The 144,179-nt window shown below is 41.1% G+C and overlaps 1 protein-coding gene across 1 annotated transcript; it reads left to right on the top strand.

Moving 5' to 3' along the window:
* The first annotated feature begins 28,170 nt into the window (after positions 1–28,170).
* On the top strand, positions 28,171–140,269 carry LOC124155674 (box A-binding factor). Its single transcript, XM_046529690.1, has 3 exons — positions 28,171–30,251; positions 94,051–94,641; positions 133,470–140,269. Exons 1-3 carry the CDS (start codon positions 29,660–29,662, stop codon positions 135,278–135,280), a joined length of 2,994 nt encoding a protein of 997 aa, XP_046385646.1. The 5' UTR covers positions 28,171–29,659; the 3' UTR covers positions 135,281–140,269.
* Positions 140,270–144,179: the final 3,910 nt, after the last annotated feature.

Below are 144,179 nucleotides of genomic sequence, written 5' to 3'. Positions count from 1 at the left end.
GAATCGACAGCGTTCATATAAAGAGGTGAGCGAGGAGTTCCTGGGGCAGAACGTGCCGGCACCGAGTGAGGAAACCGCGCGTCGTCATATTCCGAATGAGTCAATTACCGAGAAATCACCGCGGAGGAAAAGTCAACTCGACAAACGCGACGCTGCGCGGATATCTCTTCAGTTTCACGGGTCTCCGCGTTATCTCGCCCTCTCTTTCCCCTCTTCCACAGAGGAGATCCAACACATACATATTTACACCATGAACTGAGTAAAATACAAAAGAAAACTGCGGGATTATTCTATAAATAGAGGGTGTTTCTAAATTAATACCGGGGTTTTAACCCTTTATAATATTTACTAAACTTAACTTACAGCTATATATCATGCATCTAATGAAAGAGCAACTCAAACAATTTTGTTTGTTTAAAAAATCCGTTAGACACAAACCGACGTTTGTGAAGAACTCGCATATCGTATTGACGTGTTCCGTGTGACGAATAGTGGTCACATTGAACCCTCGTAGGCTTTTATGTAAAACTGTTTGAGCTGCTCTTTCGTTTGATTATCATTATTTATAGCTGTAAGGTAAGTGTAATAAATATTATAAATCTTAAAAACCCTGCAATTCATTTTCCATAATGTAAAGGTTTCGCAAAGTTAAACCTAAAATCCTCAGTTACATTAAAATTATTGTCGGATGTTAGTAACCCAACGATATAAATCCATACATATGAATTTTCCGTCCACTTGAGTTTAAATTAATAAATATATTTCGGCTCTGAGTGCACGACACCATTTTTACTGTCGATCATGGGCGTACCCAGCGGGGGGCAGGAGGGGGCATCTGCCACCACCCCCCCCCCCCCCTAGAAGCAAAAATTGCAGAAGTCTTTAAGGAAAATCAGAACTGGATTGAAACGAAAGTTATCAACAAATTTTATTTTAACCCATGAAAAAGGATATTAGAATAAGACATGTACCTAAAATAGACAGGTAACTAAATTTTTTTTTTTCAAGCAAATAATTTTATAAATGAAGCGGTTATAATTTTCTTAAAAAGTTGGTTTAATTCATCTTTTCGTGCATTAATGTTAAGACCTGAACGACCATGACTTGCCCCCATCCCTGCCCTAGCTTTGATCCTTGGTACGCCCTTTCTGTCGTTGCATTTGTCTAGGACGGAATACTTCGGATAGGGCTGCGAAAGAGAGAGAGAATAATATTAGAATGATACATGTAACTAAAATATTTTTTTTCATGCAAATTATTTTATAAATTGAGCGCAGTTATAATTTTCTTAAAAAGTTGGTTTAATTCATCTTTTCGTGCATTAATGTTAAGACTTGAACGACCATGACTTGCCCCCATCCCTGCCCTAGTTTTGATCCTGGGTACGCCCTTTCTGTCGTTGCATTTGTCTAGGACATAATGCTTCGGATAGGGCCGCGAAAGAGAGAGAGAGTGGTACAGAGAGGGGTGGATAATGTGCCACTCCACGTTCCGCGCACACCCTCCTCTCGCGCCTCCTCTTATCGACACACTGGGCGCTAATCTTCCCGCCGTTTCCGGTCATAGCCCGCCACTTCCCTTCTATCACTCCCGTGCACCACCCGCTCCCCCTCACACCGCACCACCAGCCTCCTCCTCCTCCTCGTCCCCTTTCCAACACCCCCACCACACGAACCCAACTGCAAGGGGTTGGGAAGGGAAAAGATGCCCGCCACCAAGGAAGCCAGACGTCTCGAAGCATTCCAACCCTCCTGATAATGCGGGCAAATCTCATTCAAGGGAGAGGCGCGCGGCGAAGAGAGGGGGAAGCAAAGGAAAAAAAAGAACAAATAAATAAGCCGTCCCCGCGAAAGAACCCCAGTGCCTGAATAAACAAGCTGTTAGTCCAACGCCTTATTGCTCCTTCTGGAACGCGATTTTTCCGACCGAGACTAAATTTGCATGCGTGAATCGACTCGAAGAGGGGTTCGAGATGGACATTGGGGCATGTTGAGAGGGAGTGAAAACATTCGATAAAAGTTTCTCTTTGAGATGGACGAGGGCTAATCAATATGATGGATGGAACTGTAGCACTGGCATTACGGAACTTCAGAAATGTGAGTAGCCAAGTCAGGGATTGACGAATAAATGAATGTTTTTTTTAACAAGTAAGCAACGTAAACAGAAAAGAAATCGAGAGATTTTTTAAATTACATGAAAGCAATAAAAATGCATAAATGAAAATGGCTAATTTCTACTTCCTTAACGTATAAGTCACCATAAATTTTTCTAAATTTTCAAAGGAAAATTTTTAAATTACATTTTCTAGTTAACCTCTGCACATTATATGTAATTGGATATTCACTTTTGAGTGACAGCGGTAAGCTACCTGAGCCATTTATTCTAAAATGTAAACACCATTTAAGTAATACCAATCATTTTTGGATACATTCTAGCCCTTGTCTCGTGACATTAATGCGATTAAAGTACCCACTACGTAACGAGGGTGTCAAACAAGATGACCTTATTTCCTCAATAATAGTGCCAAAAGTTACATTATGACACCATTGACTAATTAGAAATCTTCAGTATGAAGAAATGATGAAAAAATGGATTTGAGAAAAAATAATAATTTAGGACAGACCACTTGCTCTTTCAATGCTACAAATATTTTTTCCTGGTATCTCCATTAATCTCCACCAAAATTAAAGGGTAAGAGACAAGTATGAAATACAAGAAAAATGTTTCGACTCAAATGAATAAGATACCTGTGTCGAGCAAATCCATCCACAGCTGAAAACTCTCCACGTACTTTGCACGTCCCACTTTTAACGCTCGGTAGAAAACCGCAATAACAAACGCGTCTCATCCCATGCCTCATTGCATGCATGTTTTCTTTATTCGCAGTGACCACTTTACCACCTGGGAGTGTTATATTTGGCTTACACGAGTAAGTTGCTACGAGCAGGGGTTCGTATTCAATCCGAAGCTAACCTCATCCCCGCTTTTCAGCCGATATCCCTTCGCGAGGAGAAGCAACAGGTGCCCCACTACGGAAGACATTTGCATCGTAGAATGATTGGAGGCTTTTCCGGCGTATAGAATCGTGGAAGGTTACTCGGGAATTCCACCGCGTCTGATTCTCCAACTCCATCTCGACCGACGTTTCGATACACATCGTTGTTCATCATGCTCTGATTGCGATGGAAAACTCGTAGGTCGAAACGTCGGCCGAGATGGAGTACGAGAACCTGACCTGGTAGAATCCCCGAGTAGCCTTCCACGATTCGCATCATAGTCTCAAGTTGCGGAGGGATAGTTTCAACTGAACATACAGATTCGGATTTTCCAGTCTCCTTGAATTGCAGCCGCGGGAGATAAACATGGGAAGAAACAGTTAAGTTGCTAGCGGAGAGTAATTTTTGGGGACGAGAGAGGTTTCTTTCAATTTCGATGATGATGATGAGCGATTTTCTATGTTTAGAACTCTGATTACCTGCGTACGTTTCAGCAACAGGTAAGCCAAACTCAAGTAGCCAGTTTAAAATATTTAGAATGGTACGTCAACTACGAGACAGAAGTTAAACCATTTCATAAAATTTTTCGAGCAGTTTTGGAGATTTCTAATCAGAAATGGAAATCTCTGAAATGGTGATTACATTATTTCAAATATTATCCAACATATGGAGACGACAGGACAAAGGACAGACACTAAATACAAGAAATCACGCAACAGCCGATTCGGCTGCATTCCATTTCTCAAGGACAGAAGATGCAACAGGTGCGCAGGCAAGAATAACACGCGTCTCCAAGTTTTTTGCCAGTAGTACCACAATAAGCTGATGGAAATTCTACCGTACGAAATGTCCTTCAGCATCATTTGAGAAATAATCCTATGTAAAAATACTGACCAAATTAAGATTTGTACAGTAACGAACATTGCTAAACAGCATCTGAACCCCAAGTTAAAACAAGAAATAATTAAAAATTCAGGACTAAACTTCTCGCTGAAATAAAAGAAAAAATCACAAAAAAAACATTATTTGAAGCCAAAATGTTCACGCGGCATCAACTATCAAGGCATACAATAAAAATAGATTCCGTTAAGAGATTCCCTTAAAACTGGCGAAAAAAATTTCCAAATGAAAAATACAAATAAATATGAAAACGTAATGATGTCACACGTAGGAATAAAATAATTTTTAACCGATTTATTATTAAAAACTTTGAAAAATCATTTCAAAATGCTATATTACATGTAATTGCCATTGATAATCATAATCCTGATAGGTCTTCCAATAACCACAACAGATAGATTGCAGTAACGGAGAGGATACTAATTAAGATCAAAGAATAGCACAGCACACTTGAATTGTGCGTGAATTATGCTTATGAAGGCAATGTAAATGATCTATACACATCACAAGTAAAAGCTACTTGAATTCGATGATAATTGAGAGTAATCTCGGTTGTGAAGAACCTAGTGATTAAATTTCAGAGAAAGTTGAAACACGACAGCAATTATGACTTTGATAGTTTAATTCTTTAAGAAAATCAGTAAAAGATATTGATTATAAAAATAGTCTGGCATAGGAGATAATTAATCCCTAAAATTTAATTTATTCTGCTACATGTAAATTTATCCTACTATCCTATACAGATATTTTGCTGTCGAATGGAAAGAGAAACAGGAAATAGTGTTAGCACTGTATACTAATCTCTAATCAAATGATCGCGGATTTGGCACTTGATGCCATCGTATAAACCTAATGATATAATGAATCAACGAAATTACTCGAGGACGGAAGTGAAGAAATTTCTCACTCCTTTTGCTTCAATATGGCAACAAAATAATTCCACCAAGTCAACAAATTGCCCTGAAAACTACCTACAGAGGTGTTTGGCAGTGGGAACGAACACTACCAAGTCGTCAAGAACACTTTACTGCTCCCGTAATATGCGATGAAACGGCGAATGAAAAAATATCGATATCCGATGCCTCTAGAGAGCGATTAAATGGTTTAAAGTGAAGAGGATCAACTCGTTCAGCGGTTCGATCCAGAGAAAGGCTGTGGATGAACTAAATTGACCGCGTCCAGTTGTCATTCCTCCCCTGACACTGCGGCGCGGAAAGGAAAATGAAATTTGCAATTCTCAGAACAGCACTCTTTTTCCATTACCTTGAGCCGGCCTGTGAAACACGGACGAGACCCATATGGACAGAGGCGGCGAGACTGAAGGAGAGAGTGAGAAGAGACCACGGTTGATGCTGTCATCGCATGACGGCGGTCGGTCTTCCCTTTTTTATGCCTACAACTCACGTAAAAAATGTACACTTTCCACCACCTTTTCAACCTCTCTCATACCCTTGAATGCTTTCTACTTCTCTTTCTTATATTCCCTAGCGTTACTCCGCTCTCACAATCAGAGTAGAGGGTTGAAGTCGATGACACGGAATTGGGAAGTGGTACTAAACGGGTCAGAAGCATCAGAAAAATTGCCAAAAAATGAATACATATATATCTACATGGAGCCCTGCAATCCATGTCCAGAGGTGTTTGGCAGAGGGTGAACCATAACCAACATGCACCAGCGGATTAAAATTTACCTCCACGAAGGTTCTACATCCAATCTCATATTGGCGTCGCCATGACCAGAACCATTATTTTGGTCGGAACAACTAAGTCAGTATTGTCATTTACCGTAACAGGAGAATATTAAAGACCATAAAGGTAGATCAAGTGAGAAGTGAGGTGACAATAGAAGAAGATATATCACCCTATGCAAAAGAATGATGCAGAAATTACGCGGTAAATATAGAGGCCGAATAAATAGGGGCTAAGTCGGCCATATGGACCAAGAAGCGAGTAATCGGAGGAAGTATACGAGGATATGAATAAAATGAGGAAAACAGTACACCAATGCCATAATTATACAGCACTATGTATGCATATATTCACTCAATACTCGCCTTAATTTCTACTATAAAATTCACCGGAAACCGGTAATCAAACCACAGACATTTCGCAATTTGGGGCCACCAATACAGACCGGTAAATGTGGATGGATTTAGCACTGTCAAGAGGTTTACCACTGGTATTGTATTCTTAGAAGCAACCCTGGGCAAAACGGAAAGACACCTTGCGCCCATCGACAAAATAGAAATGAGATATACCGGTTCTGGATTGAAAATGGAGATCCAAGACGTCGGCCGAAAAGCAAGTGGTCCGTAATTTGATTCCCGTTCATTTTATTGACGATCACTTATTATTTAACGTGAATTACACCACCGTCCACGCGGCAGGTTTGAAGTAATCAAATCTTTATGCTCACTTCTTCTCATCTCGGTCGCTCGCTCCACTTCTCGCGGTTCCCGAGAACAGAAGACGCGCGACGCGTGTTGACTCGCTTCGGAAATCTCCGGCCTCTTTCGAGAACTACACAAGAGGCGGGCGAAGGCCGCCCGACGTCCGGCCGGTTTACGAAAGCGAAGGGAGGGAATCGCTCAGGAAAAGGCGAAGCGAAAGGGAGGGATAGAAAGAGGATAAGGAGAGAGTGAGGAAGGAGAGGACAGGTCGAGCGAGAAGGAAGGAGTGGGGGGTGACGTCATCGACGCATTCGTGCATCCACCACCACGCGGTTTCTCTCTCTTTCTGCGGCTCGGGCAGAAGTGCGGTCGGCGAGCCAAAGGAAGCCAGCTTCCAGTAGTTTTCACGTGGTCATGCGGGGAGGAGGAGGAAAGGCGAGAAAGGATATACATGCGTGTGGATGAATTCGTGAGTGAGCAGCATGTGGGAGCACGAGGAGAATTTCGGATCGAAAAGACGAGGAGAAGCTAAAGGGTAATACTGTCCAGGGAATATGCGCTTGACATTGAACGGAATTATTCCAATCGGTTTTCATTCCCTGCAACGCATTCCGAGTGGTTTCAAATCAACTGAAATTTGTTGTGCTTACAATTATTTACTCCAGCGATTCATTACGAGAGCTCATATTGTGGTCGGAATTAAAATTTACTACGAACACAAAAAAAATCCGATCGCGTTGCATTCAATCGGAATCAACCGTTCGGAATGAAAATCGATCAGAATAACTCCGATCAGTGTCAACCACAACCCTCCAGGGTGGTTGATTCCCCTCCAGGGTGGTTGACACTATCGGAATTATTCCGGTAGGTTTTTATTCCAAACGGCTGATTCCAATTGGTTATTAGCGCAAACGGGATATAGTGCGTCTGAAAATTTTCATTCCGTAGACAATATGTGCCCAAGCAATGAGTGGGGGTGAGCTTAATACTGTACGGAAACATTCCGAACGGTTGATTTCCATTGGTTTGCAACGCGATCGGAATATTGTGGGCTCGATTTTTTTTTCATTCCTTCGACTCACTCTGGTCATTGTGAAGCATCTCCCCCGCGAGAATGAAGGGGTAGGGGATAGCCTAGTGGCTAGAGCACTTGGGCACTCATCCAAGGAGTTCAAAGTACTTCGGATACCATCCGCTAAAAATCCTTGGACCCAAAGGTGGCCCAGGGAAAAGAACTGGCCGCCACACCTGAATGCGTGAACTCTACGCCCATCTGTGGCTTGGTATGAAGTACCTTATATATCCAAAGCAACCTTGGGTAGAATCACTGAGTGAATGAGAGGATGAAGAAGAAGCGTCAAGTGGGAGGAGCTATTCATGAAGGAGCATAATCGTTTACCGCAAAGATTTACAGAAAAAAAAACGTTTTTTAAATCCCCAGGTAATCAAGTTTAAGTAAAAATTCTCCAGGTACGGAGGAAATTTAAGAAATGACCTCGTTTTCGATATCTATTGATTCACAAATCGGTTACAATAAGAGGGTAGGGAGAGTAAAGTGTAAGGTTTCATCGTATGGGCAAAGCGCCCTGAGCCCCCATGGAAACACTGAAAAGACCTTATACTTATCGGATTCAAGCGCAAATGAAGATACAAAAAGTAAAGTGAACATTTTATATCTGAGCTATTTCACGATTTACTTTAAATTCAAAAATATGTTACAACGTTGAAAAAAATAAAAACAGCTATATCGTTCAGCATAAATTCCTCAAGCTGTTGACTGAGACTAATGGTCACTTTTTCTCACATTTCATCATTATCATTAAGAAAAACACTATTAGAAATTATAAAATTTATTTCCTGATAACTTCTTGAAAAACTTAAGAAAAAACAATGCGTGTATTTTAATTCCAGAAGAAAAAAGATGCGAGCACTGCGCGACCAAAAATTTACTTGACAAAGAATATAACCAGAGATAAATTATTCAAGGGAAAAACTAAAACAGATAAATGACACAATACACTTTCCCAAAGAACTATTGAAAAAACAGTCTTCATACTCTACGATAGGTGCGTTGTATCAATATCAGTTCGATAAATGGAATCTCGGGCTCCGTAAATGCCCCGTTCTCAATTAAATTTAAGGAGGGACAAGTTTTCCTAAAACTGTTACACTCATCACGTCGCGTGCCAAGCCTGCTAACATCATCTCTTAATGTTTTCCTTATTTTACTTGCCACATTCCCTCTAATCTTTTCATTGGCTTAATGGAACGCCGTAATATGTTTCTTGAAAGCTGGGAAAAAGCTTGTAAGTCCCTGGCTTCTGAGATATTAATTCGCCCGCCTTAATGGACTGCAGCTCGCCGACCGCTTTCAAGATTCCGAAGCCGACACAGCGTTCACGGGTGAATAAGTAGGCACCCGGAGTGAGGGAGGAGGAGGGGAACCATCGTCTTCATTTTCAAAACGATAGCTCTCATCTCCATGTAAAAAGCATGAAGTTAAGGAACGGACAATGCATACAGCCTTATAACACGTTAATTTCTCTATGGACGCTTAAGTGAAGAGATATTCCAAAAAGTGAAAACTCGCTATATCTTCAAGATGTTTAGTACGAAGACAAAGATAGTAGTTAGTCCGCCTATAAGTAGGCCTAGCAGTAGAATTTCAAAAGTTCAAACCAATGCCAGTATTGGTTTGACGCAGCTTTCCGCTCAATTCGCCAATCGGTAATCTATCCACACCTTCGTATTTCTTCTTTTTCACTCACCTGCTCCATATATTTTATTCGAGGCCTTCTTTTCCCCTTTTACCAGTCGAAACTCAGAGATTGTCGTCACTAGTCCATCATACTTCCAGGTGCGGCCGATTAGGTTGTTTGTATTTATTTTGTTTACAAAATAAGATCTAGTAATATTGAAATATTCGATATATTAATTCAGGGAAGTTTGATACAGCCTTGACAGTAAACTGAATAATCCAGACCGCATGCCAAGAAATTCATTTACATCCTTCTTTGGGAGAATTCATAGCGCTATACAGGAATAAATTCCCCTTTTCGGGAGTAAAGAGCGGGTAATTCATTGACGTGAACTTATTCGCTAAGTGCTAACGATATATGATGAGAAGATGAGAATTGATAGATGAGAAGTTCAAAGATTGCATTGCGGCCAATGCTTTTCCATTTTCATTTTAAAGTCCAGCTTAAATATATCATTATTAGAGATACGAGAAAATCGCACTTTCATTTTTATTTTATCGCACTTACAATAACAGTTTATCGCATTTTGTAACGTCTATTTTTATTTTCATAATGAGGTAGATGACGATAAAGTGTAGTGAAACACAGTTATATGACAAAATCCAGAATATTTTGAATAATTAGGTTGTAGAACAACAATAAATTGAAAAAATAAGACACATAGTGGCGGAGGTGTAGCTTGCCCGCGCCCACTTGTAGTTCGCGGTCACGTAGAGTCCCAGCCTACTACCAGCTGGTCAGTCGCTCACATGCTTTAAGCGGTAGGTAAGTGTCGGCGGAGCATTTAAACTGCTCTCGGCACAAAATGTACGAATTTTGCCGGCAGCGAAAGGCAAATTTGCGTAAAAATATAATAAAAGTCCAGTCATCGCATCTATGTTGCATTTTTTTGCGCACATCGCATCTATATCGCATTTATCGCATTTGCGATTTTCACGCATCTCTAATCATGATCAGCAAGTATATCACTTAGGAGGATTGGAGTTTCATCACTATTTTTTTCTTATGCTAGCTTGTAGAAAATTATATCATAAAGCGTCAAGAGGATTGAATATCATGTAAGGAATAAGATAAGATTTTCTCACTCTTAATAACTATACCGATAATGTTGAACGATCACTTTGCTTAACAGCAGAAAAATATTCCATTACAAAGCACCGCGTGGCTCCGTCTTTTATTGAGTAGAGAGGATGGGCAGGGCAACTAAGGTTAGATATAGCCTTGAATAATAACACGGTAGCGTAGAGGACAGAGCATTTGCTTACTGGATAATGAATCCCGTGTTCAAATACATGGGAAACCTTCAACAAAAAATCTTTGCAGGGCGAAGTGGGCCAATGAAAGGAAATTCCACTTTCCTAGAATGAGCAAATTTTATAAGTAATATTTTACTATGAGGCGAAGTCTATTTTCGCCTATCCAACCTATCCTTTAGATTCGATAAGTGACAGTGAGTTGGTATCATAACGGCTAGAAAGTGGGTAGAAAGTAAGAAAAATCTGCAAAAACAAAATAAGACACCTTTCTCTAAATTGAGGTACATTCAGGAGTTGGAGTGAATAAAAATGAAAATGTTTGATTCCGGGAGTTTCATGTCCCTGTTTGTGTAAAACCCGACCGGCCTCTGTCACGGCGTTATGAGAGGCTATGCCTGCAATTCGATAGTCACGAGTTAGAGTTCCACCTGAGCCTTCCTTGACTTAGGTTGCTTGTGTTCTCAGCTTTCTGGAGATTTTTAAGCCATAGAGAGGCAGAAAAACCGCTTATCAGAATGCCTTATCAACCACCAGGACTACTCCGAAAATTTAGTCCTTGAGAAGTTCCTAAGAGAACGTCTATAAATTAAGTGAGGCGATTTTTGGACCCCTCCTTCCCCCTTGTGTGAGATATCATGAGAATTTGCTTGACCCCCTCCCTCTAATCTCTCGTGAGGTTGTTTAAAATAGGTATTTTAAAACACGTATTGAAAATACGTGAGGTAGGGTAAGTACTTTAATAAATGCTCCAGTGCGTTGGATGTGTTATTGATTAAGTTTTCCTGGATATACACAATTACTTATACCACTTATTTTTTATATCAGAGCGCGACCCGGGTTTCAATGAATCATCATCATCTTGTTATTGTGTATATCCAGGAAAACTTATAATGGAATACCATAAAGTAAAGCAAGAGTGAGTGAATTGTGTTATTGATTGTTTAATTCTTTTCATTTAAGATTATTTTAGACTGCTACTTAAAATTACTAAGATCGTACTTTACACTGTTCCTTTAAGAAAAAATTACGTGATACTTGCAAGGACCCCTCCTGCTCCCGGCGTGAGATTGGGTGAGATTCGGCTTGATCCCCCCCCCCCTAAACGCCTCACGTAATTAATGGATACCCCCTAAGTAACGCGAAACGATGACGACATTAGAAAAAAAGAGACTGCGGCAAAGCGACGGTTTCTTTCGGAGAAATACGATGTAACGGAGGTGGCGCAACAGCATGAGCCGAGCCGTCAGTTTCGGACGCGATGAGAAATGTACCAAGAATAGTTGGTGGTCCAAAATGGAGCTGAAATTATCTATTTTAATTCACTGGGTGATTCAGCGCTGCGTGACAGCAACCGGTCAGACAGCCTCGTTTCCGAGTAGTAACTACCCATTACATAAGCTCACAAACCAAGGTCCCATATTCTCTGCACTACGACGAAAGCCTTCTGTAAATCATGAGAAATAGGAAGGCAGCAAAAAAAAGTCCTCCGCGGAGAAGCGGAAACGTGCAATTTTTCTCGGGAGGAGGATTTAACGGAAAATTAGCGTAGCTTCACTTTCATTCCCCGACGTATTTGGCGAGGTTAGTAGTACAAGGTCACGTTCGGTTTGCACGTACTCCTCAACCTTTTTGAACGTGTCACTCGAAAGCTAAGCAGATGGGCTGATTTCTCAAATCAGTATAGAATCTTTTTTCCGATTCCACCGTACATTCGCGTAAATACAACTTTTATCGCCTTACACAAAAGTTAGAGGATATTGGGAAAACGAATCGTAAGCTTTGTTCTCAAACATTGAGGGAAGTAAAAGAGGCTATACGGGTTTTCAATAGCATCACAACTTTTCACCATCACATCTTGAACAACCATTTCAAATTCACCATCAAATTACGAATTACGATTAAAAATCAAAGGCGGTTTCGCATTCTGCATCCTAAAGAGCATTCGTTATTATGTGATCTCTTATATTTGGTTTTAGATAACTCAGCTGGAGGCTGTAACACCTAATTTTGAGTAGTTTTGATTTGGATGTTGGTGTGACGATTGATGGGAGGAGGACAATGAAGCGGGCAATAATGAGCAGCAGGGGTGAAGTGGGGCGATTGTTGTTGACGGCGCGGGATGGAATGTATGGGGAGTTGGATTGTAATAGTTGTGGCTTGCGGGTGTGTCTTTGCTCCCGAGTTTGTTTATAGAGTGTAAGAACAATATTTTGAACCATGGAAGAGAAAAAAACGCTTCAAGGCATTGACTGTGGATTTGAAATATCTAGCGCAATTTTTACTGGGCGTTAGGTTATAAGTGGGGAGCATCAGTAAAATTTGTTCGTCGTGTTCCATGCTTACTTATCTGATAGATTTTCTTTTAAATTCAAATACCGCACAGAGGCATTGTTAAGACCTCTAATTAGCACAAAAATACACAATATGCACAACAATGGCATAATGGTGCTAAATTAGGAGTCATAAATTAGGGTATGAAGAATAGCACTAAGCATTTTTAATAATTTGACATTTGCTCAAACAAAATTGTTTGCTGTAGTAAATAAAACGTATCTACATGCAAACGCTATAATATTGATGAAAATGCCAGCTAAAAGATGAACAAGTTCTAGTCGCCGCTTGTATTTCATTTAGCAGTATAAAACGCTGCCCTTATTGCTTTTCAGAGGTGGACTTTTTCACGCATGTACTTAACTTTATCATAGTTCTTAATTTACTAACACAGCAGCACCGCCAAGTTTTAAGCGGTACAGTAAAAAATAATGAGGAGATCTCGATAATGGCGGATATTAATAAGGTCCCAAATGTGTATTAGTCCTAATCTTTTAATATATCTTGGAGTCGCACACATTTTTATACCCATTATTACAAAGACTTCCTCGGCGTGAAAATTTCTAAATTGAGACCGATCTCGTCGAATTTAAAATTCACCCTAGTGTCGTCCGAGAATAGAGACGGATTTCGCGAAGCAAGAATGTAACGGGGGGGGGGGGGGGGAGATTATTCAAAAAGGTGGCGAGGGGGAGAAAATTTTCGGGCGAGTTGAAGGTTCTGCACAAGGGGTGAAAGAGTTCGTGAGGCATGGAAGAGGGGGGGGGGCGGAGTGAGGATAAAAACGACAGGGAGTTGGTGGAGGGGAGGGTAGAGAACCACAAATAGATTTCTGAACCAAAATGAGTGGGAGGACTAAAAATGGTGGGATTCGAGGGAGAGTGGGGGGATTGGAAGAGGAGGGGGTAACTTAGGGGAGGGAGGGAGAGAGAGAGACAGGGTAGGGATGGCAAAGGAAAGGGAGGAGGAAAAGATGAAGACAGTCAGAGTGAGGGAGAGGGCCAGAAAAGATTCCACGGATTCTATTCTGAGGAAGAAAGAGACTGAGGGAGGGTGTGTGTGTGTGTATGTTAGGGGTCGACATTTCGAATCATTTAGACGATTCGAATCGCGTGAGTTGGTTCATCCCATGAATCGTTCTTTTTGCTCGTTCAAAATTTAAAAAAATGAACTGCATAGTTTGAGGTGTGACATCTTGAACTTGTTTCATGTTGAATCAAAAAACCTTGTCGATCTCACACGAATAATATCGACCCGTTTCGTCACTGTGTGACATCGCCAGGTGAAAATACATCCAGAATGCTAATCCAGTATTGTTCGCATGACGTTCCTGTGAGACTGCTGCAACGAAACTGATCGATATTAAAATCATTTATGTTAAATCTACGAGGCTTTTTGAGTAAAAAGAATGAAACATGTGATCCGAATGAACACAATGAACCAGGAGAACTATTTGGAGAGAAGGGAAACGGTTTGGTACAGAATAGGTGTAAGGGAGAGTGATTCATTTTGATTCATGTGATTTGGTTCATGCCGATGAGGCGTTCTTTCTAATAGTTCAGAATGAACGATTGAACCATATGATCCAAATGAACACAATGAACCAGGAGAACCATATGAAAAAAATGGGATCGAATTCATTTGGAAGGATATGAGGGAAGATGTGTGCATGCTAGAGGTGGGCATTACAATTTATTTCGATGATTCGAGTCATAAGATCTGGTTCATGCCAATGAATTTCTCTTACTAATCGTTCAAAATGAACAATTGAACTATATGATCCGAATGAACACAATTAACCAGGAGAACCATATGAACAGAAGAGGATCGGCGTGGTGGTTAGAGTGCTGGCATCCCATCTTGTTGGTCTCTGTTCATATCCCGGCGAAGGCGCAGATGTATCAGAGACTGCCCGATCTCTGCAAGAGTATTTGTGGAGGATACAGCAGACATGACTTTTAAGTTTAAATTTCAAAAGGGCATCTCTGAGAGAAAAATATAAATTTGTTAATAATGAAATTGATTGCATTTTTAATGCTTCATCTCTAGTTCTTATTCTAAAATTTGACTGAAATATTATTTTTTTATCCTTCTTTAAGTCAAATCACCCTACAAATTCTCCTAATACAATTAACATATGAGATGGTGAGAAGCTAAGGGGTACAAGTGATATTTTTCTCAACAGAGCTAGGTAAATTTAATTGTTAGAAGAAACACACAAAAACTTGGTTGCCAAGGGATACGAGTGAGTTTCTGTTTTGACATCGAGTTGAAAATCAAACGCACTGCTAAATAGCTAATTGATTTGGTTTGTTTTTTATACCTAATTTTTGTACCTAACACTGCATAGAAAATAAAATCACTTGTATCTCTTGGCTTCTCACCCACTCATATGTTATTATATCTTTAGCTGTCGCTGCGTAAGGGTCAGGATCCTTGGTGTGGGATATTACATGGTGCCAATTTTTTCCGTGTAATTTGATCTCTCTTCATGCAACGATTCCTCATCAACCACACGATCACCACGAACCACATGATTTACATCAAGTGCATAAAGCATTTGATCCAATTAAAACAAAGTCTGTGTTGAAATTACTGAAACATTCGAGGTCCATGTTCGTCAATATTAATGACTTTTGGGGTAACTCGCGTCAAGACTTTAAAAGGCCAACTTTTTCTCTCCTACGCTGGAGAGGAGTCATTAACCCTGATGAAGTCTGCGGGATAGGAGAAGAAACGTTGGCCATTTTTAAGTCTTACTGCGGGTTACTCCAAAAACCACAAATGCTTTTGATTCAATTCGCATGATTCATGGCAATGAACCGTTCAACATTGACGATTCAATCATGGACGACGCAGCACTAGTGTATGTATTGGGATGTGAGGAGGGGGTAGAAAAAAGTAGGGGAGGCACGTGACGATAGCAGAAGAGGGAAGGAGAAAAGAGATAGAGCAAAGAGAGAGGAAGAGAGACGAAGGAGAGAAGGGGAGAGGGGGTTTGGGGGATGGTCCTGCGTAGAAGGGGAAGGAGAGGGGAGGGGGAGTGGAGAGGAACTATGGGAACGGAAAGCGAAGAGCACGGAGCCCAGTCAGTCACGAGCTTATGCGAAGCGTGGGTGGTCGCGTGCTCCGATATTCCCCCTTCTTTCCCATCCTAACAGCACCATCCCCCAGCCCTCTTAACCCACACTCGGTCAGAACATAGATAAACCATAACACCACCACCTGTTACGTAAACTTTCTCATAGGATTCTCAGAGCGACTCAAAAATCCAACATACGTACAGGAACCATTTCTTTATTCTCGCTGCTGGCACTATCTCCTGCTATTTCCCTCTCACCTTTCAAAGTGGCTACCCTTTACTTTTAACATATATTCGGGCATTTGTCCAAAATACACTACGGTAGAAACACGCTCACACGATGCTTCCTTCTAATACCTGCCTCACATCATCGACATCATGGGACAAATACATGACAATTTCTCTTCCGCGGCGATAGTATCCACCTTGCAGCTTTCCTCCTTCCTCTGAGAATATTTCTCAGGCCTCAACCGAAGGATCAGTCCGTTATCCAAAATAACACTCACCCACCACTCTATACCGTCATCTGCTGTAATTCCTCTCCCCGAGGGATATTCGGAGAAGTTCACAATTAACTCCAGATTTCAGGAATCCATCGCAAACACTTCCCTCTGCCCGCAACAATATTAATTCTCATATCCCCCACCCTTAAATTCAGTAGGCTCCCAAAAAATACGAAATACACCCCCACGCGTCAGCCTTCTTTGAATTCTCTCTTTGAGGATCAACCCCTGAGATTTATGGAATCCACTTCAATTCCCACGCTTTTGCCAACATTATTTCCGAATTTCGCGATAAGTTCCCGTTCCGACTAACCCAGAACGCGTCTCTTCTCCTGCAACCTTTTCGTTGCTGATAGGGAGGCATCTATTTTTATCTTCCCGCGAAGACACTTCAACTTTGTCGTCACTTTCGCTTGTTTCTTCTTAACCCGAGGTGAATTCCACCAGCTCACAACAATCGTCCTTCTAGTAAACCTGATATCGAACGAAGCCCATCATTTCGATCGAACAGAACAGTCCCACACACAACGATCGAATAATATACTCGAAACTTTTCTCGAGACCTCGAACGGCGCTAAACGCATTCATCCGACCTTAGGCGACAGACGACTTTCCCAATCCCTTTCCGCGACCCTCGAAAACCCTAATTGCCTTCATTCCTCGAAATTCCTCGGAACGAGGAATATTTGAAGGGATCACGGCCGGTAAATCGTCATCCCCGTTTCGCTCCGTCAACCACGGGAGCAAACGCTACCAGCTTTATTCTCCAACTCTCTTCCGAATAAGTTCGCAAGTTTAACCGGCGACCCGCCCTCTTATGATCCGGACCGTTTATAGCAGTGGAAAGAGCCTGCAGAGAGTTCACGAGTGGGCGACCGGTGCAGGTGGGCGGGAACCTCCTCTCTCCGCACCGATCCCCAGCCGCGAGACCTTCAAGTAGAGATCGGCCTCGCCTCAACCGACGCCACGGAGGACACGCGAACGGTCGTGTGGCTTCCCCAAAGGGATTGCTGCCACTCAACCCTTGTTCCCCGTTGGAAAAGAGGCACCTGGCGCTGGGGAGAATCCCATTCATGGACTCGGAAAGGCTCTTCACTGACGGCGACGTCTCCTGAACTATCGGTAAAAGATGAATGTAAACTCGAAATTTCCGTAATGACGAAATAAATCAAGTTTTTCTCACAACTTCAGATAAAACTCTTGATGTGGCAGTCGGAAATTACTTCTTTCCCCACTCTTTCATAGTACTCTCTGAAACGATATCTTCTCTAATGATAGCACTAAAATCATTCCCTATCCTGAAAACTTCTCTAAAATTTAGTGGCTACGAATATTTTAGCGTTAAAAATCTTTGTAGAGAAGTTTGTATTCCTTATGCAAAATATCTGAGTAATTCTGAACTTCAGTTTTTTTTAGCTTGTGCTCCCCGTGTCTTTCTAGCTTTTACAATTTTCTACTCACCAAAGACGAAATTTTGGGTGCTGTTTGATTATTCCTACAATTTAGACCTTTTTCCAATTTGAGATATGCCGATGAGCCAACGCACTTCAATACTCCTCCTGGCTTTTCTTGGCTCAAGTCTTCATGTTATTAACTCCTATAATCGGTATGAATCATAATAGGCTCTAATACCGCAAACACCTTGGCGTCTGCGTCACGCTATGCAAATTTTTTGCGTGGGTTCCAGAAGTTGCTGCTCTTTAAAGGAAATCTGAGGTATCTTTTCAGCTGATTTGACAGGATATGAGGAAAATAGGAACTTGCTACACTCGAATACAAAAATTTTGCTCAGGGTGTCTAGATTCATTTAGAACGCATTAGTGAATCAAATGAGCGCACTTTTGATACACGAATGATTTCATTTTCCAAATCGAAAGGGGATATAAAGCACATAACCTTTTATTCAATCAGAAAAGAAACGACGATACACGCTACAAAAAACACGCGCGTGATGAAATAGAATTGTGGTGACTGTGGAAGAGCCGTTCCATTCTGTGGTATGAAACTTCAAAGGAAATTTTCCACATTGCTGTTGGTCTACTGCTAAAGTAATTTACAACAGCACTAATTATTGACTATGAGAGAAAATAATCCAATGCCAAAATGCAAAACTGCTTTTTCATCTGTCAAGCATGTAAAGTTTACTGAGTTTTTTTTACAAGAGAAACTCGTATATACCAATTGGGTGATACCCCTTTATTAATTGGCACAGCCATTCAATTGTTTTCGACGAAAGAATGGGCCTTGATGAGCGGGTACCTCTACATGAAGCCCCTTCTCCATTGTTTGTGTACCTTCTCCCTACCAGCTCCTCTTTCGGATGACTCTATTCTCCAACGACGGGAGGATAAGACGGAGACGTCCCGGCTACGCAACCTTCTTCACATTCCTGTCGGCCCACGTGGTGGAGAGCACGCATCGCTCCCTGCTGAATGGACCCCACTGAACAATGGAATTCTGATAACCATTCCCCGAGGGAAGCAAAAAACATTCGCATCTCGTAAACGAATCCTCTGATTCCGCTCCATTTTATTACAGTTGAAATCGCGCAGCTTTGAACTATTTTCGGCACACATAATTCGGATGAGATCGCGACTTGGAAGATAAATAACTTGAATACCTGACGACAGTTATTGCTCCTTAAAAATGCACTATTCTTTCATTCGAAGTTTGGGGTTTTTTCCAATTTAAAATCCGGGTTATCACCAGTAGAGTCAAACGCCGTTCCGGCACTGGTTAACAAAAGACATAATACTCAAATTTCACTTTTATCAATTTTGGTGCCTAAAATTGGTAGTATACACAATCGTAATCGAAATAAAAAATTGTAATAAAACTTAAATAATAACTAGGAATAAAAAACACTCACTTCTAAAAAAAAGTTAAGGAAAGTGCGTTCTGGCACTGCAAATTTTGACATTTAGTCACTGGATATCACAAAAGATTGGTAGGTTTTGAACATGATTTTAATTAAAACAGATTTACTAACAGCAATGTTTTTATTTTTAGAATTTGACGTCTCAAATAGTTTTTTTACATAATAAATAAAATTTAATGTGTGCGCACTTTGTCGCTCGACAAGAGGAAAACCCGGCGTCGATATTAGCCTACTCCAAAGGAAAGGTGCCAAGGGGACCTGGAAAATTCCTCTTTACCGGGAACCAAACTACGGACCATAAGATTTCCAGGCCAATTTGCTGATAACGTACCATCCGATAGACGGAGTGCTGAACTTGAAGAGCCCTCATCAAGGCACTCAAGCAGGGATCCGGCAGCCTCTGAAAAATCTCTGCCTTCCTATCCCTACTATCTTCCTATGAATTACTGAAACCGCACCATACTTTTACGATAACCACTTGCATTGAGGTAACGTTTAGAGGGCCCAGTAGTGGTGTGCATGTGGGAATCGAATTGCATGCTGCATACTGGCGATTGATCACTCCCTCCCAAACACCCTAGAGGTGGCTCGCAGGGTATTATGTAGATGCAGTAATCCAACGAGGCCTTATTTGCTCCTAGGCGCGGTGGATAGCACCCGGCATTCGATTGCTTTGGAGTTCAGTCATGGACCCGCCACCATCGACGAATTCACCAGCTCGGATCGAGACGGCACACGTCCCGCGGCGAGCCCTAACGGATCCAGCAGAGATCAAACCAGGCGGAAAATTTGCGAGTCGTGAGAATTTCGCTTCCTTGAGCATCTCCTTCAAAATTCAACCTATTTACTAGTTCAACCTCTTGTTTCCCACGAAATCCCCCACAAATGATAATGGACATTGTTTGTATTTTTGAGGAGCGGACCTATATTTGATGCCATGTGTACTATGGAGGGAAAGCAAAGGATGGAAGGAGTAGTGGAGATTCAGGAACCAGGTGTCGCCATTGGTTAGCTCCAAGGCGCTAAGTGGACGCTGCTAAATGACCCCACAGGCTTCAGTTCTATATTTGGAATGCTCTCCACACAAAAGGCCTTAATCAAAGATATTTCCGGGGGTTGGAAGGGAATTTTCAATTGCAGCACAGGTATCTTATGGGGAGGGTCAGTGGGAGGGCGTATTCTTAAGACACGATCATCCAAACATTTCATCTACATCTACATATTACCCCGCAAGCCGCCTAAATGGCGTGTGATAGGAGGTGTTAGGATACCAGCCATTTATACATAAAAAGGAAATGCGAAATTAGGATTAGTATTTACAAAAGTCCTTTATGGTTCGGGGGAAAAACGAATTCCCATATCTATCCGTTCGGCTAAATATAACTATTAATTTATCGCTTCTGTTGGACCTGGAAATATCGTGGGGCTTTAATATTATGTTCTCCGTGTCGCTCTTAAAGATACTTTATTCCCAGTGTAAAAATCTATTCTCAATTGTACAAGCAATCTAAATATGGGTAACGCTGTCTGTACGCCCGTAGCAGTTTTTGACGAATCACGCAGTATTGTATTTTACTCAGTTCACGGATTAACCCTTTTAAGCACCGGATTCAATATGCTCGCTGCATATTCAAGGTGCGGTTGAACGAGTGCGAAATACCACCTTTCTTAATCTTTCTAATCCGAAAATCTTCCCACAATACGCTTGATGAATCCTAATTTCTTCAGGGCTATGCCGCAAATACTCCTTATACGTGTTCCCCACGAGATGTGCGAGTTTATCATAACTGCCAGGTACTTCTTTTCGTCCATTTCCTCTATTTTAATACCATTTATGGTTTGAAATCTTAGATCCCTTCGTTCCCTACGTTTAAGGCCTTGCCTGTAAATGGGAGTAGGTATCAGGAATCCTCCGTGAAGTCTCCACCATCACCGGGATTTGATAGCGAACCAGGAGATGGCTACTGCACCCTATTCACCAGATAAACTAGCAGCTTCCCATCAAATCGAAACTAATAATTTGACACAAGGAACTGCGGCCTACAAGAAAGAATATACGAGAATTTGCGCTGTATTTGGGGCTGATAGAATGAAAATTTCAATGACTGATGCAAGAATCTATATATTTTATTACGGGATTCCGTTATTAAAACAGAATAAGCGCGTAATGAACCTCTGAGGATTATATAATGAAAGCTACATCCGGGGTAATATTTTAATATTAATGTAACTAGGTATTCAATATGTAAAGGAATATCCACACTGATTTCTTTAAATATATCAAACATAAAAACAATAAAGAAATTATCGTTGCGAACATAGCTCGAAAACTTTTTATCCGTTGCACCATACTTTAATTTTAAAAGCCCAAGTATGTAAACCATGTAGCATGCAGACAATTCAAATATCTCTCTCATAGGATTTTATGCTTTCCCGGCGAATAATGTGGGTAAAAGTTTCTCGGGATTCCCACCGGGTTAATGTTTTTATAACGGCCAACGTTTCCTACCTAGACGGTACATGAAACGTTGGCCGTTATAAAAACATTAACCCGGTGGGAATCCCGAGAAAATTTTACCCACATCTCTCTCATATTTTCATATTCCTCTCCACCATACTACGGAGCATTAACACTCAGAAATACCTCTCGCTAAATTGTTTGATACCCAAACCCAAATAAAACGAGGATCATAATCAAGATGCGAGGAGGGGTTTCTCTAACTGACCCTCTGCGCGTCAGCTCAATTTTTAATTGATTTACGACTGCTCAGAGAACCGAAGAATGGCACACTAATCGCTCGCACTCGTTTGAGCATTTAATTGCGACCGCAAGGGATAGGACCGAAAAAATCATCCGAGGACTAGATTCCGATCGGGGGGAGTGGTGTGGGGAGGAAACACAAGCTTTCGGAAGAAGTGGAGGAAGGGAGAGACACCGGGAGAAACCGGCCGTGACTATCCCGTGGGTTGGAAAGGGAGAGAGAGGAGGAATGGAAAAAGAGGAAGCGTGGGCCGCGTTGAATCTCCGCTCTCCTCACTCCTTGTGTTCCCGAGGAGGAGAAAGATATATAGAGAGAAATAAAGAGGAAGGCAAAGTGGAGGGGGACAGCGCCCTCAGCTCACCTTATAAGGTAGAGAAGAGGCGATTTGGGGAGGCGCCGCACGCCGCACCCGCTTGTGTCAAAAAATTTCCCCCACTTTCCCCGTTCCTACCTCCAATGCTCTCCGATCCGCTGATCCACTGGTCAGCTGGTGTGTCCCATCAAGCTTTTACGGTGGTTCCACGATCCGTAGCATTGCCCCCAAGCTCTCCTAAACTATCATCGTTGGTGTTTCTGAACGCAAAGTTACTCTTGCTTACACAGCAATACGCCCTGGGTCTCGCTCTACACCCCTGCAAATATATAAAGAAAATAAAACAATAAAAATATAATCATTACGAATATACCTAGCTCAAAAATTATTATTCGTTGTACCATCCTTCAACTTTAAAAACAGGATAAGCTACATCGCACGCAGAATATTTAAGGATTATATTTTTCATTTACAGTTTGTTGCCAGAACACTTCAATCAACCGTGACGTCACTTTCATAAAAAATACCGTGCTTTGACTTAAGATATATCATGTAAGTAACTCGGAGTTAACATAGGTGTAGGTACCCACAAGTTTATTATAGTTTCCACTTTAATGTCATGGCGGGCCTTAAATTGGTCACTCGTCAAAACGATATTAATACGCATTAGACTCAATGCATGCGTTTATGGCCAATAGTGGGCTATGAGCATGTATATTACCCTTTTAATTCGTGCAGACTAGGATCACCATTAGAGCTCAGAGAAATTTGCGCATTTTTAATGTCTTATTTAAAAAAGGAGCAATGAAAGCACATTCTTATAAACTGCGTTCAATAGAGAAAAATAAAGGGGGCAAATGTGGTATATTTTAAGCCTGCAGCGTGAACGTAGATGAATTCCACATCAATTGCTGTTGGAAAATTCCTCTACCGGGAACCGAACTACGGACCTTAAGCTTTCCAGACCAATTTTCTGATCACTACGCTATTCAAGTGCCTTATTTCCCATGGAAATTTTACCAAGGTCCACGGTAATGAGGATCTGAGAATTAAGGAACATGGATAGCATTTTGGTCTTCGCAGTGGTCCAGAAAGCCAAAGATCCGTAGTTCGAATAAAGTCCGAAGATTGAATCGTGATGGAGTGGAATATTTCCATAGTCAAAAATGCTTGGAATTTCCCTGGTTTATAAAATGAATTTCTACCTAAGTTTCGATGTTAATATAGTCCGTAATACATCATCACCACCGCTCAACAATCTTATGATTGATGAAATATTTCACGGGATTCGCACCGGGTGTGGTATTGGTTTAATTCTTCCAACGTTTCAATGGCTGATTCTGCCATCGTCTTCAGGGGTTTACTCTTAATGGTACTTTTTACGGTATTTATTTATTTATCCCTATCCCTGGTTTCCGTTATTGTTGTGTGCGGATGTAGCGATTAATTATGGCATTCCAGGCACTCCTCAGTTGGAAGCCTTTATCTTTGTTTAAGATCTTCTCCTCAAGGCTAATAGCAACTGCCTCCTTTACAATTCTGGACAATTTACAACGTTGGGAGAATTGACCCAATACCACACCCGGTGGGAATCCCGAGAAATTTCTCATCAATCTATACGCCGGGAAAACCTAAAATTTTAAATCTTATGATTGGTTTGACGCAGCTCTCCACTCAGTTCTCCCATCAGCTAATCTTTTCACACATATGCATTTCTTCTCTTTCACGTCTTCATTTACCAGTTGCATATAATTTGTTCGAGGTCTTCCTTTTCCGTTCTTGCAACCCACTTATCCCTCGATGACTGTCCTCATCAGGCCACCATGTCTCAAAATGTGGCCCATGAGGTTGTTCCGTCTTCTTATTATGGTTTTCATGAGGCTTCTCTTATCTCCTCATCTTCTTAGGACTTCCTTACTACTAACTCGGTCGATCCATTTGATCTTCATCATTCTTCTGTAGTACCACATTTCGAAGGCCTCTATTCTTGCTTTCTCCGCTGCTGTCATTGTCCATGCCTCAATTCCATACAGGAGCACATTCCCAATGAAGGTTCTTATAAATTGTTTCCTTTACATAACGATGATGTATGACAATATAGTCCGCTGTTCGGCTACCGGTCCTGGGGACTTTTTTTCATAGTCAATAAATGTGAAAAAGCTTTATCGAAGTAATGAGATTAACTTCTCTTGCCTTTGCCCCCCGAACTCCGTTAAAAGAAAACCCAACCTTCAGCATCGAGAGGGAGCATGTACACCGTTGCCCCTGGATACAAACACAGCACGTCCCACGCTTCCGTCGGCGCTACTGTCCCCAAATCCCTACCCCTCCACTACCTAAAATGTCACAGAGGAGGAGGAGGAGAATGGAGAAGAAAAGATGAGGTCGAGGAAGTTCGCCACTTTTCGAAAGGGGACCGACCGGCTCCTTGCGAGTCCTCATGTCCCGAAGAGTTGGTTCGCCTAACTGGTGCGAAGTCGTCGCAGACGGAGCAGCGGTGACAAATAGCATGGGAAAAGGAGAACGAACGGGAGGACGGAACAAAAAAGAAAACAAATGAAAACGGCGGAGGCGGACGTGTAGTGACGTCACTCCCGTTGGACCGCCGTCGGTTTCGTTTGTCGAGTCCGAAGAATAAATATGAAATAAGATCATTATAAAAAGAAGGACAAAAGGTTTTTGAGTACGTAGAAGGTCAAAGACTGTGATGGAGTGGTTGTTTCGTAGTCCGCCAGATGTGGCGAACAGAAAAAAGAATTGAGAAAAAAAGATGGCATGGGGTGGTGGAAATTATGTAACGCGTAAAACGGATTACAAATGAACCTTTCTCATCGAGTTGATTTCTAAATGGAGCCGACGTTTGATAAGATAACGAGCAAATATCACGAGAATAATTGCCGCTCCCAACTTCTTTCTCCTCACAGTGCAATGGAGCTTCCAATAGCTATTCGTCCCTTAAAGAAAGCTGCTTAATCTCTTGTCCTTAAGTTACTTCTTCCAAGGTCTATGCATTAATAGCATTTCCAGGAATTGTGGTGCCTAATTTATGGATTACCATTAGCTATTACAGGCTTATTACATTCACCGAAGTAAAATTGGTTCACAGCCTTTTAGAAAGATGGTATCGTAAAAACGTTAAATTGTTACCTACATTATTTATTTATTCCCTTACAACCAAAAACAGCTCATATCGGTCTTTCCATAGGGGTTTTTTCACAATTACACAAGCACAAAAAACCATTACTTGGGCAGGGACCTAACTATCCAGGTGGGACTACACTCACGCCCTCATGTTCGGCAAGCGAGGACTTTACCCTGCTACATCCTAGGCTGACAATTCAAACACCAGACAAAAATGCGTTATTATATTTCACCTGACCAAGAAAGCCGTCGCGTTAGGTTTGGAGATGATTTTTAAACTTTTTTTCCACTTCCTACGAGATCTACAAATGTTTTCTCGCACTATATTTTCTACTGCAACACACAACAGTGTCATTAGCCCGGGGCGACGACGAAAACTTAGGGAGATATTAAATCTAAAGGCCGTTTTACACGGGGCACGGAATTGCGCAGGTTAGAGCTGCATTAATTTCTAAAATGGCGCGGAATTGCGCTAATGCATGAACAAAATTAGAACGGGCTATTTTGCCGTCTCGCATCCACGCACTCTCGCATGTGTTCTAGCAATTCACCGCTTTACACGACGCAATTTTGATTGCGCCTTGGCACGTACGTCAGATTACGCAATTCCGTGTACCGTGTAAAACGGCCTTAAGATCACGTATTTTGAGCCACCTTTGGGAGAGAGCACGGTAGTTCTCGAAATCACAACGTTCCTAATTGACGGTTCTCAAAGGATTCACTGTTCAACCACTTTCGAATTTAGTTGCCCATTCACTACGACAGGAGGAAGAGTTCTCGCATAGTTTTGGGATCCCATCATCATCTCCGTCCAAACGCCGAAACGTGGATCCCATCCCCTCGCCGGCCCAGGGCCCAGAGGGGGTGTTGGAGGGCACACGCCGCACCTCCATTTATGGAAAAACGAAACAGAACTTCGCCCAGGAATCGTCACACTCTCCTTCCTCGCTCACCTCTCCCCTCCCCCCCGTAACGCCACCGAGCGGTAGAACCACACACGTATAAAAGAAATACACGGTCGCTTTCGCTACCTGTACGAGGGGGAGAAAAATTTTGTCACGAAATATGAACTCTGGATAGGTGATGCCACAAATGAGAACTCAAGGGGGGCTCTTTGAGGGCTACAACCACCGGGGCCGGGACCAAGTAATACAACTGACACGCCCGCGCTCCCGGGGAGGGGTTTGGAAAGGAAGGATAAAGGAAAGAGGCGCCGCCGCGATAGGAGCCCGACGACGCCTCTGGGATAAGGATAGAGAAGGAATGGAGCGACGGGGAATACCCTCGCCGCTATAGAAGCGACCGGGGCCGACTACTAGCGAAACCTGGCATCATCCATTAATGTGCCAACGAATTTGGAGGATTTTCCTATTAACCCTTTACAACCCAATGTTGCTTCTAAGCAACATCAAAAATGTTTAAACTTTCAGCTCTATTTAGGAGATATCTAAACTAAATATTATTTTGTAGTGTAAATGTAATTGACGAAATATTTAGCTGCCAGGATAATTATCATCGTGGGTAAAATTTTCAAGTTTTCAAAATGAAAAATCTTGAAATTTAATTTCTCCCAGAAACAGCCCTGGGTTAGAAAGGTTAAAGAGAAAAATCCATCGATCATATCGTTGGATAGCTTATGCCAGTGTAAACCAAAATTACCAATGATTTTTAGGTCGAAAATGCACCAATTTTAAACTACAGATGCTTCGAGCCAAGCGTTCCGATTCGCCGCAGGTGTGCTCTGTTGTCAGATTCATTGGATACATCGCGACCTCCGGCTGGCAAGCCATTCGAAGTCATGAGTTGTCCAGAGCATCCGGCAACAGGGCAAACTCGCGGCCAATCGGAGCGCTTGGTTCAAAGTTTCCGTAGTTTAAAAATGGAGCGTTTTCGACCATAACATGATCATTAATTTTGGTTCCTAATGGCATCAGCTATCCAGAGTTAAAATTTTGCGACACACATTTTCTCCGCCCTGTATAATGAGAGGATTATGAGAAAAGATGCGTGCCACACAAGTGCAAAGTAAAAGCAATGATAGAGGTTTAAGCCGAAAGAAAGTCCAGATAGAATTTTTACAACTTTCGTCCCTACTACGTAAGCAGCAAAAACTTCGATTTTTACGAAAAGCTCACGATGGAGACCTGCGCGGTGAATAGTGAGGACAGGAGAGAGATACAATGTGAGAGATTCGAAAGAAAGGGTGAGAATAGAGAAAAACTTTAAATTAGGTAGACCATAGCGGTCTATGCTAAACGAAAAAATAGATAAATAAAATAAAACGTCACCACTTTCAGCCGTGTAAAACATAAAAACATGCTGTTAATCAAAGAGATGAATATAGAGAGAGGTGGAGAGAGTCGGGAAGAGAGAAGATTCAAAAAACGCGTGCCACAGAGTTAAAAAAATTAACTTAATGTAATAAAATAATTTAAAAAATTGCAGGCCACACGAATGAGAGAGGTATCCTCCGAGACGTTTCGTCTTGGGTTCCCCTTTGTGCTCTCCGTCCCTCCGAAATAAGAAATAAAGAGTGTGGGACGTGGTCGGGAAAAGAGGTGTAGGACGGACCGCTTTGGAACGAGTGGGAGGGGGCGTGCCCGGAACCACACGCCGCGGCAGCAGCCAGCGAGGAGAGCACCTTCTTTCTTCCCCACCACCATCGCAGAGAGAGAGAGAAAGAGGAGCGGTAGTGAGGGGAGATTACGTCGACTCTCTCGGATGCCACCTCCCCTATCTTCCCCTCCCTCTCCCCCCTCCACACCCCCTCCCCATTTCGGAGCCACCCCCACCCCTCCTCCTCCCGCCGACGTAACTCCGCAACCCACGGAACGGTAAGATCGGCATTCGCGGCCACGCTTCCCCACGGACGAGTCGCGTCCAAGCCCCGCGAATACTCGTCACGAGTGTTCTCCAACACCTCTTCTTTCCCCATATTATCTTCTCAAGATTTTTCGAGGAAAAAAAAAGATTGCGACACGCCAAATCGGCGTGTGTTTTTTTTTCGCGTGTGTCCGTGTGTTTTCGTGTGCGTGCCGAAAGTGGTGACTTACCTGGACATTTATAATGTAGGATTCCTCTACTTTCCGCGCGTGCCATGTGTGCCACTCGCTGGTGTGAATAAGGTGTCGTTGTGTGCGGTGCTACTCACAAAGAGGTTCCCGCCCTGAGAAATAACATTGGAGACTGAAGGCAGAACGACTATATCAGCTGGTTGGGATCGGACGTCGTCTCATCCATCTGTCCGGACAGGATCCGGCGCATGTCCCGCCAACGAGTGAGCGTGTGCTGGATGCATATACGCGCGTGTTCGTGGCGTTGCTTGAGTGCGTGCCCATGTATCCGCGAGGGAAGTGATCTGCTGCGCGGGATATATGTCTTGCGGAGTGGCACGGGACCCACGATCGGCCTTATACTTCCCAGAAGAGAGGAACACGGATCGTCACGTTCTCGGTCGACGGGCGGCGTGGGGATATCTCGCAGCCGAAGACGGGACGAGGATGACACATAAAAGCGGCGGGCCTTTCCGTCCCGAGGAGGATACGATGTGACGACGGCGTGAAGGAAAAACAAAAAACGCTCTCGACACGTCCGCAAAAATACGCTTGCCCCTCCCACTTCTGCTTGTTGTTATTTTCCTCGTGCGATTGGCAGTGGTGATACTCCTCGCCGTCTGGGTGGCGCTGACGTCCTTGAGACAAAAAAACCGCGGGAAGTTCAACACACGGATCGAAGAGAAAAAAAAGAAGGAACAAAAACATTTCGTGTGGCATTTGTTTTTCCGCGTCACAAACTTCGTCTTGACCCCGTGTCGTTCTTCGGGTGCCACTGTTCTCGCACGTCTAGGAGACAAGGAGCCGCGGGGAGTTCACACCAGGACAGCCCGTCTGGAATCGAGACCAAAAAAAACTTTGCCACGCATTTGTTTCGAGTGACAAGAAACACGGATGTCACTCATGTTAGCTAGAAACCTGGAGAAGGATAATCGCACGTGCATAAACGGAACTTTATGAATACTGTGAACCCCAACTACTAGTGCGGATGACGAAAAATGTGAAAATAATTACAGCATAGCCGCTTTGCGTCATGAAGAAAACACTGCCACCCCAAGATTTCAGTTGAAAATGACAGGAAAGTGACTAATGTGTACCTCCGCTTGAGCGTAAACAGCAGACCTTCGACGTGAGCCGGAAGAGTGTAAACAGAGCAAGTTTCGACGACACTTGAGGCTGGAATTCTCGGTACCGCGCCCATCCAACGACTCAACCTGCGATTCCTCCCAGAGGAGGCGGGTGCCGCGAGGGTGTCCCGCAACCTGTCTCCGGGTGCGGAGGGGGTGCAGCGAGGGATGGCCAGGGGTGTCGCTAGACTCGGCTCCCCCAGCACTTCGGTGGTGCAGATCTTGGTGATCAAGGGAGTGGGAGGAGGGGGAGCGGTCGGCGGGTGCGGCGGCGGCGGACTACTCGGATCCGCCGGTCTCTGTCCGCGGCGCCGCGGGAGCGCGGCAGGAGGCGAGGAGAGTGCCGCGGACGGCGGCGTGGCGTCCCTTGGGGAGGCCACCACATCCACGGCGGACGCCGACGGCAGCGGGCCGCCCGCACCACCGCCGCCGCCCTCCAACGGCGCCAGGGAAGACGCCGAGGCCGCGGTGAGCGGCGAGAGCCTCCGCCCCCAACTCATCCAGGGCCGGCGCCGGCCGAGGATCGTCTTGGGGGCGGCGCTAGGGGGCGGGGAGGCTGGGGGCGGCAACCCGCCGTTCCCCTCGCCCAACTTGACGGCCTCGGGGCAGAGGAGCGGCGGGAGCAGCAGCGGAGGGTCGGGCGCGAGTTTTGACGATTGGTTCGCGCGGGAGTTCTTCGGGGGAGTGCCACCGCTGGCGCCCCCAGCGCACTTCGCCGCCACGGCCGCCGCCTGCATCGCGGAAGATGACGGCGGGACAGGTGCGTTGTTTTCTGATGCCATCCACTTGGCGCTATTCGCTATTTGAAGGTTTGTTTATGGTAATCCACACATATGTGACCTCCCCAACCCATCAAAATATATTTTATTTCCAGCGAAAAATTCATTTGGATGATGGTTTCGCTGGTTGGATGGTCGGATAATGTCATTGTTCGATACGAAGGTTTACGGCAGTCCAAAAGCTCCCCAACCCATTGAAAAAGATTTTCTTCCCCTCGAAAAAAATTTTTGGATGACGGTTTCAAGGCCGTTGACATTTTTCGGTGGAATGGGGTTTTCCATTGAGGAAGAGATGCATTTGGAGCTGGGATTCTTTAATCTGCATCTTCCAAATACTTCGGAAGGGTTGAACCCTTTGAACACCTCCTCCTCTTGCTTAACACTGTCTTGCTCTATTTCCAAATGTAAATAAGGTTTTGGCGCGAACTTTAGTTTACAGCTGATTGGTGAAGGCCTTCTAAAATTAGGAACCCATCAATACTCAATAGGAAAGCCAATTAAATATATCAAAGCACTCCCTTACTGTAAGGTGAATGATTATATACCATTCAGTAGGATTCTGCCCCAACTCCTGCTGAAACGGGCCAATGGTTATTATCACTTCTGCAGCATCGCCGAGGATGAGGCAGGCACAGATGCGTTGTTGTTTTCGTTGATATCGTCAACTAATATTAAGGTTGCGTTCTTGCAGTATTCGCGAACCTATTCACACGCCTATGGTAGTAACACCTAAGGACAGAACATAGCGCAGTGAGCTTCACTACCTCGCCTTTGGAATCAACCGAATTGGCTAGCTTAGAGGTTTTCTCTCTACCCTGGAAATCCAAAGATGTTTAGCTAGATTCCGGGTGCTGATGAATTATTACCGAGGGAATAAATAAATGTTCTCTCCTATTCAGTCATTATATTCATGGTTCTTAAATTTCCGCTTGCATTCCGAAATGGTGATTGCCTCCCATGTTTCTATAGCATTAAATCAACAACAGAATCAAGGCCATAGTATGTTCTTTCTGATGATCTTCAAAACAAAATTTTTAACGTTTTTGCGAGACTCAAGAAAAGAATTTTTACCATCAATAATGAAATTATATTGAAATCATAACTCCATATTTTATTTACACACCGTTTGTCTCAATTCTGAAATAAATTTAGCTTAAACCGTATTAAAAAACTAAAATTTATGTCACAGATATAGAGCTACGGAGCCGCAAAGGGTTTAGCATCTGAATGAAATTGTGGCCATTAAATGATAATCAGCTTCGGTGAATTTATTTCTTCTGCTCCTTCACGAAAGACCACAAGGATGTCAACACTTCTGACCGAGGATTGACAGGAAGTTAGTGGTTTACACATCGAATGCCATTTAAGTTTGCGGTTTTATCTCATGGTACTGCATGCAAAAGTGCATATTTTTAAAGAATAAAAATGTTGCTTGCGGTGAAAAATTGATTAATTACAATTTTAATCATAAAAGAAAATAGCTTTCTTTGCTCACACCTGTTGTGTGTCCTGTATGCTATACCTTCTATGAGGAAACTTGTGCATACGAAAGCACAAATTAGTAAACAATAAAAATGATGCTTGAGGGGAAAAAATTGATTAATTACAATTTTAATCATAAAATGAAGTGGCTTTTTTGCTCATACCTGTTGTGTGTACAGTATGATATACCTTCTATGAGGCAACTCGTGAAATATTTGGAAAATATGAATGATCATCAAGGTATACATTTAAAATCAATTGAGCACCTTAAACAGATTTTAGTACTTTAGTACTAAAAAAATTGTACATCCCTATACTTCCCATAATTATTTTCGAGAACTAGTGTCGCGAATTCAGTCGCGGGAAAGTGAATGGAATGATGGCAAACTGAGCGCTAAGGTGCAAACCCGAAATGATGCAGAAGCAAATTTGTACTATCTTGATAGAACCGTCTAAAAATTTCTCTTGCTAAAGTAAACTTCCCTATGTGAATGAAAACACTCTGTATTCATTACCGAGGAAGCTCTTTCTCGAGGGAATCACCTTCTTCCGTTTAATTAGAAGGGCATCATATTATAGAAGGGCATCACTATTATCTATTTGAATTATAGGCAACTATTCTCGCATTTGGGAAATTTTTAATGAATTACGGGTGTCTATCGCTACGATCCCGTGTGATACATTCGGTTGAACGTAGAAAAATGTAGCAGGAGGTCACCGACCTTGAGAGACCGTCTGCTCGTTGTGACTCCCCACACTCTCCCTTGAGGGTATGCAAACCCTCAGGCCTACCTACGAGTCGGAACAAGATAAGCAATTTGGATTCGCCGGGGTATCGAAACTTTTTACCCTAAATTATCTGCAACACGACGTGTTGTTGGTAATTTTTTCTCGCAGTTATTATAAATGTCAAAAAAGAATTGGGAACTACAGGTAGTACGTTCGCCACCTCCTTTGGTCAATCGTGTGTAAAAATTAAGCGAGGCGTATATTCTGTAACTTTTTCATCATGAAGGACGTTTCCGTCGGAAAATATTGACCACGGCGCCGAGCGTTTTAAATAATTTATTGTAGTCTCTGGCCTTGCTGGATAATGTGAAGATGAAATGTAAATGAATTCTTAACATCTATACCAAAAACTTTCCAGGGACCAATTACTGAAACTAATAAGGTAAAAAGATAGAAAATTCAAGGGCAATTTTTCAATATGGATTTTAAAAATGACGAGCTTTTGGTCAGAGTCTTCAACGGACTCATTATCTTTAAGATGACTCAAGTTATTTTTTCGTTATCTTAAAATTGGCCGTCATTCGTTGATAACATACCCAGTGCCTGAATATTCTCGCTGATGACCTCATGGCTAATACTACCTACGATAATATCAAACAGCTATTCCATTCATGATTAGTTTATTTTTTTCTCGAGTCATTGTTTCAATAGTGTAACTGCTCCAAGAGGATCATATATACTCGAAAAAGCATGCAGCCAAAGAGATTGAAATGTCATAGTTAGGAGCAAGAACTACGTCACAAGGGTATAAAAAGGAATTCTAGCGAACTTTTATCATCTCCCGCCTTAATGCGGATGAAGAGTTCCCGGAAGTTGCAATACGATTTTTGCCACGCAAATCCGTTTCATTCATGCGACAAAGCGAGAGGGGAAAATTTCGCGTGCGATACCATTTCCTTCCCGACAATTACGGAATTGCCCACAACTACTCCCCAACGTGCAAGAAATAAAAAAAACCTAAGTAACAGGTTGAATAACTGACATATGCCAAGGAATTTGATGGTGAAACTGCAAAGAGAAAAAAATGTACGAGCACTAATTTACTTGAAGCATTTGACGCAGACAACAGCAAGTGGCCCTGTCGACGTCGAATGAAAAACTTTCGGGAATGGAATGATTATGCCTAATGAAAAAAATTAAAGCATTTAAATTGACTTAAAAGTCATAACAAACTTTATCGAGCAGTCGAAATCTATTATTTCTTCCTCACAAAACATCATGTGATGTCCCGCATATATTTAGAGCCAAATTTTATTAGAGGTTAGACCTTTCAAATGAACCCGAAAAGGAGCAACATTGCCAGTAACAGCACTCAATAGGTTTCATAATTGACGATATAATAATCCCTGCATTTCAAGAAGTGATATACAGATATTTAAGAGAGGTAAGTATACAGATATTTAATCTGATTGCGGAGCATAAAACTCATGATTATGCAGTCACATAGTTAGGTCGAGAGCACTTAATATTTGTTCTTCACAATTCGACTAAAGGATACCGTGTATTGATTCTTGTGGACACTCTTCACTTCCATTTGGACTAAATGCCCAATTTTTTCCCTTGCTTTACCCTTGCTTTTTTACCTTTACTGGCAACAAGTGAAATTACATTTAGAATATTGTTTTCGAACACCATCATAAATGCCTTCCCTTGGAAGCACGATTCGCGTCTCCAACGCGGCATGTAAAGAAGGAAGGAAACGCTCCCAGAGTCGCAAATATGCCTTGCGTGCCCCGTGGCGTTCGTATGCACACGTGCCACCGGAGAAAGTTGTCTTATAAACTCCTCCCCCGACACCCGAGTGCCCCCTCATCGACAAATCCCAAGAACCTCGGTTTCCTTCGAACTCAAACCCCAATGCTTACCCACCCCTTCCCGCATCCTTGCACTTCACAAAATTCCCCGCACACCAACCTTTTCGTCTTAGGGACCGCATGGAGGAATTCCCATTCCATCGCGCAGAAATATAATCATGCTTCCACTTCTGTCGCTTTGTAATCGGTTTCCGAAAATCTTCAGCTCTGAGAGCGTTTATGCATTCCGTTGAGAACGATGCATTTATTCTCAATATTTAGTACACACCAGTGGCGGATCCAGAGAGGGGCTAGAAGGGGCTATAGCCCCCTTCATGATTATCTAATTTACACTAAATAAAATGTTTTTTTTTTTTGACCCCCACCTGGGCCGGATTTACCCAAAGTTACGCTATAGACACCTCTCCATTGAGCGCCCCACCTCACTGGAGCCCTCCCCCCTCCCCGATTTTTATGATAAGGCATAGCCACTCGCATAAGGTAAGGTTCGGAAAAAAGGAGTAAACAGATATATGGCTGACAGCATAAGTGTATGCTTGAATTTTCACGCAGGGAAAATATGAAAAATTCAACTAAAGAAAAACAGCTTGGAGTAAAACTACATTAAACAGTTTAACTTTTATGCGACTAAAACACTTTATGAATACCCTCTCCAAAAATAATGTATAGCCTTAATTCATACAACAAAAAAAGAAGAGTACCTTCAAAAATAAAAACATTACGTACTGCTGTAACTGAATGAACTGCCGCCCTTGAAGGCGCCCCTTAGACTAAGACGCCCCTAGGCACGTGCCTATTTTACCTTACGATAAATCCGGCCCTGATCCACACTACTGCTGGGAGGTAACCCCCCTCTTGGATGCCCTCTTTGCTCATATCCTGTATCCACCACTGCTATACACCATTTACAATCGCGCGGAATAGCGATGAGTATTTTTTTTTAATTTGATGGACTTCAATCTGAATATAAATTCGGTTAAAAGCATAAATAAAAGTCTATTTCTCTTCGAAATCCGGATCGCTTCGCTCGTCAGAGACGCGAGTTGTGACTTTTCCTAACCCAACTTTCTTTCTTTCTTTCTTTGGGTGACAACACATGAAGAGCGATACATCATTTGGACCCGAAATTGTCGTCCGCCTGACCTTGCTGGATATTGTGAAGATGAAATGTGAATGAATTCTAAGCATCTATAGCAAAAACTTTCTAGTAACCAATTACTGAAACTAATGAGGTAAAAAGATAGAAAATTCAAGGCCAAGTTTTCATCTCGATCCCGAAAACGGGATCTGGAAAGCGCCCGAAACTGTCGCCCGCGAAAAATGAGTCGACGCGGAATTAACCCGGAAACCAATCATTAACATTCTCAATATTTTTGATAGAGCTATAGCAGTCGCGAGACACAGTACTGAAAAGTTACGAACTTGTTTGATCACATAAACTCGGTTATAAATTTCGGTCTACAGCCCTAATTGCAGCTTATTTTTCCGCAGAAATTGGATCGCTCTATAGTCAGAGGTGAATTTTGAAATTCTAATTTAATTCGCGGAAGGTGACAGCATATTTATGGAGGACTTGCGAACCCTCTATTTCAATATTCGCGCTCTCCCCACTCACTCGATGAAACTCTCTGCAGAGCGCGTTTCGAGTGAGCTCGCTTCGGTTGCGAAACTCGCGACTTCGCCTCTGAATGCTAGCCTGATTGCCTGCAGTCATTTGGCCGATCGACGCGCGGTAGGTATACACACAGCAACGTAGTTGAGCGATATTGGGTGGAAGGGAGGTCAGGTGGATAAGATTCATACGATTAGTGGGAGGGAAGGTAATGGACGATAGGAGGGATGTTTCTACCGGTTGGGGAAAGGGTTACATCGGCATGGCTGATGCCTGGTGGGGTAATGTGGGAGGGTTGGGTAGAAGGAAGGGGATGGGTTGATGGGATAGAGAGAGAGAGAGGGAGAAAGAATTGAAAAGCGTAACGCGCGAAATGTGCCCGCTGTGCCCTGGCCCTGAGCCAACGCAGGTGTTATAGATAGCGAATATGCGAAGCATCGGAGGCACGCATACTAGCGTTTTCCCCCTGTCAGAAATCAACGTCGCGCGCCTAACGATATGCCTGCCCGAAAAAACCTTTACCTCCCACCTCCCACTAGATGTTCGGGCGACTAATGGGAGCCCACCTATGCTGCTTCAATGGTCTCAATTAGTGGGAACGGGTATCGGAATTTTTACCACATTGATAACTCATCGGGCGAATGCGATGTTTACAATCTGACGATCGAACTGCGGAGTTTCATCCTCTTCCGGATAATGGGTCTGTCATTACTCTTTGCCTCTGTTGGGTGCGGCAGCAATAGGGAACGCGTTTGACCGCGAATGAAGGCTCAAGGATTTATCGCCTCGCAGGAGATGCTCGGCCGGTCTGACACTGAGCTGCGAGGTCTCAGCTGGGGGATTCCATCGGTGAATTATATGGCATTCAAGGTTTCCATCGAATTAACAATGGTGATACTCAAATGTCAATCTTGATTCGAATAAGAATACTTGTTGATTTAGGTCCTGCGAAGACTGAAGATATAGGCAGGTTGTGACCCAAGTCGCGGATGATTCTACCAAAACTCGCACAGAAATGAAAAAAAAAAATCTACTTCCTTTTGTAAGCGTTAAGTGAAAAATATCAGAAAGGTAGTGTAATACTTTTTCATTTCTAAAGTCACTATCAGTGGTCAATATTCGGATATCGAGTTTAGGCAGTGTGAAATTGCAATCGGTTTAAAGGACAAAGGAGAAGTTTTATTATTTTCTGATCAATTCTATCATTTAAAATTAGCATACCACAAATTAGTATTGACCACGAATTAGGGCTAATTTATTTGAATGCATGAAAACTTTAATCGAATAAATTCATCCGCCAGATAACGCATAATATTTCTTATAGAGGCTGTAAATTATCACCATATTATCGTGGCTACTAACTTTCTATGCTTCAAACATGAATTTAATGACTCAATGAGTTTCGCGGTAAAATAAATTAATCCATAGGTGCATAATGAGAAAACAAGTTTAATGTCAGAAAGACATTAAGGAAAATCGCAGTAGTAGTGACGGTCATCCCGCAACAGGGCTAGCAGTCATTGCGTAGCATCTCATGCTCAAGGACAGATGTTGGATGGATGACCCAATGCTTAAAAGATTTAGACGTTGCCAAAAGGCCATGCAGACATTTCAATCAGGTATATTTGCTCAAATATCTCTGATAATTTTATATATATTTCTCATTCAAATTTACCTCAGGATTTAAAATTGTTATTCCAGTACAGAACTTTTATGCTCCAGCTTCTAGGATCCCAATCATATATTATCCATGCATATGGTGAAAGACAAAATAATATCATCGAAATTCGTTTGCACATTTAGATCACTTTTGATAGTGCAAAAATAATGACTGAATTCATTAACTGAGTACTTGAATCAGGGCCGGTTTAAGCGGTTAGCACGCCGGGCGCCAAGCAAAAGGGGAACGTGCCTAAGCGCTCACTCAAATGTTCAGCACTAATAATACAAGGGTATTAAAGGTTGTATTTATTAATTCATTTACAGTTTGTTAATCTGAATTTTAATATACATATTACATATATATTAAAAATTCACGCTGATATTTAATTCTCGACCCTTATTCTTGAAGTATTTGTATTTATTTTAAAATGTACCCAGAGAGAATACCAACTACCTCCCAGGTTAATTTTGAGGGGAGGCGAAATGCTGTTCGCTCACTCTAGAAAAACGTGCAGAACCGGCCCTGACTTGAATGGATTACTCTAAATAATAAAATAACTGATGCCATCCGTGATAAAAAGAGTAATCAAAGAGTAATTTCCTCCGACCTCAAATACGTATCAGGCATCCTTGGTTGATTAAATCAAAAGTATTTACAATTATTAAGAAAAGCTAGGTAGTTACTTTTCCACTGGAGGCCTCAGAAGGCTATCTACTCGTTATGCTAATGAGTCACGCGAATATTACGCAGCCCATTTTCCTCTCATAGAGCTTCCATTGACGGTTGTCGCTCAAGAGATTGATCGGAGAATATCTCTGCCACGGTTCATTAGATTTGCCTTTCCATGCGCTTATCAGAATGCGATTAATTACTCCGCCTGGGTGGTTCGCGCGGAAGATAAAAAAGTTATCTATATTAGCTACGGTTATTCAGAGGCTCTCCGCGACCAAAATTTCTTTTTCACGAGCTATGAGCTCTCGGAACCTCAGAAGCAATTTCCTTGTGGAGAAAAGAAAGTCAACGGTGAAGCTTTCTCTCATTTGCATTTACATTAAATTAATAATCGAGAAGTGCGTCAAAAATTGATTGTTAACTGGAATTTGACTCTTTTTATTCAAGAAAACATTCAATTATAAAACCTTTTGGATTAAAAACTTAATCTTCAAAAGTATTTTAATGAAGAGATCCACGTGTATACATTCTGCCGATTTCGTAGTGCCGAAGCTCTGCTGATTAAAATGGTAATATTCATGCGTTTTGTTCTTCTTGTACTACTAAGTAACTATAAACTCCGGTATAGCGCAGATGATATAAGATGAGCTACGAAGATATAAGGCCCAAAATATTAAGACAGAAAGGAGTAGCAGGGATTTCAATGCTGAAATGAGAGGTAAAAGCACTAATGTGTTCATGAAGACACTGAAGATCACTGTAAGCGAGTAAAATGCAGCATCTTAAAATAAGCTCAAGCCAAGTCAAAATGCCAATCTAGTGGACTAGAGAATATCTCAGTTCATGTCGTAGAAGCTTGGTTCCATAAGGCGCATTTTTAATTGGTTGAAAAAAATCTCCTAAGCGCAGCGATGAGTGCAGGGGGGGTCGATTTATTCCCAATATTTTCAATGAATTAGATGCACTCAATATGAATAGTAATTAGAATCGTTGGAAATTGACATATTATGTGATCAAAATCAGTGTCCACAGGCCTAGTTATACCTTTTTCCCAGTCTGAATGCTGATCGCTATGAGGTCTTCTGTAAATCCGTATAAGTAAGCTGTAGATGACAACTCATCTGGTGGCCCACCGAAGAGTCCTTCCTCCATTGCAAGTATTCGTAGTATCAACGATGGAGAAGTAATGGTAAAGAGAGCGTAGTGACCATCACTGCTATCATTCTCTTAAGACTGCAAAACGAAAGAAATAACAGGACCCAAGATCTCGTGGTGCTCTCACAAGAGCTATTAAAACAACACGCCCATAATACATGCCCTGCACTCACAGCATGCCATTACGTGTGCCAGACATGGGAACACAACAATACGTATAAAAAGCCTACATATTTTATTGATCAACCATAAATTCGTTCCTTAACTCACCCAAGTGCCGCACAATTTTAAATCCAAACTTGAGCTACACCAACGAAAAATTAATTCAATGATTAGAGAATTAAGGTTAGGTAAAGTATAGTTCAAGGTGAGAAAATATTTTTGACATTTTGCCTATCAAGCATTTAGATCCTGGTGAAAGAGGTTGATCTCGAAATACGTTTAGGATTTGACGAAACTAAAACTGTCATTTTCACCTTGGAAGTTGAAACTATGGACTCCCTCGTTATGAAAAAATGTTTTTAAAAGATTTTCTTTAACTCCTAAAAATCTGGACAAACATAATCAATTCAATAATCATGATATGAAAAATCATGGCCTAAAAGTACTAATGAAATAGGAAAATCGTGATGCATTGCGAGGCTACCGATGTTAGAGGTTATCTACAAGCGACATTAGTACCGGCCAGTGCATCAATTTTTACTTCAGTTCTTTAGAGTCGAAGCGCAAATACTTGTGTACTTGTATTTAAACTCCTTAAGCATGCTATGTCGAACCTTTTACTAAACTACAAAAATTGTTGGCATTCGATCCTTACCGGCATTTTTTCCCATTTGTATTTGATGATGAAGAACTCTAGTCACATTCGTGCAGCATGCTATCGGCTACGGAAGTTAAATATGGACTGATGAACCTAAAGGTCAGAAAAAACGAATACGTTTGCATAGCAATCCAATTCAATGAGACACGCAAAGGGCATAAACATTTGGGAGCATAATTGACAGTGCGGCGAGCAAGCATGAAATAAATCTCAGCAGGATGCTTCGGATGGCAACGATAAAGTGATCGAATCCGATAAAGAAGAACTATAATTTTTCCCGATTTCATACGATGGAGAATATAAAGCACCTTATTGCAGCTGCATTACTCTGCAAGATATATTATTTAGCATTGAAGAATGTACTCAGGTTTATCCATTCCACCATCGGTTTACGATAAGGAGTAAATCATTCATTGGACTGTTCATTGCTTTAAAAATGAAGAAAATACATGATTTGTGTGAAGTGCCTTATCGGTGGGAGTTCTCCAAGAACCAGGCATCCTAAAAAAAATGTTTTTTTCATCATCTGTCATTGATTTTTGAAAAGCAAACACTCATAAAGAAAGGATAGGAATCATCACGCATATTACTGAGGTTGCTCGTCAATTACTTTAATCTTAGAGGGAAAAGGTTAACTCTTTATTCAACACGAGGAAATTATAAAGAGTAGATGGGATAAGAAAAGAAGAACAATGAGTACAGAATAATTAATCATCCAAAATTTTATACCAACAGCCACAAAATCAATAAAGGAAATATTTCACTCAAAGTAACAGAAGCTTGAAATTCGATCATTGGCTATCAGTAGATTACATAAAATTAGAAACAGAGCTAAACTAAAAATCTGAACACAGAGCGTTACACGGCTTTAACAAGAATCCAAAAGGCTCAGAGGCTACGTGCTAGGCTTATTTTACTTGAGCTATGACGAACAGCTATATTTCAAAGCGATACAGAGAGCAGCATCTTAGAACCACACACTGTTACTCGGTCCGACAGAAACAATATAATGAGAGTATCGTTAAGATATGATCGCTATAAATAACAAATTAAAACTTAAGAGGGCGCATAACCCCCTCTCGGTCATTTTTGGTGACAGATTACTTCTTAAAACTGCTACCATCTAAAACTTTTCAGGCATTTCCCTATAAAGGGTATATATATATTTTATAAAGGCTATATATAAGGCTATAAAGTATACCCAAGAAAAAATTTGCTTGTTTTTCAAATCTAAAAAGGTTATATTTGTATTTCCTCATACAGAATATTTTGTGCATTGAATTTGAGATAACAGTATGCGTTGAGAATTAGAAACATTTTGTAAAGTGCTAGCTTTATGCATTTTGAATATGAGAACGTTAGTGTTGAAGAGGTAATACGTCACCAAAAAGACATTAGCCTACGATAACATCGGGAGGAATGCGTCCATCTCCTTAACAAACCTCTTCGTGGTTAATCCCCCAATGACTGTTCCTCAGACTACCTTGCCGGCCTCGGTGGCGGCGGGATGAAGTCATCGCCAACCAAATAAGAGGTCGCGTGTTCGTGTCCCGCCTGGGAAGGTTGGGTATAGTTATAGGGTATGGTTATTTGAGAATGTGTGATTGTTAACTTGTCGAGAAAAACGATGTAAAAGGTCTTATTCCGAAAATCTCACTGCTACCATCACACCACGGATTTCCCTCCATTCTCGGAGCAGCCGCGGGGTGGCAGGAAGGGAGAGACCAGAAGTTATGAGCAATAAATTGCACGGCAATACATTTTTTTTTTCACGGTCCCGTCCTTGAATCGACTGCTTTTTCTCCCGTCTTCGTGGTCCAGCGTCTCCCTTTCATTCCTCATCCCCTTTGTCCGATAAACACACACATGCAAACCTTTCCTCTCTCACACGTCCATCCAGTCAGTACACCACCGCACCGGTCGGAATCTCCTACCTCTCTTACTGCCGTTCTTTCCTCCATATCGGGAACATTTAGAAGGTATAAGCAGAGGCCGCACAGGCAATAAACAGCGATCAACCGCTCCTTTTTCTCACAGTCCGTATGCCACACCGCCCTTTCTCACGTGCATATCTGTTTCATATACATACCTCCTCATTTGAATTCCGATTTAACAACGTACCAGACGATCATCTCCATGAGAAAAGAATAAAATAAGAGATAGCATTGCTCAAGAACGAGAAACATTCCGATGTGGCCATACAGAATTAAAGGTCAACCGTTGTCCAGATGGATTGATTTGAATTCTGAATATGGCCTTCAGAATGAACAGAAACAAGAATTGAACAAGTTTAAAAAATATTTCATTCCCCCAATCAGCCATATATTGAAACAGAGCTCATAACAAGATTGGCTTCTATCAGCCGGAACAATTAAAATCTCTAAAATAGCTTTATGTCGCTTGAATAGATTGATTCTAATAATAACCATGCCATATGTTGAAGTAAAATGCAACTATTTGTTATTATTATTTTTAATTTTGACAAATGCTGATAAATATCCACAACTTTTTTCCCCAACCCATAGTTGAAAACTTGAGGAATAGATTTGCGGTGTTGTTTACTCCTGGGGTAAAAATATTTCTCTCAAATAGTTCCACAAGTGGTCGAGGGAGGCTATCAATGCTGTATGTTTACTGGATTTTGTTTGATGCATGAAGTCATACCATATCATACACGCGTTTACATAAGCCATCTGTAGACGCGGAAGCACTCAGCTTCCTGTTGTTCATCTCAAAGGGAAAACATTGATCTATATTTCAAATCGGTAAAAAAATATCTACGTAGGTTAAATTGTGCATTCAATCTCAAGAATATAAACCTGATTCTTTTGCTAGTCTCGTCAGCAAATATGTTTATGAAAGCACCAGCAATTTACGAATAACTGTCACTCATTTATTGTATTATCTCAGCTAGATTATCGAGAGTTATTTATTAACATTATTCTCCGAGAATGGACTAAATCTTAGATTGGATCAAATATTGTCATTAATTCAGCTGATAGTATACAATATACCTCCAAATTTTATAATTACGTTGGGTTCAATGAACTTCAAACATTAATCCTGTTAATGCTGAAATGTAAGATTTCCTTTGGCATCATACCATTTTAAGTTATCTCCGGCATGGTACTTTGCACAATTTCATTTCACACAGTTTATCTCACCTGAAATTCACAAAATAACGCTTACAATTACGTCACCTAGCTTCAAACTATAATCGGAAGATAGTATTACCAATAATTAGATCCTGACTGGTAAATATATCAACGTCAATGAACTTACTACCTAACTATGCCACTAAAACGAATATCATAACAACTTATTTACTCACGGAACATCATTTTATCAGGGGAAACGAAACGCAAGCAGTGCATAATTGTGACGGTGTGAAATGTTATGGATAGTAACCCTTCCCTCCCGCTTGGATACCGCTAACTCATAGCGCATGATTCATGCCGTGACAGCTCCCACCCCTTAATATCTACGTACCCCCTCATCCTAGAGACCATGTTTGAATCTACGTCGTTTATTTTCGCTTCTGCCTATGGATGGTACGGAGGGATTGATGACTGGCGCGATACGTTCGGTGGCAGCAAGTAGAAGGAAAGTGAATGTCCAAAGCCTCTGGACTCAGCTGGCTGGATGTGCGCAAGGGTAAAAGGGAAGAAGATGGACATGTAGAGGCGAGAGAAATGGGCCGACCGCAGAGAATAAAGGCAGAATGCAAGTGAAAGACCTGACAGGGAGAAATATTTTTCATTTTACTACGTGGAAACTCACATCCTTCAAAAAAGCATTCACAAATGAGCATAGAAGGCTACGAGCAATCGTTCAAAGACCACTCGAGCATTCAAAACTTCCGGAGGTGCCGACGCCTTCAAAAGGAATCGGAAAAAGGAAATAAATCATTCGATTACTCATCTCTGGGTTTTATATTATAGCACAGAACCGTACACCACGGAAAGGTAACAACGAAGAGATGCATGGAAAATCTTACGGGGAAACTTCATATTTATACTTTTATCCAACTACAAATGTGGATTATTCGCACGCATGTAGATTAGGACCAGGAGAGAACCTTTGGTGTCATGATTGGAATATGCTTGCCAAGGTGACGCAAGATACGGCTACTAAAGAACTCACATCGAAAAATTTAGTTTGATTCTCATCATGATTCTATGGAACACACTCTATTTCAAATAACGCAATATGCCATTTACACCTACAATAACCACACCTTAAAACGTGTGATACCCACAGACAAATGCATATCGCTGCAAATCTTTTGGCAAATATTTCAAGTGCTTTGATATTCAAATCGAGAGGACAGATAACGTGAAAGTCAGATTAATGGCTTCCGCTCCCGTTCGCAACGTGGTGAAACCCATTAGTAGGCAAACTGTCGTCCGCCTTAAGAATTAACGACCTCCGTCAATATAACTTAAGACAGCAATCCGGTATTGGGTTGAAAGGATGAAATAGTTATCATTAATAATCCCATTACGTCAATTAAGGGAAAGACTGTTTTATTGACAGTCACTATTATTCATTGAAGCATCCTTTTTTTATTTCTGCTCTCGGCTAAGCTATTCAATATCCAAATAAGTCCGTTTTCCGTGACGTAATGTATCGAAATTTTCCGTTTAGAGGAATTTTACATAGCGTGAAACGAATTGGGCATTCTTCATTGTTGGAGAGGATTGCTCCTAACAGAAAATCTCCTCTCCATAATTGGCAGAAAAAAATCGACTTTCCTAGAATTCCAAACAGCTGTTCCGCTAAGACCACCACATTCGGTAAATTAAGTCAGAAACTCTCCGTGGAGTAGGATGACTAGCTGGTGTATTTACAGGCTAACTTTTTGCTGTGTATCTAACTAATAGTCTTATTTGCGTGGTAGCATTTCCTAAGCACTCTCCTAAAATCTGGTCTGATTGCATCTTTCTGTCCTGTGGGCTTGGCCTGTGTCCGCCAAGCGAGCGCGTGTCTGATTAAGGCCAGGATGAGTGCTGTATGCCTAGTGTGAAATCATCCCGTGCCACACACCCTGATGCAAGGTACCTCGCAGATGCAGAAGTAGATGTAGTTAGTAGAATACCCGACCGGCAATTGAGAGATCCTTGCACCTATCTCAACTAAGTAACATATTTCTTTTTTATGGTGAATTTCATGATCAGTGTAAATAACGTAGCACTATTTCGCGTGATAGCCCATAAATTAACTTGCAGTAATATGAAGATAACCCACCATTGGCAGAAATATTTCATGGTTATGACGAGATGAAGAAGATATAACGGGTGCTTCTAGCAAAGCAAATCTGCTTAGCTTAATTCGGCCAGAGGACGGAACTCCCTGGGCGAGGTGTGTGAATAGAGAAGAAAAGAGTGAGACATTTCAGAGCGACCAGAATTCCAGAGACCCTTTCTTTGAGTCTATCGTCCTCCCCCTTGGCCTTATTCCTCATTCCACGCCTCGCGAGCAGATGAGCCGGAGGTGCGGTAGGGACATCAAGGGGGAGGCAGGGTGCGGGAGACAGCGTGAAAGAGATCCACACAAGAGCTCTTCCCTCACCCATCCTCCAGCCAGCCATCCTCTGTGATGCACTTAACACACTCCCTCTTCCCCGGACTCTGACCACAGGCATACTCTGAGCTTTCTTTCGAAAAGAGAGCGATACGGCTCATGGCTGCAGACTGAGATGGACTCAGAGCTATAGGATAGAGGAAGAGCATAAGCTTGTCTACAGTGTGTGCGGTGGACCAATGCAAGGTCTTCAAGGAGCACAAAAATAGCCTTGAAAACACTTTTGAAAATGTGTATAAGTTTTCAAGTGAAATCAATTCCTAAAAACCTAATTCAGCATGAAGAACATTATTTTTTCATTCAATTAACTAGCTATTCTATTACTTTTATTTTCTTCATTTCTAATAAAACTTGAAACGCAGAAAATTGCAAAAAAATATTCAAAACATTTAACTTCCTTTAAAATCGCCATGACACTTGCTTTATGATTATTCATTTAAGAACATCTACTAGGCGGGGCTCGAAGGTAATTCTGAAAAGCAAAGGAAAAAATCCAACACTTTTCAGTTATTGAGGGAGAAAGTGAGGTGTCGGGGAGGAGAAACAAGAGGCGGTCGGGAGTCAAATTAGACGCAAAAAAATAAATAATATAGGTTCGATTAAATTCTTAAATACCGAGCATTATTCTAGAATGAAAAAAATATTTTTTAACCGTATAACTTGCTATTTTCATGTTAAATTTATTTTTTAACTAATGAAATGTTGAAACGCAAAAACATTACAGTAAAAATTTATCCAGAGCATATATTTTCTTGTGAAAAAACAACTCTTGATTAATGATCATTCATGTAATAAACAGCATATATAATAATAATGTCTTTATTCGGGCGAGGTTGAGACTAATAAGTCCCCTCTTCCACCGAACCCCTGAGTTTTTTGCATATCTTTTCAGAGTAAAAGCAAAATTTTAAGAACTTTTAAGTATTAAAGAAGTTGAAGTAAAAGCGCTGCCAACTTCTTAATTTTTCGGAGAAGGCCTCATTGCACTAAGTCCGTTGTATATTTTTTAAAATTTGTAATAATTAAAAAAATACAGGCGACAAGTTAATAGTTAAATAACAAGTTAAAGATAAACATTAGTCAAACTCCGCCACTTCTTAGGACGGAGTTCGAAGGCAATTTTGGAAAAAAAACACGAAAAAATCCAAACACTATTTTCAGTTGTCGAAGGAGAAAGTGACGAAGAGAAGCAAGAGGCGGTCGAGATTCAAATGAGAGAAATGAAAGAGGAAGAAGAAAGACTGGGGGTTTGTTTAGTTTTTTGGCCGGATGAAGGGGTTGAGTGGCCGCGAGTGCGATAGCGTGAGAGGGTGGAGGGGAGCGAATGTATCTCAACCAGAGAGGATGGAAAGTGGTGAGGCGGAGCACTAGGCTCGAATGAATCAAGGCGATCTTGCAGGGAGCCTCTGGGAGTGTGCAAAGGAAGAGCAACAAGTGTCCGTTCCCACCCATCTGTGGCCTGCAGGACAGGCCTGGAAGGGAGGCAGACTGACGGGGCCGGTGCCAGGCTCAAAGGACAAGGGCAATGGCTTGTAGTGTTGATCTGAGGTAAGCGGCGGAGTGTGACTAATGTTTATCATAATTAACTTGCCACCGGTATTCTTTTAATTATTATAAAGTTTTTAAAATATACAACGTTCCCCGAACTTAGTGTAACGTGGCCTTCTCCGAAAAATTAAGGAGTTGGCAGTGCTTTTACTTCAACTTCTTTAACAAGTAAAAATTCTAAAAATTTTGCTTCGTCTCTGAAAAGATATGCAATATGAAAAGGAGATAATTGATTAAATAAGACACTCGATAACTTAGAAGTGAAAATTCAGCAATATCAGCAAGTCTAACGAAAATAACAACATAGCATGCGCGTGATATATATTCAACTATCCATTATTGCAGGTAGCTAAATTCATTAATAGTAGAAAAAAGGCTATTTAAGGAGAATAAATACAAAAAGAAACTTTTGGTGGAGATGATCGACATAATTACCGAAAAAAGTATTTTTAACAAGAAGAGATACAAAAAAACGTTCTACTTGAAAAAAGAGACACTAATCCTTCGCCGGTTATTTTCGTGCATAAACTATTTTGAGAGCGTTACAGAGGATATTTTTTATAAATCTTTCTGACGAGTTAATGAAAGTGAAAGGTCTTCATCATTCAAAATTGAATTACAAGCACATTCTAGCCAAAATAAAACTTACAACCCGTGTAAAAAATCAAAGTTTTTTATCGCTGTTATTAACGAGCAATGCGTATCACATGTCTGTTTTAAATTGGGTTTCCTGGAAATAAATCCAGTAACATACACAAGTTTTATGAAAATTATTTTTTATTCACTGGAAAGATATCAGTTTTCCTTGATAGTTATAGCGGTGCATGACGATTTCATGAAGCAAAGACGACTATATAAGAAATCTATTAGAGTAAAAACTCTTGGATAAACGATTTCTTGAAAATGAGAAGCTGTCTAGCAACTACTACTTTCACTAGTTTTCAGCCATCGCATTCAAATTATTAATGATACACCATACACGTGTATAACCATAACAGGTCTAGATAATTGAATATTTCAATTTGTTCCATTCGAGCCCTGAGACGATGAGTGAATGCCAGCAATAACTACGAATATTTCGTCAGATTCATCAAGATTTATCATAGAGAAAAACCACCAGCGATAAAATGTGAATATAATAAATACATACCAATCTTTAAACAAAATCAGTCTCACACATGTCCCAATGATAACAGCGCCTATGAGATTTCCTTTTTTACAGAAATTATTTTATATGCTTCTAAGTGTCGGTAGCAAGTGGTACATTACGAAGGATTGATTGCCTATCAACCGTTAGGTCACAACGTGCTTACATCTTTTCTCGAATCTCTCGTGGCTTTACTAGAAATATTTTCATTTTTTGTTAAGTCAGGGTGCAAAATTGCCCTCGCTATCTCAATACGCTCATCTTATGGAACGCATGAAAGCATTGTTGATTTAAATATTATCAGATTACTAACGCACCCTACGTCAACCAACGACCAAGTTGACGGTTCGAATTGTGATAGCGGTATGACTTCGCACAGATGAATGGTGCCTAAGATTTCAAGACCGTTGTCAGAGTGACCGCGAGATCTATTTCCACCACAGGGCACTCGGAAGCGCAGAGACAGCAAGACTGCCTATGCCCTCTTTCTCTTCCTCAGATAGATTCCCTCGTAAGGCCACCTTATCAGCGAGTGTGCCGCTCGGTGGTACCGATACGAAAGGGGGAAGGATCCCTGCGTCACTCGGATACAGGTTTGCCAACATTAGCGTAAACAATACGATCTCCTAACCCCTTGCGCTGTAATGACGGGTGTAGCTCGTCATGAACTTTCGACGCCAAACAGCGCAATGACGAGTGTATCTCGTAATCGGATTTTCATAATTTTAGCACTATTTAGAGGAACAATAAAATTATTTTGAAAGAGTAAAAATGTTAAAACATACATAGTATACATAAATAATTCATATTTCATGAAACATGATGCTTTGGAAGGATTAAAATGATTTTATTCGAGTAGTGATAGCTGTGTTCAGTATGTTTAATAATCACATTTTATTTCACGGTTCTACGTTAATTACAATACATCATTTCATTACCTACCATTTGAAAGAGAAACACAGAAAAAGTAAATAGAGAATAAGATCACGATATTCGGAAAATTAATCGAATTGGAAGGGGTTCTTCCCGCAAAAAAATGTCATCTCAAATAGTGTAAAAATGAGGTTAAAGCCGAGTGCATGCAAGGTTTACGTTGTGGAACCTTCGACACCTTACGTTGCTTCCCAATACCTAGCTATTTTAATTCGACGTAAAAAATCTATTTACCTCTGTGCCTGTACAAAAACCTTGTCACTTGCAATATAGACAATGTTGTGGCTAGTGAACCTCATTGATTCGTGGAACTGTGTGCTAACCAAAACTATATTCTTTACATCTTCTTGTGTACCTACACATAGCTCTTAACAGGGACGCCGAGTTATAAAAAATATTGGGGGGGCCGAAACCGGGGATCATGCCACGGGAAATTTTATAAGTAGTGAGTTTTAAGTTTTTTAAGCATTTTAAAAGAGTCATATGATAAACATTAGAGCCCTGATAATTCGAATATCGACATATGGAGACTCGGCAAGCCTGACACATTTTTTCCTCTCACCCATAACGAATTTTTGAGGGGGCTCAGGCCCCCTCAGGCCCCATGGAGTCGGCGCCACTGGCTCTTAACTCTGTATATTAATGAAGGGTGAGTTCACGGGTTTCCCGACGGGTTCGAGGATTCATTACCATCGACGTTTCGAAAGCACAGTCCACCATGAAAGCGCCAGCGCCACTCAACACTTAATTTCCGATGGGATTTCGAGAACTTTTCCAGCAGTTGATGCTCCCGGAAAATCTGAGATTCTCCCAAGGTTAATTTTAATATGCGAGAGTTTATATCACCCTGTATAAATCCAATGGCACTCGAATATCAAGCATTCAGAGGAAGGATGCCAGAGCCTTTATCGAAGCTATGTGCGATTAAGCACGAAGTCCTGACGAGGAGGAAACAGCTTAGCGAGGGCAATATGATAGGACGTCCAAAGGCATCACTCGGATATGAATATGGGATCCAATGATTCATCTACAAGTCCGTGGTATCGTCCAATTATCCAATGTTTTTTTTTAAACAGCCTTGAGTTGTCAATAATTACTTCCGAAGGCTATGTGGCATGCATGTAGGCAAATTCGTGAATCAGAACCGATTTTTTTTAATCACTTGAGCAAAGAAAATACTAGTATTTTTTTTCTTGAAGATGCGTGTCTTCCAAAATAAACGATGAGTAAAAGTTCCTTCGGAGAGGTAAACAACCTGGAGACCGAGAGCTGAACAACCTGGATTTATTGTGAGTGATCCCCTTGAAGGAATACTGATGTAACGAAGAATAGTCATGGAGTCAGAGAGTCAATAATCTTTTAGATATTCCTTTGACAGAAACAGACAAGATTGATTTGGAAGAAAACCAATATCATTTCAACTGGAAGGATATTTGCAATTTTGGCTGTACCACTGAAAATTTCTGAGATTCTGTAACCAACTACCAGCCGGAACCACAACGTAGATAGTTTAAGGAACCACAAATATTTTTAGGCTCATCCCAGGTCAAAGCCGTGATCTAAAAAAGAATGAGTATAAGTAATCATGATTACCTAGGTATCCACTTTTTCGGGTAAGATTTTATGTGAATAATCAAACGCCCTTAATTCGAGCAACAAACAAACGCATTATGGTCAAGAATCTTCAATTAAGCTTTCATGATTCTAAAAAATACACAGATATATTGTACGTCGTACTTAAATGATATTCTAATACAACTCATAAAATACGATTTCAGACGTAATACTGACCGTTGAAACTTGGCAAGAAACGAAAATATACTCAGGCAAAAAATAAATTGCCGTGCATAGATTTAGAGGAATTAAAATATATTTTCAAATATGTACGCGGCTACTTTAGTAATCTGGAAGAGCAATAAATCTGAGGGAGGAAAATATGGATGCACAGTTAGATATTGATCAAAATAACGTATGTGATCCATTAATACAACTTTAAAATTTTCACTGTTTTATACTCAACTAAATTTGATATAAATTTAAATGGCGAAAAAACATTGATCAAAATAGGTAAAGTATTTGGTAAAGTTATTATTCTTGACGTGTCGCCTTTATTAAAATACCCTTCATGAATAAAATAAACCAAGGTTACTATTTTAAATCGCGGGATATGCATGCATTTTACGCTCCTAAATTGCGCGAATATAAAGACATTTTAGCGTTAGATAGTAACCATTCGCAATATTAATGAAGACCTTATTAGTATCCACATCAAGTGATGAATATCTCAGTTATCTGCCAAAAGTTACAGGGCAAAGTAATTGGTGAAAAAATCTGAATCTTCAACTACATTTTATTTTCATTTTTGCCCAAGTTTCAGCAGCAATTCGATCATGTTTTAGCTCTCCGCTGCATAAACAGTTATAGAGAGCTCACGAAACACGATTTCTGTTCTGAACTCCAAGGTAGTTCAAGCGTAAAGATTCGTAGCTAGTGATCTAAGATACCGACCTACCAACCTGCCGTCATTTTTTTCTCAGATATTTACGAATCATGGGAGTAATTTAACATTGCTGGGCGGTGCGGAAGCAGAATAGGTCGAGGCATCTTGCCTCGAAAGGGAAGATAAGCATTTTCCCCTGACTGATGAATATCTACTACACTCATTCCCTTCTGCATCGCTTGTTTTCATACCGTGATGCAACGGCCAACGATTTCATCGCATCAGCAACATCTATTTAATAGAGAGCCCTATCGCAATTTCATTTTAATAGTCCTCAGTCGGAGAAATAAAAAAAACAAGGGCTTAATCCCTTTCGTAGAACTACGACGATTTATCGGGGAAATAAATCTCAGCTCTCACAATCGATAGAAATCCAGGATAAGTGAAAGGGCGAAGACAATTTGGTTAAAACCGCACAGTAAAATTCTGCGATGCATCGAAACACCCGTCCCTCATCATAGGTATCGTGTGGAATCTCGCTTTCTGGTGGTTACGGCGGTGCAGGAGGCGTCTTGAGACGGTCTTTTGATGTGGCATCGCCTGCATCGGTGATCGGTCCTCCCTCTTTTGTCGCCAAGGACAGGCTCCATGGATTTCGTCACCAAAGACTCTTCGGTAAAGGTTTCCACCGTTACGAGTCACTTCTTTCGTTTCTTTGAGGAAGCTTTCAATGCAACTGTAAAGGATTTCCCTTCTGAAGTGCGGCGAGGATAAAAAAAAGACCGTCGCGTCCCGCTGCCTTTGAGTGCGCTAGTGTTTTGAGTGTGTTTTCATCATTAATATTCCTTTTTGCTCGCCCTAGGCGTCGAAGTGATAGTTTTCTCCGTCTCCTAGCGTAGCTCACCATTCCTCTTCAGAGTTAAGTTGACCTTTTCCTCATGCATTGATGACATGAGCATCATTCAAGGTCTGTTTTCAAGCGGTAGCTTTAGCTGTCACACGAGCTTTATGACGCTTAACAGCATTACTACTGTATGATAAGAGGCGATACCTACCACCTGAGATAATTTAACGCTAAATATTTAAATAAAAGTACAATACAGGTAGATTTTGTGCGCGCTAATCAATAATACGAGTCATTATAGCATTCATCTAGGTAAATGGGATCAATTCATAATTCAAAATTAAAGTCAATTGGCCTTTGATAGACATCCCTAAAACATTCTTAAGTAATAGATATATTCATCGCAGCCAATGTGTTAGGTTAATAATGTAAAAACGTGATTAAATCATGCATTTTAAATGTTTTTTTTTATTTTTTTAAAATGTATATCAATTCACACATGTTTGGTTTAATGAATCCCACATTAAGTCGAGGAAGAAACAAGCGGCGAATTTTATTTGAGGCATCTACGTCCAAATAATTCTCCTCTGCCATAGAGCACGAAAGAAACATTGCTCAAGCAATTTTACCACCCTGACAAATTTATTCGATAATGACACTCCGAGAGAGATACTTCCAAGTAATGACCTTACACCTTTAATTACTCGCCATGCAAACAGTATGTACATGTTAATCCGGAGACCGCGATGCTCGCTAGTAAAGGACCCAAGTACTTCCACGAGAACGATTCAAGCGTAGGTCATAAAACTAGAAAGGGATAGGTAAATTTAGTCTTCTTAGATGCTCCATCAGGTCAGATGCTCCGTTTTCATAACACCCTTATATTCTAGAATAAGTTCCCGAAATATTACGGGTTTCTTTGGAGATTACTAGAGATATTGATTACTCGCACGTAATGGACTTGTTGAGGTAGAAGCATAAGGCCTTAATACAGGAATATACTCCATGCCTGGTTAAATTAAACCAATGAGAGTAAGCAGTTAGAATGTACTAGCGATATGCGCCTTACTTATAAAGAGAAATAGATCATGATATGGATCCTTTTTAGATAATAGAAACTCATGATTCCAAATACTACAAACCCCTCCTTGGTATAGTAAGTAAATAAACGCATTTCATGTTGATCAAAAACGGAAAAATAATTTAAGATTAAAAAACAGAAATTATAACCTCTGCGTGTAACCTCTTTGGGAAATAGGGAGTAATATAGCGTTGGATAATAACCTACATTTAAAAAATAAATACCTTCCCGGAGAAAGTGGATTGAAACCTCGCAGGGCGCAGTTAATAACTTTTTCGCGGTATCTAAATTTGAACCGATGCATGCCCTTCGTTTAGACAAAGAAAACAATTCAGCCTGCGCGATGGTTTTGAAAGGATCAAATTCCCCTGAAAATAAGTCCTTAATTTTTGGAATATTTGAAAGGCTAATCCATGCTATTTCAGTGCGAATTTCTGTACTTCCATCCTTCATTAAACAAAAATCCGAGAAAAACTATGCTTCCTCTCATGATGACACAAAATCAAGATTACTTTATCGATGAGAACTTCTGCTATCTAAAACTACTTGCATTGACTGATTGAGAATACTCCATTACTGCCTTAAATAGTGAACAAATGAAGGCACTTTACGTTGATTCAAAACTGGAAATCAATTTAAGATTTAAAAAAACTTATAATCTCTGCTTGTATGATTATTGGGGAAATAGAGATCATTATAACGACGAATATTAACCTATATTTGCAAAAACAAATATTGTCTCTAAGATTGCAACCTTAATCTTACCCACAAAAAAAAACAAGCGCCGACTGATAATGTTAAAATTATTGAAAGATCAATAAATAATTCTAGACGGAGGGATTTCTTAACCCGGCAACGCCCGACGTCACCTACAGGTGACACACTTTTGTGAACACACAAAATGCAACAATGTAATCTTAGGGGCACGGTATGTTTTCGTTATGTTTCTTTGTGTCTTTCTGCACCACATATTGGATTATCATATTGTTTTGGCGACAGAGGAGTCTTCAGTACGCCTTTGAATAGAAGACAGTGAGGTTGTGTGTGGATTTTAGTGACCAGACCTACTGTTATGGCCTGTAAACATCAGAAGAGGTACGTAAATGATATTATCATTTTAGTTTTGATGACTAAGTATATGTAAGTTCTTACATAAAATAATATGCATTGAAAATTTTCATTCCTATAGCAAATGAGGTACTTCGAATTTTTGATGTCACCTACAGGTGACGTTGGGAAGTGAAGCATCTTGATGGGCTGTATTTATGGAAAAGGCTGCACGGAACATTTTCAAACTCTCCATTTCAATCAGATTGAACTTCTTAAATATTCAAGCAGATTTATTCCCTGCTAATAGTTTTGTAAACTATTTACTGTAGCTATGAGCTTGATGGCACATTTTCATGTCAACAATTTTTAGTGAAACTATTTATATATACGGATTTTTTTTATTATTTCTGTGCTTACTGTTGTGTAGTGTATTCTAAAATTGTGGGTAAAATATACGGACGTTCATGGTATTTTTCATAATTTAATATTCTGAATTTTTATTTTATAACCGTGCATATGGTATTAATCAAAAATATTTTAATCAATTTTCTATTTGCATTGATAATATTTCATGTTGCTTTTTAGCTTACAACTGCACGAAATTTTAGAAGAATTGCAGTCTGATCTCCACAATGATAATTTGGATGACGCTGATATTATTTTAATTCCTGAAGAAGATGGAGACATTACGGAAGAAGAGAGTGGTGATGAAACAGTGGCAGATATGAATAATTTGCCGCCAAGGATACTTCGCTCACAAGTGGAAATAGGCACTCACTCGTATACTTCTGTGAATGATGTAAGATTACATTTATCTAGGGACTCTTCTGAAATACATCGGTAGTAAATTTTTATGAATGAATATTTTAACTTACATTGTTCATTAAATATCACCAATACAGGATTCCGGAGAATCTTCAATTGAAAGTTTACCATCTGATGTTGGTGGAACAACAGTGGAGCGAAAGCCACCAAAGAAAAAAATTAAAGGCGCACGAGTAGAGAGAAATTGGACCAGCGTGGAGAAAAACTTTGTCCCAAGTGGTAGAGGAGATTCAGAGCAGCAGGTGAATGAAGTTCACAAATTTGATATGTCTCCGGTTCAGTGCTTTGAATCCATGTACGGTGACGAAATCATTTCATATATTGTTAAAATGTCTAACTTGTATGCCTTGCAAAGGAACCATACTTTAAATTTGACGTCAGAAGAGTTGAAAGTATACATTGCTGTCTTACTACTAACAGGCTATCTAACACCGAAGTACATTCGAATGTTTTGGGAAACAAAGTCTGACACCCACAATAATCTTATTGCGAATTGTATTCGGCGCAACAGGTTTTTTGAAATCCAGAAGTATTTACATCTTTGTGATAATATGAACCTGCCAACAGGAGATAAATTCGGAAAAGTGCGTGAATATTTTAGATTCTTGAACAAAAATTTCATTAAAAATTTCAAATATGTTGCATCCTCACATATTTCTATAGACGAAACCATGGTGCCTTATTACGGACGGCATAGCACTAAACAGCATATGCATGGAAAACCGTTGCGGTTTGGCTACAAGTTGTGGTCTTGTGCAACACGATTGGGGTATTTAGTTTCCTTTGAACCCTATCAAGGAGCAAAAGCTGCGCAGCATCCTCTGCAATCGAAATTTGGGTTGAGCGGTGCTGTAGTTTTGGAAATGCAGAGTAGATTACCTTCAGATTTCGGACCATACAATTTGTACTTTGATAATTTTTTTTCTAGCTTTCCTCTAATATCCAGGCTAACAGAGCTCAACACAGGTGGAACTGGCACTATTAGGGAGAATAGGCTAGATAAATGCCCTCTGGAACCATCTCCTATGCTAAAGAAAAAAAGAGAGGCTCGTTCTCACTGAAAGTCACGCGTGATCTTTCTGTCGTAAAGTGGCATGACAATAGCATTGTCACCATTGCATCCAACTGCCATAGCGCAAGTCCAGTGAGTGCAGCGGACAGAGTTGGCGTTGTTCAAGGAAAAAGATGTAGAATTCAAGTATCCTGCCCAAATGCGGTTAGAAAATACAATAAATATATGGGGGGAGTGGATAGATTTGATGAAAACCTACACTCCTTGAGAGTCAGCTACAGAGGAAAAAAGTGGTGGTTTCCCCTGTTTGCCTTTGGGCTAGATGCTGCCTGCCAAAATGCTTGGAGAGTGTTCAAAGAAAACACAACTGAAGAATTTTCATATTGTGACTTCAGAAGAAGTATTGTGCAGGTATATTGTGGACTATACGGAAAACCACCTTCACAAAGTACAGCGCGAGGAGCCGTGGCCGCAATAATTCCCCTTGAAGTTAGGCTTTCTGATGATGTAGATGACCATGTCAAAGAGCATTGTTCTCAACGCCGTTGTGCTAAATGTCACCAGAGGACAAGGATTATGTGCAAAAAGTGTAAAGTTGGCCTTCATATTCATTGCTGGTATGAGTTCCATGGGAGAAAATAAATTTAGGGTAAAATCACTTTTCTGGTTTTTAGGTTCAAAAGTGCCTTTTTTAATTTTTTATCCACGCATTTCATGTGTGTTGCACAGAATACATGTTAAAAATGATGTAACTTTCATGATTTCTTGTTCTAAAAATATGTGTAAATAAAATTAACATAAATCTTGAAAATCCTCTCTCTTATATTTTATTCATTCAAAATTTGATGCCTATTGCCCAACGTCACCTGAGGGTGACACCCCTCCTGTTCTAAAACCAATGTAAAAAATGCTTCAAAAACAACTTTAACCACCTAATGGAGATGATTTTAGCTCAAAATGATCAAATTAACATTAATTTACTAAAAATTCTGAGCATGGGAACTGACGGGTTAAGGCCCTTTTTCCGTAAAGTAGCTGCAGAGAACTTCGAAAGATTACAATGAAGGAAAAACAAAGAATCCGGATGTTACATCAGATGAATGCGATGACCGGAATTCCTAAGGGTAACTACATGCGAGTGATGGGGTAGGTATTCCAGCTTGGCCTTACATACGTGGTGGCTACAATGATTCACCTTTCGAGAGGGGTTGTCCTATTTTCGATGCTAAAAATAACTTTCATTCGAGGCGAGCATTTCTCAAGGAGAAAGGTAATGTTAGGCGAACAACAGGAGGATTGGCGGCGGCAGCGGCTTGGAGAAGTCATTCGCGTCGTCCAACAGGCAATTCCTCAATGAATCTTCGACGGTAGCTCGGGAAAGGAAAAAGCCGGCGCGTCCTTGTTCTCGCGAAGGGTAACTTAGGTGACAGCATCCGCGCGCACTCTTGTACATCCACCTTATAATTGACGATGGGCAATCGTTTCGGTTACAATAAATATCACCGAGTTTCGGAAAGATCGACACTTCAAAGGCCTGGGGCGCACCTGGGGTCTGAGGATAGGAATTCCAAATTAATGATCGTTAGAGACCTACTTTCCGCCGCGAAGCAGATTTAACGCACGAAATACGAGTGAAAGGAATAATTTTTCAGGTCGTTTCGATTGCACATTTTCCTTAGGAATATTGGCTGTGTTTTTTCCTCTACCTACTAGAGAGTGGGAGAAGATACAACAGTCGACGCAATTCTAATTATCCGATGATGAGAAAAACCAAAGTATGAAATAAAATTTTCTGTAGTAAAATGTCATTAGTTATATCAAAAGAGGTTACTAAAGACAATAAAAATGAGGATACACATGAGTGTACATTATTTTCTCATGCAAAGAATGTTTATATAGAGTATATATAAAGTAAAATCAGAAGAACCAAACGTGATTATGTGGAATTTTTCCATTTAGAAAAAAAACTTGCAATTTTCCACGATTATTAACTTTTATTCCGACCTAGGTTTCGATGTTACTGCATCAACTTCAAGATGTTCAAAATGTTTTGGACAATAAACCATGTTGTGTCTTGAAGATGATGTAATAAAATTGAAACTGAGGTCGGAATTAAAGTTTATAATCGCTGAAAATATTTAAATAAGTATGAATAAATTGTCACTGTCGTTCTTCAGCTATCACTATCAGCTTCAAATATTTTGAAAAAAAAACATATTTTACACGCACAATCGTAGGCTTAATTAGAACGCCCATCTATCGTCTCGAAAGGAAAAAATTAAGATAAGACGGTCGCTTTAGAAGACTATGCCACTTAAATTTGAAATTTTTGATAGATTTATTCAATTACTATATATAAGTATCCAGTTCAATCACATTATTTTACTCAGTTCAAAGGTATGCGAATATCATAATTAAGCCTTCAAAAGTTACAAGGCTCATACCTAGTGGCATTCGTTTGTTTGATACGCTTATCAAGTTCAGCAGCTCCACCCTTTCCTGTCTTATCGCTGAATTAGATACGATTCTTCGAATTAACATCGATATCGACAGTAGTTTAGATTATCACCAAACGCAGCAATCTGAAAGGAACATAACATCTTAGTCCAACTCTTAATCTTATCGTATGAAAGCCGATACGAAATGGGAAATAGATACGTAAAAAGCATTTCGCATAAATGCGGAAATATTTCCGTTTTCAAAGATTATAACGACAATGGTCACGCATATATTGCACATAAGTATAAAATTAATAACTGTTTTTAGTGAGGAATCAGGAGTATTTATCAATGTTTATCTACCAACGTATATTTTGGTCAAATTGATTCGTAAAACTAAAATGAGAAATACCTCAGAGTCGATAATTGTGAAAGAGAACACCTTATAATGAGCAATTTCCGTATTCCAGGGTGCAAAGCGAGGTCACCAGAAGCAGATACAGTGATATAAAAGTAATTTTTATGAGATATTAGCAGTGCAAAATGTAATTAATGCAACATAAAATAGAATTAAATATTTCATTTAATGTTCTCTGAAGTTAAGTTTTATAGTATTCTGTTTAGAGAGACACTCATAGCAAGCAGATGACTAATATAAGCTCTTGACATGTATGAATTCATTCAAAGGAAGAAAATCAGAAGGTAGTAAGTGATTTCCATGATAAAAACACAAAAGAAAATTTCCACGCTTAAATTAAAAACTCAACTACCGACCGTGGTTTCAACATATTATGTCATTTTCAAGGCGATACAACCAGCACCCTCTTAGTGTTTATACAAAGAGTCAAGGTAGGCGGTGGCGGGGGGAATATGAAACTGGCGTGAGGGGAAACAGTTTGGGCGAACAAATGGCATTTTTTTATTTATCGATCTTCATTAATTTGTTCACCCAAATTTTTTCCCTCCCACTCCCCTCACGTTAATTCCATACACCCCTGCCTCCGACCTTGGCTCTGGGTATAAATTGAAACCATGGTGGGATTTGAGTTTTGAATTACAGTGTGGAAATTACCATTTGTGTTTCTATCACGGATATATCGAACTTCCACCGAATCAAGCCTGAAACGATTTTATACGTTAGCAAATGATGGCGCAATGTTTTAATGGCCAACTTTTCATGTTTTGAATTATAATTTTACCACATTGCAAAGTTATTTTACGCGACGCCTGAATGGCATACGTACTCCAAAAAATTGCAAGGATTGATTTGTTGTATTAAAGTTTTTCACTCAAATTTATCTCAGAGAAAAAATGGTGAGTGCATTTATCTTCTTCAATTACCTACCTAATTGATGACTATCTCTTGATTCAAGGGCAACCAACAAGAACAAAAACCCACAAAAAACAACGTAAGCGGCATTCCGAGTGCCTTCGACAAGTTTCATGCGTGCAAGGCACTACTAAATTCTAAATTATGGTAGAGGCAAAATGAATATCTCAAAGTGAAACTAAATACCTCTTAAATAATTAAGAATATGTATCCAATATAGCTCACGCACAGTAATTAACATATCGCAATACGAAATGCGTAAAATTATTGTTACGAAAAATATCTGCGGCTTTTTAGACACATATTACTTACTCCCAATTCTTGATTAACCCCAAGAAGAATCTTACTGAGATCTAAGAAAGCAAGAAGTCGGAAGCTTGCAGTCCAATAGACGATCGAGCGACATTTAAATTCGACCTTGATCATTACGACTTTTGTCATGACTCAGAATCTTATATAAAACCACAAGTCCAGCCACAGCTCTGCCAACAGCTGACAATTATGCAACAAAAAATGAACTTCTATCTATTTACAAAAACAATAATAATATTGATTCGATTATTTTCAGCATTACGATTTTTCAATGAAAATGCACAGACCTTTGAAAAGCAAGGAAAAAATTACAATAAGAAGGGACACATGCCAGTAGTTTTAAGAAAGAAATTCATTCACGAGTCGGAAATTATTACTCAATGTCCCTCATTTCACGTTCCTCAAACTGCAGCCAACAGTGTCGATACTGTGCATTAGAAAGGTATACTTACATTGTACGATATTGAGGAAGATGAATCTCTTTACAGTATCAACATGCACTTTTTTCCTCCCTTCCGGCATTCAATCATTATCTCAATCAAGCCAACCATTCTCGGTATATATCATCTCCATCTCTTTTCCTTAATCTGATATATAGAGATAAGTTCCCGCCCCACCCCAACTCTTAAAATCTCTTCTCCGGGCACTCCTCAAAGAAGGCCACTTGACGCAGCCACTATCTGCCGCCCGGACGCTCCGATACCGTCACGAAATGGGAGCGAATGGACCGCAGTTCTATTCACTCTAATCGCCACGGCAGTCGCGGGACACGGGCAGTCACTCATTCAAGTGTCCGTCAATGGGTGCGATATGTTCTCGAGATTACTGAATGGGAAAATGTCATCAATGGTCTCCCTCCGCCAGAGCGGGTTCAAGGTCTGACTCGCGGCGACGGCCTCGTGCTACTGACCTTTCGAAGAAACTCTCTTTTTCACACGCAATTTTTGTTCACACCCAAGCGGTCTCTCTCCCTCCGTTTTCTTCACTCCGACACGATGCATGATCATTCATTCATTGGAATCCTAAAAATGGTATACTGGAGCTAGTGGCGGATCCAGGATGGGGTCTAAGGGATCTAGATGTGGGGCCTAAGGGTAACCAGTATTGAGGGTTAGAACAAAATTACTATTGCCTCTACCGCAAATTGGAAAACTTAGGTGGGGACTTCAACCCCCCCTAGCCCCTCTCTTGATCCGCCACTGACTGTAGCCCTACATTTTTCCATTCTCTATCGTAATTCCTCTTGATCAATAACAGAAAAATGATGGATCTTAGCTAGTCCCCTAGTATATGCATTGCTATCTGTATTTTTTTTTCTCAGAGGTTGTTCGTCATTTTTTAATGAATTCAAAAAAATCCTTTCTTCTGGGTAACCATTTTCCCATGCTCGCACCATTCACCGCGGGCCTCATTAATTACCATAGACAGTGGCGTAGCCAGGAATTTCGTTCGGGGGAGAGGGGGGTGTCCAAAACCAGGGGGGAAATTTCTTAAAAACAGGGTACTAAGTAATGGGTATGAAACTAATTTTAACACTTTTCATAATCGAAAAAACATCATTTGTTAAAGGAAAATCTTTAAAATCCATTATTTTTCAATAATTTGTTTTATTTTATGAAATAAAATAATTGTGCTTTTATATTTCGTGGGGGGGGGGATTCGGACCCCTCGGGCCCTGGCTACGCCACTGACGATAGACTATTGTGGCTTGGATAACTCAATGTATTCCCGCTAATCCTCTCTTTCTTCTCCAACACCGCTACCTTGCTTAGTCCCTCATTTCCTCACCCAGTTTACCCCCTCCCACCCTTCGCTGGACAGACACCAATCCACACAGGGAAAACCCTCCTCCCAAACCGACGCTTCTTCTCCTCCCCCTCCATTACCTGCTTAACCCCCACCCACCGCTCAGCCCTCCGATAGATTTCCTTACTGTCGCATTCAATTACGTATAAATATAAGACGCATTTAATACCCGTCGCCTGAAGATGTAATTACGTTACGAATCCCGGGTCGTGCCTATTTAAATATACAAGTGAACCTTGCAAAGTTTTATTTTTATTTACAAAAATCCTTTGATTAAATAATTAACAATTATGCTGTGGCAGGAATTTTATCCATCTGTTTTGTTGATAGAAGGAGAGAAGAGGAAAACTCTAAAGCCTTGAATATTTTTGAAATAAATAATAGAAGCGTTGGGTTAATGGTATGAAAGTTTAATATTAACATAATTAAAAACAATGACGAGCGATCCTCAGAAAAATTAGACGACAATCTAATAGAGGTCCACTCCAAAAATTCCAGTCCGCAATTTATTACGTTCTGTCTCTTTCTTTGTGAGATCCGATTTTAGGTGTAAGATAAATTGATAGCTGTAGGGAGATGCATGCGAATTAGTATTTACACCAGGATTTCTAGAGAGGTGAAACTACAATTCATTTGAAGTACGGCAATTATCGCATCGTGTATCGATAATGTCTTTAATTCCCCCTTTATCAAGCAACTTCCATCACTTCCCTGACCTGCATCTCCCTTGTGACATTCTCTATCTTCCAACTGCATATAGATCTCCCTTGGTCTTCCTCGAGGGTTAGTCCCTCAAAATTTCCAACCATTATATTCCTCACGTAACTGCTATGCTTGAGAACGTGGCTTATCCACCGGGACCTCTGCTAACGTGTGGTGCTCCACAATTTCTTTCCTTCTCTGATTTTTCATTTTTCAATACATCTCGTTTCTCAGCATATCCGTCCCTATCACCATTAGCGTCCACCACCAACAAGGGTACAACCCAACCAGGGTGTTTATTAGCGTTCATTAGTCGCTAATAGTTTGCTACAGGTAACGCTAGAACGAGCAATCGAATGGAAGTTAACGAAAATCGAAAAACTGTGAACTATTCCCATCATAAATAAGGGCCACGAATTGAATAAATGGCCTCTGCTTTCCAAATAAATGGGTGGTTTCCTATTATTTTTTTATTGCCTAAATCGAAAGATTATTACTCCTGAAGTACCTACGTATTTCACGCTTTTAGATTTTTTAATGACGATATTTATTTTTCGCGATTAAATGAAAACTGAAAATTTTCAAGCGCACGAAAACGCGACGGCTAAGTATGAATGCTGGGAAAACCCCGTGTGGCGTCGTTCTGGTTCCTGCTGCCGCAAGTGAGGTGACCTTGGGGCGAGGGTCTGAGCGCTTTTACGACACAGGATGCTTGCAGGTAGCAGAGTACCCTGCTAGCAGGTAGCGCTTGGCTTAAATAAGGATTTTTAATACCTTATCAAATGAAGGAAACTTTCCGACCATAGGCAGTTCTAATAGGTGATTATTAAGAGATGTTTCCCTGAGCTCTGTGCCTCATGCATGCATTGGTAATCTCAGACGATGTAAAACTCCTATCCACTCGCATAGAAACTAGGTCCCTGTGACGTCACGTGGAGTGGCATCGCATGGGCGCGAATCTGCCTTTTTTCAAATTAGGATAAAATTAACCATTGCCATTCGCCTGCACTGGGATTTCTAAAACCAAATAATTTGTATATTATGAATACACTAATGGTGGATAACGAATCGCAATCAATGCCTTTCGTTTCCTTTGATGAAGGAAACTACCCTATTACTCAAATGTTAACACCTTTCTGAAATAATCTTGTTACGGTGCGGGTGGTCTAATGGCGTCAACTCTTTCCCTGCTCTCCGAGAAAAAGAGCTACCGTGATACCGGCGAATACAAGGTGATCATGTCATGGTCGTCGAAGTAACACACCGGATGTGAGACGCTGCGTAATACGTACTGACAACTCGCTCTCTTACTCTCCTTGAAGGAAATCATTGAGCCAGGCTGCGCGCTCTCGCCTTCCAACCGCTTGGGCATGCAATCCATCAACATCCTCCGTCTCCCTGTTCCTACATCTCCAAACTTAGCTTACAACCATCAGGAAAGCAATAAAAATAAGACACTACAGACAGTGGCGTATGGGTTTCCACCTGTGCAAAAAAAAGTCGTTCACCTCCCACCTATTAGAGTAAAAGTGCGATTCGTATCAAGGCCAGGGTCAATGGTTCCAAACCATCAGCCATTATTTTTGAAGATTCATCCTCTAGAAAATTCTCCCCTAATGTTACACCCGAAATACAACTCTTCCGAACACCCCCTGGCCCCTCCACAAGGAAAAAGATTTCTGGTGATTTCCTTGTCACCGATGGAGGAAGTTCTTAAGATTTTATGGGAATGTCGTAGTAAAAGTTAAGGATCACTCATTTATCACTACCAACTCATTTATAAGACATTTAAAATACATTTGAGTTGGATTAAGAATCATCATCAGTCAACTCACCTAAAATTGGTTTGACGTAGTTCTCCATTTCTCTCTCCTATCTGCCGGCCATTTCTTGGCGATTTATTTATTCTCTTTTACATCCTTTTTAACAGTGACGTAACCATGGGGGACGAATGGGTAGGACCCCCCACATCCTCAGAGATGTAAAAATAATTATTTACAACTAATTGTCTAGTTTTAACATATAATAACTGCATCTGCTTAAAGTTCAATTTTGGGGGATCGAGTCGGTGTGGTGGCTAGAGTGTTGGCTTCCAACCCGACGGGCTCGGGTTCAAATCCCGGCGGTGGCAGAGATGTTCAGAGACTGCCCGATCCCTGCTTGAATGTTGTGTGGAGTACATTTCAAGAGAAACACTCCGTCCGTCGGGTGGGACGTTAAGCCGTGGTCCCCTTGGCGCCTTTCGTTAAGAGTAGGCTAATGCCGACGCCGGGTTTCTCTCCACCCTTCCTTACCTACCCCATCCTTCATGGCGCAAATGACCTCAGCTGTCGGTCGCCTCCTCCAATACCACATACCAGTTCAATTTCTAGCGCCAAAATGATGTGAAATGTATTTCCACGCATGTCATCCTTCAAAAATTTTACCACATTTTTCCACGGGGGGAGGGGTCGCCACCCTAGGACATCCCATCCCCCAGAAGGCATATCCCTATTTAATCCTCTGCTTTATAACCTGTCATATGTTACTCGTTTGGGACCGTCCCTTGCCCTTCTTCCCTTCCGCCTGAGAGTGAATAAAAGGCTAAATGACAGACCGAGGTGATTCGCAAAATGTTCGATGAAAATCTACCTTCACCCGTGCAATACCCTTAACAATAATTTACATAGATTATGAAGAATTCTCTTCGGAGTGCTGGGATCATAATAGAAGAACTCTTTCAAAAACTGCTCCGGAGTCGTTTTCTGGCTGTGCCACTGCTAAATAAAATAAATAAATAAGACCACCTCACCCTTTACGCTCTCCCGACACGGCGCGGTCTTCCAAAAGGCGTGGGCGCTCCTGGCAAAGAAGGAAAGGCGCGGTGGAGAAGGGGTGCGGAGAGGGGGGAGAGAAACACGTTGGGTGAGGGTAGCCGTTAAAATAGAGCGTGGGAAGGAGGGGAGGAGGGGGGGACCGACACGTCACGAGACGTCACTGCACCCGCAGACGTGACGTTTCAGGCCGTGTTTGTAGCCGCCACGTCTATATATGTGGATGGACCGGGGGACTGCGTGGCGTGATGCCTATAGCCCGCAGGAGCGAACGTGTGGAAGGGGACTTCGCCCATGGCGCGTGGGCCGGTCGTCCCGGCGTGGGCGCCCCTGACTTTAAGCGGACCTCTTCCCCCCCCCATACCTTTTCTCTCCACCTGATACACGCCCCTTTCTTAACATCCCTCCCCTTGCCCGACCGTTTTGGCGCGTGGGCAAGGCTTGTTTTCCGCGGGAGGAAACACGCCCCGAGGAACCCCATGCCATGGGGTTGAAGGGCGGTAAGGAGAGAGGGAGCGGACTTATTTGTGTTTGTGTAAGTTTTTTCTTTTCGACGACGCGTTCGCGTGTTGCGGCCCGATTCCAGGTTGGGGGTTAGGAGGGAAACGGCGGAGTGCTCCACGCGGTGGGACTTGTTCTGATGGTGCGCTCCCTACATCTACATATTACGCCGTAAGCCGCCGAAATAGGTGTGTGGAGGGGGGTGTTCGGACACCATCCGCTAAGCCTGAATCACGCAATCATTTTTTGCTTCCCTTTACAGAAATACCACGGTATTAATTAAGTATAATTTATTTATAATTACAACTTACTTTTATGGTAAAATAGTTCTCGGAGTATAGGCCAATGTATGTGGTGAAAAAACGTTTTAGGCAACGTTTCAATAAATATCTACATCTACATAATACCCTGCGAGCCACCTCTAGGGTGTTTGGCAGGGGGTGATCAATCACCAGCATGCAGCATGCATTTGGACTCCCACATGCACACCACACCGTCCAAAAAACGTCCCGTATAATAACAAACTATATTACTATATGCAGTTAGAAATAATAATTGAATTAAGAAACAGGCATTAAGTTTTACATAGGTTAGTAGGCTACACTACAAGTCATGCAATCTATTTACGAGTTCTATTGCTGCCGTTATAATCTCTTATTGATCGTGGAAAAAATGACATTCGGAATCTGTCTGTTCTACAATCTATCTCTCTTATTATATTCATATGATCTGATCTTCCGTAGTATGTTGGCGTCCGTAAGATATGGTTAACTTCGTCAGAAAAGACACTGCTCTTGAATTTATCTAAAAGGTTTAGTCTATTTGTCTAATATGTGCAAAGCTAAGCCCTGATGATAGTTTAAAATAAACTGAAACGATGGCTAAAACTTTTTTGCATCACATACATTGACCTATACTCCGAGAGCTATTTTACCATGAATTAAACGAGGTCAAGATAAAAAGAAAAAAAAATGAATAAACTTACTTTTATGCCATTTAATATATTTTTGCGTTTGAGTGTGAGTTGACTAAGGTTAAAGGCTAAATACCAGGCCGAGGTGATTCACAAACATACATACTACGCCGCATGAGGCCTGAATAGGAGTGTAGAGGGAGGTGGTAGGACACCATCCATTAAGGCTGATTTAAGCGACTATTTTATTCCTTCCCTTTATAGAAATACCATGGTGAAAATAAAGTATCATTTATTTACTATTACCAAATTTATTTTTATGCCATTCAATAAATTTTTACGTTTAAGTGAAAGTAAAAGGCTAAATACCAGGTATAATAACAATAGGCGTATGGCGGGAGGTGGTAGGACACCATGCCTTAGGCCTGAATCACACGATCATTTTTGCAGTCGAATATTTGGCGTCGAATATAATTTGCCTGTGTTTGTGATATCGTATTCGTTCCAGGACCGTGTCCATAAAACATACTTCAAATATGGATTCTGGAAACAAATACGTTAATTAAATGAATGATACAAAGACTATCACGGCTAGCTAATGAATAGGTTAATATTTTTATACCAAGTATGAATTTAGGATTCTTATTATATCTTTCTTTCCTCTTAATTTTCTAATCGCCCTCCTTTTCGAATAAAAATCATTGCTGTCGTGCAACCTTTCCTGCATTAAGCATGTGAAGTGTTATTCCAGGAAGATGATACAGCCTGAATCAGACGATCATTTTTTCCATCCATTTAGAGGTACAGCTCCAGGGATTGATTCAATGATGGCAGAAAAAATGATCGTCTCAAGTGATCATTTTCCACGATGGCTCGAGAGAATGATATCCCATTCCTTTTGCCATCACCCGGTGCATCCCTTTTTCCGCCACTGAAATCATCGCTGATACCGTCCTTCAGCCGATCGGAACGCACAGCCGCTAAAGGCGATTGCAACGCCACGCTTGGCTCTAACTTGAATGACAATTGTAAATACGGAAAGCGAGGAAAAAAGCGAGAGGGATTGGGGTGCAGTGGTGGCTAGAGGTGTCTTCCCACCCGGCGGACTCGGGTTTGAATCCGGGCCGTGGCAGAGAATTTTCAGAGTCTGCCCGATCTCTGCTTGAATGTTGTGAGGGGGATGTTCCAAGCGCAACACTCCGTCTATCCGATGGGACGTTAAGCCGTGGTCCCCTTGGCGCCTTTCGTTAAGAGCAGGCCAATGCTGACGCCGGGTTTCTCTCCACCCTTCCTTTCCTACCCTTCCCTCATGGCGCAAATGACCTCGGCTGTCGGTCGCCTCCTCCAAATACCATACGGGAATAAGTGAATAAGAAAATGTTGGGTCGAGCTATCATCTTTTTCTTCCTGAAAACCTATCGCTGTAGCATTCATTCTGAGGGACGGAAAAAATGGTCATATGATTCAAGCTCTTTGCAAAAATTGTGCATTCAAAGTATAAAAATTGATTTATCTACTGATTTCCACCTTTTTCCATCAGTAGAATTTATCAAATTTACATATTGTTCCGAGGGGAAAAAGGAATGCCGTTCCGTCCGGCAAAATATCTATCTTACTTCATCGTTTCCATCGGACCTCAAGATAATATTTGGTTTTAAGGTGAAGTTCCACCATTCGCCATGAAAAATACCAGTTCTTAATTTTTCGTGCAATCTAAGCCTAGCGTGTAGCCTCCGTCCGAGTTTATTACGCACCCAGGCTTATTTTTTTTAAATCTGTACCAGGATCTATCTTCGCGTGCAGTAATTTTTATGAATCGCGCAGCTGTTTTTGTGTTTCATTTAGTTCACGAATTGAATCTTTCTGCACCGGATCCCGTATTCTTGCTGCGTATTAGAGGAGCAGCCAGATGAGTGTGAAGTATATCTCCCGTTTCACTTTTTCATCTGAAAACCATCTCACAGCACTCTTGATGAATCTCAGGTTCTTCAGAGCTCTGCCACAAATATTAACCATATGCATTCTCCAAGATTGGTTTCAAGTTATCGCACCAAACAAATATTTGACTTCATATAACACCTTTATTTAAACTTCACCAACCACCTATTTATGAGGATAGTCGGATGTCTTGCAAGAAGTCCACTGCTTAGCACCCACTCTTGGCTCCACGCACATACGTAGTTGCGGTAGTGAGGATTTCCAAGTCAGATTGTTAACTTATTTCGCGATGGATGAGTGTCGCGGCTGTTATAGACGATGATGATGCATTCGGAATGAATGGACACCCGAGCCGCGGCTATATTCCAGATATTTCTTATCGACAGGTCGTGCTCGCTTTTATGGTGACCACTTCCTTCCCTGTCGCCTGCTCTGCGATCGCAAATTATTATTTTTTTTTGTTTTGATGACGGAGAGGGTCAAAGCTCCCGACTCAAGGTTAGTTACGCGTTCGAATCCCAGGAGACGACATGAGCTAAGAGCACTTTCATCCGAGTTTATCTTGCGTAGGAATACTTGCAGGATGATGGCGCGGTGAAATGATTCCGCGTCATCGTAAAACAAGTGCGGATCGGATAAATTCGCCAGCGTGCGTGTATATGTTCCTTCAACACTACCTCTCGTAACATGGAACGGCGCTGCGTACACGCATCTCGGAACATGATGGGTTATGGATTCGCGACTCGCATGGCACTAGCTACGATCTTTAGACATGGATCTATTATTTTACTCATCACTTTAACGCAACATTATTTTAAATAATTTGCTCTAGTTCTTAAGAGATTGATAACGATTTGTCACATCAATTTATATGTCAATATTCCCGCGTATAACTAATAATGCATTCAAGCGAAGAGTTCCTTTCATCAAGAAACTTTTAAAAACTTTCAAAAAAATTAGCCTGAGAAACGTCCTTTTACCTAGATAATAATTTTAGTTCATATTTGCAAATCCTATTTGACAGTGGAGGTACAACTAAAAATGATGAAATCGCACGATCTAATTTTTTTATTGGGATTTTGATTTACATATTAATTTTGAATAGCTTTAAAACTCTAGAAGCTCATTCGTACATAATTACTCTCTCTGGGAGCTATATAAAGTCTGAAAATTGTTTCTATTTTATCCCGGAGAATAATGTGTTTGCTGCTATAGAAGGTTATTCACCAGAAGTAACTCCTTTTCACGGTGATGATTCATTCCGAATGCAAGAGCAAAGTAAGGGCTTTAAATTCGATGGAATTACAAAACATGTCGAATGAGCCGAAGAGAAAGTTGCCCCTTGAAACGAAACACCATGTAGAAGTCGCAACTGAGACATTAAATTTCAATAGCTCGTGTATTTTCAATACCAGAGATGCATGAAAATTTGGAGCAAGATGATTATGAAAGAACAAGTGATAGCTCTAGGCATATATGTAGCAAGGTATCTCAATGTGATACCTATAGTTCTGATATCTATTAATATCTTTTAGCCATTTCATTGACCAAGTCTCTCCTTCGTCGACCGTCAATTTGGATAGTTGAATCTCCTTGAATGCGACTTCTCAACCTGATTTTATATTTTCTGTTAAACTTATACACAAGTACCTACTGTTTTAGAATCATAAATACTGCATCACTCTAATTCTCGCACTAATTTGTTAAGATGAAGTTTACTGGATCGTCTTTGACCACTAAACGTGAAAATGTAAATTTCAAAAACGTTATTTGTGTAACATTGCTGTTAGGTAGCAATTGATATTTATCCCTCAGTTGGTCGCGTAGCGTCTACCTGACGCCAGGCAATTTTCTTTGATTTGCCCACATCACATTTTCATAGGATATTCATATTACTTGTATATTAATATTTAATGATTCTAAAACATTCACCAATACGATAATTTGCTCCGTCATATTTATGGAATTAATTTTGATATTTTGTTGTACTTGGAGTCTGGTAGACGCCACGCTACAACTTGAGTTACAATACGTTACATACGAATAGCTTCGTATAATTCATCGTTTAGTTTTAAATACGTTTATAATTTAAACTTATAGCTATTTAAAGCATTTAATTTTTGATATGAGTCGTATTTCTACGAATTTTTATTGTAATCAATTTTTAACACCTGAAAAAACTATTATGGGAAGAATTTACTATGATTCTCACATAATTTGAATGAACTTTGGCGTAAAATACATTGTTTTCCCCTCTGCCACATATATTTATGGTAACTTATTACACAGTTGCATCATTAACCGTAAACATACACAAAATTTTTGTGGTTGCATCGAATAATAATCTGACAAGAGATTTTTGCTTGAAGTTCAATTGAACGCGCTATCAACATAAAATGTCTTCAAAATCAATTATTCCCCATTTGTAGTTAAAACTTTTGTTAGGCTATTAGCAAAATTTTAACTGTGAAATTGTGAAAAATATCTTTGCATTTATTGTCCAAACTAAACATATTGATATGATTTCGACGAAAGGAAAACTGTAAGGAACGTCAAAATAAGTATCTTTTAGTCTTTTATTAATACAAATATTTCTATCATTATTATGCATGCATTTGTTTTCCATTCGTGAAAATAAATATTCAATGAATGATTTATTGTATTAATAATAGCTTCTTCTACTCTCATGCATTTTGTCCAACCATTCCAAAATGGAGTCTGTGAGACGCCGCGCGACAAATAGCGTTCCAAACTGTGATGCGACGGACGTAGGATAAGAAAAAAATAAATAAATGATGTAGCGTCAAAATTCGTAGCGCCCCCTGACAACCAGAATACTATCCGCTGTTATAAATGGTTTTACTTGACTGCGTCAATCATCCAGACATATCGACAACTTCCAACTACGAGTAGATGCCTGCAACAGGAAAAGAATAGCGAAGTCAACTATAAAATAAATATCCCACTTGTTATGACATTAATGAATTCGCAGGGACCCCAACCATAGTAACCCTGTCTAATGTCAAGGCCCACTTATAAACGGGGATACAGGACAGGCCCACTCCTAGACGACGATATTGATGGAGGGATAAAGCAAATGGATAACTTGTAGTTTAGAGTGAAATGTAGTGATCGTGGCAACTTGTTCTTTATTCTTCAAACAAATGGAAAAATAGGCATTTTTTGGTAAGATCGACAAATTAAGTTGATAAAATAAAAATATATCGCAGTACTATTACCGCGAAAAGTGTTCATGATGTGCGTAAATATTTCCCAAATTGTTTGGCGCCGATTCTAAGCTTGATATTTTCTCCTTTGAATGTCATGTTCCCTCGCGATACGAATTGTGTTACGCTGAAAATAGATAATGAAAGGTGTCCGTCATTTTGCCGTGGGAAAAAATTAACTAAGAGAGAAAAATACTTAAATACTTGCAGAAAAATTTCAAAGAAGAAGAAAATGGCCTAAGAATTATTATATACGTCATCAAGAAATGTTGACATAAAGCTAAATAGAATGGTAAACACTATTCCATTGAATAAGGTCAAATTGAAAGTCTAAATACGGCTCCGTAGATTAATTTATGCAACCATACGATGTCAAAAATGCATGTAACCGAACCGCTGGGTTATAGTGAAAAATTTATGTAATCATATTAAGAAATAAAATTTGAACATTGAATCAATGTCGAAGGAATCAATTCTTTTTTATTCTCTGGCTAACAATGCATATGTACGTTTAATACGAGCTAATTAGAAATCGGAGAAGCCTTTCGGTCCCGAAACTTCTCTCAAGTTGAAGCTGAGAAAACTTGCCCAACACGAAAACGCATTGAATAAAAGACACGCCCCACATTTTATACAAGCTATATATTATAACTCGTTTGTTGTGACCAGGGTTAAGATTCTCCCCGGATGGATTATTTATGGGGAAATCCTCCACTCCATCTGTATCCATCAGTAGCGTTAAACCATCGTGGAACCGACAGGTAGAAGGATGAAGATGACCTCGACACGAATCAGTTTACATAATTTTTCTCGCTCCTGTCAGTAAATAACACCTAAATTTAGCGTGAGGGGAAAGAGCGTTCATCGCCGACTCATTGGCGATGCGGCCCGCGCTTCATTCCCTAGTGACGACCGACGACTTGGGGCGAGAAAAATCTTTCGGCCCATACACGAAGAAGATCCTTTGGAGAAAGATGATTTTCGAGGGGGGTGGGTGGGAGAGGGGAGAAAATATTAGAGGAGGAGGAGGGGGAGCTGGAAGAAAGCGGCATGGCAAGGTGGGGAGGGGGAAGGAGTTAGACTTGAGGAAAGAACCTCTCGGCCTTGTAAACGGTGATAATTTGTATACATGAATAACTATTTAGGTAAATTCCCCCAGGGATGCTTCCACATTATTCAAAGACGCCGGGAAAATGAGTCTATGCCTTTTTTTCCCTCGGACCGACAGCTTTTTTTTTTTAAAAAAAAAGAAAACAAAGCTGGTAAATTGCCCCATTAAAATCACGTATAAGGCCACGAAAACGGAGTCTCATAAGAGTTGCGGTTATCCCCTGGCGCCGGAGAAATACTTATTCTTCGACACGACAAACAAAAGGCGAAACGCTTACACGCGCGTAAACACACGGTATGCCTAAAAAGGGACAGAGCCAACACCGAAGAGCAAATAACCTAGAGCTCTGAGAAGGGGAGACAGGAGAATTGAAACGTGTAGAATGATGAGTTGGTAACTAAAATGAGAGGCGGGGCTGACGTTTTGATATGCGTGTCTGTGTGCCCACGGACGTGTCTGCGAACATGCAAATTCGGGTGAAAAACGAGGCAAATAGAATTTTTTAACGGCTCCCTCCACTTTATTATGCGCTCTCTCCTCCACTATTTCGAAGAGTCATTTCTCCCCAAAGCCTGATGCATAACCAGACCGGCCCTATAATAGTAGCATGTAGTGAATCCCTTATATTTGAAATTAAATATGCAGAAAGCAAATTCTGCAACCAACGACGACTATAAAAATGTTAAGAATCCATTCTCATCGAGTAAAACAATGTGAATACATAAACGCATACACAAACTCTATCTCTACAAAACCACATTCTGAGTCACGAGTAGGGATAATGATTGAATGTGTAAACAGTAAGTGTAAAAATGAAAGGTAAAGAGAAATATAAGAAAATTGAAAGAGAGTTGGAAGCGAAATAGTACACTTGGTCAAGATTACTATTGTCCGGCGGATAGTTTTTCATCGCTCCATCAATGAATTGCTAAAATCTCAAGACAACATAATGTTATAAGTATTCTAATTATCAATCATCCTTATAACTGATCAAAGGAGAAACTCAAGCGACAAATCCGTGAACGATGCTACCGAATACAGTGAAATTTCCTGAGGGTTAGGACAATAGCTAATATAATCAATTATTTCTTCACTGATTCGTAATGCAGTAGCCAGGTGAGTTTTGTCAAATGTAGTGGAACCAGTCAAAGGGTGATAATATGAAATGAATAGGCCGATAATTACCAGGCTTTTCTACCTTAATATCACCATATTATAAAATTAAAATCAAAACTAGGATGCATGCTACGTGAGGGGTGAACAAAATTCCTTTCCAACCTCTACTCCATCATACACACATTCGTCGTTCATTTGTAGAGCTGATAAAAAAAAACGATTCTAGTGATTCAAAACTTAAAAAGAAATCGGGCATGTTCTTATCGAAATTTGATAGCCAACCAGAATATACCAACTGAGACCCACAAAGGTTCTTTTAAAATGAATACACATAACCATCATCATCGTCAACAATCCGAAGATTTTATTTTGACGCAGCTCCCCACTGCATTCTCCCATCTGCTAAAATTTTCATTTGCATACAATTCTTCTCTTTAAAATCCATGAAAAACTGTCCTGAAATTGAATTGAAATCCATGAAATTGAAATCGGGTCTTCCTTTGTCTTTCTTCTCATTCACTAATCCCTCGACGATTTTCTTTGTAAAAATTACTCAGTTATGAAAAATAATTCAATGCGTTGTCTATTTACTTTTTTCTCCCAGACAAGTTTCTTTTTTACACTGTGAGTCGATATAAAAGCCAGAACCGACAGATATTTCGCCTAAAAAAGAAGAAAACATACCCTCGAAAACTTTACCATACAGCGGAATTGCACCTAAGTGTTTTATGTACATGCCTATTTCAAGGATTTTTCTCTATTAAGGTCTTCATCTCACCTTTTTATCAAACAAAATCCAAAACAAATTCTCTTCATTCATTTCCTTGCCAGTTTATGCAGAAGAGGAAGGTGACCCAACTTTGCATTGATATTGTTTTTCGCGCGTTTCCAGCGATTTTTGCGGTCGAGCATGCGCGAATGCCAAAATTCCGCGAGAGAGAGGACAGCGCAAAAATCACCAAGGATTTCGCCGTGTCTCCGTTAGATGTCGGTGGCGTGCGCGAGCGAAAAACCTTGACACACGCCGCGACCCTTTACCCTTTCCCCCCCGCTCTGACGAAATACCCCTCTCTCCCGCGAAAAGCTGCACCTGTGGATGCTATGAAGTGGCGCCGCGGTCCTCATCCCTTACCGAGAAACGCGAAAGCGGAGCGGTGGTAAGAGGAACTATGAGGCACGAGGACTCCGAGACTGCCGAGAGGAAGTAGGGAAGTATGAGGGTAGGGGTGGGGGAATCAGGGATCAAAGGGGAATCGGGCAGGTAGACAGGGTACCAGGGTGGGGTGAGGGGAAAACGCGGATCCTCAGTGGTAGGGGGAAGTCGAAAGTTCTGTGGAGGGGGCCATACCGCTGGTGCTGAATGAACGAATGACGTCACGGGCCCGAGGCCCTGGAGGGCGTGGATGTCGAAGGGTCAGGGCGAGTTCAGCTGGATGGGACGCGTGCACAGGGGAAGGGGATGGGGAGACCCTAGCCGGAGATGAATGAAACTTAGGAATATTGAGATAGGTGAAGCTCTCCCGAATGAGGGTGGGTGGGGTAAAAGCATTCGATTTTCGACGCCATTAGCGGAGGGTGGGGGGTGTGAGAGGATCGGTTCATGGGAGCAGCAAAAGTCCGCGCTCTTGCCGATCGCCGAAAAGCGTGGCGGGCGCATGGCATCATCACGCAACAAGTAAAACAAAAATACGGAAGTCCTCCATGATCTTTCCATTTTATCAACAAACTGTTTCGAAACTGGTTAAGGCTCAATTTCATTATGTCTCGTTAGCGCTGGCAGGAACATCACATTGCCTCACCTTAACTTGAGAACGATAGAAAATTACTTACTGTAAAGAACATATTTCAGATTAACGTTTATACAAAATGGTGGATTTGAGAGAATTCGCTATTTTCGGTTTCTGTTATACGTCAAGTTTTAACTAGACTGTAAAACCGCTCCTATCAATTTCCTGGGCGTCATCCGTGTGATCTTTTACCCAATGGCATATCTCTGGCATTTCCCACACTCCCAAAAGAGCATCCATTATTTATCTTTTATGTCCCATTCTTTTTTTACTGCCCAATTACCTAGATGAAGTGTAACAAACAAACTAAAGATTTAAATTAATACGATAAAATGCAATTTGTTTGAAAAAAGTAGAGGAAATAATCGTCAACGTCAGGGTAAATATACACGCTTTAGAAGCATCATTGATAAGACCGGGCGTAATACAGTGTGTGAATCGAAATAAAGAAAGCAAACTGTGGAAATCGATCGTAGAATTTATGAGCATAGAATTTAAGTAAGCATTAATATCAAAGATACACCAAAATATGAATATGCGTTACGAATACATTTCACATTTATTTCTAAAAATACTCGCTTTTTGATTTTCCTAACACATTAAGGGAAGCACGTAAATGTACAGCTGCGCTCTAAATCATTCATTTGCCTTTTTTATTTACATTTATCTTCACAACTGCGAAAACAGGGTATAAAAACCCTTTACAACAGAATCTAACAAAATGACAGCGTTAGACAATCAGAATCAGCCATAATCTCAATAGGGGCAACCTTTCCAGGTGTGACTCGATCCCGCGACCTTCAGTTAGCGGGCAAGGACCTTACCCCACCGCCACCGAGGCCTTTAGATACCACTACAATGTTTTGCATCGACTCCATAAGTTATCTGTATAAGTACCAGGGCATTTAGCAATTGATTATCCCTTTGCCATATATATGGGTGAAACTTGAAACTGCTCATTTAGATTTGCATGCATTTTGGATACTTAGGAGAAATAATTTTATCAAGTGATTAAAATTAATAACTCGGCTACCTACATAATTAGGCTACGAAGACATGAGCTCACATCATAAAGTTGGATAAGGGTAAACTGCAAAAATGATGATACAAATAAACTTAATTTAATTAATTTCGATGACAGAACCGCTTGCTCCATCTTCACATGGCCACCACTCATAACTCCAGCAATACCTTTTTTCTCTTTCATCAATAAAAAAATCGATAGAAAATTTTTATTGCCAACATCATCCCACGCGCGGATGATGGCACCTTCAACTGGAGCACCTCCACACATGCAGTCTGATCCCCGGTACCGCATTAAAAGCACATTCAGCCCCCAGGAACTACAATATCTATCGGTCGCACACGTGTTATCACTCACACCAACACACACGGCCCAGGGAACACATGCACGCGAGCACGCGAAGATTCACCCTCACGACTCCGCGCGGACACCCCCCAGGGATCCGTTCGACTCCCCATTTGGCATCGCCGATATTTGTGAATGAACCGTTGCTAGGGCACAAGAGTTTAGGGGAAGGGGAGGAGGCGGAGGAGGAAGGGTACGGGGGAGGGTGCACGAGGGTGGGGTAGGGAACGATATAGGGAGATGCCGGGGTATAGGGGTGAAGAGAGTTCAAGGGAAAAGGGGTGGGAGTGAGGGCATAAGGCTTTTTGCAAAGATGGAGGAAGCTGGAGCCCTGCGCAGTGGAGGATGGATTCGCGATGGGATCTGCGCAGACTAAAAGTGCGACACCCCCCCCCCCCCCGCGCGACATATAACCTCATCCCATGCGTGCCTTACTCTTAACTCTCTCCTCTCCCTCCCGACCTCAAAGAGGACGATAGCGTGGATAGAGGGGTCACGAACCGTGGTGTGGGGCCCGCGACGATCCTGAAGGACACGGTGGGATGGGACTCTCAGGTCACCCCCCTTTAACGTGATGAGGGGGTCGAGAGGATGGGGTTTTCGGGCGATTCCGCGAGCGAATTCCGAGAATTGGCTCTTCCTGGAAAACTGTGGCGCAGGTCGGAGGAGGAGTAACGTCCTCTCCTGAAAAAAAACTGCAAAAGAGAAGAGGTGGACGCGTGGGAGTGCAATAGGTACAGCGAGCGCTCTGGGGATGTATGTACCTTTTAAGAGATAACTAGCTACATCTTCGTCAAGTGGTTTGAGGAGATAATTAATCTCCTCTTCTACAGGTCCGAAATCGATATTGTCGCAAAAAGTGTCTTTAAACGCTGGCAATTAAGGCGTCTGGTGGCGAACGGATTGGTGGGAAAATTTTTCGTAGGACACGAGATTCTTACGCGAATACGACGATGGTGTAAATCATGGCAATGGTAGCAATCAAGAAGAGCATTAGCATAATGTGCAGAATACTTCATTAGTTACTCTTTCCAAATAAAATATCGTATGTAACATGCATTGATCATTAGTAAGGAATCAACAAATAGTGTAGCTATCCTTTTCGCGAAGCCCTATTAGATCATGAAAGAATACCTGGGTCCTATATCCTAAAACATCACAATTAAAAATATGCTTTTTATACTTTTCTATTTTCTTCTCCTAAAGTGGAAATTCATCGGTACATGTGAGGGATCAACATTTGCTCGACTTAAATTAAGACTATCAACCTGCATTAGACTTAATACTCTTGGTTATTTATTCAATTGGAGAATAATTGAGATAATTATTTGATAGAAAGAGGAGAGATAGCTAAATAAATATTAGACAGAATCCGAAAGTTGCCCTCTTATGTTCCTATCTTTTTGAGAGCTTATGCACCCTTGCCTCAAGGCCATATCTGCGATGACCCTTTGACATTTAGCTTTCGCAGGAAAACAACTAAGTGCCTCCCAAAAGAGGTCTTTTATCCGGTTATTTCGGTCTTAATGATAATGAAATGACATTCCATTTCAAAGGAGATTAACATCTAGCATCTTTAAGATGGGATATTACATACGTACAATTACCAGCTCCAATAACATGTTAGGCAAATGTTCATCCAGGAAATAAGGATCCAGTCATAATGGCTTTTCCCAGTGACCAAACTGCGGCTTTTTAAGCGTGGCTATGGGGGGGGGGGGGGCGAAGAGCGAGGTGATATCGGCGTAACGACGCCGCTGCCCCTGAAATCCGACGCGTCCTTGAACTCGACACTGGCGCTGCTGTGTTCCAAGACCGCCCCCACACTCACTCGCCTCGTTGGCAATCCCCGATCGACTCGACTTTTTTTTTCCTCACCCACATCACCAGTGAATCTCCTCATGATCCAGAATGGTGTATTTCCGCATTCTAGCCAACCTATTTTTTCCAACCCCCGGGGAAAAGGAATTCCATTCAAGTCACTGAAGCAACGCGACGTGTTTCCATTCAAATTTAGATACAGTGGTTATTACTACTTTGCACTATCTCCCGAAAATTCCGTAAAAATACAATCGAAAACATAATTTAATTTTCTCATTTTATTATTAACTTATGGTCTACAAATAAAAGTTTTCATCAAGTACATACCACATAAATTAATAAAATTACATGCATTATACAAGCTGTAATAAAACGTGCGACAATTCTCTTTTCAAATGAAAAAATGCAACAATGACACTTAACAATATTATTTTGAACAAAGCAAGAGATCATTCGTTATGACCCTTCTTCAATAATCTGTTAAATAATTGGGTAAAAATATATCGGGCAAATTAAATCACACAAATATGTTATCAAATATTGAAAATAACCATTCACCAATAAATATTCATATATAATTAATGGCTAACAGAAATTGGAGTGAAATTGAATTTTTATAAAACGTATGTAAGAATAAAAAGGGGGTAGACAAATAGAATATTTCATATCCCACAAATAAACTATTCATAATATATTGAGTTTTCGCCAATAGAATATGTATGTTTGGTATCCATGAAATAATGTTGCACCGAATGGAATTCATTGTGCATAGTTATAATTGATGGTAATATTTCAAAAAAATTATAATTAACACACTTTGCGAACACTTTCATCAACAATGAAAATTTCCTCTTTTTCTCCTTCATTCCTCAGAAGTTACATTTTCGACCGTACCCTGACATCCTTACAGAACTTCAATCCCTACCAGATAAACGAATCGTGATTGCCGAAGGTGACTTATAATAAGAGTTACAATGGGTTTAAGTGTAATAAACTGTAATAACTATTTTCAGAATCTCTCCTTCAATTACAGCTATAAAAAATTATGACAGACAGCAAAAAATAAGCAAGTGATGGCGAGGGAAATATTCTTAACAAATCTCTTCAAGGAGCGAGCCTTAGACCATACCTTTTCTAAAACATGCCCCAAAATCTATATTCTGCGGAACATAAAGAATGCCATAGGCGATCTTTGTGAGCTAATAATAACCTACTTCTAAATAAGTGCAATATTAGTAATACAGTACCCTAGACAATGTTATTCGTAACCTCAAAAATCTTTTAAATAATTGTCCATTCGCTTTTACTTTCTCATAAAAGAATTCTTTTTAAGAACCTTATCATAGAAATATTTTAAGTTTTGTAGTACTTCTTAAGTTTACTGGTGGCAGTGAATAATTTCTAACGCTCACTTAACGCCATGATTATTAATTTAAACCTATGAGCAACATCACATGCAACCCGGTCACCAAAAGAATAAGAAAACATAAACATCTACAGTAAGAATTTCGAATTTAAAATACCATGAAAGACTTTTTTTCTCCAAATTTACACTATCTGGATTACCAAACTGTGACGCTTTATTTCGGGAGAAACCTGGAATATTTTCCCATCGAAGTCTTGCAATTCCGTGCTATAGGATAAATAATTCCCTTCCTTAAGTTGCAACACCTTGCGTTTTTCTCTTATCGCTTGTGTTTACTTTCACCCGCTGAGATCATGTCTCAAAGAAGACAAATTAGTTAGGAAGGAAATACATCACACGTAGGTTAATTAGCTATCACTGAAAGCCTACCACGTCAATACGATACATGAAGGAGACACTAATTGAGCAATAGAGTCAAATCGTGCATATAAATAACGTAGGCAAAACTCGTGACCAGTGAAATTCAATGAAAACTTGGATCCGTCGATGTGGACCTAAGTTGGCCGGTTGCGTGCAACGGGATTGTAAGGGCGGATGGCGACTGTGTACCTGTGTACCTCTCATTTTTCAAATTTTGATTTGATGGAGGTAAGCAAAATTTGCAGGGGAAAAAAACATTAAGTTATGATGTACTCTAATGCACACCATAGTCTTTCACACCAATAAAATCAAGGTATCAGTAATGATAATGATGACTTTAGAGATACACCTTGTGGTTGCTGACGAATTTCCTGTCTGAGAATAGCATTTTGTGATGATATTTAATACTAAAAGGTTTTAAAAATTAATGACTTTTTATTCCAACGGATGAAGGCAATGAGGGGGCCATTTTATGATTATATTACTAAACTTAACACCTGTGTTTAGTTCGTTAATATGAATTAAACAATGGTGTGCAAAAACTGTCCCTGTGGTGCATACATTGCCCCGAAAAACCCACACTCATGCATAGTAAATTATAACTGGATAGGATAAAGTAATGCCAAAATTTAAAATACTCCCTCAGCAATCATTCGTTCCCTGTCTTTAATAGAATAAGGAAAATAAAAGGATTCGCTTCATTTAAAATAATCATAATAATTCATTGTGAAGCAAAAAATCCAGTACTGTTTCACAAACATTTATTTACTGTCGACGAGTTTCGACAACTATAGCGTCATTCTCAAGACATACAGAAGGAGCACTTACAATGTCGAGCCTTATATATTCGACAACAGTAGGGATGAAGACCATATGAGGGGAGGGGGGGCAAGTTAGAGGGAGGGTCCAAGCATAAAAGTATACAATCTGGGGAAGGAGAGGCGGATAGAAGGTCAGGTGGTGATGAGGTAATGGGGGAAGGGGGGGGATTGACCAGGAAGAAGTCAGATTTTAAAACAGTCGACAAGAAATGGGAATTCAGCGGGAAACACTTGAATTCAGTCATGTCAAGTCACGTATAAATCAATTAATCATAATATCTCTGCTTTTTGGCAAAAAATATTAATAAAACAAGGTTTTAGGGAAGATGGACCACAATAACTGTATATTACGTACTTTACCCTGTTCTTTGGCCTATTAAGAAGTATACAATAGGATTGAGAAGAGATTTAATGAAAGGAAAGTAGTTCCATAAAATCAAATTTGCACAAAAAATTATTTTTGGCACTAAAATCTTTATGAAACGATTGCAGCGATTCGGTGAGAACGTAATATGATACACGGTTCCAAATTCCATCCTCAAAGCAAAGCAATATATCACCAAAGTGAATGCCACCAATAATTACGCTATTCACGTAACGCGCATCACCTCACTCTACCATTTCTCGGAAGCGCTTTATGGCCCGTAACGTTGGCATCTGAATACAAATTAAGAGTTCAATAAATTATCCAATAAAACATTAATCAGTTTCTTTTAAAATGACGATTTCTCCCCTTTGAAATCCATCCCACGCCGAGTATGGCCCTTTTTATTGTCTGCGTTGCAATGAAACGCGGGAGTCCAAACGAGTTTTTAACATTGGGATAGGACGTAAAATTCTTCGAAACAAAAGAGGAAATATCCTTTTGTTCTTACCAAGTTAAATCAGAGCGTTCCAGGAATTACAAAGCATGCATGATTGGAACAAGGTACTGTCTCCGATTTCAATTGTTAGCATAAAATACATCTCTTGGTGACAAATATATTGTAAGGCTTCAACGAATGCAAAATAAAGACCCTTTCAAAGTAGTGATAAGCATACCAAATGAACTAATTGTAAACGTTAATAATCATTATCACTGGCGGACACATTTGTTTTGAGAACCTCTCCTTTTATTTCTCTCAAGAGTTTCATATTTTTGCACTTAATTCGCAGTTTTGCATCCTTCGTCGTAAACATTATACCAGAGGATATATTTGAACGAAAGAACCAACCGAACTCTACCGTATATATTAAATGTGTATGACATTATCATTAAATTGACGCGCTCAGGCGTAATATGATATTAAAGTGGTAGTTCTTATCACGATATCATCAGTGATGCATTTCGACTGACCACAAACTTCTATGATTAATTATTTAAAGATTATTCGTCTCTTAGAAAGAAAACTTAATAATTTAATATTCAAACTAAATTACTAAATGAAGCTATATAAAGGTGCATAAATTCTTTGGAAAATAGCAATACAATTATTAATATTATCATTCCAAATGTAGTTATCGATGCAGACAAAAATATTTAAAATAAAGGGTTACAGCTGGTACTTAGGTGAAAAACTTATTGCCAATGGTTTTATGGGGATATGCGACTCTTCACGGGGAATTTATTGATGGCCATTTTGGCATTTCCCACGGCTCGTTAAGCAGTTTTGGTCAGAAAATCGTCCTAACAATAGCAAAATGAAGTTATGCGGAACCCAGGAATTCGTGGAATCAGAATTTAACTGGGAATTGAAAAAATTACTACTCACTTAAAATGTCACGCTTTAGGGTGCTTCAGTAATTTAAAATCAAAATTGAATTAACATTAAACTATACCATAAAGTGATTCAATAGGAGCCCATGGCGGCAATTTTTATCGAAACCATCATGAAGAAGAGAAATTATTGCACAGGTATTATTCTTCCATGGTTTCGTCACACTAATTTCATATCACTGATAAATGAAAACATCTCATTTAAATCGTCAACCATTGGTCCCAAAATAACCAATGATTTCTTCAGAATAATTCCAAATTACATTGATTCAAGAAAAAAAATATTAATCAAGATCAGAACGCTAGAGTTTCCAGGATATATTAATTCAGGTGGAAGTGAGTGATATTAGAGAATATAAATGATTTTTTTTCACCGTGATAACAGAAAAAGGTTATCTGACGCGAAAAGCGTGTAAAAAAGAGGATAAATGCTAATCCTATCCTATGTGTTCAAACCATTCTCCACCAGAAAATCTCCAACGTCGTGCGCGTGTTATAAGCCAAAAGAGAGCACGCGAAATTTGTTTCCGCGGCAGGGCACAGGGGATAATGAGGGGAAACATTCTTGCTTTCGATCCGACCGGCGGAATCGTGCGAGACCAAATACAGACCACCTGTTGTAAGAGAAATTTACGAGGCAGGGCGTTGTAGGGCAGGAGGGAGAGAAAGGGCCAGTCAGGCGGTTGGTAGCCTGCGAGTGAGAGGTAGATAGACAAAACGAGTCGGGCACGAAATAAGGCCAACACAAGGACGAGAAGCACGGAAAAAGGCCAAACCAAACAAAGCGAGGGTGCAAGGAGATATCGAAGGGAAACTCATGGTTTGCAACAGTGGCGTAACGGTGGGGGGGATTAGGGTATAGATCCCCCCCCCCCCCAAGCCTCAGAGAAATTAAAAAAATATTTAAAACCATTGTCTAGTTTTGAGATATTATAACTTCATCTGCTTAGTTTTAAAGTATACCGGGACTAGCCGCGGTGATAACTTTTACGGGAGTCACCCGCGAAAGATCCACAGAGAAAAAAATCATTCGCCTTGACCGGGATACGAACCCGGATCCCCCGATTTCCGGTCGAGTGCTTTGGCCAGTTAAGCTACCGTGGCGTCATTCTTCCCTGTGGATACATCCCGATCAAAACGAATGATTTTTTCTCTGTGGATCTTTCATCTGCTTAAATTTTTAATACCAAAATGATGTAATATGTATTTCCAATCATGTCATTTTTCAAAAATTTTCCCGGACCTCCCACTACCTGGGGGGAACCCCCCCCCCCCCCACCGGCCCGACCCATCCTCCCCAAACCATATTCCTAGTTACGCCACTGGTTTGCAGGGATCCTCGTTATCCTAGATGCACAAGAGTAATGGATGGAAACGATTATCCCCAGAGACATAGAAACATCCTAGACAACTAAGTAAACCTCTTGACAACAGAGAAACATCACTCACATGCCACCTATTCTCCTAACCTTGCATAGATTCCTTAACGACCACGTAATTCACATTAAATGCCATGAGAAAAAACTCCCCTGGACCGAGAATGGAACCACGGACCTTTGCCTTCCCGTGGCCACTGCGATGACCACCGCACTATCCAAATTCTGTAATTCCAATGTCACCGAGGTTCAACGGTGCTAGGTGTTAGGCCCCCGCGGTCTATCATGGTTGGCAACGCGAGGGAATGTGGGCTTCAAAGAAGACACTGGGTACCAATAGGGGTACCGAAAGCTGGCATACGACCTCGTTAAAAAATATTATGTACCAGCTATTTTCACGCATGTACCAGAAGTGCCAACTTGCCTGTTCTACAGCCAGGTTGATTTCGCGATATGCCACTGTTTGCCTACCGTTTTGTGGGAAGGCTGTTTTTGGTACATTTTTGCACGTTTTTTGTCCGCAACTTAACGAAAGTCGAGCTACAGCGCTAAGTCGAACCCCATCTTTGTAGCACTTGGTACGAATTATATAGACCCTAAAGTGTGACTGTGCAAAATGCAGACGGACCGACTTGCTACAAGTTAAATATAATATTAATATAATATTATATGGATAGCGTTACACTCCTAATACTGGTATACTCCATCCCCACAGTTCTACTTTTCTCGAAAAAGTTCCTTCAGTTTGTGCTCCTTTGTCTTGTGCCCGTTTTATCTGTCATAAGTACTCAACTCAAGGTCATCCATTCCTTTCATATTTCTTTCTATTATGTTCCGCTCTCCTACCTGCAAGTCTTCTCATAGTGACGTATTCGATCTCTTTAACATCCTTAATAACATATCCTATGTAAGTAACTCATTCGGGGCAGTCCCTTGCTCGTCTTCGCGTCCAGCTGTCCTGTCTGTCGACGATTGACTTGATCAGGCCATCATGCCTCACGACACAGTTCGCAAATTTTCACGAAAAAGACATTTCTGGGAGTAACTACTCGAATCACTCGTCCAAATCCCAGTGTCACTTCTCACTGCCGCGTACTCCGAAGCATTATTATTCCTGTCCGCGGTCATCCCCGCCATCTATTCCGGATGAACGCGGAACGTCTATCCTTGGACGCGGGTACTTTCAAGTGAGGGGCGGGATCTAAATTAAGACTGCCCCACTGTGCACATAAACTCTCTCCCGCTAATCTCCCTTGCTTACTCGAAACGCCTCAACCCTACCCGAAGGTCCTTATCAAATCTTTCTCAGGAATCCAGCACGTACCATTCCTCTGATCAAATGTTGCCAACCATTCCGCAGAATACATAACGGAACACCTGGCTAGAGGTCCTCCTAGAATCTCAGGTGAAATACGACGATTTCAGTGGAACTGATTTTGAACATCCAACTGTGTACCAACATGAAGATTAGTTTGAAGGACGAGGGTAGATTTCACCAATTTCTATGTCAATGGAGTTTAAATTTCACGCATTCAGGGTCGGGGCACCGGTTCCATTCCCTACCCACTTGCCATGTGCGTAAGGAAGGATTCGATGCATTCCCGGGTGAACTCATGACGGGAATTTTTCTCGGGCTTCTGATAGTGTTTTGCTCTCCATATATGCCGACGTTTCGAAGTATCACTTTATTTTCATATGCAACTGAACATAAAATGTCACCTCACGACCCGTTAAAATAAAGTTTTTAGAGTAGAATAACAAAGTCAGTATTGTCATCTCCTTATAAGCATATGAATTACTAATCCAGATACTGGAGTGCATCTTCAAACGAATAATATCCAGAGGAAGAAAAACTATGGCTTTTACACAGATACAGTTGATAGTGGTTAAGAAAAGACGCAGCACACAATATATTCTCCAGGGATTTCAGAAGAAAAGTGAAAAAACGGTGTAGATCGAAGCACCATGCATTCCCCTATAAAATGTGAGTCGTGAATGATACAAGCAAATATTCTTTAAATGTCCAGTTTATTTGCTTTACAAAAAGCATAGAAAGAACCATAAGAAGAACCATATGGTCTTATGAAAAATAAGAAGACCGATATCACTACTTACAAATAACAGATGAACTCTAAATCTGAGTACTTCATGGGAATACAATTATTCAATCTCGTAATCAAGAGTCATGATACAATTTTGCTGTAAAATGTTGTCGGTAGAACAACTAATACTTTTTTTACTCTAAAAGATAATTGCAGACGGAATTCAAAAAATATCGATGGAAATAAAATCCTCAGAGAAAGCAATGTAAGAAGATAGATAAAAGAAATATAGAGGAGATCCTGATTCGACGGATAAGTGCTCAACTTTTATTTGAAATCCGCAGCTATCCCGGCGATCGGAGGCTGATTAAAGCTTCTTTACGGACTATGGTAACGGCATCCTACGGGAGTCATAATCCCTGGGGATTAAATTTTTACAGCCACGTTTATTGAGTAGGTAGGAGGACGAGTTTTTTTACTGTTCAATCTCGGAGAAATTAACGAGTTGAAAACAACGTGGATCGTCACATCCGTCTGGTGATCTTTCAAGGAAATGCGATTCTTTGATTTTTACATTCGTGAAAATCTATTTTCCTGCCAATTCTCCCTTTCCCCTATTCCTGTTCCATGAACCCTATCTTCTTCCCTTTTTCTCTCTCCCTCTTTCTCTGGCTATATCCCTCACTTCTTCCTCCTGGCACTCTTCCCTCGATTCCCTGCGGCTACACAGACTTCGCCGCTGTTTGTATTTCGTGTGGCGAGATGCTAAAGGGGGTAGGTATCTATTCAGGCAACCACTGACTCACTAAGCACTTCTTGGCGCGATCTGTGCGCGTCGAGTCGTGCTCCAGAAGTTAAAGGGAAGGGGAAGTCAGAGAAGAAGGGGAGAGGGTACAAGGAGGTGGAGGGGGGGACAGAGTGAGGGTTATAAGTAAACAACAGCAATATAAAGGTGAGCGCGAGAGAAAAATTTTGAATCAATGGCAAAAGCCGCGTGTAAAAGCTAAGTTACACCGAAGAGGGCATGAAGGTAATGACATAACGACTCATTATACAGTGGGCGCTCGCTATACGACGGGTTCAACGCATGATAGATAATGCATGTTATATCCGTACTTTAAAATTTCGCACTTTTCCATTCGCTCAATATGTCCACAATTATGTAATTCCGTGCCTTATTTTTCAAATTCCATCCTGCTTCAGATAAAAAATATTCCTTATTTTAGGTCTAGTTATGTATTGAGTGGAAGTTATTGCTGCAATATGAAAGGTACTGTTTAATTTCTGTTGAATTTCATGTGTCTGTCGTAGTTTTTCGGAAATTATTAGTATTTCTTATAATTTTTTAAATTGTAAAAGTAAACTAAATTTTATTTCTGTAAAGTTTTCAGGACCTTAAAAGTCCACGACAATAAACGTCTATTATCATTAATTTTGTTTACAAAACGATACATATTTTCAGCATAGCAATATTTACATGCGCTGTTGTTCTTTCTTTCTTTCGTCCTAAAATAGTCCCGATTCAACATTGAGATGGAATTTGTTTTACCACAGGTCCTGCGAAAGGGATAAACATCTTGGAGGGAGATTTAAAGTTTATATGATGCTGATTTACCTCGTAAAACTATATCTACAACTATACTCGAGATTTCACAAAATATTTACTCGAAATTTAAACCCGTAAGGGAAATTTAACCCTTTTTACGGAGTTTTTTCTAACTTTATTTTTCGAGACAAAGATGGCATATGCAGCGTTTAATTATATATCCGTATCTTAATCGAAATTGTAGTCTTAACTATACATTAATATACATTTTTAATCAAAAAGGTATTTAAATGTTACTCTGAGTTTCAATTTAAATTAACATCAAGACACCTGACAAGCGATTTTAATCTCTTTTTAAGGAGAATTTTCTGATGTAATTTTTTATAAATGAAGCCAATGAAGCACTGAATAGCAAGTGTCACCTACTTTATTTTTGAATTGGATGGACAATCATACTTCATCTGGCTATTAGTAACTGATAACTCATTCCTACATCACGTTTTTGAACCAATGTGACGACAATCACAGTCATTGCCCTTCACGTCAATTACACGGAATAGAGCTAAGCTCGGTTACGCCGCTTTGGAATGAGAACCCGGAAAAAATAAATTCCTTTGGAGATGGCAAATTAAGTGCCTTCAGAGGCCATAATGCATTCACGGGCGCAGTGGAGGAAAATCACGACCGACTTCTCGAACTAGTTTACGCGCTCCTAAAAAGAGGTAATGGCTTCTTTTCTTCATGGTGAAAGGACGAATATATATATTTAAACATAAACGCGGCGAGAGACAGCGGAAAAGTCTTTGGAAGCGGTGAAATAAGGGAACCCTTTTCGAGGAACACCGTGTGTGACTTAAATTCAACAATCAGCGGGAGACGATAGTGAAGACCTCATCAATTTGGCTCGAGAGCCGAGTTTTACATTATTTACGTGTTTCGGCGGGGAGGAGGGGGAAGTTTTTGGGAAGGCTTGAAACACAGCTCACCGCTTCTATGGCCCCCTCTTTCCCCCTTCCACATCACCTTCCACTCTCCTACGTCCCCCTCCCCCGTCGCTCTTGGCTCCTTCTCTTCGCAACTTCCCCCCACCCCCTCCGACGTCTAACCCATACCTCTTTGCATTCTATCGCTCGGGGCGAGGGGAAAGGTGTGACGTAGAAGCTAGACTTCTGGAAGACGATTAACGCTCGGCTAAGCTCGGCTAATGTCGATTCCCATGTTTGGGCAAGAGGAAGAACAGACGCACAGCCACGGGCAGGTGCGAAAGAAATGGAGTAGAAGGAGAAAAAAATAATTACGTAACGTAGTAAAGTAAGTATGAGCATTTTCAAACCGAAGACTTATGATACTCATCCATCTCTGCATCGATAAAAACGCGAGTAAATGAAGAGAGGTACGTTGTTACAGAGAGATACAGACAACAATTCCATCTGATCAGCCAACACAAAAATGCCAATTCGAAATCGATAATAAACAGCAGAGGGAAAATAAGTTTCATCTCGGGAAAAATCACTGATGCTACAATTTCACAAGCAGGGCTCGCTAAAGGAAATACATACTCCTCTCGTTAATGATAACATTTTTTAAAAATGGTAATTTACAGCAAAACGATACTCAAGCAGATTAAGGCCGAGGGACACAAATGGCTTCGCAAGATAAGCAATTTGCGTCTAGAAATATATAACTTCTTAATAGGACCTTTTTTTTGGACCTAGGTTTTTGAAGTAGGATATATAAAAAGGAACCCTTGCCAATTTTAATCATATTAGAATATTATTTTTATTTTCTCGCGCTAAACCAGACAAAAAATCTTGGATTAAAATACATTGATTTCAACCATCGACTGAAAACCGAATGAGTCAACTTAGCACTCCAAGGTTGTTCCACTAGCTTCAAGAACGTCCCATTTCGCTTCAGCTCCTTTGTCTTGAAATAAGGCTTATGCTCCTCCATTAGTGTTATTTTTCGAAGAAAGTGATCGTGTATGACGTTACAGTTTCTACGTAGGAGAGATACATTGACAAGAGCATCATTAAAAAAAAGGGAAATCGAAGCTTACGAATCTGAGGTCACTAATTACTCCCGCAAATCTAATCGTTACGCAGGTTGGTAGTTACCCTAAGATAGATTTGAATGGGGATTTATTCTGTACAATTTATCATCTTAGAAACGTGCTAAAGGATTTATGTCGGCAGACAGAGCTTTTGAACAATTGGCTATTATTTCAAAGGCAATGTGAACAAAAGTGTGCATCGGCTTCTGTGAATGGGGCAAAATTTGAAATTATAAAAATATTAATCACGAGATGGATCTAATGGGTCTGGTTGGCTGACAAGAGCGATATCATGTTATATCATGTTGTTTATTTTCAGTAAATTTAACAGTAAAAAAGCAATAATATTATAAATAAAATAAAATCGATTTTATTAGTATTCACAGTAAAACCTCATGTATTTTCGGAACGATAAGAACTGGATGAGGATAAACTGGAAGTAAAAGGAAAATAAATGTAAACAATAATTACTGTACTGCAATAGAAGAACTTTACATTTATTTACCGTCATATCGACCATAAGCACACGTCACTACGCAATAAACTACTTACAAGGTAAAAATGTATTTATCTTTTGTTAACAAATAAATAGTTTGAATTTATTTTCTTTAATTATATATGTGGCTTGACCGCGTAATATTATATGGTACTTCTCGATGAATATTGGACCAGACCTTAGATCATGATAAACTGGAGAGTCGGATCATTTAGGCCTGGATAAATGAAGTTCTACTGTACTTTTACTCCTCCCTTCAAATAATAATAAAAATGTTTGGATTTCCATGTTAAACTCAGGTTTTGGTCACTGCACAACCATCAAATTCGCGCTCATGTTTACATTTTCCCTGAGGTTACTTTTGAAAAACAAAGCCAGCAAAAAAATCATGAAAAATGTCTGCTATTTACCGTCTGAGGTCACTTGCCGAAGGAAAGTTACAAAAATATTACCAGGGCATTTACAGCTTGAAGAGGAGGATATGCAATGAATATGACTCCTTGATTTTAGCGAATGCGAAGTTTTCCGCTCTCGTTATTGCTAGCAGGTTTCAGAATATGTGATAAGGTATGTATCATTACCAAAAATAGGGAAATAAAATCGTAAAGAAGGTAAAGGTGTTGTGAAAAAAAGCGTAAAAATTGGAAAAATCATGAATTCACGAATTGTTTTCTTCGTGAAGATCAAGGAATCCTGGCAATCATGCAATGTGCGAAACAGAGACGATGCCGGTATCCCACTGGTCAAAGTACGAATTTCGCGCCTTTTCCTCCCTCCACCCCATCCCGTCCCTGGCCCACGACGGACACTTGCTCCGCAACTTCGTCTTTTCCCCGCAGCCACCGCGCGAGTCTCGCCTCCTCGGAGAAGAGAACAGTCGATATTCTCCGTCGACCATCGCGCGCGCAGGATCTCCCCTCCCCACCTCTCCCTTCCCCTCACTCCCCTCCTTCCCCTCCGTTCTCCACCAGATCAACCCCTCCTCCCGGCCGCTCTCTTCGCCACGGCTCACCCACCCCAACCCCGCTCGCGAGTTATATGCAGTCGGTTACGTCACCTTGACGTCATAATTACGCCTCGCCCGAGAGAGCGGCATCCAGCTCTCCGATTGGTCGGCCGGTTCCGGACTGCGACTTCCAAAATGGGACAGATGCTCCATTCATAAAACCGATGCGACCCGAACGTAGCGAGCTAGTCGGCGAGAGTGCGGCGAGCGAGGAAGACGTGTGACCCACGCTAAAGTGCCATCTCGACCTCAGAACCGCGTTTCGCGTTTTCAAAAACCCACGCGCGCACACCTCTCGCCATCTTTCCGAACGCACACACCTGTAAACAATCGAACCACCGAATGTTTTGGCAAGCGAGCGACAAAAAATAACAACAACAACATTAGCAAAACAGTCGAAGATAAACTTGAATCGACACGACTGAAAACGAAGTGATACAAAGAGATAGCGAAAACGTCCTCGAAACTGAACTTTGAACGCACGATTTATTTTTTTTTCTCCGAGGAAGAAAATAATACGAGATCACAAAACTGAAGCAGTATTTTTGTTTTCGACTCGGAGGGAACGCTACGAAATTTTGTTCTCCAGTGATTGATTTGAGTGAGTGAGGAAAGAATAGTTCATCTGTTGTGCGGGCAGTTGTGCTTTGTGAGTTTGTGTGCTCTTTGGCTGATTTGTTGGGTGGATCTGCTGAAAAGAAATCCAACAGATTGAGAGAGAACGAGAGACTGCAATATCGGACCTTGACCTTGCAATACCGGCAAAGTGAAGCAACACACACACGCCCGGGCCTTGTTTTTGTTTTCGTCATCCCACCCCCGCGAAGTGAGGGCCCTAACCCCATCGCCCGCCCACCTTATCCCAAATCTAAATAACGTCTCGGTTCGAGGCTCACCCACGCGGAAGGCACGCAACCCGCAGGCGCAGCGCAACACGCCGAGGCAGCACCCACGCCCCGACGGGACCCGATAAACGCGTGCATGGCCCAGTCGGCGCCGGCCGCGGCTAGCCTCGGAGGGAACGAACCCTCCGCTACTGCAGACATACCGCGGTCCCGCGTTCTTGTGCTCGCCCGTCGCAGCGTTTAAGTCACCGGGAGTCCTTAGAACTTTTAACGGGAGACTTGGAGTCTTGAGTCTCCAAACATCTCCTCCTTCCCCCATCCCAAATAAACACAACCCTTAACCGGGTTTTTGCGACGTCCACTGACGTCGCCCGATCTTCTTCTTCTTCTGAATTGTAGGCGCGCCTGGAGCCGCCGCCCACACGGCCGCGACCATGATCATGGATGCGCTGGACACTCTGCCCACGAACAACGCTGCCGGCGTTCCGACGTCCGCTCTGACTGAGCCGGCGGGGCACCACCACAGGCACCACCGACACCACCACCACCACCTTCACCACTTCGTCAACGTGCTGAGCTTCGCCTCGTACAAAGAGACCTCGTCGGAGAGCAACAGCCCGCTGTCCGTGGTCGGTCTCTCGTCCTCTGGGGTCGCCACCACCGCCACAGTCTCCGTGTCCGTGGCGGCAGCGGCCACCGGGGACCCATCCTCATCGCCCTCTTCCTCCTCCGTGTCGGCGTCCGTCGGCGACCCGTCCGTGGCGGCGGTCGTCGCGCGGGATCCCTCCGCCGGTTCCCCGTCCTCCGTGCACCTCGGCGGCGCCGGAGAGGTCTCGCTCTCGGAGGCCGAGGCTGCCGCGGCCGCCAACGTCGACTCGGACGGCTGCGGAGGCGCCCAGCCTGGAGATCTCAACACGCCGGTGACCACCTCGGGAGACATCCCCTCTTTCTTCGGCCCTTCAACGGTGGTCGAACCGCCGCCCATCACAGGTGAGTCAATTTTCTTGATAACTCTGTACGGTAGTTGATCTATGTGTTGAAGCTAGTGCATCTTATGTTTGTTAGTCAGTGTTCATCCCTCAAGTCTAACTTCCGTTAGCTCGATTACTACGGTGCAATTTTGCGTGATCGTTCTTGAATATTTTCCCTGCTCATATTCTTTACATCTATATCGTTTTCATATTTTGATAAAAAATATTCCTCTTCGACATCTCCGTAATGACAACAATTTCCACTTAACTGGAATCTTTTCACCGAAAAGAAAGAAAATGTGGCCTTCTGTGCCCTTGCTCATGATACTTCACTAGATACAGAGCATCTGCTCACCTTTTTTCACTTTATCAAGTATCGCTAGTATAATGTTTCTCCATATGTTTCTTTCATGTTCAGATTATACAACTATTGTGCTATCATTCTCATACATGTAAGCACTTAGGGTTTAAGTGTCATGCACGACCAATAGTGTTCCGTAAAGATTCATAATAAACTGTGGATTGGTGATTCGCTGAGTAATATATCTAAGGGAAGAGAATTAGAACTCAAATACACTCAAAATGCGACCATCTGTTCCCTGATCGAGCATATTCACACCTCAAGCTACGCGAAAAAATGTAACCTTTACGTCCATCCGAATGGATGGGAACAAAGTTTTTATTAAGTAACCATAATTTACCTTGCACAAGGCCAGTATCTACAGCAGTAACGTTAAATTGACCCAATCGATATCGGTTTACCCTTAATAACCTTGAAATCCTACTGTATCCTTGACTGGGTACAAAAAACGCCACCGCCAAATATGACAAGAAAGTGAAATGACAAAGAGTTTCTGGCGTGGAGTTCGCATCACTTCACACCACCGCGGCATCCCAGGAATCAATGGAATCCCATTTTAAAGGGGATGTGCTGAGATTCGCTTTCCACCCCCGTGCCGGCTGGCGCTCGCGTGCCTTCAAGACGGCATTGAAACTATAAAGGGGGGGAGTAATGGTCGCGTGCAAATTTCGGCGCCTATGTATCGGGATTCCCGCTTGCGCTTGGACGGAGAAACAAGTGAGTCACTCTAATAATCACGACTGAGAGAGGCTCACCTTGTTTTCTCTCTCTCTCTCCATTATTTTGCAAACTCGTGAATCTCTCTCGAGTGATTCAAGCAGCGCCTTCGTGGAATTAGTTTTTTTTATTTTGTTCACGGCAGTGATCTATGTCGATCTTTGATTTTCCATTTCATTGCTCAGTCACCTATACTTGACGCTATTGTGGTGGGCACAAAGAGATTTTTTCGAGGCTAAGCGGCTTATAGTCATCTTCTCCCACGTTTCACATTTGATTGACAGCTGGCGTAATTTTTGTTTCCTCCCCCCTTACGACTTCCGGGTCGAAAGGTCGTGTTCCGTGTGCCCCACCCTTTTCCTGGAAAGACCCTGAGTAACCCCTTCGCCATACTACCCCTCCCATCTGCTTCATCGTTAAGTTTGAGTAAACTAACTATCATTAAAACGTTACATGGTGGAAATTAATACTGCTACTGACTCTGTAAAATAATTTCACTAAACCTGAGGACGCTTGCAATGAATGGAGCTGATTGTTTTAGCTATTTCTCTATTTCTGAACAATTTGGAGCTTCAATAAATCATTAATTGTAGCTTTTGATTTCTCACATGCCCCTATATTCTCCGCAATGTGTGACGCCAAGGCAACTTTAGTATTAAATAATTCTTGGAAAACGTGCTGGACGAAGCCAGCAGGACACACTGAACGGGCTTAATGATGCGACTCAATGAACAGTACACATGCCAACACGACTTTTTATCTACGGATAAATAGCAAATTTTACCACCTAGTCTCGAATTTAGCGTTAATGAGTGGGAAAACTTTAATTTTGACAGTTTAATGAAACAAAAAACATAGAGAAAATCATATTAAGGTAATTAAAAATAAGTCTTGAAAAACTGAGAACGATAGGATGGCTCTAAGCATTTCGAGTCTAACAGTTAAATATGTGATGCAATGGACCTAACTAAATAAAGCAACTTCAAATAGGATAATTTCTATTTGACGCCAGTAATATTGACTTCAGGCACCATCACAGACATTTTAGGCCTAATAACTTTGAACGATACCAGTTATCTCTTGCTCAGACCAGAATAAAAATAAATAGCAACCCACGAATAAAATGTCAAGCGTTACTGCCATGTCCAACGACATGATTAAAAAAAACAAATTTTCATTATACAGCAAACCTCAACACTAAAAGGAGAAAATTTCTGCTATGGTTGAGTGAACATACTTTCTAGATAAAAAATATACTGTAGTACCCAGCCGTATCGACAAAGATCCCTTTGAAATATTCTGATAAAACAATTCTAAGAAAAGAGAATTTTAAATACATCTGTCAATCGCTTGAAATCAAAATAAAGGGATAGAATCGAATAAAATCCATAAACCTGTAAATACCCTCGCACCGACTGACTTTAAAAACGGCTTGAATCCACTTTCTAGGTCACTCATTTCACTGGCTGCCTTTTGACCCCAACGGAAGGCGAACGTGCTGGGGGCGCGTGCGAGGCGGGGCCCTGACCCTGTGACACCGCCGCCCCAGCCGGCCGCTCAATTCCATTCATACATTCGCCCCCCCCCCTTCATTCATTCATCAGAAAACAGATGTCGTCCCCATCGCTCGATGCTCCGCCACCCGTTGGCAGCCCTGTCGGCGCCAGCACTTGCACCCTATCGCTCCCTTACGCTTCCATTCACTCATACTAACAACCCACACCGAAGCGATGACACAAAATATCCCCCCTCGTGATCCCTTCCACCCGAAACAACGCGAAAAATTTGAATATTCCGAAATAAGAGAAGTAATTCGGTCTGTGAAGAAGGAAAAAGACTAAGGATTGTAAAATGTTCCTTAAAATCACAATTTAAGCTGCAGGTAACCTTAAACACTAAAATATAAATCAGTCACAGTGCAGGCAGGAAGACTACTTCAATTTCTCTTCGTATCCTTAATTCAACATTTGCTTCATCGACGCATTGCTTTGCTAATGTTCGTAATGAAATATTGGTCTAAGATTTCGTTCTGTGATAAACTCTTGTGTGAGGTTAGATTGATGCGGAATATCGAATTTCCTTGAATTTAGTCGAAAAATAATGGAGCGATTTATCTAGCCATAGATACACACAACTTCATCGCAAGTAAAATTAGAACCATTGTAATGGATAAAATTAAATAATATCGTCCAGTTCAGAGGGTAGGGAAACGTAAAATGCTCGTTCATGATGAATGGATGTATACGCAAACAAGTAAATGTCCTACTTAACATTCTATGACAAGATTCAGTGAAAGTTGTAGTATTGCATAAAATTTTTTCGACATTAACGAATTTAGAGTCTTCCACATAGAAAATCAACCAGTATAGAAAAAGTTCAACAGATTCAGGCTTCAATTGGTGGAATTTAGAGATGTTTAAATAAATAAAAGATCGTAGCACTTTTAAATATTACAAATAGAGGATTTTAGTCATCATCGTCAGTATAAATGATTATCAGCGGAAGGAGTAAATCAGTCTACAGTAATACACTCGATGGCAACGTTGTATTCGTTAAGGTGAAGTCATTTGAAAGTAATTTTTCTTATTTAAAAGGAATAAGGAAATATCGTCCAATGATATTTTAATTTGTAAACCTGTTATACATGCAGGGATGAGGGAATATGTGCTAATTTCTTATACACAGCTTTTAGAGGCAACACCCTGAAACCACCAATTTCTAGGTGAGGCAAGAATTGAATTTTACAAAGGTTTCAAATGTCAAGTACAAAACCTAATTTGAGACGAGCGATACTTCTTCGAAAAAAAAGAGATGATGAAAAAGAATTGATTCAAAACATATGTATTGTTTCTTCCAGTTTACTACACTCCACTCATTTCAAAACTTTTGCGTCCTTCTCAAAGGCACTCTTTCCCAAGATAAGATCAGAGCGTTAGCGTTTTGTGTCGTAAATGAGGGAGATTTCGCAGGTTCCACTTAAACTATGCTCAGTAAACTACACGAGGCGTTTTACCGTCATTTTTAATTTATGAGGGGACAGATACATCACCTGGAACAACTAGTCATATTTCTTACGTATAAATTGAGTGAAAAAATTGAATCCTTAAATTTTAGATTCTCTATTTCCAAATTCCGCGAACGATTCGCCTACCTGCCCGCAATAGGATGGTTTCCTTTTATTTTTTTACTGCCTAGATCGAAATATTAATACTCCTGGAGTACGTATTTCACGCTTTCAGATTTTTTAATGACGATATCTATTTTTCGCGATTAAATGAAAAGTGAAAATTTTCAAGCGCGCGAAAACGCGACGGGTAAGTATGAATGCCGGTAAATATCCGTGAGACGTCACTCTGGTTCCCGCTGTCGCCTTGTGAGGTGACCTTGGGGCGAGGCTTTGAGCGCTGATACGATGCAGGTAGCAGAGTACCCTGCTAGCAGGTAGCGCTGGGGTTAATAAAGATTATTAAAACCTTATCATACGAAGGAAACTTTCTGACCATAGGCAGTTTTAATAGGTGATTATTAAGACATGTTTCCCTGAGCTCTGTGCCTGGTAATCTCAGACGATGTAAAACTCCTATCTACTCGTATAGAAACTAGGTCCCTGTGACGTCACGTGGAGTGGCATCGCATGGGCGCCAATCTGGCCTTTTTCAAATGAGGTTAAATTGACCATTGCCATTCGTTTAATCTGGGATTTGTAAAACGAAATAAATTATGTATTATGAATACACTAATGGTGGGTAACAAATCGCAATCAATGCCTTTCGTTTTCTTTGATGAAGGAAACTACCCTACTATCACAGATGGCGCGACCAAAGTAGCGAGTTGCTTTGGGCGCCTCGATCCCAGAGACGGTTTGCATTCAGAGTGGGTACGACTTGCATCCCGAGGTCGTGAGGAGATAAAAAGACAGCGAGAGCAGCCGGTTAAAAGAAAACACACCTATTTCCTGCTTTCAGCTTTCGTGTCCTCCTCTCTTTCTCTCTCTACAGTTGGCGCCCAAGACATTTCTCCCCCCCCCCCTCCCCCGATTACTCCCCCTTCCACATGACCAAAACTCTTACACGACATCCCCACCTCCTTCTCCCACCCCCCATACCATTCGCAGAAGATGGGGGGAGGTTGACTCGAAAGAGTTCTATTTCAGTGCCGCGGTTAGCAAATGACTTGCTTACGACGTTCCGCTCCTCCCCACCACTTCCAATTCCTCCTCTTCCCTCCCCCCTGCCCCCAACCACCTCCAAACACAACCCCCCCCCCCTTCTCCTGGATCCCTCCTCACATAGACGTCCTCAACAGGGCACCGTCATTCACGCAAGGGGTAGTGAAGGGGTAAGGGTGGTAATTCGTTGCTACGTCCACCTATCAAGGTTGGGGAGGGAACACGCGTTAGGGCGTGCGGGGGCCGTATGGAGAAAATCAATCTCAATGGGATGATTACAAGAAGAATTATGACAAGAAGTATTTTAATATCTACCCCGAATCTTCCAGGATCAGTAAATTATTTTTAATACATTGAGAATATAAAAAAGTGAATGGATCGGCTACGTACCTCAGCTTTAACTTTTGGACGATAGTTGAGAAGTGCTAAAATCAACATAGAATCATAAAATTATCATTAAGGCATTTTCGAAGCAATGATTTACAATTACAATTCAAGCTCATGTAATAGAACACAAATTTCAAAACTTAATTAGAAAGAAATGAATTTTTTCAATTCCAGTAATGTTCTTTTTGGGGGAAACATGAGGAAAATGCTTGAAATTTCAAAAAAATTTTAGTATTTCAACCGATTAATTTTCTGCACATCCCCCTGTAAAGTCGTTACGAGCACGTGCTTTGGGTTCTCCGCCGCAGTTAGGCCATTGGGGATGCAAATTTTGGGGATTGAAAAATTCTAAAACTTTTTAGTTTTCTTTTTTAGCCGACGAAATTACGACCCCTCACCTCTTAAAGTCGTCATTAGCACGTGCCCTGGGTACTCCGCCGTAGTTACGCCATTGGGGGATGCACACGCTCTTAACTGAGAGAAGTGTGTCGTGCCAGGCACCTGAAAAAAAAGAGGAATAAACTGTTAGAGGGGGGCTGAGAGGGAACTGGGAAAATGGTTTCCCTCCGGAGAGAGAGGATTTTTATTTTTGGAGCGCGAGGCGAAATTCGAGAGCGGAATTGATATATTCTGAGCGGGATGGCGATGTTCTTTCGGTATGCAGCTAGAAAACATTCGGAACGCCTCCAATACGAAGGCATATTCATTTTGACTTCAACTCAATTCATTGTTATTCTTCTGATTCCGTTTAGTGAAAGCTCAAGAGTAAGCATAAACTAGAACGTTCGACTTGGGTATGAAGGCTCCGAAAATTGAATTCGACCCCGAAACGTAAGATCGGAAAAATGTCAATATTAAATGGATGGTGGATGAAGTAAAAGAAAGCCTCGAGAGCCGTTGAAAATCATATAAAGTCGACTTTCTCAGGCGGAACATGATTGAAATTGGTCCGCACAGTACAATCCACATAACAATATTCAATTAGAATGGCCAATTGCACCTGTTAAAGTGTCTGCAGATTTCCTTACTGGTGAACCGTTCATATCAAGAAAAATTGTTTTTATGGTTTACAAAGAATTTAACTTGTTTTAACTTAATTAGTTTCAAATTATTGCCCCATATTACTTCTCCTACGTTGGCTAGTATGCATTGAATACAGTGAAAAAATACATCTATAAGAATAAATTCTGTCGAACCATGTCCTTTTTTCGAAGAAGTATCGCTCGTCTCAAATTAGGTTTTGTGCTCATTATTTTGAATATTTGTTATACTCAATTCTTGCCTCACCTAGACATTGGTGGTTTTGGGGTATTGGCTAGGAAAGCTGTGTATGATAAGGTAGCTGTTACTTTCCTCCTTTCTGTATATAGTCACTGCGAGCATAATTAGGTTGAAACTTTTATACATTTCGTGATTTTTGCTTGTTTCTTTTATATCGGAAAGATAACTTTCTACTGATTTCATCGTGGCAAATAGAATGTTGCCATCAAGTGTTTTACTGTAAATGTAAAAATATTATGCGCTAGAAATAAGCAAACTTGCCTCTACAATAGGAAAAATCGTATCAACGGAATCGGCCAATTAGTGGCAATGCCCATCTCATACACTCGGATAGGGTGGGATGTATAAAGTGATTTCGCAAAATCGATCTTGGCCGCAGGTGCAGACGCTCAAAATCTCCCTCTCTTCCCTCTCGTTGCACTTGCGGTTAACGCATGAGCCAAAGCCAGATCTATACTTGAAAACAACCACGTAGACGCTCTTGAGCGATCGAAAGCGTCACTTAGCTCACTCAATGAGTCACCAGAGCTTTAACGGCGTGAATTAACTTGAAAGACGGTCGAAACAGCTCACGGGAGCACGACGGCTCATTGGGAAACCTAGAGAACTGGCGTGAACAAGTTAATACGTCCTCACGATTCGGTTCATTCTGACAAGGGTAAAATGATTATCCCCGATTACCTCTTTCGGAAAGAGCCGAAACGTGTTCCCGAAAACATTTTCGCTTAAAATACGGAGCGGAAAAAAATTGAGGAGTCATTAATTATTACCTCGTCAGCGAAGAAGTGCTTCGATTTTCACCTCCGCTTCCTCAAAAAACTCTTTCGGCCATTTCCTCTCCTGCTCCCCCTATTAGATCGCGTGGAAATATTAAAAGAAACAAAGCTCGACCCAAATGGAAAGTCGATCTTCCTCATGCATTCTAAACGGGTCTAAAGGATTATACTGCCCTAAACCACTCTTTAACTCACACACACACTTCCCTCTCTCCCCAATACCATCCACACTCGCACCAAAGATGGGCATATAAGGAATTCCAATAGGTTTCATCCTCACATCGAAAGGAAATTATTCACAAATTTATCGCGAGGCTATTTTTCACCCGACCAACACATTCCATACCAGCAGCGTCTTTTTTTTATAAACGGGCAATAAAACACTATGAAGACGAGAGCTATCGGCGGGAGGGAAGGGATGGAGGGACAGAGACAGAAAGAAAGAAAGAATCGAGAGAGGATGGAGAGTTTTTTTATTTTATTTTTGGGAGGGGGAAGGAAGAGCAGCATTTTTTCTTCGGGAGAGGACCTAAACCGATTCTTTCGGATGGGTCACAAAACGTTCTTCACGACTTGGTCCGGACTTTCCTTCCTTCACTTGCACCCTACCACCATAACCTCCGCACAGAAACCATTCCCACTCCAACCGAAGGATCATTCCTCATACGTCCCCTTCCCACTCCTCTCACACTGCCTCCTCCTCCTCCAACTCCACCATAATTCCACTCCTCCCCACCCTACCGCTGGCAACCTCACCCCGGAGTCCTTGAAGAAGGGATAACTCCGTCCGTCGGCGGGAGAAGTCAGTAGATGGCTCCACCGGCGGCGGGAGGAGGAAGAGGGTATGAGATGGGACTCTTTCCATACTCTCCCCCCCCCCCCCTCCCTCTCTCCCTCCACGCACGGCACCGACGCGTGAGGAGGGCGGGGTGACGAAGTGTCGGCCCGAGCGAGGCGAAAACAGCTGTTACTTCGCGTTCGAATTTCGGCTTTCGCGAGCGATCTAGGAGGTCGTCCGCGGGGCGGCGGATCGATGGAGTCGCGGGTCGCCTCGATCCGGCGGCGATTCGCGATCCGCGGGTCTAAAGGGGTGTTTACGAGGGTTTGAGGCAATCCAGCAGGTGTGTATGCGTGAGGGGAAGGGGGAGAGGGTGGCAAGGCTGACAGGGGTAGGCAGGGAGGAAGCATCACATACCACGGTATGGGAGAGGAGGGGGGAAGGACAGTAGGGAGGAGGGTGGTACCGGGAAAAGAAAAAAATATCGTCGATATTCGTAGCCGATACAAAATATCGAAGATGAACTTGGACCAATTGGGCTTTGGAATTTGGGTAGTTAACAGTTGAGGAGGGTGGTACCGTAGAAGAAAATAAAATAAAGTCGATATCCGTAGTCGAGACAAATATCGTAGATGAACTTGAGCCAATTGGGCTTTGGAATTTGGATGGTAAGAAGTTGAGACGATAGACGGAAAGGTACCACATGAATAAAAATCGTTAAAAACTGGAACATGACAACGAAAAGACCATACAATGTGCCAAGCTCATTCATCATATTATCAAGTAATTGAAATCTATAGTGTGTGTGCCAGCTGAAATAAAAAAACGAACGTTTGATGGTAAGTGTTTACCGCGGCTAATTACTATTACCATAATCCTCGGCAGGTGAATGCCATGGGAAACAAAAGCCTCAGTAAACTTATCGAAAAATAATTTTTTTGTCAGAGATTCGATTAATGGACTGTAAGTCATCATGATACATCAACGACCAAGAAATTATACATTAAACACTACCAATCGAAGTCTGCTACATTCATATCACAATTAGATATCAATTGGCTTTTGAAAAAAACATCCAAGCATCAAACGAGATGAGAACAACAAATGGCGGGAAAAACAAAAGCGGTGGGATGGGTGACAGGCGTGCGCGAGGCGCTGGGTTGCCACTGAACGGGAATAAGTGTTATAGACGTAGACGGGGCGCTTACGACCACTAACAATCACGCCTTCGTACGCTTTGGCGCACTGCGAGAAGAAATCGAGAGTGACCAAGAATCAAAAACGAGATCTTATTGGAATCCCTTCATCAAATTGGCTATTAAACATTGCACACACTTCAAACCTGACAGGCAATTGTTCGCAGGGGTTGAAATGGTATTGGGCGGAACCATCTGAATTTGAAAAGCTGGACCAGAGGGTGAGATAACGCACAGAAGAATTCACTGGTAAAACTCACGTGAATTCGTGAAAAGAATTGGAGATGATATTTTGATTTTAAATAGCTACTTTATCAAAAAAAATGCATCATTATGAATAGTTATCAATAAAACAATAAGGTTGCTACAAACAGGCAGCGAATAAAATTGTAGCACCTTGTGTAATTAGCAGGAATGATACACGTTCATAAAAATATACGATCTTCACTCTCATTCTTTCACCTTAAATTAATAATAACTTGGCGCAAGACTGTAATGCTACTCCCGCTCGGCGTTCTTGAAGGGCAGTAGGTTCAGAAAAGGAAGCGTAAAAACAGCTTGTGCCACTTATATAATAATTGCTGTGAGTTTAAGGTAGGTGTTTCTTTGGATGCTGCGTCGCGTTTCAGTCCAGAGTGAAGAAAGAACAAAATCTTGCTTCAATCTTTGTGATGCTGCCATTTGGACATCTTGTGGTAATTATGAAAGACTTAACAAAAAAGAATCGATTGCCCAGGAGAGAGCAACCGTTAAAACCGAACGCTAAAACCTGGCTTTTTGTTGCCATACTTGGAAAGTGTATATAATTAAGGATCTACTGAAGTCCGTGACAGTATTACACAGAGAGCTCAATAAAACACTTACGCTGAAATTGAAAAGGGGGTTCGAAGAAACCTTTTTTGAGCAGGTACGTCTGCTATAAATAACCGCCTTTCAGATATATCATAGGATAAGCGTTCGGGCACAAAAGGTCACGAAAAGTTTCCATCAAAGCATTCTCACGCTCAGAAAAAATGAGGCGGACCGTTTATTTTTGGGATTCGCGATGAAATTACGATTAATAATTCTTTATCGCATTACGAAAGAGGCTTTCAACAAATCATATTTTCCATCTCTTTAAAATGGGATTGTTCTCCGTGGAATACCGTTTCAAAGATTGTTCTCCGGGTGATCGATGTGTGGCCTCCGGGGCGAGGGGTGGGGGAAGGGAAATGTCGGCCGTAATGTAAAAGTTTCACGTCCGAAAAGTTTGGTATAATTTCTTCTTTGAGTCCAATTTATGCCACCCGGATTCAAATTCATATTTTCCGAGAGGAAAATGAATGCTCTCTTAAAAGCGAAAGTCCCTCCATTTATGTGGCCCATGATAATTCACATCCACTCATCCACCATCGTAAAGAATGACTCAACCCCTTATACCCCCTGAGTTATGTGCTCATAAAAAAATCCAATTCACGAGGTGGTACCGGAAATGCTGTACCCGGCCGCCATACAAGGAAAAACATGCCATCTTTTTCCAGTGTGAGCGAAAGGTAATAGGTTTTTTTGTTAAGGTCTCCAAAAAAAAAGGATGAACACATTTATGTTCGAAGCGTAACTTCTCACCCGCTGCTCAGAACCTTTTTTTTAAATGAACATTCTTACTAACACTGAGATTTTGCTGCCACATTTTAGTTTCACCGTTGGAGCATGATAAACAAGATTAAAAAAAGATACTTAAAAAGTTCCCTACTGTCATGTTAGACTGACGGAATTGATCAATTCCTATAACTTATGCAAGACATCGATAAATACACTTTTTATCAATTAATCTCTCAACACCTAGAGATAAATGGGAAGTAATTTCAATATGCCCTTCCATGCTTTCACTAACGGTGGAATCCTAAAAACTGTGCGTTAAGAATTCGAATTAACTAGCTCATGTTTAAAAATGATACGTGCTCAAGTAATAGAGGTATCAGTGAAATACTGATAGAGCTGAATAAGCGTTGATTACCTAAATATTTACGACTGATTAATAACGCATAAGTACATGAGTGGATGAAAAAGTAGACAGTTCTGCACCAAGATGGAAGTTGGATTATTCGGATATGATTTATTTTTCTTCCAGAAATACAATTAACTCGACGAAGGATTGCAGGATAATAAGCCCTTATCTAAACAATTGCCAGAAAAAGATAGCGAAAGCTTAAATCCAAAAATAGAGCACAAAGTATTTCATCTATCCCCGCTCACGGTGCGAGGCAAAAGAAGTATTCATGAGCCGCTGGAAAAGGGGAAGATTTTTTCATATGATATATGAGCGTATGTCGAGTAACCCTTTAAGTTTTCACCACCGTCACAGCACCTTATTGTTCCACTGTCCTACCTTTTTGTTCAGTATATCATCCCACACTACCCACAGGTGTTTTCCTCCCTCGCAAACCTCTTCCTTAGTTCTTATTCATATTCCCAATCCTAGCCGCAACATCATATTCAAAGCTAAGAGGAATAATGCCATTAAAATTGGAATACAGCGTTTTCTGGCACGTCAGAAACCAGGAATAACGTTATAAAACCTGATTTCTAAAAAAAAAACATGAGAAGACCGTTATGGCGGAAAAAATGATGCCGTCCCTAATTGCCATACATGTTTTACGAGATAACTTACGGATATTAAGGGCAACTGGATACTCTCCAGGTGAATTTACTGGATCTGTTGAAAGTACAGGATCATTCACATTAATCTAACGAATTATAAATATTTAAGGCGTGGTATAAATGAACTGGAACGAAATCTCTCTTTTCTTTATATATATGTGCCAATAAATATTGAGCAATGAATACGAAATCCCCTTCGGATTCAATTTCCAAAATTAGTCAAAGCATATTGCTGAATACAGTCAAAAATAAGTGCCTAGGAATTTCATAAATGAATTTCAATCTAATTTGACGTAGGGTAGCTTCAAGGAAAATTTATTCCAAAAATATTGCGGAAGGGGCTGCTCGAGCAATTCAATCAGTTTCACCTCCCTTATTATGTCTACTTTTAGGCATAATGGGGAGGTAATTGTAGATGTAACACATATTCACTAGCAGATCTACGCGTTTTGATGAAAGTAGAAGGCTGAAGCAAACATTCCTCTACACGCGATCGTGATATGTTCCCACTGAGGTTAAACCCCAGGAACCCCTGTCACACTGCGAACCGTTGTTTGCCATCCAGACCCTGGGCGTGGGTGGAAGGATTCCGTTGGGCCCTTGAAAATGTGGAGTGCGTCGTGTGTGTGCTGAGTTCACGGGGGTCGAAAAGAGGCGCGATGCTCGAGCACCGAAAAGAGGGTGCGGACCAAGGAGCGTGGAACATGAGAGGGCGTTCTTTACCAGTTTTTAGCATGGTCAGATATCAGCCATCTTGGTTCGACAATTTCTGGACTTAGAATTCAACAGCATACAGAAAGTTCAAATTCTTTTGGTAGTTATCAAATTAAACACTTGCAGGGAGGCAGATAATGTTTACTGTAAGCTCATAATTTAACTCTTGTAGAGTACGAATTTTATCCCTCGTTGTGGTTAATGTACCATGTAATCCTGAAACTTCACATGTAATCCTACCAAAGAATAATACCCGGGAATAATTTCTCGAATCCTACGCGTAAATTAAGGGTCGGAGGTTTATTACGTGCGTTTGAATGTGTGTTTGAATGCATTCTTGAGTTATGACCAAAATATTTAATAAAACTTATTCATTGACCCTTGGGCAACTGCCTATTTTTTGGTCAAATTAGGCGTGGCCCTTCCTACCGAAGAACCCATGTTTCCACCACACTCTGCTCCACATTCGGAATGAGTGATGTGAACGATTCTAGTTAGCACGAGGTCAGCAATTTGCCTCGGAGAAGTGTGGGAGTTATACGGGTTTTTAATACTGAAAACAAAACGCTGCGTTAGGTATTGGCTGACATTACGAAATGTAACTATACCAATAGATGGGGGTGTCGGAGGATAGATACCCCTGGGCTAATGGTATCCTCAGCAGATGCATCGTGGGTAGTTGCCACAAGAGAAAAAAATTGCAGATTGATGAAACCCCAAGTCCTTGCTACGTGTCTTCCCTCCACCATATTCTAATCTCCCTGGTGCGGACGCTTGGATCGGAGTTTACCAAGTGGTCGGGAGGAAAGGGGGTTGTGATGGCTGGATGGGCTGGGTGCTGAGAAATGCATACCGTGAGTAGGGAGGAGGACAGGGGGAGGGTTGTGGAGAGGGAGTGTCGAGTAAGGGAGCGGCTTCGTGAGGGTGGGGGGAGGAGATATAGGTAAGAGGGGGTGAAGGGGTAAGATGGAGGCGTAGCCCTTCGCTCTCCGGATGAATGGAGCCAGTGTGGGAGGAGGGAGGGAGGGAGGGAGGCTCATGAATGGGAGAGTCAAGGGGGAAGGGAGGGAGTGGCGATGAGGGAGCAAAGAGTTTTCGACGTAAGTATAAGGGAGAAGTCGACAGTCGACTCGGGATATGTGCTGAGGCCAGCAAGGGAAAAAGCAATCGTCAAGTCAATGACGAGAGCGTGAAGGTGTGGAAAATATCGAGGATGTACTGTGGGCCAAAAAAGTAGTTTTGCCACAAACCGAGTGGGGCCACTTAATCTCGTCAACACGCTGATTTTCTCTATTGCTATATCGTATGACGTGGTCACTTTATTTGCTGTGCAGCTGAAAATGGAAGTAATATGCTCTGCCAATCTTCTACGTTGTTGTTACCCTCTTGAAAGATAATTACAGAGTATGAGAAAAAGAAAGGATGTCGAGTAAATTTACTTTGATGTAATATATTTTTTATTAGGCGATGGAGCACTGTATTAGAAAAGGAGTGTTCTCAGTAGTGCTATTTATTTATAGAAAACGAGACAAATACCTCAGTTTCCATGTTGTTATGCTTCTTTATCTGGGCCTTAGAATTGCATATATAACAATAGAGAAAGTCAAATCTTTTCAGAGAACAAAAGTTTTCATTTTTTGATAAACTTATTCGGCCCGTAGTACAAGTGCCGCTTGATAAACGCAGCCAACGCCTTTGAATGTCTATAGCGATCTCTTTGGAGTGCTCAAATGTGATGAGTTTGATAAGTCTCAGTAATTGATAAACTGTAACCCATCCAACTGCAGTCCAATAGTTCATGAAGAACACTCGGTCAAATATTTTCTGAGTTCCACGGACGGGGTTCTGCAGAATAACCACAATTTAATCGCGCCTCAAAATTCTCGTTAACACCAAAAGTGAACGGATAAAAATACATAATATTCTCATATTGTAATTCATAACTAATGAGCTAAAACCACCGTTACGTACCCATTGTTAAACCATTCGATTCCATCCAATGAAAAGGGAAACGTCTTTTCTTTTTTTATCGTTTCGTTGCACAAGCCCGAATAATGCCGAGCCGTACATTCAGAGACAGCATACAAAGCGACAAGACGATGTCCGCCCACCATCGGCGATAAACATATTGATAGCTAGTAATAATAATGGCCTTTATGGAGAGGTAATCTGAGGATGGGCGGGCGGCATTAATTCGCTATATAACAAACACCCAGAGTGGGCGACTGTCGCCTCCCTCCCAAACGCTACGCTTGCCTCCCACGCTCCAAGTGGACTAAAAATCCATTCGCTCAGCAATTCCGACGCTTTGGGTGTGGATATATATTTCGGTATTTTTATTGCCTCCGCTAAGCTCGATTCTCAGATAGCACTGCTTTAATGGAGAGTCTGATTCGGTCCAATGGAGTTCATTACACTTCATTTATAATTGACGACGGAGCTATTCAAATCCACAGCCCGTGACCGTCGTGCTAATCTCTTTGAAATTCGAAGAATCCTTAACGATCTGGGCGTTGACAATAAAGGCTTTTTTTAACAATACCTCTCCGAAGAGCTCTTTATCCACTTTGCTATCTGTTTGATATCTAACTCTTTGTATAGAAATTCTATAAAATATATCTACAAGCTAGTTCTACTTCAAATTGTTCTATTACTATCGTATAATAGGTAGAGAGCAAGGGTTGACCGTAAGTACATTGTTTTCGTTTTCCTTGACCTCTAGACATGTATAGCGTGAACACGCATTCGGCTAAATTCAGTTCATTTAGGCGTTCCTATCTAATACTAAAACTTATATCGAGCTATTAAAAGAGTATATCACAACGGGTAAAATGAAAAATCCTAGGCATTTATGAAACCATAAGGATTTCTATTTTAAAATTTAATCTTTCTGTGCAACGTCAACGTAGCAAAATTAGCGGAAGAATTCTTACGACCAACAATTTTTCCATCAAAGGTCACGAAATCAAAGTTTGCAGTACAATATTATCCTTTCCCGATGAATTTTTATGGCTTTCAGCACGCCCAGTGGTTGATATTAAGAGAGGTGAGATTTCGGCACCATTCGTGAAATCAACCTATGGAGTCAATGCAACCGTCAGCATTTTGAACTAATTCCACCACCTCCTTCTTCGGACGGGCTTTATTTGCTGGGCGTTTCAAGAGTGACTTTCATCAGTCTACCACCTGATCATAAACGCCATCCATTCGTTTCGATTCCGATTGATTTCGTGAATTGGATATTATCACCCTTTCTCTCTACACGGAAGGATTGAAAATTTGAAAAACTGATAACTATAAGTGTACACAAATGGGACCAAACGATCAGCCTATTCGACAGTGTGCGAAGTCCAACCGATACAATCCTGCAAAACATGACATTTTCAGCGGAATACATTCTGGCCGTGCGATTCGAATCGATTTATTCCCTCAGGACGCCCACATGGATTTACGCTGGTAATTACGGCTCCAACACGCGACAAACCAACCGGCACGCTAAGGAAATAAGGGGAGGAAACGTTGAGGTGTGGAGGGTAGATGGATAGAGGGGGGAGGGAATGTAGTATGCTACAGGTTTCCACGGCCTCCGCCGCCCGCTCCGCTGCCTTCAGGGGGTTGAAGCGGAGAGGGAAGTGGGCAGGAAGGGGAGAGTTTTATCTCTCCCTTGTGTGTGTGTGTGTGGCGCGTGCCTGACGGTTTAACCGCCCCCCTCTCCCTTCAGCACACCTTCCCCTCCAAGCCCGCCCACGCTCAGCAGCAGACCCTCAGACGTCGGCGGCCTTCCGCCCCGCCCGCCGCTCATGAGTGTCTTGGGCCGTCCGAGCGTGCAGAGAAGGGGGTCCAACAAGTGGTCTCCAGCGCCACTCCGCGGCGAGGGGTGGAAATCAGCTGAGAGAGAGAGGGCGGGAACCTCGGATATAGCCGGCACTGAGGATGCAAAATTCACTCTTCGCACAATAATTTCTCGGACACATTAGAATTAGGCCTACAAACGTATTGGCAGGGTTAGGTCTTTGACTACCTTACCGAATGTAGGGGGTTCGTGTCCCGCTTGGGTAGTTTTCCATTTATATTAATTTCCACACCACCGAAAACAGCAGGTATTGGTCTTTTACGACGGGGGTTTCAACAGTTTTACAATTACTCGTGCACTAACAACCGTGCCCTGAATAGGAGCAACCTACCTAGGTGGGATTTGAAACCGGGACCTCTTTTTTTGGCAGGCGAAGACTTTACACCGCCGCCACCGAGGCCGGCAAAGTTTGCTCCATTATGAGATTGATGTTTGATATCATCCACTACTTGTTATCATCCACCCTCCTCAGCGATGTAAAAGCCTAATTGTGCTGTTTTCTGGGTAGTGAAAATAAGTAAAATACACACACGGCATTATCAAGCAACAAAATACTGTATGGACGCACAGAACGTCGAAATTTTGTTCTTCAAAAATTCGGAACGTCGTCGGTCCTGATTCTATACCAATTGAAATATTAAACGTTAATGGGTGTTATTTTGCAAGTTGAATATTATTCCATTCAGCAATTAAAAATTAATTTCAAAGATACATAATAACTAGGCCAGTTGTCATCATCATGGAGGGTTACTTTATTACGCCTTTTACCAACATGAAAGAATAAATAATGCAAACGCTCAGTTCACACACAAATGCCGGGACAAGCACAATGTTAGTTGAGAGTTTTACTAAGTAAGTTTTACTTCACTTTTTTTACTTTAAGAGAGATTTAGTAAATTTTCACAAATATTTCACGTAAATTTTCAGACTCACTTGAGATTCTTTAGAATAAAATATTACCCTGAATGGTATTGAGATTCTCAAATGGAGGTAAAGAAGAGGCTTGTCGCAAGAAACCACCAATTATCGGTTTCACAGCCTAGAAAGTTATTTCAGATCCAGCATATTAATGCATAGAAGTTTCACAGCAAAGCTATATTGATTGAAAAATGTGAGGAGGATTCTAACCTGACACTTCGTCCATAATATTCCCGGGGAAAACTTGAATGAAAAATGTCTCCCATACAGGTTGTTTCTCAAACATATCCCTGGGATCCGCGATGTATTCGCTCATTGCGAGTGTCCGTGGCAATAATCATCATTTCGGTCGAAGGAAAAGTAAACCAACGTTTATTTACGATGCACTAGAATTGGCCGATCGCGATTCCCACGCTGCGAGTGCTCGACTCGCACAACCGAGACTTTCTCTTCGCACATTCGGTTGACATTTCTCATACTGCTACCGCTTCCATTTTAACACATTTTCCTTCCCATACCTCTCTACATGTGTGTATCTCTCTCTCTCTCTCCCCCTTAACGCCGTCACCTATTCCTCCGCGCATAAAACGTGTGACAGTATAAGCGTTCGACTGTATAGACATACTTCCATGCCAGCCCACTTTCTCCGCCGCTCCGAAAAGTGAAAAAAAAAGATGTGGTACGTCCATTTCATTCTTTTTTTTCTTAATATTCAGAGGTGGATGAGTTTTACTTTGTGGTTGAAATAAAACTTGAATACAAAAAATGAGGAGGGCTCTGAAACTGCCGAACAAGAAAAGTCGCGAGGAATGGATATAAATATTTTTGGTCCGTAGTCATTCCTTTCCCAACCACCTGGCGCCGACGCCGATACTACAGCAGAGCCAACCAAGTTCATTTTTCGAGTTAACTGTTTAACAGCCACATGAAAATTCACGTGAAACCTAACAACTCTCTTCATTGGTGGGTGGAAGTTTTTGCCTATCCTACCGGGAAATAATAAAAATTCCACTCTCCGTTACGGATCTAGTGATTTTACTGCACATTTGCAAGATACATGTATCTGAAGAATTCTCAAACAAGTGAACAATTTCAGTGGCGCAGCGAGGGGGGGTTAAACCCCTCCCCCGCCCCAGAGCTCACAGAAATTTTTAAGTTTAATCCATTTTACTTACCTGGATTGATATTACTAATAGAATAGTGTAAGGATTAATGAAACATCCCTCAGAAAGCCGTAAAAACTCACCATTTTGAAGCATTTATCTTAAAATTCCGCAATTCATTAATCTCTCACCTACCGCTTATCTACATCTACATCTACATAATACCCCGCAAGCCACCTAAAAGGCGGTGCGACCAGGGGGTGTTAGGACACCAGCCGTTTACAGCTATTAAAAAAAAAAAAAAAGAAGTGCTCTAACGAGGTTGGGACAAACGTTTATTAAAGTCCTTTATTGTTCGGGGGAAAAACGAATTCCCATATCTATCCGTTCGGCAAAAAATCTCTCTTAATTTATCGCTTCTGTCGGACCTGGAAATATAGTGTGGCTCTAAGATTATGTTCTCTGTGTCGCTCTTAAAGATATCCATTCTTAATTGTTCAAGCAATCTAAGCCTAGCGCGCAGCCTCCGAGTCTCCAACGGCTTCCAGCCTAATTCGCTTAACATCTGGGTAACACTTTATCCTGGTGGGTATTCCATACCCCCCACACACCCCGTTATTAGTTGCACCTAAAACCCCCCAGATTGAATTCTTAGCTGCGCCCCTGAACAATTTCATTATTGCCGACACCGAATTAAAACGTCGGAAATAATGGAACGCGTCACGCAGTTGCAAACCCGAGAAAAATAAATCCAGGCTATTTTTCATTTGTAAAATGATGCGACGCCAGCCAACGTAGAGTTTTCCGGATTTCATCCGTGCGCGCATTCCGATACTTCCAACCCCAGGCCGACGAAATGAATCGTGGTTACTCCAAAGTTGCCTACCTCCTACCCCCAACTCCCACTTTCTGCGTCATCGCCCATTTCCTTCGCTATTCTTACCCATTCAGTGTCCTACGGATCAACCACCGCATCACTCATCCCCTCCTCAACAATCCTCAATCATTTCGTACAGTCTCTCAATGTGTCTCCTTCTGTGTGACGTGGTGGACTCGCCCTTCCACACGCTCGGATCAATACGCTGAGAGCGATGGAAGGGAGAGATCTCCTCTGGCGGTGGCGTTCGCGATGCCTCCTCGCGGCAATACGAAACCCTCATTCAACATCTCCCACTTTTGGAAAATGAAATTAATCCAAAAAAATAAAAAAAAAGTATTGAGAAAGGAAAAAAAAACTTACCCTCCGAGATTTCTCGCCGAGTACGCCACTGGAATATTTTTAACGTTATTTATATTTTTGAATTTTTATCCACGCTCTAAACCTTCCGGAGTTCCTCATTTTTTTCTTTAGATAATATTTTCTAGGCGAGAATGGATTTTAATATGCACGAACAATTCATTATAGAATACTCCAGTCGCCATATAAATGTTTGGTCACCCCATCTCTCTCCGCGTATTTAAATTATTTTATAAAGTCGCCAACCACGTCGCTGATGGGAAAGGCGACCCGAATTTCACGGAATATTAGCTAATTTAGGATTTTTGCACAAATTCATATAAGTGGTTACACAATCTTTGTAATTCGTAGCTATTCAACGATATTTTTCGCGAGCGAAATTACTCTATCGCAAATATGGAGAATAACTTAATCTCCCAACACTCATCCCCGCGCTGAGAACATTTTTGAAGCCCAATGAGAATGCGCCAATGCAATCTGGATGGACTTATGGCTACTCTGTGTAATTTCCTCGCCCTTGTTTATATGTATGGGGTGAATACGGCGACAAAGACAATTTTTCGTTACCTCAGTTGCGATGGAACAATGATTGCGCCGGCGCGACGGGTCATGTTCCGCTAATAGACGGCCCTGCTTAAGAGGGCTAAGAATTCCGCACTTCCCTCATGCGTCAAAGAACAACTAGAATTGGTTCTCTACCCCTTTTTTTATCATAGCGCTCACTCCGAGGCGGTAGCAACCTAACGTCGAATTGGTGAGGCAATTTATTTGCAGAGTTGGCCATTTCCATGCCTCTCTCTCATTTCATCGCGAGATCTCGTGCATTCCTCACAGCGTGCGACACTTGCCTGCGGCGTTGCTCCGCGGACACGCCGCCGTAGGGGATGATGACTCCCGCCGCGTGCCAGGGGGTGGAAATGTTAATTTATATCTCTCGTCCCCGTGAAAACCCAACACACTCCTCGCACGCTCTATTTGTCAATTAAATGTGAGTTAACTAGAGAGGGATGACTTCCGTGCTTCAGGCGGAGATTTCCGCTTTTCGAGCCTATTTTATTGTTAAGAATCGTTTATCAAAAATACACGAGGAGAAATACCTTTATATATCTATTAAATGTTTAAAAAATATTGTATAAAACATCCAAAATGTATTTTACTTATAAAATGTCATCCATTGAATTAGATCAAATTTTGAAGTGATATCAACTTTTGATTCATGGATATTGCATGAATTACCGTCCACCAATAAAAAAACGAATGCGCTAGATTAAATATATTAAATGGTATTAAGAAAATATATCATTACAAAAACGATATATTCATCATTAAAAAAGTATTGAAAGCATTTTTTAGATCAAAGGGTAGAAAAAACGCGTCATCGATATGAAAAAACGCATAATCTCACCCTATTCTATTGGTTCTCCCCCGAGGACAAAAACAAACCATTCGGAATGATAATCGACTCTTTGAAGAATCAACATTCATTCCAATACTAGCAACTTCGATTATCGCCTCGAGACGATTCCTCAAAGGAGCCAATTAAATTAATACCCCACATACAGGGACCCTCAGCGCCACCCAAGGCGTCCGGACACAAACTCAAGGCGGGCGCTATCGAGTCGTCCCGGCGAGAAAAAGAAACGAATCACGACGGAGGAAAAAAACCGCAACGACAGTAATAACTATTTATTCGCGCCATTAATCAAACGTTCGATAAAACCCGATCGCGGAGGTAGTTAAAAGGCCGCATCGGGTCGGAGACGGAGGGTGATGGCGGGGGGGAGGGAGGGAGATAGGAGAACGAGGCGTTCGGAAAAAAAATATTTCAAATAAGAAAGCGGCGGAGAAGAGCCGTCACGCCCTGCAATTTCATTTCCCGCCTCAGGTGAGGAATAAATGAATACACCGCTCGCTTTTCTTGTCTCCCTAGACGTAAGGGTGCGCGGAGATGGTCCTTTGGATCGGCAAATGGTTGAACGACGAAGACGGTTGGATAAAAAAAGCACTGCAATGGAGGATTCAGTACAAAGAGCGCGAGTATGCTGTAAGCAGAATGCGAGGCCTAAATATGTCCCTTCGAAAAACACTGCCGCGCCTACCAGTAAAAAAAATGCATTCTCTTGGCTCACCGCAAGGAGGTAGTCAGATAATGCCGCCCCGATGTGAAAAATTACACGCTACAGAGATCCAATGCTGGGATTGCTAAATAGGTGGGTAATTCTTACCAGCGCAATGAACTCCAACATTCTATTTCGTATTCAGCCACCGGTTTGAAGAAAAAATTACCCAGGGTGCCATACTGATACGCGAACGTTCCCGACGGCTCTTCTAATGAATTGCGAGACCATGAAAGCAAAAGTTCTTTTGAAAGTATTTTATCGAGCAAACGAGACGTAGTCCATCATGCAAGTCAGATGGGTCCATGAACAGCGCAAAAACATGGACCGTAAGCGGTGAACTAGTTCATTCCGATAAAATAAAAGCGCCACACTATTTAATTAGCATGTGCATGGCGGGGAATATTTTGACATGACATTCTATCACACTTGGAAAAAAATTCAATCCATTCCACAATATCATACACCGGAATATGAAACGATGGAGAAATGTCAGAGTAGAGGTTGTTTCTGGTCAGTGTTGTTGAGCCGTGAAGAGATGTACGAATCTCAAGATGACCCGTCTAGAGAAGAATTTCCATCAATAAATTAAAAATTCCTTCTTTTAGAGTGCTCGTCTAAAGCTTTACGTATAATTAATTTCATTAAGAAATGTTTCTGAAAGGTTGCTCTCGAGCATAATAGGGGAGAAAAAATCATTTCTATTAACAGTGTCCTTTAACCAGCCTTCAATCAATATATTAACAAGAAAATAATCACATGGATCATTATTTAAAACCTACTTTAATCCTTTGGACACTTGATTTCTCAGTGAAACAAACGTTGAAAGCTCAAATAAACTTGAAAAAGGCTTTCTAATAGTGAAAAATATTTTTGTAATGGAACATCTCTCTCATATATCGTACAAAACCGTGAACCCCACAAATCTTGTTAACAAGATGCTTCTGGAATTCAAAATGAAACTGCTATATGGTAGTCCAGGAAGCGAGAGTGAAGGAGTTGAATTAATGTCAGAAGGAAAGAAAATCGCCACGTGGTAGTAGAAGGACCACCTCTATGCTTACGGCTGAGAACGTATCGCATTCTTTGGAATTTGATAATAAGCTTAGATAGTGGAATAGATGGGGAGGAAAGGGCGAAAGGATTGAGAGAAGAAAAAGAGGAAAAGAAAAGACGAAATAAGAAAGGACAGCCAGTAAAAAAACTGAGGACGAGCTAAGGAGCGTACTTATCGCAGCATCTTTAAGATAAATATGCGATAAATTCTGTCTCGTTGAAATGAAGGTGCACGCCCTTGATTTAAATTCTGACTCTCCCATAAAAAGTTCCGCTTATAATTCGCTCACAGCAGTGCATGGTAGAAATTACGTCCTTATGTAGTGATGTGGCGAGGAATGAAAAAAAACGAAAGAGAGAAATGCAATATGAGATACAAATGAAATAATCATGAAAATAACTCCAGAGGGTAACGCTGCACGAGATAAGAACCATGTGAAAGAGGAGCTGGTAGATAAGCTTGAACCTATTTCATTAAAATTTTGATCACACAAAATGACAATGTGACACAAAAGCGAGGAAAATCAAATGCCTAGGTATTATCTATAATAAATGATGAATACCTATCGTAATTAGCACTTTGCTACTTTCCTTTTGCAATTGCTACTTTACCGTCGGCGATCCATAGTTTCTACTCTGCAGAAGAGTTTTTAAGCTCAATTTTTAGCAGCCATATGTCTCTCCACTAATTCTACCAGAATTGAAAAGTAGGTATAAACTGGCGTAATGCAATTTGTGGTATAAATAAATTCACCAGCGGGATTGATTGTCTTCATTTTGTATTTTGTAACATCTTATGCCTCGAACTCTCACATCCACACGGTCGAACCGTTCTCCATAAAATTGCAACCACGACAACATTACGATCCTTAACATTCACCGTTTTTATCCTTGTGATTTTTTTCAATTTTAGATTCTCCCTCATCTCATGCTATGCATAATGCCTTTTTGCCGAGAGTAGACGCAAGAGATTAATATCAGTAGGTATGCAATAGACTGTTTCTTTCCCTAGCATAAATGCCAGCTCCACAGACGATTCAATTTCCGTCGGTCACACCGTTCACGGTTAGTGACACTGTGACTCTAAAGGCGCCAATTTTGGTCACGGTAGGATCGGCTCACGGTGTTCTTTCGTCTCACTCCCGCACCTATCGATGCTTTCTGGCACCTCAGCATTTGAATTCCGAGAGCCCCGCGTGATAATTGAGGGGGAAAGCGCCAGCGTGGTTGGGCATTTGAACAGCGGCCGAGGGCGGATCCCGATGGGACTTCCTATCTACCGATCTATCTCCGAGATAAGACGGGTGTGTTTATTAAAATAATTCCCCTTGCCATCTAAAGCTCGCAACCAAATTAGGAATCTTGATCGTTCATTTCATTTGCATATTCAGACAATGATGGTGCTAATTTATTTACTCAGACTGAAAACGAGGGAGGAAGGTAAAAATTTGAAATTTCAACGCACTAAAGTTTGTGGTAGCTGGAGGCTATCAAATCTTTTCAACTGAAACATTCTGAAACATATATTGGTTCACAATTCATAAAAATTACTCAAAGAGAAATAAGATTTACCTGCTAACTAGTAGAGACCATTTTTTCTCTAATCATTAATTTAACCAAATTACTTTATTATTGATTACAATGCAAAATAAGGACGCACTATTATAATTCATTTTCGGGAATACGTCTGCGTGCTTAATATTTAACTCAACGTTTCGTTCCACTTACAGGGAACGTCGTCAGAGATTCTCCTGACGACGTTCCCAGTAAGTGGAACGAAACGTTGAGTTAAATATTAAGCACGCAGACGTATTCCCGAAAATGAATTATAATAGTGCATCTAATCGCTGCGAAAACCTTAAAACTAAAAATAAGGACGCCTTGCATTCCGAGAATCTAGAATACTTACAACACGTTACAGCGATGATTTTGTGTATTCTAAAACTACACTAAAGCGAGAATGTCTAAGTAAATGCTGAATCATCGATCTCGGAGAACAAGCACTATTCATATTTTTTCACAAATGCAATATTTTACGTCGCAAATCTGGTGAAAAAGTACTCGGGGCAAATATAAAATTATAACAAACGCTGGTGAGGGAAGATAATCAAAAGCAAAGAAGATAAGCAAAATTAATTGAACGTTCATATTAATAACACAGAGTTTTGCAGATGCTGGACAAATAAGGCAAATTCGTGGAATTATGGTCCCAGAGAAGAAAGGATTCTGGATTTCACTGCGTGAAAATATATTTTAAGACGACGGTTTGGTATTCCCGAAGTGTGAATGAGTTTTAGGTCGAAACTGTCGCCAAAAATAGATTTTCAGGCGGTCAAACCAAGACTCCACGGAAACGTCGCGGAAAACCACAGGTCAATAATGGAACAGATTCGAGTGGTGAAAGGACGAGGGAAAGATAAGGCAGGACGGAGAGTAGTAAACGTATAAGAGATGCGTTGAGAAATGGAAGGAAGGAACAAAGTGAAGAGAAAGAAAAGAAGAAAAAAGACCCCCCAAGGGGTGTGAAACTTGTGAGGATCGGAGTGAGTTAAGAAGAGGATATGGAAGCACAAAATACTGTCCGGAGACTAGAAAGAGAACGGATTCGCAAAGGAAGGGGCGGGAGTATGGAGCGATGGGACCCGAGGCGTATATTTTTTTGCTCCAGGACATGTGTAGTGAGCGCCGCTTACGAACAGAAGCCGTGGGCAAGGCTCTCGAGGATGAAGATGAATGGGATTCACGTTTTTCGTGGGCGTTCCATTTCGCGCCTCGATATCCACGCAGAATCGGACGAGTATGTGTGTGTGGTCGCCGTTGTCACACGAGAGAGCCAAGTGGGCCCTTAAAACTTTCCGAAAATGCAAAATGGAAAAAAAACGGCCGGTAATTCTATATATTTTTTCCATTATTCGAGTTGCGAGCGGGTGAAAATGATGAAGCTGCCAACAGTTTCTGAAACACAAGAGAGAACGTGAAAATGCGACTTCAAGCAACGATACAAACAGCGAATATTTTTCCACAAAAATCGAGCATCATGTATCCGAGCTCCCAATTATCTGACATTCTAAAAGCATATGGATTCATGTTTCCGGTCTTTTCAAGAATACTGACGACGCAAAAACCACCCTTAACAACTCCTAAGCCTTGGAAAAGCTTTTGAATCAACCCCCGCACTCGCGCACAGAAAAATAAAGATACTTTTCCTTTTCCTTTCCTCCCTTCTCCTTGGCCCAGGGTTCCACACTTTCGCCTACTCACGACGCCACAACCCTTATTCGCTCCCCATGCCACAAACACGACTCCTTCCTGCCCTCTTAAACTCTTTCCTCCCTCCCATGACCTTCCGCCAAAATATGCCTCTCTCCTTACACGTGGCAACCTCGGCAGTTCGACAAGGATTACGATGCTGAAGATGAGGAGGAGAGGCTGAGAATCGTTCTCTATCGATTGCAGAAATGACATTTCGGGCAACCAACTTTCGTACAAGGAAGAACGATTCCAAGAATAAGAGGATGCTAGGCCATGATAAAGATGAAAGAGAAAGGCAGACTGGCAGGCAATGACTATTATTATGATGAAAAGTACTCAAGTAAATTCTTTAGCCGGAACGGAAGTTTTCATGAGTACCATTTTATAAGAGTAACATTGTGGATCAACGACCATAGAATTGATCACCCTTATGACATCATTGCTTATCTATCTCGGAATATTTTCCAGCTTTAAAACATAAGGGATAGGTGCCTACCAAGCGATCTGACTACAATATCCACAGCCGAGAAACTAAATATTAAATGACTATCATGCGCAAACGTTGGAGTACATTTATAGAGATAAGTTTTGACACGTTCGAGTTGTTTACATTTTACGATTGCTTTTAAACTAATTTCAAGTAAAACATTCCGAGCTACTCGGTATGCTTCCCAGCAACATAATATTTCAATCAAAATAACAACCCATAACAATGATTCCATTTTTCCAAGGATAGGGGAACCTGGAACGCATCGAAAACGATAGTAATGAGGACAAAATTTCTTCCCAAATTTCCTTTACAAGGAAATTTATTTCCCTTTCTTCAATGAATTGTAATACCTCAAATGACACTAGAAATGTATTACCCAGTAGAGATACAACGGTGAATTTAAACCAAATTGGTGTAGTACAGTACCAAAAGGAATCTCAAAAGGTACAAAATAATGTAAAGTAATTGGATTACTAAAGTAATTCACAATCTATACCCCCATAAGACGTGAGAGGTCACGACCTTTAACCGGGAAATATACAACACCTACGCATTTCGGTAGTCAGTTATGCTATGAATTTAAATGTCAAAGGGATCTCTAAGTCCTGAATCTGCCATGAAATCTTCTTCTGGTTGATTCGAGAAGCATTATTATCATTCAAGAGTCACGCTGTGGTCAAATTAAGATACAAACACTAAAATGAATATCGAATTTTAAGGAACACAGAGAAGCAATAGCGCTCTCATAGTTATTCACATATATATTGTATCAACGATATCCTCGATAAACTAGCATCCTCAATACGCCGTTTGCGGACGTTAATCATCACAGAGGTTAAATCGAAACTTGAATCTTGTACGTGGTGAAAGGGTTCCATTTTCGCAATGAAAAACACTTGTTACGTCCACAATTTATTTGACGATACAATCTTGATACTTAATTTAATGATTAATACCTTAATTAACTATTTATATACTTGATAATGCCGTAGCTGCTGAAACCGGTAGTAATTGTTAAATAAAGTGTGGAAGTAACGAAGGGTTTTTAATTGCTAGCATCACAGTGATTGAATAGTTGAGTGTGTAAAAGAGTGATTGAATATACTTCACTGTCTTCATCTCTATACTCTCAGGCTCAACTTTGTGGAGCCTGAGTTCTTCACCGTCTTTTTAAAAATTAGATATCCCGAAAAAAGATGGAGTGGATTTGGAGAAACAGAGACTGGGGGGATATGAATAAAGTACTCGAGTTTTCCACGGACGACTTTGAGGGAATTTGTTTCTATAGTCTAGGGGTGAGATCAAATGAAAGGGCACCGGGAGATCTCAAGTGGAGGCGCTAAGTGACTTTGAACCTCTTTATCTCGAAAAATTACGACCGGTTCAATCAGGGATGTTAGCGGTCAAACATCCTCAGAAGTGGTTTTTGAGTGTGAAGGGTGCGAACTCGGCGGAGACGGCGGCAGAAGATGGGAATCGATTGCGCGCCAACACATTGACCCCACCGCTCACTCCAATTAATCTCGGCCGAATTCAAGGCACTCTCATTCAAGAGCCAAACCAACAATTTTCTTTGCTCAACTCTTCTGACTCCACCTTCCAAATTGACTGCTCTCAGCAAACATATCGTTCCCCGGGTCCCGGGGAAGACGAGTCATTCGTTCGAGAGAATAAAAGGCAAATTGAGATGTTGCGTCTCTTTGAGGAAAAAAGAGAAATATTAAATAAAGCTGAGCCGACTAATCGTGCAGGGTAAAGTTAGGCGCTGAAGAAAACTCCAAGGAGATACGGAACTGATTGGGAATTTTGGACTACATTTAACTTGCCAAAACAATTCACAATTTAACTATAGACCAGCACATGAGGATGTCAAGCATCGATGATGTATTTATCTATATGTAATAACTATTTTTTACGATAACTGCAACCAATTTTACACGTCAAATCAAGTCAAATATCAACAGTAAGTTTTTGAGCTCAAAGGAGGAATGAAGGTAATCATACAAAGGTCTGTTTTGAATGACTACGTTTTGTAAAACATTCATTGTTTTCATTGTGTTACGTGGACAAAATATTGAAAATAACTTTTAAAATAATGATTAAAAACAGCGTATTAACTGTGATATAACACATTCAAAATTTGGTAATTAAGTATAAAATACCGCAACGTGATATAATACATGGCAGCGAGGTTCTACAAGCCATAAAAAATTAGGGTAATAAAATCTTGGCTCGCTAAATGCATTGAAAAGGGGGAAGTTGATGGTGCACGCTAACGACTTAACTTGGCGCGCTAAGAGAATTGAGAATGAGTAATATGGAAATTATCGTTGATAGTCCTACAAACCATCGAAAATGTATGTGAAACGAATTCCATTATTGATAATCAACCTGAACTACGATTGCTGAAATATTCCACTTATTATTGCGAGAAAATTGACTGGAAGTGTAGTTGTAAGTTGTACAGAGCTTCTCTTGATTCTCGCAACGAAAAGAAAGATGGCAATTTCCTGCGATACACCACTGAAAATTTAAATGAAAAGGATTACATACACGACCCGAGCTACGATTGCTTAAACTTTCCACTCGTTACTACGGGCAAAATTGAGTACATGCATTGAAGTCGTTGTGAGAGTGGATGAATAACAATGACAACGGAACGTTGATGAGTGAGTGAGAGTAGGAAGACATTGGATAAAAAAGCTTTCCGGAGACAAAACATGAGAGAGAGAGAGCATTGGGGGTGCTGCTGGAGAGGGTGGAATGAGGGTTGAGGGATGAGGAAGAAGAGCGAGTCTTCAGTCTACACAAATCAATACAGGGAGCAGCGACCCACTGAGAATGGTAGGCTAAGGGATGATGAGCGGGCGGGGGGAGGCGGGGATGATTTGAAGGGAGAAAGAGAGAGAGTGGATTAGGTGCGGGTCGGGGGAGAATGGAGGTCAAAAAAATGACGAGAGGGGCGAGGGGGGGGGGGAGGACCGTGGCGCTAAGGAGGGTGAATGAGGGTCATCTGGTACTTTCAGAGGGAGGTAAAGTATATCAATGATGATATTGCTGTTCCACATTACCCTCTCCATGTAATTTTTAATCATTCTTCGACTGCTTTCGAAAATAAAGGATCCGATAAATTACTCTCTATTTTCCACGACTCTTTGGTGTAGCTATTGTATGAATTGGATGGATGAGGCAGATACTTTGCGGAGATCCATTATGAGATATGAAGTGAAACACTTTGCACTTTCCACATAAAAAATTTATTACACTAGAGTCGACATTGTAGCTATTGTAATTGATAACTTGCTTACCTCTTGAATCTAGTTTTATCGATTCATCGACAGCTCAGCATCAGGACTACTGCGTCTCTTCAATTTCAATCAATGCGATACCCCATCTTTTCGCACCTTTGCGGACTTGTAATAGAAGAAGAAAGAGACCATTAAATACTTTTCTCGCCATGAAATATGATGCTTCTATCCCTTTTAATGAATTAACCATTGCTTCTAGCCGTAAGACTTTCTCTTAGATTAGTTGACATGTATTCGTTTAAACTTTCCTAATAAATTTCACTTCTGGGAATCTTGTTTTACGCAGTACTCTTTTTATTTGCTACCCCTAACAATTTCCTCAATTTATCACCGTATTTCCGAATTTTATCCCCCTATCGAACCATCCCCTTCAGTAGAAAATTAAACTACCAAGGAAAAATAGTTAATCGCTTTTCAAATCTACCTAACCTGTGACCATATATTTCAAATTCTCCAATGACCCTTACTCTACCAATGAATCAATGACTGTTATCTTGAGTCCTCAGAGTTCTTTGGTAGAGCAAGATCACAGAGAGGTTCAAACATGAGAAAAATGAATTAGTTTATTCATAAAAAATATTAGGGAAAATATTCAAGAAGAAGGAAATAGATAGCATGATTTCACTTAATGGTTGCTAAGGCAAGGTTGGCATGAGACCAATACCTAATTGGTAACCAAGGAAATGATGAGGGAATAAGGAAAATTTGGACCAAACCCTTTCACTTCAGTAAAACATGAGAGTCTTTCCTGGTAACGCAACTCATGTGGTTTCCATGGGAAGTTTTCAATTGTCTGTCGCTTTCGTGCACTTAATATGAAAATTCTAACGAGAATATCAACGTAACTCAACCTCGGTTGTGTTGCTGGTGAGATAACAGAAGTTGCACAGTGAACGATAATAGGTTCCCTGGGCGTGATAAGAAGATCAGCGAGACTACACCCCGTGGCCATGATCGCACACGTATGTTACATCACTCCCACTGGCTCCTTGCATCCCCTGGCGAGGCGTGGCCAGCGTTTTTAGGTCCATACGGAAAGATTCTCCCTCCGTGTAGCAGATGAGAATGTATGAGAGGATTCGAGGAGGAGTTATCCGAGGGAGGGACGTTGTGGGGGATGAAAGAGGAGGAGCAGGGTGATGAGGCGGTGGTTGCTATGTGGAGGAGGCGCCTGTTGCGAGGGAAACGCGGTTGGGAGGTGGGGAAAGCGGGAGGCGACGCCCCGGGGGGAGTAGAATCGGAGGAGGAGGAGGAGGGGGTTGGAGAGGACCTCAAACTGCGCCATGAAGAGGATTCGGGTGTTTGGTCGGCGGTGAATTCCGATGGTTGGATGAACGCTCAGAAATAAATCTACATACTACCCCGCAAGCCGGTTTAATGAGCGTAGAACAAGGGTTACTAGGACAGCAGCCGTTAATCTGAGAAAGGGTGTATTTTGATAAATTTAAGGTATGAGTTGAGAGTGGTTTCACTTTAGCCTAATTTTTATAATGATTATAATACACACGTAGAAAATGTTCCTTTCAAATCCTATTCTTATACGTACCGTCAACACTTGACTCTTGAACTTAACATTTTCAATCAGACGTGTAAGGAAAGTGCGATTCCAAAATGATATCCTCTGTGATACTTAAATATATCAGCTGTCAATTTCTCACAAGATGATGAACGTATTTAGAGTCATTCTTTCAAAAGCTATACAAAATTGTTCTCTCCCGTAACAATGGTTCCTTTACGTAATGCTTATTACGGCACTGGAAGTCGTGAAAATAGATTTTTTAATGCCAACCAGATGAGAGCGGCTGGGGAGGATAATGATGAGAGTGGGATGAGGGGCCACGTTCGGAAGGGCGTGCGAGCAGCGGCAGCTCGGCCCGGTTGAGAGTGGAAGGGTGAGAGGAGGGCGTAAGAGGAATTCGAATCGGGTGAATGACGACAACCCCGGGAGGGATGGAATGGAGCAATGGATTTAGAGCTGAATCAAACTGGGAGAGAGAGAGAGCGAGGTGAATGAAAGTATAGGAATGCAGCCCGCAAGAATAAACGGGAATGGCAGGCAGTGAGAATCAAATCCCAGTTATCGGGTAACTACTGTCTGTTAAAAAGTTTATCAGGAGCTGGCATGAAAATCAGAATATCATTCAATATAAATAACGAAATGGAGGAATTTTCACAAAAAAATTGAATTTTTTTTAGTTAGAACAAAAGAGTTTGGCAATACGTGAGAAATCGACGTAAAACGAAGAGAAAACCACAAAAAGGAAACTTACATCTAAAAGTTTATGGCAAGAAGAGAGAGAAAATGGACAAGTAATGATCACTAGGGAAAAATTGAAGAGGAACGGTCTCTTCTGATATTGAACACACCACTAGGGGAGCTGAACTTTTATAATAAGGAGGAAAGAAAGGAACCAACGAAAGGACTGTAAAAGAGTAAGATGAGAAATTTAATAAAGGAAATGAAGTACTGAAGACGAATAGATAAACAAGGGGTTGCAAAGAGGGTTATGTAAATAAGTAACAAAAAATAAACGATAAATATAAGGTATACCTGAGTGATTGATGTTTTACAAGAATATTACTACCTTATTTCTTAACACATTGCAAAAGGTTTTTTTATACTTCATTACACTTTTAATACTTTTCATATAACAATCACATAGCTAAGACACCTAATAAATTGATCTTATGAATAAATCGGTATTCTTCGAATAAAAGAAAATAATTCAACATTTTAAAAATAACAAACTTAATCAAAACGAGCAAATAATTTCTTAACCTTTTAAAATCAAGCAATTATCACAGAAAAAAGAGGACATGAGGGTAGGAATAATAATGTAACTGCTTTATAATAATATTTATATGATTCCTAAAGGATTATTTTAATTAGATGAATAAAAAGGATTAATAAATTTTATATAATTCCTAAATTCCTAAAAATTTATATGATTCCTAATTTAATAATATAATTCCTAAAGAAATAAAATTTCAGAAATATTTGGAAATGTAACGATAAGATGAGAGTATACCTCAACGTCTTAGAGGGAAAGGAAAAAGTTTACTTTGAGTTTATGAATGAGGCAGCGAGCGAACATGCAAAGAGCAGGTAATTCGTGATGGTAGCGGGGAGAGTGAGGGATGGCGAGGAGGGTGCCGATAGGGAGGAAGGCCCACTGGAGGGTGGGGGAGGAAGAGCGAGGCGTGAGAGAGAGATCCAGGGCTTTGCCTCCGCGGGCGACCTCATCCTAAAGGTCAAACGAGCAGGAGGGGTGTTCTCCTCCCCCGGCGTCGCCCGCGAGGCGAAATACATCATCTGCATACTACCCTCACCCGGAGGAGCCCCGCAAGGATGAAAGCGAGCAGTGGGCCATTAAGAGGAAAGACCGAAGAGGAGAAGGAGATTTGGGGGGGGGGGTATCGATGAGTGATTTATTTTGGCAAATTAGAGCCCTACTTGGTCCGTTTCCATCTTTCCAGCTGCCACAGTCGTGAATGCTACGCAGAGATATAAATAATTCCTGCCCCCTCCCCCACATTTATTCAACGTGGTATCTTCCCGACTCCGAAGTAAACCCCCTGCCCTTCGGCTACAGGGCTGCGGTGAAAATGCTACACCTCCACTAGCTTCATTTATTTTAAGGGGAACCGGAGGGTTGACAGACATGAAAAGTGACATATATGGACCATTCATTACTAATAACATCTTTGCGTATATAGATGCAGCCAAGTTGAGAAGAGATGTAGAGAAAATGGAGCATAATATTTGCCGTATCCTTCAAACTATTTCTATTTCGCCGATAGGACGCATGAGATAACTGCTATGTGGATCCCTCCATTTTTCTATGTTTCCGACACCCCTTATTTTATCCCACTGGTCGACCGGGTCCATGACACGTGCCGCATTTTGGCGAGGAGATGCCGATGGAAAGTGAGGAGGGAAAAATAGAGTGGTTTGGGATTCTTTCGGATGGAGGCGACGAGGAAAAAAGAAACGTTGTAGTCGGTCCAGCCGTAACGCGCGTGGGTGTAGACTCTGCGGTCTTGCTGGGCGATTAAGCTCACAACGGCTGTTTTGGGTTAGCCACTTCCGAGAATCACGCATTATCGGAAATCGGCCACTGGATTTGTACTTCCCCATGGCTATGTGCAATTTGGGCTTCCGTTTGGACACTGACCACACGCAATCCACAACACGCTTTAGTAGGTGCTTCGACATGGGTCGTTAAATGTTTAACCAAACGTGGGCGGACATAGCGATGGAGAATATTTACAGTGCACCTCGCTTTGCGATACTAACCCGCTCCGAGGGGCGATCGTAATGCGAATTCCATCGTATGTTGAATCGGCACCATTTTAGCAATTAGTTCAAAGAGCATCGGCAAACCATACACGTTGCTATTTCAAATATTTTCATTAAAAATAAGCCGAAATACATGGTCGATGACGTATTTTACGAGTGGCAACAAAAATCGGGGAAACTTGAAATTTTTAAAAGCGCCGGCATAATCAGCTCCAATCGAACGTCGAATCCACTGCTGAGTGAGGCATATTTTACCTTAAAGTTTTTGGCACAAGAACGAGTTAGGTAGAGTTTCCGATTGTTCGCATACTATTTAAGCCCCGAAAATGTATCCATACGGAATTACAACCAGTTATAGATTGGTAGTGACGTAATTCAAAAACCAGACATGAACATTTCGACAAATCTTTAAATTATCGCATCTAATTCCTTTTAAGAAACTAGAAAAAAAATAATTGTTAAATTCGTATGCTCACGTGTGGATCGCGAAATCGTCAGTTCGCCTCCCACTAACGCGGAAATGAGGTTTGCGCCTGCCTACAAGTGATCGAAGTTTGCCCAGTTGGCACGTCAGTGGCGGCGATGCTTTCATAGGGTTGCGTATGAGACGATTATAACAGATGTTTGGAATGCGTGGGAAGAAAAAAAATGCTCTCGGCACAGCTGAAGTGGTGACATCTTAGCCAGGGTAAATAGTTTGCTACAGTCAACCCGCAGCGACAAGCATTGTTTGAGAAACTCGAATTCCTTTTCATTTTCCTCCGCTCTATACCACCCTCCACGAGGAGGCAAATCTCAAAATATTGCTCAGATACGCACTCAACATTATTCCTTTGAAATTTCGAGCGAAAAGATTCTCCAGCTTCCTTTCTCTCAAGAGATAGTTAATTTTACAATTGTTGAAATTCAGAGCGAAAATGAGCATGACCTAGCGTAAAGCAATGAAGGATAAGAAATATGGGACCAGATAAGAAATAAACAACGTGAACAAACAATATTCGTTTAAATTTCGAGTGCTTAAAGTTCCACGTACTTCCAATGACACACCTATTATACTTTAAAAAAAAAACCCTCGCAAGTTACGAGTGTAAAAATAATCATCGATTCTACCAATTTTTACTTTTGGTTAGTGATTCATTAAAGCTCGACATAGTCACAAAGTTATCCAATATTTATAATAATTTGAATAATAGTATAATTAACGAAGTTTCAATTAGTTTTATAGTTAACATTTATTTTATGAGGATGCAATAGGGAAATGGTGACATATGGTAAAAGGAGGATACAAGTCACGTCAGCAAAATATCATGGCACTAACTCGGAGGCGCGAACTACAGGCAACAGGAAGTACGTCACGCTTCTTTTGCCGGAAAATTTCGAAGAAAGCAAAACAGAACTCACTGAAACGTCGTGACTTCATAAGGAATGAGTCAGTATTTACCGAAAAAAATTAAAATTTGAATTTATTTTCATTCCTGATTTATATAACATCAACGAAATTAATTACAAATAAGGAGCGTTGTTTGAGGTGTATAGTCCGTCATAGTCGACGACTACCTAATAAAATAATGACATATCTTGAAAAACAAATCTGAGTTTTTTTTTCAATTTAAATTTGTTTGTATGAGAACCATAACAGAACGATGCTTATGAATCGTTAAAAAATAATAACTTGTACTGCTTGCTGAAAATTTTGATGATTAATGATGACTCACTACTTAATAGTAGTATTGAGAACTTACCAAATAAATTCCCCAGTTATGGCTATAGTAGTGAAATGGATATCTATTTTTTTAAAGAATATTTTTAAGTACCATGCATCTTATTTCACCGATATCATTTGGAGTATGAATACAATAATATGTCACTTCCAAATATGGAGATGTATGAGGCAGCAAGAGAAACAGAAGTGAATTAAGAGACGTAAAGCGGAAGATGAGAAGTCAATGCGATTGGAGGAGATAGGCGAGTTCTGCGTGTCCCTTTAAAAGCATGCGGAGCAGACGGAGAGCCTTCCCACGCAGCAGCTCCCGACGCGGGCACTGATTCCGCACCAGGGACAATCAACAGGTTACGCGGATCGTTAGTTGAACAACCCCCGAACCGATATAGCACGCCGACGACCCAGATACGGCGCCACGCTGGGCTCGACCCCTTCCCCTTGCCACCCGTCATATCCAACCCCATCTCGCAGAGCAACCCCGGCGTCCTGAATGTCACGCGGCCGCGAATAAACGTAGGACTTATGAGAACAAATCATTCTATCAAGTATTCTACTGCTATTCCGACACATTGTGAAGAATTGTGACGGGATTTTGCCCAAAAGGCTCAGAGAGATAAAGTGCGATACTAGGTATGCCAAATATTATACATCATCTCGGAGCATAGTTTACGCATAATGTAGCTTGAAAAATTAATAAATAAATTGCACTGATTAGTATAAATGAATTTTATTTCGGGTCACGCCCATCATCATCAAATTCAAATAAAAGGTATTCATTTTAACCTTGGTGTCCAATTACAAAATTTCAATTCATGGATATATTACCATCTGCAGTTAGTAGGGATCTTTAGATTTTCATAAATATTAAAGTTATTGGCTTAATTGTGATTATTTAATACTTTGAAAATTCTTTTATGAGAAAATAACAAATCGATAGTGATGTACACATTTGATGATCAAATTGCTAAATATCTTATTACATCTACATAAATATGGAAATTCTATTGCGTTAAATTTTACCCTTAATCTAACATTAAAAAATAAAATTAATTCATGAATAAGTAATTTATATCCCGAATTGTTGAACAAGTGCAATGGATTCCTTGGTGGTGAACAAAATGAGAAAAGCGTAACTTATCTAAGAGGATCGAAACCCAAGCCTGAAGTACACAAACACATTATCAATTCGACCACTTCATACCGTTCATTATCACGAGGCTCACGTACATTCCGTCCGCCCGTCAATCAAATTTGACGCGAACGTTAAAAAAGGAGGGGGAGGGTCGAGTTGAAATCCCCCGAAAAAAAAGCGACGAGCGACGAAGGAAAACAAAACGTGGACATCCGAGAGACGAGAAACGGCACGAACATCCGGGCCCACGAATTAACTTCAACCCCATCCCTATCGTACATCAACTATTCCTGTCAAACATTCAAAATTCCAAGACTTCGCCAAGGGTGAGAGGTTTGCTGCCGAAATTTTGTCCACCATTACCCTTTACGGTCCCCCTCCCCTGACTCACTCTGGAGTCTCTGCAAAATATCCCCTTGGATTCCGAGATGCTTGTGGACACAATGCATCGGGCATCGGCCGTTATTTTTAGTCAGCCGTCGGACGCGCACGCTATTCACGCCGCCTAGCAATTGCGAACATCTCCTGAGTAGGAAGTTGGTTCCTTGTTTCCTTCAATTCTTTCAAGTTCTGCCTTCAGGATAAGATTACTAATGAGAAGGGGATCAAATCCCTCAGGTTACGACTTCCCTTTTGCATATCCTTGCCAGACAGCTTGGAAGCGTGCGGCGGAATCGAATTGTCTTTAGCTCCATCAAGTAAGGCACTCAAAAGAAGATGCTTCGGGCAAGCCATCATTTATACTTCGAAAACAAATAGGTTTTTTTCCGAAATTTGGCCTTCAACTTACACCCACGCAGGGAGATACGCCTCTTTAATTTACCATTGACGAGTTGTCATGGATACGCATCAATTTGAGTGTGATACAAATTACTATCGACTTTCTCATTTTAAAGTACTATGATTAGGAAAAAATATATGGTTCAGAAAAAAGGGAATTAAATAAATAACAAGCATGATAATTCATCCTAGAGTTTTTCAGTTAAAACCTACGTCATTATAGTCATCGTTAAAAATCTGATATTTGTTTGAAACTTCTCCCACACGATTTTCTTTCATCTAACCTTATCACATAAACATATTTATCTTCCACTTCCATAATGTTTAAATTCAGGTGGATGACCTGAATTTCACGGCGTAATAACGTGTACGCACGAGTTTTGAGAACGAGGGCATGGTTTCTAGTTACATTTTCGCGAGTCCACCATAAAAAAGAACCTGATCCCAAATATGCTTGATAATAATGTGCAGATAGTTGTACTATTGTCTTGGTTACATACTAAATGCTATCTGATCATTTAGCACCGTCACTAAATCCCGCATTTTTTGTCTCCTAATAGGCACTCTTGAAACAGAACTCTCACTGGGAGAGGGTCCGGGCAGCGTCGTTTCGGAACCCCCGACCAGCCCCGTTGAGCGCGTCGTCGTTCAGGAAGACGAGGAAGAAGTCGACGGTGGCGGCGTCGGTGTCGTAGTCGGAGGCGGCGAAGACGAAGACGACGCCATGTTCCCCTCCTCGGCCAACACCTCGGCGGGCGTCTCCGCCGCGGCAGCCGCCGCAGCGGCCGCCAAGATCAGCTACCGCGGCATCTTCACCGCCCAAGGCAGCCCGGGGATGACCAGCCACATGGGCGGCCCGCCGTCGGCCGCATCCCCTCCCACCGCGGCCGTCAACCACTGGCTGCTCCCGAGCCCCGACAAAGCACTGTTCCCCCCACTCTTCGGTCTCCTGGGCCACCCCCCACAACAGCACCACCACCCCCATCAGCAAGGCCCAACGGCCGTCCCATCTGCAACCACATCCCCACAACACTTCTCTGCGACCTCCGGCAGCCCCAGCCCCGCCCACTTCGATGACCAGCAGCAGACGCAGACTTCGCTCACCCGGCTGCAGCCTCAGCAGTCTCCGTCCCTCACGCTCCTTCCCCCGCACTTCTCCCAGCAGCAAGCCGAGCTGCTCGGGCTGACCATGGAGGGCCAGCCCATCAAGCAGCAACCGCCGCCCACGTACGCCAACTGCGGGAGCGTCTCACCCGCGGACATCTCCCAGCATCACCAGCACCACCAACAGCACCACCAGCATCACCAGCAACACCACCAGCAGCAGCACCAACAGCACCATCAACAGCAACAGCAGCACCATGACCAGACGCAGTGGATGGAAGTCTCGACGGACGACTACGGTGCGGCGCAGCTGGGTGGAGTCCCTGGGCCGAGCAGTTTGGTTCCAAAGCAGGAGCCATTTAGCACTGGCCAAGCCGCATCTCAGCAGCAGCAACAACAGCAACAACAACAACAGCAGCAGCAACAACAACAACAGCCCCAGGCACCCCAACAGGGCGGCGGGGGCGGTGCAGGTGGAGGAGGGGGAGGAGAGACGGGTTCCTCGTACGAAGCGTCGGTACAACTCGCGGAGTACAACCCGTCGACGAGCAAGGGACACGAGATACTCTCCCAGGTCTACCAGCAGAGCGCCGTGCCCCTCAAGCTCGTGCCGGTCAAGCCGAGGAAGTACCCGAACCGACCCAGCAAGACCCCGGTGCACGAGAGGCCGTACGCCTGCCCAGTGGAGAACTGCGATCGAAGGTTCTCCCGCTCGGACGAGCTCACGCGGCACATCCGAATCCATACGGGACAGAAACCCTTCCAGTGCCGTATCTGCATGAGGTCCTTCTCCCGATCTGACCACCTGACCACGCACATACGCACCCACACGGGCGAGAAACCGTTTTCGTGCGACGTGTGCGGACGCAAGTTCGCGAGGTCGGACGAAAAGAAGAGGCACGCCAAAGTCCACCTAAAGCAGCGTTCGAAGAAGGAGAGCAAGCGGGAGGCGGCAGCGGCGGCGGCGGCTGCTGCGGCGGCCGCGGCGGCTGCGGCGGGCGCGTCGTCCTCCTCGTCGCAACAGCAGCAGCAACAACAACAACAGCAGCAGCACCAACCCTCCCCCCAGCACCACCAACAGCAACAACAACACCAGCACCACCAACATCATCAGCACCACCAGCACCAGCAGCAACAACAGCAGCAGCACCTTCACCACCACCACCCACACCACGCCCTGCACCCGTCCACCAGCGGCCTCCAGCAACACGCTGTGGCTTCCGCGGACGAGAGCCTTACCATCCCCGTGGTGACGACCTCTTTGTGAGGGGACCTCGCCCCCCTGCCCTTTCCTACCGATCCAACCACGTCCGATCCCTGCGACGACGTCGAGAACCAACAGTTCGGCGGCGCAGCCGTATGGCGTGGGTGGACCGGGTCTAGTCCCTGAAGAAATGGCCACAAATCAAACTTTTGATGGATCCCTTTCGAAAACAGACGGAAGATTTACTTTCGAGGAGAAAGGTCGCGGAGGTGTCAAGGCCTTGCAAAGGCTCCTCCAAGCGACCTCGAGGAGGGGGGCGAAGTGTTGACGCAGAGTTACGAAAGATCAAATAAAGAACGACCACACGATCCTTTGAGATGAATGGGTTCGACGTATCAACGATTCCCATTGACTAATGTTTGGGGAGAGAGGAATAAGTACAAGGAACAGTTGTTGATGCGAGAGACTTGCCCCCGTGTTAAGATAGTACAAGTGCCAAACGAATAGTGTCTATCTTTGTCTTCTTCCTAGAAGATTTAGTAGGATTTCCCCTCCTACCCACGCAAACGTCTCATTTCTCATAATATTTTTGAACTTCTAGAGGCGCAAAAAGGTGAAGCGAATAAGAATGAGGTGAGCATGATAGGGAGTTAAAAGATTCAACCCACTGAGAATGAAGGAGATGTGGATTTTTTTGGTGTGCGAGCGTGTTTGCTTACCAAGCTACAGATACAAGTCTACATTATTTCTCCAAGTTCGTGTCACCATGCGGGAGGAATTCTGCTCTCTATTTTGAAAACAAAAAATAGCTGGGAAATTTCGCATGCACTACGAGCGCAAGAGTTTCCTGATAGTTGCTCTGCCAGCGAAAATCAAGCTAAACATTATATCGCGCACACCCTAGCTCAAACTTACTTTGGTGGAGGGGAAGGGGGGGAAATACATGTTTGGTTTTATTCCTCTCATTTCAAAACCGGTTGTGAGAAATAATGTATTCGATGGAAACCTTATGAGTGATTCACAAGGCTCCCTTCAAATGATTTACTGAACTATTAACTTTTGTTGTGCTTTCACTTAAAAACAAAAACGCTTTTTCCTCTGGGTGCCCGTCCCTGTCTGTGTGCATGTGTGTTTTCTACCATGTTTATGGAATGACAATGGACAAAAGGATCGAGAAAGAGGTAGCCAGAATATATACCTCAAGAAATTAAGGCTAAGTGAACCACTGGAGTGATCAAAGAATGGACAAGAACTAAGTGTATTCAGCTACAAAACGAGTTATTTTTTTATGTGAACTTTTTATGTTACGCGTCGTTCTTCTTTATTAAGTATTTCTTGTCACCGTCAAACGTCAAGCGTGCAGTAATTATTGCCATAGATATAACTATTATTATTGTAATTGATGCTTTAGTTTGTTTATTTTTTTAATGAAACGTTTTCAATTTCGGCTGGTCGATGATCTCGAGGCCATTTCGAAAATACATTGAGGCATGTGAAATAATGCGGCGGCTTTACATGAAAATATGAATTAATTGTATGTATGTATGTGCGTAAGTGTGTATGTGTGAGTGCGTAAACGTATTAAAATTGCGTTATTGTTAATATTTAAATATACAAAGAACTTTGCTGTGTTGCCAAATAACAGATGTTTTTAACTGCAAAACATTCCGCTCTAAATGATGAAATTTTTTAAAATTTTCGTGGATTTGAGGTGTTTTACCGTGTTTTAATCGTGGAATTAGCTCATTCTATTTTATACTTCAGAGGGCAATTTTCTTTTAAATTAAGAGAAAATGCAGCAAGTACGACACTGAAAAAAACACTTAAGTATGAACTGCGAACGTGAAGTGCCATAGCGAATAGATTAGTGTCACGGATTTTTGCGAAGATCCTGGTCTCGGAGAGGTCATGGAACTGATAAATACGTACCTAGAGTATCTCAGAAACTCATAACGTAATCTCCTCGTAGTTTGTGCGAGCATGACGGCAGAGAACTAGTCACTACGTTCATGATCGAGTCGCTCCACAAAGTGTATCAGAACAGTCCCAGTTTCTTTTCCTCCCGTAATAGCCTTCCCCTACGCTAAAAGGTCATTTAATTCGATATTTTTCTAAAGAGCAGAGTTGTTATTTAGGATGAAATTCTCCTTCGGCCTTAACTTGAAATTCGAAAATTTTCGCCGAATTTCAACTTAAAAAAACTGTTATTGTTGTTTTCTCAATCGTGCCATGTTTGAATAAGCTAAAATTTAAATATGTGCTAAATGCTTCAAATGAGCAAAATTTAGATAACTACTGCCATAATCAAACGGCTGTTTTAGTTCAAATAGTCACTTTAGAAATATGAACCATTGTTGCAGTCAAATACCAGCCTCTGAGGAGGCTATTTTCATTATTTTTTATTATTAACTTTCGGCATTTTCTGGTGGAGATTCCTTTCAACTCTTACAGGATCTCTTGCCGTTGTAATGAAAATTCGTCAATGATCGATTAATATGTATCACTATGAATCCTTTAAGTTTTAATTCATCAATTCTGCAATCGAGTTAACGGCGGTAATGCTTTTAGCGTAACTTCAGGTAACGTAATACCGAGAATGCTACTATTTTCTCTGTCTATGGACTTATTCATGAGGGAAACCGATATAACATTAAAATGATTATTACATTTCCTTCCATTCCTACGCTGAATGACTGTTACAAATCTTGGTGCCTCTGGTGCGAGAGAAGGACCTTGACACAAAAGCACGCGTACAAATCTGTTGGCCTAACGCCGTAGTGTTGTAATCACGAAATATTTGAAAATTGATAGGGAGTTACGTAACTTGTAAATACTATGAATAAATATATATTTGCGAAATAAATGTGAATATGTGCCTGACAAATGCACATTAATGTTCAGTAAAATCCCGTTTCAATTCCTTAACAGTCGTACAAAACTCATTGTGCCAAATAATTTTAGCTTTTTCTTTGAAAAAAAAATGCTCTATTGAAATCAATAGAATGTCAAAAACTTTTAATTTTTAGACAATACATATGCTGAAAATGATTTTTAAAACTTAACACTCGTTGGAAAACTGCATATTTGCAGCAGTAACTTTTTCTATTTTCCTTTCTTATTTTTACGGGGTTTTACTGCTGTTGTAGTTTATAGCTGTTGACGTTACTTGACTGTTGAATTTACCCCGATTGTGCACTGTTTACGTATCCCAACTAGTAACTCGTTATTAGTCCACTTTCTTGCGTAACTGTTCATTTCTTGTTTTCAATCCCCATAACTCGAAGCCCAATAAGGAAGAGCAAAAATAATTGGATAATAATACGCTTGTTTGAAAGCTAGGAGGGTTTGGCTGGAAGGTTCTGAGCGTTTGGATCGGCTTTTGTATTAAGAGATGTATCTGATCGAGTGATAAATTGATATCCAACCGTGTGATGTGATAAAAAATGGTTTTGGTAGAGATAAATGGGCTATTTTTGCGCAAATGGTAAATGAAGACGCTTGGGCGAAAGATTTTTTTATGGAAAAGAAAAGTGTTCTGTATACGTGCGTGAGTCACAACATATATATACATATATTTTTATTCAAATTGTTCATTGTGTAAGGGTTAAGAGATTGACATGTGAAAAAAAAATTTCTTCGTAATTTTCGAATGCGCTTAGGAATTCCCAGATTTCCTAGACTCCCTGAAGCACCTATTTGCCTCATGTGTAACTCCTCTCGCTGAACATGAACATACGCACAAAAGATTGTTCTAAGAATTAAAAGCTCAAGGATTTGACGAAATCCTATGTTCGTCAATTAAAAAAAAACTAATTTTTCAAACCAGCATAGCAAAAAAAAGTAAGCATAAACATTTTTAATTATTTCAAAAGCTATTTTTTTAGGTCTTTACTTTCTAAATGGACCTAAAAAAATCAAACAGCAATGATTGTTCCCATTTGACTCATTACAAGGGGTGTATAAGGAAATGTTTCATTCCAAAGGCATTTTATGTCTGCAAATGCATGTCAATGTTTGTCGCAAGTGATGGCTAAATTTGCCATTTGAATCGCAGACATTCAGGAAACATATTATTTCTAATTTGATCTCAACCTAAGATTCCTGCGGCTCATAAAATTACGCCGTGGGTATTCAATGCAGACCTGCTCTCTCGCTAACCTTTAGCAACCCCTCCTGGGCCAATTGGAAAGGATACCACTTGATGATCTCTTCATTTCCTTATATATTACCTCCACAGAGTCCAACGGTCTTTTCTTCCCCAAGTCGAACCCCTATGCACACAATTCTGACGATAACGCTAACAAGTAGGGACAACTTGAGCTTTAGCTTGTTCAAAATCGCAAGCCTCCAAGTCATGAAGAGATGGAGGAGCGCATGGAGGCTACCGACTCGGCTTTGATGTGAGAATATCGTCAATAACCTCAATCACCTACCCGTTTACCATTACTCCACTCTACCTGACCGCTCGAAAATCACAATCTTTCACTCCTTTGAAACGCGGAACTAAAAAAAAAACTTTTTGTAATATCTTTTTCTCGTGTTATTTACCATATGCCCCGCGAGAGGTACACTTCTCTTTAAGAGGGTCTTCTTTTTACCATCTCGTGCGGCTGTCTAATGTGATATTTGAAGTGTTGAAAAAATGATGGAAATTATGAATTATAAATATATATATGTATATATATTATAATAATAAGATAACTCACACAGTGAAAAAGCGAATGTACACAAAAAAAGTTGTTTGCGCAGACATAAAACACAAAAAAATACTTTCATGTTCACGGACAAACAAGTGTGAATACACGAGTGAAGAGACATACATACACACACACAGACACACGCAAACAAACGTACAAACAGAAAAAAATTTAAAAAAAAATGAAATCATATTTATTTGTACATTTTTCCTCCGCATTAGCTGTACAATTTGCTGGTTTTTTAAATGGCTGTAATCTATGAAGTATAATATTATTATTAAGAAAGAGCATATAATTTTAAGCCGTGAAGAAAAATATACAGTTCTGAACTGAATTAAAGAAAAAATACATAAGAGATTGTGTTTTTATTTCGTATAATACCCTAAATGTCATCTCCTAAAATCAGTGATGAGTGCATGCTTCACCGAAACATGTACTCATCACGGGATAACTCGTTTCATCATGCAAAAAAGATTCAGTCCTCCAGAAAGGATCAAGGTAAAAGTAGCAATATATTTTTCATTCCACGTGCATAAAACAATAACTGTGAACCATTTCTTTCCAAAAAGGAAACAGTTTGCTACTTAAAAAGAAATTTGGCTCACAATCACAGAATAGGGAACATAAAATCATAGAATGGAGATCCATTTATATTACTACGACTTCGATTACTACCTATTATCTCAATACTTCGATTATTATGGTTGGAGAGCTTTGAAACGTTAAGTTATCGACTACGTCACAAGATTGCTTATCACAAAGGTATGATGACTCAACTATTTTAACATTTTTTTAGGGGTCGAATCAAATGGTAATCATTATAACAAAAAAATACCATTACTCTCATGTACGGAAATATAGTTTTTAATTATGGCATCTGCAGAATTTTTAAAAAGTTAAAAATAATGTAAAGAATCAAATTCACCCAAAGGAGTGAAACTCCTTAATGTTCAATAAATAATATGCATATTATTAATACCCATTCATGATGCTGTCACACATTCCAATTATATCTTTATAAGTAGAACTATAATTATCAACGTAAGTTCACAACTTTTCACGGAGCATTAATGCTTCCGGTTTATTTACTTATTGACTGTGAGACAATGTATCAGAAAAATCACCTATTTTGATTAGCAAGTATTACAAGTGTAAGTTACCCGCCACGAGTGATAAAATCACTTATAAAAAATGGCTAAGCACTTCGGGGTAAATTAATTCAGAATAGATTCAAATATCTAGTATTCCAAAATATGGGAATAAATGAGATGATAAGTTTCCAAAGATAATATTGTAGGAAATCAACCATTAATTAGTTTACATGGTCAAACGCTGCTTTGAAATGCTCACCTCACCGCCAGAGGTTCACCGCTGAGCTTTCGTCTCTTTTCCAAAGACGACGAGCATTATGAACTCTTGACCTTTATGAGCTCATCAAGAGGGAACCAATACATGCACATTCTTTCCTTCTCATTTCTCATAAGGTTTCAGTACTCCATTGCCCAACGGATCCTGAAATGGTGCAGCCGCAGTGATGGTGTGTGGAGAAAATTCTTTGAAGGAATTTTGGACCGACTTGCACCTGCATCCGGAGAAATATGCATCGTCCATGGTTTTGGTCTCTCCTCGAAGCGCAGCCGAACCCTACGCAGCATCCGAGATGGACCATTCCCTTCCGAGAAGGCAGGTTGCCGAGGCAACGAGACCCCAAACCCCTCTCTCTTCTCCATCCGCCCATGCTCTATCCCTGGCCCCCGTTGCTAAGTTCCCCTCCTCCGCAGCCACTCCCGGGCGGATGATGCTTACAGAAGCATATGGGGGCGCGGTGAAGGGTTTTGCAAGAGGTGTAGTCATATCTGGGCGGTTTGACACAACCCTCCGCCACAAAACCAGATGACCGTAACATATTATGTCCAGATATAATTAGGTAATTAATGAGTGTGCACCTTAACCGTTTACAGTTCAATGTTCTCATTCAGGATCAGATTTTTTTTTAATTCACAAAAATTTTATTTCGTATCTGAGATGAATTTTATAGCTTTTGCTTTGTAAATAAAGAATTAAGTATGTTTTAAAGAGAATCGCATGACTTTTGCATACATTGGTCGTTGATAATGCCTTTTCAAAATGGGTTATTTTCATCACCCCCGTAGTGAGTATGCGGTTTATTCGATATTTTCCTCTGCACTCGCTCTCCGGTGATAATTGTTCAGACAGTCATAAGATCACTACGTATTACCTACTCCCCTCTGGTATTACGTTGTTTAGCGTAGTTTTTTGCTCGAGAGTATATTTATTTTTCAAGCAACAGCAAAATTTTGTGGCGTTTTCCCATTTGGGAACATGCTTGAAATCGTATTAAAAATTTTTTTCGCGTTTTCTTTCAAAAGATCTCTTAATTAGTTGTAAAATAAATAGGATACGCAAAAATAATAAAATCAGTAAGTTAGCTCGATCTTTTAAGGGTTACGGTTGCTCAGCTTTATTGACTGCCATTGCTTACTGATGCACTCAGACGTCTTGATGACATTCATATATTAGAGATGTTTGGATAAATATATATACATTGTTACATATAGTAAATTTTTATACTGTTACACATATTATATTTTAAATTGTTACAATATTATTACAATGACAACCAAAAATGCTTTTTTCGTCAATTTTACTTCGGGGTTTTATAATTAAAAAACGTAAAAATTCAAGACCTCAAGAAAAATATTAATTTAAAAATTCATTACTTTTTTACAATTAATAATACTTGGTTGTTAAGTAATATTCAATAAGGAAAAGGTTCCTTTAAGCGCAATGAAAACGATGGAAAATAATTTTTTAGATTAATGGAATGCAACGTGAAGCACACAGGGTTTTTAAAAACGTACACTACTGAAAACATACATGCCATAAAAGTGCCTACAAAGACAAGATTCAAAGCATGCTTAATTTTGACCGGAAAGTAACCCTGCTGTCGAGACACCGATAGTTGAACAAAATTTCTGGCAAGAAAAAAACGAAGAAACTTTCAAACATTTGAAGAAAAGTAATATGCTCAGTTTAGCAAAGATACTTGCCTCTCTAGGCAAAACGGATGAAACAGCATCAGGCAAATGAAATGTAAATTTACTTTGAGAATACCACTTCCCACCCGTAATCTGAATTTTAGCTATTTCAATCATACATTTGAGAATATAAAAATATATATAGTACTCTCATTTCCAAATACCTATAGGTAAAAATTACACTAAATGTTGAATCCCTAGTCGCATCAAAACTCAAGATGAATTGTGGTAGTAACAGTGTACCCCATAAAATAACCATACCATGAGATATATTCTAATAGAGATCCTCTGTCACCTCTACATTTCCTGATAAACCTACTCGACGGCCCCTTCACCAAACCTCCAATGCTCTTGCTCACTTATCATCCCCATTCTATATCTTCACGCAAGTAAGTATACACCCAAAATTGTGCATCCCAAATAGACCTGATTGTTATCCGCTAAGAAGAGGAACACAAGTTGTCGAAAAATAAAACTGTTTCCCAAAAAAAAAAAAAATTTCTTTTTCACAATGCCATTACATCAAATCTCACCTACCACGGTTTATTTCGTAAACAGAAAAATACTCGAACCAACGACACATTTCCTGATTAGGATTAATTGTGACTTGCTAATTGTATAGGAAAAAACATCTTATAGACGAAAGGCGTGTACCAACTGAAATTCCGCTCATGGTAGACGTCCCAGATGAAATTGGGCGAAGGATAGAGACGAAAATTAAAGAATACACAGCCGCACCACGCTTTGTCAGTATGAAAAATCAGCAAAATCCGAGCATGTCGCACGAGACATGAAATCGAAATTAAGAATCTATAATAACTTTAGAGGCAATCATGAACGTTCAATTAAAACAAGCATTGCAAAAATGTTTTGGGGAATATCTGTGGTAAGAAATTACCGAAGTTTCAAAAGAAGCCTAACGATGTAATTCCTAGCTCCCAGTAGTATCGATAAATATAGAAGTAGCAACATAGAAAGGTCCAAGAGATTATACCAGACATTGTGGTGGTGGACATTGTGTATCAATTCATATATATGTCTATATGTCTAACTCCCACGTTTCTAAGAATCCAACAGCCCTAAAGAAATAAGGGAGGGGTAACGTCGGCTCAACTTCACCATCAAGACACGGGTTAGAAAAAAACATTAGCAAGTCACTTACGGAACGCGAAATTTTTTGATAGTTTAATGATTACTTGCTCCCCA

This window comes from Ischnura elegans, chromosome 3, assembly GCF_921293095.1.
Source record: "Ischnura elegans chromosome 3, ioIscEleg1.1, whole genome shotgun sequence".
Classification (NCBI taxonomy): Eukaryota; Metazoa; Arthropoda; class Insecta; order Odonata; family Coenagrionidae; genus Ischnura; species Ischnura elegans.
The sequence above is the reverse complement of the archived record's forward strand: the minus strand, read 5'-3'. Positions and strand labels throughout refer to the sequence as shown.

Excerpts from the sequence above, each read along its gene's own strand:
- LOC124155674 (XM_046529690.1), top strand. The coding sequence starts at position 29,660 with ATGGCCAGGGGTGTCGCTAGACTCGGCTCCCCCAGCACTTCGGTGGTG. Across the intron at positions 30,252-94,050 it reads GGAAGATGACGGCGGGACAG|GCGCGCCTGGAGCCGCCGCC; the intron begins GTGCGTTGTTTT and ends TCTGAATTGTAG. Across the intron at positions 94,642-133,469 it reads CGAACCGCCGCCCATCACAG|GCACTCTTGAAACAGAACTC; the intron begins GTGAGTCAATTT and ends GTCTCCTAATAG.